A 119,973-nucleotide genomic window follows, 5' to 3' on the forward strand; every position below is an offset into this window, starting at 1 on the left:
GGCTAGAAATAATGTTTTACACGTTACACAAGGCTTGAATTAGAAAAAAACCACACGCGTTAATTGTGCTTGTTCATGTGGAGTCGTCATTGGGGGAAAGCTCAAATTGCTGGAACAAAGTTCTACTAGCTGAAAGATTACGAACAATTAAGCTGAATGGTTCGCAGTCCTTAGTGACATAGGCGATACTGAGCAGAAAAATCATTCATTTCATTATAAGATTTGATAATTTCATTTATATTTTATTCTTAGATTATTCCAGTCGAGGTCTACTCCTCGTTAAAGAGGCAAATGTTTGGTGAAATAATTAAAAACCTATTGGCCAGGGAAATGTGTTTAGAAGATGGAAAAGGGCTAAAAATTAAATTTTCTGGAAGAAGTTTGAAATACTCGTTAAACCTGTTAAAGGTGAAAATCGAAGGCATCTTTTTTAATGATTCTTCAATTATTAATAGGACATATCTGCGTAATGAAACATTTCGGAAATATCTCCACTTGTTTAAAAAAAAAGGCGCCACTAGAGGCTTGGGGACGTAAATGCCTACACGCACAATCGGCCTATTCGCATTTATTTCTCGCAAATGTATGTTACCCACGGGCATCTCGTGGCGCCTTTTAAATTCAGATTTCATCAACGAACTCAAAGTTGCACCAACAACCAATCGCGTAACGCCCCGTATTCCACCTAACAAGATTTCTGTCCTCAACTGATAGTAAATCAATATCGGCCCCTATACTTGTATCGTGAGGAATTGTGTTTATCGACTCTGCGCAGTTTTTGTGCGCACGCTCCATGTCATGTTTCTCTACGACGAGAGAATGAGTAAGAGCATACCCATCACCAATTAATCAAATAGATTTCCTTCATATTTTACAAAGAGCGTTTGTCACTGCTCGTGTGGTTTTCACAACGTATTTTCTCCCGCCGTGATTATCATATTAAATTCCAATCTTTATCATACCCCATCCCCAAAATTTTCTCCGCATAGCGTTTGAAATGGAAACTTGGTTAGTTGGAGGTGCCTCTTTTAATTTATCGATGCAATGAACTTTCAGTATAATTTCATACTAACGCCGGCATCTGGGTCTTGGATTATCCCATACACCATCATAGCTGCAAGTCAATATTTCACTTCCAACAAGTACGTCCTCGTCACCGCATGAAAAGCTTACTGTATCACCAGCGTTGAAACTATTGCCGACACGTTCACCGTTTAAGGGTGTTCCTGGATCTCCGCAGCTAGGAATCTCTGAAATCAAGGACAGAATGGTATAAGAGGTGGTTTTACGACCGCGAATACACGCATGTTACATCACTGCATACTGAAAGCAATCATTTTCAAGAAATACGATAGATGTCGCGTTTAAAGTTACAGATTCAAAGTGTAAATCGAAAAAAAAATTCCCGAATCTAGCACAGATGGTTATTAAGACAAAGTTTTTATCAGAAGAGTTGTGCAGTACAACAAGCATAGATTAAACCAAAACATTGCTTTTAATTTTTGTTGTAAAATCAAAACTTACTTTCGCATATGGGAATATCCGTTGTCCATTTAAGTTCGTTTTCAACCCTAATACACTGAACACTTTCAGGTGATCCTTTCTCACGCCGATACCCTTCGGAACAGTTGACGTACAAGCTAGTTCCTTTCCTGAACACTGGCCTGGCGTATCTCCTATGGTAATAGTTACCGTTTTCAATAGCAGGTGGCTCGTCGCAACGTTTTTCTGAAATTTTAGAGATCTGAGTAACGCCGTCTTCTCAGAGCTTATTCTATATGAAGAATATGAGCTTCTGGTACGCCACCTATGCTCTAAATTAAATCACAGCTCATGGGTTAATGTTGATCAGTTTCAAAACGTTGAACACTTTTTTAGCACAGTGCATTTAAAGTTAGACATAGAAGAAACTAGGGACAGGTGCCGGAAATGTGGGTTCCCAGTGAGTCTTGTTAAGAGCAAAAATCTTTATTAACTTCCGAGTAGGCAATAATGGCCGCCATTTTGAAAACTTCGGGTTTTATCGCGGAAATCGCGGATTATATAAAAAATCTTTTCTAATGTTAAAACTCTATCTAACAGCATTTGAATCAATATCATACGTAGAGATGTGAAATTACCGTAATTTTTAAAAATGGTAATTTACCGGGTAAATTACCGAAAAATTACCGGTAAATTACCGATTAAAAATTTGGAATAGCAAAATTACCGTAATTTATGGTATTTTATACTTTCACAGGCTTATTACCGCGGTAATTTACGTAATTTACCGGTAAATTACCATTTTAAAATTACGGTAAGATAAATCGGTAATTTACGCGGTATTGGGTAAATTACCGGTAATTTACGGACGGTAAATTACCGACTCACATCTCTAATCATACGACTTACAATTCGAAAGAGAGACTGACTTTTATGATCCGCAATTTTTTAGGTCAAAGCAATTTTTTTTTTCGTTTAATTGCATTGAGCTATTTCCGGTAAGGTTACAAAAACGGGAACGAAATAATTTTTTTATTTATTTTTTAAGCAATTCTCTTGCATTTTGAGCTGCCAGTAATAAATGCGTCACTTAAACTTCCCCGTGGGGTGACAGTGTTGGTTGCGTCGTTTAGAGAATGCCTGATTTCGGACCCGTTCATAAACTGAATTATGCAATTTTATTCAACTTTTCAGCCCCTCCCTCCCCATCGTCAAACCACTAGCATAAAAACTCGATATCTCCTTACACTACGATATGTGTCACGTGGTGTGTGATATTGCCATTTAAAAACAAAATAGTTCAACCAATCGCGAGAAAAAATAATAAACGAGGAAAATTTTGAATCTCAATTAAGCCAATTAAAGCAATGAAAGGACAGTCTTATGAATCACTTTTAAATTTTATGTATTATAATTACAAAAGCGGATTAATGTGATAAGAATGTCGGAGAATAGCTTTAGCCTCTGGTACCATCCTCTCATACTTCATTGAGAAACACAGTCTGCTTATATTTTGGCCCCACCCACGAACTTTGAATAACGCGATGTCTAGTGGTTAGAATTAAGTGCAATTCATATCTCTCTTTTACTGATTTAAATAATTCATTCGAAAATGGCGCCAGTGGTAGTAAATCAAACCGGAAGACTATGCAAATTAACTCCCAATTAAGTGGAATTAATTTTTAAACCGTCGATTATGGGCGCTTTTCCTAACATGAGTGTATATTTATCTCACTGGCTGCAATTTCCGATCTTTCTTTCAATAGTAGTTGCTTTAAGTACATGTGGTTTTCTTGCGGTATAATAAAATATTTACTTGGACTTCTACCAAAATATACGAGGGTAAGCCCAATAGATGGTGATCGCGAGTTTTGAAAATATAAGCCCCACCCTTCTAAACATTCAAAGTAGTCTAGGACGGGTAGGGAATTGGCTACGTCCGTCGTTCTTCTTGCATTAAAGCCCTGTTTTGAGAATTTTTTAGTTCTTGATATTCAAGATGATTTAAAGACCAATACACTATCTCCTTTAAAATATAAATCGTCAAAGCATCTTGACGCACGAAATCAATAGCCCTCCTCCTTTACCAAAAACACTTCGCCACAAACCCCCTATAGGTTTTGTGAAGTAGCTTATGAAACGTTCCTTTCGAAAAATTTATATTGCAAAGTGTATGTAGACTTGTTTAAAATGCTTATCAGTTCTGCGTAATATGGTTAATATTGTACTTTTCATATCCCCGTTGAGGTCAATAATTTTAAAACAATTCAATCTCAAATATTTGGCCAAAAAACTGTTTCAACGGCTTCCGTAACCTCGATGTTATGTTGGGTACTCACTGACACACACAGGTACTCCATCTCGGAATGACCCTTTGTCGCAGAAAAGCGATTCTTTGCCCTCGATTTTGTATTTATCCTCACAGAAAAATTCCACTAATGTATCTTCCCTTACGTACTTCGTAATATCCGGGTCATATTCACTATGATTAATTTTAGCCCATCGGTCACTTATCAAGTATCCATTTTTTGGAGGTTCAGGGAGTAGACATTCTGCGAGGAATTATATTATATTAACGTAAGTCACAATTATAGGCGTTGACAAGTAAGCAAGATTGTAGAAAAGAAACTTTACCATTATTTTCTTGCGCTTGACAGGTGAATGCAATACCAAAAATGAAGAGTATTTTGAACATGTTTTTAACAGACACGCAGCTAAAGAAAAGTCTTCTTTATTGCAATAAAAACCCTAGGCTTCCAAAAATACTGAATATCAAATCATTGAAGGTCCACTCTGATACGTTATCAAAGTGTATGAAATCGATATGGCTAAGAAAGCTTATATTACAGAACTGATTGCATAAATGATAGCTACAAATAAATACAGTCGAGATATTCCATTGCGCAAACTCGTACAGTGCAGAGTACATTCAAATCAGGACTTTGATGGCTATTAAAATTACAGCAAAAGCTCTTTATCTCTATGCTAGATGGGCTACTCATGAAGCTCTCATATGAGAGGACCCCATAATAGCTGTTCTCGTAAACTCGGTTTCCGTTACAGCCGTTTCCCATGAAAGCAGTACAGCTGGGGATATGAAAAACTTTAGTCGTTCTTTATGGTGTAGATTGGGTTATTTGAACTCCAATAGTATTGAGCCCGGTAATGTTAGGTTTGGTTATTTGAACTCCAATAGTATTTGGCCAGGTAATGTTAGGTTTGGTTATTTGAACTCCAATAGTATTTGGCCAGGTAATGTTAGGTTTGGTTATTTGAACTCCAATAGTATTGGGCCAGGTAATGTTAGGTTTGGTTATTTGAACTCCAATAGTATTGGGCCAGGTAATGTTAGGTTTGGTTATTTGAACTCCAATAGTATTGGGCCAGGTAAAGTTAGCATTGAAATGTCACATCAGCTTATCTGATAAAGTATAGATTAGTGGAGACAGACTATCAATAAAACTACAGCGTATTTTGTGTTTTATGAAGTTCAATTATGGGTAACAATCTGTAAATGAAAAATTGTCAATGAATTGGCGATTTACATAATGAATAAGTTCAGGCAACTGCAATCGTTGTCCTGGTTTAGATTGTTTTTGGATTTCACTTAATTTTTTATTTACTTTTTACTTCCTTCAATTTAATTAAACCAAGCACTCTTGTGGAATTTTAAAGAAGGAAACGTCCACGATTAATTTTACAGCAAAATCCTTTTTATCAACAATGAGATAAAAAACATTTCTCAAGGAAAACTTCAGGTAACATTTCATTATACCTTAAAAGAACGGCCTTTTTCTAAATATAAAAGGAAAAAATATTAAAAAAAATTAATTATCTCTTATTACAAAATAATTAGCATTAAATTTGTCTTAAAATCGAGGACTGCTGCGCCGTCATTGCTTAAGTCAAGTCTTCTAAATCGAACGTTTTACCTGTCTCAGCCTATGAGGATTCAACCAACCCAGGAGGATTAAGTGGTTCGATTTAGCAGACGCCTCTAGACCAATGGCAGCCCTTTAATCCTTGTTTTTAAGACTAATTAAATGCTAATTATTTTGTATTAAGAGTTTATTTTTTTAATATTTTTCCATTTATATTTATAAAAAGGCCGTAATTTTAAGCTATAATGTTATGTTCAATCCGTTACACAGTGACGTGTCAAGAACTATATTTTGAAGAAGTAGTCACTGGGCAATGTCACATGACTGTAATCATGCATCGACTTGGTGGATAGATTCAACGGAAATGCCAGTGCAGTGATAATTATACGAAATCCACACACGCCCAGTAGAGCTCTATTTGATGGAAGATAAGCTTAATACAGGCCCCGCCCCCAACATAAATCCCTTTAACAAATGCGTATAACGTTATGGGGCATGACCTGAAGCCTAGCGCCTCACTAGGTAACTTACGAAACTTTGAAACTTGGCAACTTCGCAATCCGTAGTTCCGACGCGCATAAATTATTGCTCGTCTGCGAATGAAAGTGGGCTATCGCTTTACCTTAGTAAAGAACTTGGAGAAGAAATATAACAGTCTAGTAAAAACATAACGAAACATTTTATTTCTTCAAATATTTCCGGTCCGCAGTTTATACGCGCATGATACATATAATGTCGTGTCTTAAATAAAAAGAAGTTGAAAAGGAAAATCAAGTGATTTTTTATCGATTCTTCTACGGATTATAAAACAAATCTGAATAGTGAAACATCCAGAAAATACCTCCAAATGATTTTAAAAGTCAAATTAGTTTGAGATTTCATGGATAATTTGAAATTAGCACCTCCGGCCAATCGCGAAACGCCCTGCCTTCTTGTTAACAAAATTCCATTGGCACGCTTCGTGTCAAATGAAATTCAAGTGCGAGATTTGATAATAATTGCGCGCGATGTAACAATTGTGGCGAGAGACATAACGCATGCCACGTAAATTTTGTTAACAAGAACGTAGGACGTTAGTAATTGGTTGGAGGTGCTAACATCAAATTATCTATGAAATCTCAAACTATTTTCAATTTTAAAATCATTCGAAGGTATTACCTGGATGTTTCCCTATGCAGATTTGTCTTATAAAAAATAGAAGAATCACTTGATTTTCCTTAAGCCTTTGGTTTCAAGTACGATTTACTAATGAAGTGATATTGAGAATCTGTATCGGAACTCCTTTCTTTTCGTCAAGTTTGATGTCCGAAATGCCCTTGTTGGTAGTCACCTTTACCAAAACGGTATTAGTAATTGGGATTGCATCTTTCTTCCCGAGACTTTTAAAAAATGCCGTCGATAATGAGACAAATGGAGCTTCCACGGCTAGATGACACACCACAGAAACAAGAAGGGTTACAACCAGGTTGCCAAAGAATTCGTAAATCTGCGAAGAAATGTTTACCAGTTTTAAGAGTTTGAAATTTTTAAACTTGAAGATAGGGTGGAAAAGAAAGTCGAGTGATTTTTTTATCGATTCTTCAATTAATTATAAGATCAATCTACACTGTGCAACATCCAGGAAATTATTTGAAGTTAGAACCTGCGAAATATCACTTGATTTTCCTTTTCACCTTCGTAAAGCCTTTTCTCTAACTCAAGGGTCATGACAGGATAAGGAGGTGTACAAATAGACCCAACCTACAAATATCCCTCATCTAAGGGATAGTATCAATGACTAACAAAGTTGACTGTAGTACCATCTGTCGTTTAGGGACGGAAATAAATCTCTTACTTTTCTGATTGGATTAGAGTCTGACACTTGGGGTAAAACAGGTTCTGCGCATGGCAAAATCAAGCCAATCAGGTTATCACTACCTCGCCTCAAAACCCGAGAACGAGAGCTGAGCTGTTATAAAGACGCAAACGGTTTGTTGGCTGGGTCTATTAACTCTCGCTAGATGGTGGTGCTCGATATAAAAGTTAAAAATGGCCTTTGAAAGTAGTTTTTATATTATATATTTATATTATATATTTTATATTATATTATATTATATTATATATTTATATTATATATTTTATATTATATTATATTATATTATATTATATTATATTATATTATATTATATTATATTATATATTATATATTTTATATTATATTATATTAGATATTATATATTATATATTTTATATTATATTATATTATATTAGATATTATATTATATTAGATATTATATATTATATATTTTATATTATATTATATTATATTAGATATTATATATTTTATATTATATTATATTAGATATTATATATTATATATTTTATATTATATTATATTAGATATTATATATTATATATTTTATATTATATTATATTAGATATTATATATTATATATTATATATTATTTATATTATTATATAAAACTAAATACCCCTAAATTGTTACTTGTTTAGCCTGTAAAGAACACTAAACCTAAATTTAACATCCATATTAATAACATAATTTGTGACAAATTTACTTGTCCAATTATCTAACGCAAAATAAACTTATGGCGGCAAAACGGAGGCACAGTTCAAAATAAACTATTAGAAAAAAATACTGGATTTCTGTCAATAATGTCCCTTTAAAAATGCCAGATTTCAAAGACAATACATTGAATTTCACATGTCAAGGTCTTTTGTTAGAGAAGTCGGTAGTAGTCTGATATCGGTCAGCGTTGTACGCTACTTACCTCTTCTATATGTTCCAAAGGAATTGTATGCTTCAAAGTTCCGTATCTAAGCCACTGAATTGGAAAGTGCGTCAAGTAAATCATATAAACCAAGCGGTTCAATGGAACGAATAATTTCCAAGATAGTACAGTGTTGACGAACCCTAAAGCCAAGTAACATTTTAATTTTGATATTTCTAATTCATTCCAAAAATTTAGAAACACGTCGTAATATTGTACAACTAGAGATATGTTGTGAAAAAACCGTAACTACTGATTAAAATTTTAGGAGAAAGAAAATTACTGTTCTTTCGATAATTTATGGTAATGTTTTTCACGTGTATACAGTGTGTTCTTTGGGTATGACTGAGTCAAAAGGGTAAAAAACCTGTGGTCTAAAACTTTTAGTTTTGGAGGTACGGGGCCCCAAACGTTGGCCTCTAACCAAGGAAATTTGCACACATGGGGAGTAAGACAACCAGAGTGACCATCTTGTTCAGACAATTTCAATATCCTCCAATCTAATAATGTTAATGAGCCTTTATTTAACAGGAGTGTACTTTTAAAGTTAGAAGTGTGCTTAAGTTGGTAATGTAAAGTAGTTCAAAGTGCTGTTACACAAGAGTTTGAAGTTAATGTTTCTTTTATTATTACCAAGTTAACATCGCTATTTTAAGGTATTTGGCAAAATGTCCACTCTTGTGCTATTACACATTGAACTACTTGCTTAGTTAGGTACACTTCTACCTTTAAACGTACACTTCTGCTAGATAAAGGCTCAATAACGTTCTTACTGAAGGCTATTGAAATTGTCTAAACAAGATGAGCAGGTTGCCATGTCTTACTCCCCCGAATTGCGACAATTACTTTTAATTGTTCAGGCGCTAATATTTGGGTTCCCGTAAATTCGAAACTATATGTTTAAGACCCCATGTTTTTTACACCTTTTGCTGAATCTTAGTTACAATTAAGAGGGTTATGGACTTCACTTACCACCGTATCCGTAGTAAGAAGCGAAAATAATCCAGTTGATTGATAATGCCCATCCAATACGGTACAGGGAACGATAGGCTATGATTTCAGTCAAGGAGGGAACCGTACCGTTGAACCAAGGGTAAACGCCCATCAGTATAGACAGAGGAAACGCTGTCGATAAAGTCCAGCCCAGAAACACGTACACCTATTAGTAAATTATAACAATTATTCGATTTGCAGGCTCGTTTAGAGATATATGTGTGCACTGAAGAGGCTCGAGAAATGAACTCCCGTTTCATAACTTCAACTGAGCTTCAGGGCTGCCAGTAATTTGTGAAAGCATCTCGTGCAGTTTTGGAACTGAATGATCTGAGACGAACAGAACTACAAGTTTTTCAGTTTGTTGTAGATTGCGGTTGAATTACACTCACAAATGACTGGCAACACTTGTATGCTCACTATTTATAGAAAAAGATTTGTACCAGGAAAGAATCAAAATTTTCAAAACTCTCTTTAGTAGTATATTAACTTTCAACCATAAGTGCCATAATTAGGGGTAATTATGGTACTTATGTTTGGAACAAACACCAAGGGTAAGGGCAAATATTCGATACCAAAATGTAGAATGTTTCTGTTAAGTCTGCAATAAATTAAAGGTGTGTTCTTTGGTTCAAACTGAATTGAACTAAAAGTATCGAAGAATATGCAGTTTACAACATTTGGATACGGAGATGACGGATTTCCCAACATTCGCCCCTAAAACTCGAAAATAATCACACATGTGGGGTAAGATATATCAGCCTGCACATCTTGTTTATAAGTATTAGACAATTTCAATAGCCTTCAATCTAGGAACGTTATTGAACCTTTATCTTGCGGAAATGTGCTTACTATTAAATGGTCTGTGGTGGAAGTAACACTTTTAAAATTGCTTCACTTTACCAGCGTAGGCGTTCTATTTAATAGTACACTTCTGCTAGAGAAGGTTCAATAACGTTCTAGATTGAAGGCTATTGAAATTGTCTGATACTTCTCAACAAGATGGGAAAGCTGCTATGTCTTACCGCACATATATGATTATTTACATGTTTTAGGATCGAATGTTTGGAAACCCATATCTCGATCAATAAATGTAGCAGACTCCATATCCCTTGACACTTTCAGTTCAATTCAGATCGACCCAAAGAATACACTCTTTATTTTATAACAAACTTTTCAGAAAGTCCCCTGCCGACATTAGACAACTTTCTTTTGTCTAAAGGCTAGAATAAGGCTACATACCGGTTTCAAATGCATTTCGCTCCGTTTGTAGAAAATATAGCCGAACAGGAATCCCAAGAAATACGTTTCAAGATGGGAGTACGGCTTAAAGTAACACATTTCCACCGAACTTTTATAAATTCTGAAGTTGAGAAATTTAGGTACAGTTTAACTTACACTTTTTAAATCGAAATTTTAAATAGCTTACAGCAGTTCATCGAGATTTATTGGAAAAAACACGTAGAAGTTATTATACCAATTCAGAAACGCTGTTAAGCTGATACTACCTAGTACAACTGCGCTGATAATTAATATACCACTTCTTGGACTCCTAAAAAATATTTATATAAAATTAATTTCATATAAGTTAATGTGATGTACAACGCGTTAAGACTATAACTATTTCCTGGGGTAGTGATAGGAAATTTCTCGTGACTGTGAGCGTGGAACGACTCGGCGGATGGATTCAACGGAAATGCCGAGGCCCATTGCCAATGCACTGTTCATGCATGCTCTATTTGACGAAACATAAAATCGTTATAGGCTCCGCCCTATATAACGCATTGTACATCCTTTTAAAATAGTCCCTTTCGAAAATAGTGGTTAAAAGTTAGCAGTACAATGAATTGCCGGAATTGCATGTTTTGATGAGGGTTTAAACAAGTACCGGTTTAGAAATAATTACCTGTAAAATATTATCAACAAGAAAGCGCTGAGGATACAGAAATGCATATCAGCTGAAAGGAACCACGTGTGGGCTAGACACTGTTAAACAATCAAATAATAAATTTAATAAAAAATTATTCATGAATTGTTAAAAAGATTAACAGCTTGAGAGAGAAAAAATGTTAATGTGTTTGCGTGAAACCACATTCATTGCGAAACGGATTCGCAACGAAAGGAGCCTCGTTTACCACATTCTAATTGTCGAAAACACGGATATTATATCTATGATAACGTGGGGTACTCGAAACTTTGCGGGTACCCGTTCAGGGGGCAGGTTGGGTACCCGCCCCCGATTCCCGAAATTGACATTTAAAATTACCCGGAACTACTCGGGCAGAAAAACTGTTCTTCCTTATATCCGTGTCAAGTAGTTCACATTAGTTCAAGTTAGTTCAAAGTAGTTCACCCCCTCCCCCCCTTCGTTGTCCCCAAAGGTACTCGCGGAACCACCATCAAGGCACGAAAAATTATCGGGTACCCGCTCCCATATTCAACAAGCAAATTTTTAATTGCACGAGCCCGATTCGATACCCCAAAAATTACTATCCTCATATCCCTAATGATAAGAAGGGGATATGAAAATGGCGGCACGAGCAAGGGTTGACAAGGATTCCAGTGTATCAAAGTCATTCAAAATTGTAGGAGTCAAATTGATGTCAAATTTTATCAAGTTGTTTCGTAATAGTTTTCTCTCTCTCACACACACCAGCTTGATATATAATGGAAATTACCACGTCTTCCATTTTGAACCAACCGTTAATAAACGTAAGGGTTGACCACCAATTTCTTTTACAAATGTCAATTTCGAAAGTGACTATTTCCCTGAATAAAGGCCCCGATCCCATTAAGGGAAATAGCATAAGCATGCCTAATAAGAACAACAACGAAGGTGCCAGTCTCAAAAAGCGATTCAAGCAGAACAGACCGACGTTGAAACGACCGCCACTCTTCTCCATAAGCCTCATGGAAAGATATGATAACAGAACGCCACTGAAAAGATAAAAAACAAGCGTCAATCAAGGAGGATGTATAATATGGGAAACTCGTTCTGGAAAGGGCGAAGGTTAAAAAACGAGGCAGTACCACATACAGTGGCGCGCAACTTCGACGCGCACCCTGTTGGTAAAGGCGCGCGTTGTTGGTAATGGAGGATATATTAAAATTGTACAAAAGCTAATGAGGCTAGAGCAAAGAGGCGTGAATGCATGCGCCAGAGCGTACGCTCTCTCGCCCTGAGGGGGTAGCGGTAACCAGAATTGGAGTTGTCTATCCACTAAGTATGAAAACAAAATTCCTCACGCGCATCCTTTATCCATGGTGAAGAGTATACAAGAATTAAAGTTTAGTCCAAGTTATTGCTAAGAATAGTTTGAAACTTTAAAGTGCATTAGACTTGCCCTTTAAGGTTATACAGATTTTACCGAGCTAATCGTAGTGTGGACATCCCTTCCTAGACCAAGCTTAAAAAAAAAAAAAAAAAACACGGAAACATTTTTTATTAACGTGAGATTTAAAACTTCACCTGACGACGAAAAACGTGTCAACTGCGCCATATCCGTTGAGAATTAGTCCTAATAATGGATCTTTCAGGTGCTCCAGAATGTTCATCGAACGATCTGCAATTTCCCATGCAATATATTACAATGTCGTCTACTATACATGATCAATGGGAAGAAAATCATACTCAAAGCGATAAGGAATAATTTTGTGTAGGTGTGATCTAAGATGATCCAGAAAATGGTGAGAACCTTCAAGCCAGATAGGACACCCAGTTGCTTCGATTTAATTTCGGTGTTCAGGAACTTTTTGCCATTTGCGTACAATGAAAAGTGTTGCGAGAACGAAAACACGCCCGCTGCAAATAATTTACGGAAATAATAAAATATCTATTACAGACAAAATGATTGATACAACCTTTTCTTGTACCATAAGTTTTTAAGATATGTTCTATAAGTCTGACACTATCTGTACCGCAATGCTAGAAACTTACTGAGAGCTAGTTCTAGAAAGACGCGAGAATTGACTACACGCGGTTTTGCAGTCCATCTTCCTATTAGATCTGTACTAAGCCTAGGCGTCGCTTTACGAGAATCTATGACCTTTCACCTACTTCACTTCATGACAAGCTCTCAATAACCAGTGACAAATTCATGGAACATCTCTTATGAACTTATGCTTCTACTAGTTCGTTGTTGATTGGGCAATATGCTTTTTTTTAGAATTTGACTATTAAAAGTTACGTAATTGTTACGATGCCATGAACTTACCATTTTTAATTGAAATTGGTAGAGTGAGGTCAATTGCAGTAGCCAGTATTAATAATGCTAGCAATAAAGAAAAACACGACCTACGAAAATAATTTTCATTAGCTCTCAATTTTTACATCTCCAATCGACAAACCTAAATCTGCTAACTCAAAGCAAAAGTACATATATTAAAACAAAAAATACAAAACTATACTTACAGTATTGCTATTTGATACCACGTAAATTCATTGTCTCGTTTGACTTCGCATTCAGGAACTTTAACTTGCATTGGGGACCCATCAATCACTGCGTAAAATTATTTCAATTTCTATGGCATAACAGACAAGCGCATGAAACCTTTAGGTACCCAACTGAGGCTATTCTGAGAAACGTCTTGGCAAAATTTTATTTCTTAAGGAGTGGACACCTAGTCCTTGTTTTCGCGAGATTACAGAGCCCATTCCCCGAAGTGGTTGTTTTCGAAATAAAAGGAACTAAGCTTCTTTGAACCACGCCTTCCCTCAGTCACTCGCCATTACCAATGACGTATTTCAAATAATTTCTACCGACTGGTCGATGCCTACTTTACAGACCCTTTAGGCAAGACTATGACGGTGGTTGTGTTGCTTATAATATAATTTAATAAAAGTTTGGAATAAAATATTTTAAGTGGGAGTATAGACTACAGGTGGACAGACAAGTTCTCTGCAGATCCTTGTCAGACATGGGAACTTAAGGGTTAATTCGCTTATGACGATGTTTATTAGTACGATAGCCATCCTTTCTGATATTTTGCATACTTAACCAAAGGCTCATAGATAAAAACCAAAAGTATACTCCATTGTAGCTTGCTACCGCCTTGTAATATGAGAAACCCGCCTTTGCCTCTCAGAATAGTGTCGAACACCCTCTGCGTATGATTACCTTCACTACCATATCACAGGAAACATCCGTGAATATATAGAAGCAGATGTTAGCTCTATTACCAAAATTTAACGTTCGAATCGCCACAATAGAGAACTATTTTCTATAAACCTTTCACCTAAAGTAAGCTATTCTCTGATTGGTTGATTCGTGTAGTGGTTGAGAGGATGATCGTTTGCAACTCATTATACATGGCGTCTACAACCACAGCCTGGTAACTAGGAACGAAATATACTTTTGGTTTTATCCGTGAACTTTTGCTTTAACTACCTGAAGAGAGTAAACTTTGAATATCTTTTGAGGAACACGAGGATGGTACGCACAATCCGGTTCGAAATTTCATTTGCGGCATAAATCGAACCTTGTCTTGAAAGGACGCGAATATGGTATCGGGGCCTGTCAGGTTAACGAAGTCTAGTTGTCGTGTCTTGGGTAACTTTGGAGTGAAGATTGCTGAGCAGTACATGCCTGTTACCTTGTCACTCCACTTAGTCTTTTCTTTGATTTTGGTATCCAGACACAAATCAAAATCCCCGAGGTCCGCTAAGGTGCCTCTGGTCAATCCTGGTGGGATTTTACCACTGGCGTCTAACACTTTAAAAATCAAGGGTGAATTTTCAATTTTTATTGGTTCATTTAAGAAATTAACCCCGAAAGATTTATTCATTTATAAAAAAATACCTTAGCCCTAAAGTATTTTGTCAATTCAAATTGTTAAAAACAAGACGGCCCAAGGGCTCGTAATAGTAGCCACATCGTACGAGTGAATAGCCCCTCTATACCCTACCCTAATGAGTGGATAACCCCTCTATAACTTACCCTAATGAGTGAATAGCGCTATCTTTTACAATGCTTAAATGATTTATGGTGCATAAAATCAGAGTTAATAGCCCCTCGATGCCCTACTCTAAACAGTGATAAAATTATAACCGTATAAACGTACTTACGCTGTAATTCTAATATTCCGGCGAATCGAAGAACAGATATTTATGCCCAGAAACGTTTGAAAGCGAAAGTTTAGTTATAGTGATTATCCCCTCGAATTACCTACCCCAAAGATACAAGTTCAGAAGTATACGACCCCAAAGATACAAGTTCAGAAGTATCCGACCCCAAAGATACAAGTTCAGAAGTATCCGACCCCAAAGATACAAGTTCAGAAGTATCCGACCCCAAAGATACAAGTTCAGAAGTATCCGACCCCAAAGATACAAGTTCAGAAGTATCCGACCCCAAAGATACAAGTTCAGAAGTATCCGACCCCAAAGATACAAGTTCAGAAGTATCCGACCCCAAAGATTCAAGTTCCGAAGTATCCGACCCCAAAGATACAAGTTCAGAAGTATCCGACCCCAAAGATTCAAGTTCCGAAGTACCCGACCCCAATGATTCAAGTTCAGAAGTACCCGACCCCAAAGATACAAGTTCAGAAGTATCCGACCCCAAAGATACAAGTTCAGAAGTACCCGACCCCAAAGATACAGGTTCAGAAGTATCCGACCCCAAAGATACAAGTTCATTATAGTGATTATCCCCTCGAATTACCTTTAGCAATGCTAAAATGATCAAACGCATTACGCTCATTTAACACTATGTTAGCTCTATCTAAACCCACATTTGAATTAACCGCCAAAACGATCCAGTCAATCATAACATAGATGGCGATAGCTACCGAACGAGAACGAAACGGGGAAAATAGTTATGTATTTAATTAGCACATAAAAAGAAAATAAATATAAAAACCCCAAACATACAAATTCATAAGTATCCGACCCCACAGATTAAGAGGTACCCCACCTCACATCACCCCGACATTTTAGAGATAAAAATAAATAATAAAAAACTCGGGGTTTCTATCAAGTCTCTATGGCTCAATGGTAGAATCTTTGCTTACCACGCCAACGACCCGGGTTCGATTCCCGGCTGCGATCCGAAAAAAATTTTAATTAAAATTAAATCTCTAACCGAGCCCAGTTACCCCTATGGGTGGGTTGTGGTAATGTGGAGTTCCTTTTAAGCCAAAAAATAACGATAACGAAAGCGAAAACTCCGGCCACATGTACTACTACTACTACTACTACTACTACTACTACTACTACGGCTCGGGTCAAACTAAGAGCCTCATCGTATACTACGATGTGGCTAAAAACACTAGGCTCTCAGATAAAATACATGCAAAATTTCCGTTTTTGCTTTAGCGTTCTTTTTCCAGTAAAATGGTATCTCTACGAGGATCTACAATATCAATAAATTTTAATTATTTTGTTTTAATTTATTTTGGGATCATGGCCAAATATTTTTAAGAGTCAAAGCAGCGTAAAGGATCACATCCATTTCTAAGAAGTGAAAAGAACACTTGCGTGAACATTTACGTGTATAATATGTTCAGCAATGTGCCGTTATTGTAACTTGGTTTTATCTACATTTACGTTATATTTGTCTTTGTATTGTTTGAAATGAGTGATTTTCAACTGTGTAATAACGTAAAAAATGTTATCTCGAAGCTTGAGTTTTAGAAAATGAAGACTGAAGTAACAGATTCGAAATAGCAAAAAATATTTATTAAAAAGTGAAATTCTTGCTTCGTTTTTACTTTCAAATTCTGAGAAGGGTACGTTTTTGAATGTGGAATTTTTACAACTTTCAAATTCATTTTTCAAAATAACAATTGTGTTTACTCATAAAAGATGGTTAACGGAAAAAAATTACATTTCTACCTTTTCGATAACTGCTAATAAGTCACATTTACACAAATCAATTTCGTACCCTTATTAAAATTTTTGCAAATATCTAACCTCATATTTAAAATAATTTTATATTTTCTCATGAAATATTTTTATGGTTAACAGCAAAACTTTTCATTTCGAACTTTTCGAAAGGAGTGAAAACGGTTTCATAAGCCAAGTTTAGACTAAACACTTCGAAAATGTTTTGAGCATTTGCAAATATCTATTATTATTTTCCAAATAATAATTCAAATTGAATTTTCTCGTTTAAGGTCTTTATGATTAACACCGGAAAATTTACACTTCAACATTTTTCAAAACCGTCAAAAACGTCTAGAAGTTAGTGTCGATAAATAATGACTTACTTGTGATAGCCCATTTCTTCAAGGATCCAAGTCCGATGAATAGACTTAAAAAGCTTCCTTGACACTCTGGCGATAGCGTTGCTTTGGACGTTAACCTTACAAATGTAGGGAGCGCATTTTTCATCACCGATTGAATGCCAGATTTAGCACCATCAAGCATGTTTTTCCAACTTTCAAGCAATTCCAAATCATTTTTTTGAATATCGTTTAAGACAGCTGATGTGTTCAAAGACTCGGTAGCGCTATTTAAAGTGATTAAACACGCTAGTAAAAGAGTCAGAAACAATGACTCTAATATCAACTTTATCGTCATTGTGAGTGTCTGACCCTAGTGCTGGGTTTGTTCGACTAAACATGAATCGTATTTTAACAAGAATTTTTATATAATTTCTATTAGTCGTCGACCTTCAAATTAAAATGGAAAGGATATCGCCTTTTTTTAACCTGATCCTAAAATAAATTCTGTTAATTACTGTGGTAAAAACTTCTTTACCATATAATGCTATCATTATAAATTCGGAATTGTTAATAATGATAATGCGTCAAAGTAATAATTTGTGCTATCTATAGCACTCATCTCTGATCCTCAAAATTGCCTATGGCCTTCGTAAAAGGGCTGAAAATTATCCCCCGCACTAAAGAAACGTTGAGAAAATTACCACTAGAGTGGCTTTTCATCCGCTAGGATATAAGACCCAATTAACTATAACACGCGCTTGTGGCGCCATCCCGGTGAAACCAAGGGAACTAAAAGAAAAGGCAGGTAATTTGACTGATTTCGAGAATACATGTATTTATACATTTCTATCTAGGCTTCTAGATGGCGACAACATCGAGTGATAAACTTGGTAGCTGTCCGTCCGTCCCGACGTTTTCAAAAGTGTCCCATGTACCCGAATAGGCAGGTAACAGGTTAACGCAAAGGCCACTCTAGTGGTAATTTTTCTTAACTCAATGTTTCTAATAGTGTATTCCATCCAGTACTCTGGGTCCTTTGAAATACCTTGCGTGTTCCATTTGGAGATCTATATCAGCACGAGCTCGGATTTCCGTTCTGTTTCGTGTGGAGGGGGTGGGGGATAATGAGAAGAAGTCTGGTCCGCGCCCGAGTTACGCAGTAGAGATCTTCAAGATCCCAACATCTTGGAGGAGAGACATAGATAGAGTAGAAATGATTTCTTCTTCTTGGAACACATACTAATATCTGCTTGAATATAAGGAGAAGGGCTTAAAACTTTGTTAAACCGGCCTCTCCTACTTCCTCACGTCTCATTGGTTATTCACATGTATAGGAACAAAAAATAAATAAATAAATACAAAAGAAATACACCTAATCAATGCAACAACATTTTTTAAAGGGCAACATCAACTTTAACTCAACAAATTAAAATTTAAAAAATATATACAACCCTAGGTCTACTCGTTCAGCACACTCAAAGCGAATTCGATTACATAAGGGTTTGGCGCTCGTAGGTCACAGGAATCGCGGCTATAGAGTAATGTCAGTTCTACATATGCAAACGTCATACCCTTCTATCTCTTAGCTCAGTGTCATCCCCCCTACCAGGCGCGTACAGTATCCCCTCTTAGAAAAGCGCGCCTAGAGGGAGGGATACACCGTCTACTCCCCTCTCTACCGACACTACTCTATGGGAATATCGCGAGGTTTCTAAGTTGAAATACATTATGCATGACGTCAGGGGTGACGATTTCCACACCTCACTTCAAGCAGAAAAACCCAGACCGCGATTTTCCTTGATGAGACCAAGATAAGGGAAATCTAACCGGATTTTTCGACTAAAAAAAAAGAAAAAAATCTTATTTTGAATTTCCCATCAATTTCGATTTTTAATGAAGTATTTCTCGGCTGTAACTTAAAAATAAATAAAACATAGGAATTTCCCATTAAAGCAAGTCTCGGCTGTGATTTAATTTGGCTATTTAACAAAATCTACTAGATGCTCCGATGCTCGAGTAGTGGAGTTAACTGGCCCGATAAGCTGGGCAAAGGCTTGTTTTTCATCATGAAAAAACTAATTAAAAGTAATTTGAGCTGTGGTTTAGTTTAAACAAATGAATCTAGAACCTTTATAAAAATTCTTTTTATAGCAGTTTTATCACGGTATGCTTAGTTTCATCAAGTTATAGAAATTTCATTTGGCCTTGCTTTTGTTTTAAGCTGTCACCACACAATCGCTATATGAGAATGATATTTTCAATAGTAAAAATTTTATTGTAGTGAGAACGAAAGTATAATAAATTGTATCTATTATGAATTCCATTGGACTGCTCGGGGCACTCTCGGAGTGCTATGAAAAGTCTTTATTACCTTTTCAAGTGACGATAACGTCACGGAGAGGTATTACACTGGACGGGTCTGTGTGTCTGTGTCTGTCACCGTGCTCGCAGTTGGCAAATCAGAGCAAACGTGTTCGCAAAAACAATTTTTTGCTTCTACTCCCATCGTTAGGATTAAGAAGTACGCGGCGATCGGCTAGGGCTACGAGAAACGTCTAGGCTTCCACCAAAGGTTCACGCAATTGCGGGTTTTCTTATCATTCATTGTGAATCAATCGCCCTACATATTTTAAATTTCAAAAAATTGTTAAAGAGGCATACGCTTGAATTCAAACGTCAACAATAGCTAAACTTAAAATGATTTTAGGAATAAAGTTTCTTAAAACGATTTAACTAGAATTAAGGTAAACTAATGACGGTCAAAATAATTAATATCAATTATATTTATATAATTATTTAAGAAAAAGTGAAAAACCTCTTAATTGTGTCTCGACTTGGAGAGATTTGTTTTGGTTTTCCAACTTGTTTTGTTCATTGGAAAAATAGAGGCTAGAGCACCTCTCCCTCGGATTTCCGTCTTCCGTTGTTCGTACGCTCGGCTCTGAACCGACTGTATAAAAAGACAGATCAGTACCGCTCTTTAAATCAACATAGTTTTTCCCCAGCGAAAAAGCCTAACGTTAAAACCGCTCCGGAAATGACGCATATATTTCTTCAATGTCGAACTGAGAACGAGAGCTATTTCAGTTGTGACGTTTGTGCCTAGGTAAAACGTCACGGGATTACCTTTGGCTGTGACTCTGTGAGTCGCCACGTTTGGTACAGCTTTGGTTCTATTGGCCAATAGCATGGGTGCCGTCACACTAAGGCTCCTAAAGATGGCTCTACTGCTTTTTGTCGGATTTGATGATGAAATAGACCAATCCGCGAGATGATATCTGCCCTATGAGGAGAGGCCAGAAATGTGTGACTTAAAATGGCTACTCCCCTTTCTACCAAAATGGTGACGAACTTTAAAGAGTATACGGATATTGGTAAGAATGCACCTCATTGGCTAAGCGGGGCCTGACGTTTGATGGGGGATATTTTCATCAATTTCTGATCTCTAAATTGAGGCGAGACAGTAGGCCTAACAGATAGCCAAAGTTATTGTGAACACCGATCAGAGATGTTTGCTCGCCTTGAAATAAGAAATGCTTCCGCATTATTTGGGATTTCACAACTAGTAGCTCGATGCTCCCCGCATTTAAATAGAAATGTAATTAAACAAATTTGTTTTGAAAATAAAATATCGTTAGCAATAGTAAACAACACCATCAAGACGTCGCAACAACATTTTTGAAAAATCATTTCATGTAATTTAATTTTGGAAGTACTGAAAAGACAATTAAAAATCAACCTATGCCATTAACATTAACATAGCTAAAAGATTAAACACATTTTATAATTTGATGATAAAATTAAAAAAGGGCTTGAGAAATTTACTACGCGATAAACGAGATAAAATCATCAAGGATATCATTCCTAAAATGGGAATACGATTGAAATAAAATGGAAATAGTTTAAAAAATAACTATAATTTCGCATCATTTCTAATCTGTTATTAAATATTATGCGACGCCAACTTCTAAGAATTCTGTATGTATTAATATCATTTTCATCTAAAACATCTCTTTTAACGTTAAAATGACCCTCACAGTGCATCGAAACTTACGTCTCGCTTACGTCAAGGCATAACAGTTTCAGGCTTAAATAGACCTTTCCATTAAACACTTGCAGGGTTCATACAACTTTTGGAAAACAAATTTCTCTGAGATTTTCAGGTTTTTCCCCATATACTTCCCAAAATATTCCAGGTTTTTCCCGTATATGGAGTATCCTATGGAACAAATGTTAACGGAGGACGGGTAAATAGGACTATTACATAATCAAAGGACATCCCCGTATCTCTAATATAACCAGATATAGTGTAATGTTAATCCTATGGAGGGGATGTTTATGAACATTTTGCTTAATTATTCGGCCCATGTTTGACGCAAATTTCCCTGAATTTTACTAAAAATTATAAATTTCCCTGAGCTTTCCCTCAGGTTTTTGTCAACTATTTATATCCCTGATTATTCCAGGTTTTCCCTGTTTACCAGGTTTGTATGAACCCTGACTTGAAGCGAAACAAACCCACGGATGGAGGCCGCCGTATTAGGTTATTTCTCTTGTGCCAAGATACAACGCCAGACGGAGCCCGAGTTCGCATTGGCTCTTAATAACCCAAGAAAAAGGCCCTGACCCTGTCGTGTTTGCTTCTCTATTGCAATTAATGGAATTGATTAATTTATCTTGAAATTTTATCTAAATGTTTGGGTTAAGATTCTGGTTATTCATTTCAAATTTATTTTAGCTAGACGATTAGTACACACCGCGGGGCAATTTGGACAATTATCAAGAAATACCTCCAAAAGCATTTCTTTTTGTTACCTTTATAATTCAGAAAATGGTTTCTCCGTTTCATTCTATGTTTTATACTCACAGGCACAATTTGATAGCGACTGCATGGTTTATATCAGTGACACTAGGGGAACGTTTTATTTGAAGTAGTTTGGTTGAGTTCTGAATTTTCTTGCCATTAAGCAGCAAAAGCCTGTAAAGAACATCATATTGCAGACCCGATTAATTTAACCTTTATGAATAACCCCTAATTAGCCATAATTTTATTGAAATTGAAAGTTGTGAAAAAATTTGTTTCTACAGCAGACAAGAACCAGTACGATAAATAAATATTAATGAAAACAGTTTAACGAATGGACAATATTCCTTCACACATGTTAACGTTACCTTTTAATTTTACTTTATTGTGTAGCCTTTGTTTCATAAACTGTAAAAGTATGAAGTTAGGAATAATTTTAAAATAATTGGTTTTGTTTTGGTGTGCGAGAAAAACAATGACAAGCAAATGCATGACGGTATAAATATTTAATGTAGAAAATACAGTCTGAACATAAATAAATTTCGTTAAACCATAATATTTCATGATTATGCTTAAACGTTTACAATTCAATAAACTATGCTGCCAACATTACTACGAATTCATATTATCCATTAGTACATTATCGGAGGTACTAATATCAGAGAGTTGAGAGTTTAAGGTGATTGAATTCCCTAAATTTTCCGAACTGCTATTCAAAGGACTTGGTTGTTCAAATCCGAATAGCGCCTGAAAATAATCACATTCATTTTTACTGGTGTGAAATCGTGGTAATTAGGTTGCCCTAACATGGTGTCAAATCGTGGTAATTAGGTTGCCCTAACATGGTGTCAAATCGTGGTAATTAGGTTGCCCTAACATGGTGTCAAATCGTGGTAATTAGGTTGCCCTAACATGGTGTCAAATCGTGGTAATTAGGTTGCCCTAACATGGTGTCAAATTATGGTAATTAGGTAGCCCTAACATGGTGTCAAATTATGGTAATTAGGTAGCCCTAACATGGTGTCAAATTGTGATAATTAGGTAGCCCTAACATGGTGTTAAATCGTGGTAAATAGGTAGCACTAACATTGTGTCAAATCGTGATAATTCTGTAAGCATTCCATAAATCGAACTGTATTTGAACTCATTATTATTAACATCGAGCTAGTATGTTTGGCTTTTAACTTTATCACATATCTATGTAGCAATTTTCTAAGCGCATCTTGGCCGACTTTGGGGGCAGAGCTAGAATAATTTATCTCGCTGCACGTTGAACCTAGAGCGCACTCGACCTCGCGTTGCTCTAAACTAATGAAATCACAGTTAGAAAGACGTCCTATTTATGACGCTTAGAGTTTAAAAAGGGATATAATGTTTCCAGTGTATTGTTACGGAGATGAAGAAATAATGGCTATTTGACCTTTCAATCAACTAAAAATAAAATTAAAGAATGCGAAGGGGTAGTTACTATAACGATTTTAGGCAATTACGCAATTTGGGCATTGTCACAAGTGGTTCTAACCATATGGATATCCGCATATTTGGTGGCCGGCTTTTCGGATTCCGTAGTACCTTAGTATTTATACATATCCATGGTCTAACAAGACGCAATTTTGTTCGGACATTGGGTTTAGAATCACAATTTATTGGTATTTTGTCCAAGACCTTAAAAAAAAAAAATCGAAGAAAAACGTTTCGTACCTGCAATGCCTCAATACTGAAGACTTGATTCCCCGGAACTTGTAGAGTCGTAGTTCCATCAGGATTTTGTACTATGATAACATTCCCGGGAAGAAAACTATTTTCAATTTCATCATTCTTCGGAATTTCACTTCCGGAAGACCGTTTGTTATCAAACATCTTTGTCACGTCTTCACTCATATCATCCAAATCCATATGAGTCAGAGTATCACCACCTTGCAAACCCTCTTTCATTTTATCTTCGTTCGAATTAACTAACAAACCAACTAGACACGACGAACTACTCGCGTTAGCTTCGCGAGGTTCATTCTCGAAACCGACAACCATTTCGTGAAAATCATTATGCGATATTTCACTAGATTTTGAATTAAAATCCATCAACATTGAATTACCAGGATCAGTCGTTTGACTGTCACCTTTAAATAAAGTTATATCTTCGGACTCATTCTGAGAAAATAAACACGGGGTTTCGTTTTGGCTTATAATATAAGACGCCATATTGGAATTATCAGGCTTGGAAATGCACCTTTCGCTTTCGTTTGATGATTGAATCAATTCAGAGACATTTTTACTAATATCACTTTCGTTTTGCGAATGAGAATGAGAATGAGAATGAGGAACGTCTAATAAACCAGTAGGCCTATCTTGTATGCGAGAAAGCGTGAAGGAATTGGCTAACCCATCGTGTTTCCCGTTGTTATCCTTTGAAATTGTATCAGATAACGAATCCTGACTATTTTCTAGATTCAAAAAGTTGTCTCTATCGTCGGAATTACCGAATAAATTGTCTTTCTTAACGTGAAATAAATTAGAGGAAGATTTAAGGTCCGTTGTCAGACTAGAAGGAGATAAGGACATGTTGCCGAATAGTAAACTACTTTCCAATGAGAGTGACGGCACCGAAACGTTATTCATGGACGGGGATTTGTTCATTAGAGCGTTATTAAGATGGTTTTTAGTTTCAGTTACGTTCCTGTTATTATTGAGTGAAAGATTTCTATTCAAAGTTTTACTATCGCGATTATCGGTGAGATTAACTTCGGTAGTTAAAGTTGAATCATTGGCGGAAATGGGTAAACCTCCATTTTTCTCGTTTAAATCAGAGGTTATGCTGGAATTGCGAATATTTTCCCGTATTTGGTCGAGATGGAAGCCATTTTCATCCATCATAGGAACAGAGTGGGTAAGAATTGTATCGGGAATGCTTAGGTTGCGCAAGGATTCACGAGATTCCGCTATTATTGACGTTGAACTCATAAAGTTCATTCTTTGAGAATTATTCGTGTCGTCTTCAGCTAAGGCACTCTGTATGGAAATTATATAAAACGTAATTAACGGCAAATGCAACAACCGCTAGCGTTTAAATTAAATGAATCATGAAGACTTGTTTTCAATTAGTGTAAATTTAGAAATTTCGCGCGCTTTAATTAAAGGGAATGTCAAGATGGCATCCGCTGGTGGGTAACGTTACAGGCACCACACGACGCCAAGATCCAAAGAATCTCTATGTAGTGGGACTGGACATGATGATTTTTGTGAGAATGCAACGCCAATTCCCTGAAGTGGTTGTTTTTGAAATAAAACTAACTGAGCTTCTTTGAACCATACCTTTCCTCTGTCACGTGTCTATAACGTATTTCAAATCATTTTTACCCACCAGCCGATGCCTTCTTTACTGGCTTTTATATATTAGCATAAGTTTATAAGATATATTTCATAAGTTTGTGAGTCCAGGCTTCGAAATAAGGTTTATTTCTGAACTAGTCCTCCGGACCAGTGACCCCTGATGTCTTAAATATGAAACTGGTCCCAGGACCAGTGACCCTTCCCCAATTTATTTTTCTACTGGTCCCAGGACTTGTGGTTGTACTCTCTTCTAAAAAAATCTCTCTCGGCTTAGGGTTGTATACGCAACTGGACTCCTGGAGTCGAAATTTATGTTAAAATGAAAATAATTAAAGAGGTCCCCATATCAATTTTTAATAAAAGTAGGAATTAATAAACTAGTCATTGGGACCAGTGACCCTCGCGGTTTGGATAAAAAAAGTGGTCCAAGCTATTAATAAACTGGTTTTTGACCTGTAAACCTGTCTTATTTCCTAGCCTGTTTGTGACTGGTTACTAAGAGCTTGTCATGAAGTGACGACAGTCATAGATTCTCGCCTGGTGAGGCGCTGTCAAAGGCTTAGTTCAGACTAAGTAATAACAAGACGGGACTGCAAAAACCGCCGCGTGTAGCCTCAAGCATTAAGAAGTATAGGAAGTCTCATACTTATAAACTAATGATAATAGGCCTTTCCGGAAAACCGATAGGAATCTAGGGTGACAGGTTTTGCTCGAGTAATATAATACTTGAGGCTGCGCTATCCAAAACCAAATAATTACATACGAAGACAAAGGTTGAAGTCCCCCCCTCCCCAAAAAAAATAAAAATACACTCATAATACCATTGAGTACTTACATCACTAAGGTTTTTTTGACATATTTTCTTGGAAATGTCATTGGAGAAGGCACTATTTGCCGTTTCGGGACTAATTCTATCATTAGTCTTCCTTTTCAAATTGGGTTTTACGAAAGACGGTACCAATTCCAACAGCTCTTTCTGTTTCACCTCATAAATTCCAACCGTAATTCCTAGCGCCGATGCCACTTTTTCATTTCCCAACTAAAAATATTCCAAATTTATTCGAAACAGGAACCAAAGTAAAGAAAAAAAGGGTTCAATCGTGATAGGGACCTCAAAGTAGAGTTTTCTTTCCTGACTAGATGTAGCTGCGCAATTATCATCATCGCCACTTAACGGTGATAAAACGAGACAGTCTTTTGCAACAGTCTGCAATCTTTCTACGAGTTCTTCGAATTGTTTAAAAATGTCTGGAATATCTGGTTCAGCTGGATCCCCCGTTTCACTTTTTAACAGCAAGAAATCCCAGAGGTTAACCAATTTTGATAAACGTGGTAATAATAGTTCTAGTAATTCGTCATCTTGATAAGGTTGGATTACCTAATAAGAGAAGAATATTCAATACATAAAAAAAAAATCCAAGATGGCGGTTCCCTTAGCTATAGAAAAAGGATTTTATATGAGGGAGCGAGGGGGTAGACACTTTGGATCTCTGTGTACACCTGAGTTCAAAAGAGTTCAGCTTTGACAGTGCATTGAGTTCAAAGCTTTCGGAACTCAGAGTTCAGCTTTGGCAGTACATTGAGTTCAAGACATATTGTACACCTGAGTTCTCAAGTGTCTACCCCCTCGGAGGGAGTGTGGAGAAAGGGGATAAAAGGTTACACCATATCGTGACTATTTATTTAGTTTTGAGTTATCCGAATTATCTACTTCATCAATACAACATTAAAGCCCAAGCAAAAACGGATTATCATAGCTTTAGCCTCTGGTACAGTCCTCCTAACATACTTCATTGAGAAACTTTGACCCGGGCCTTATACTTTGGCTCCAACCATAAACTTTGTATATAGCGACTTCTAGTGGTCGAAAATGTCGTTCATTTCTCTATTTTGCTTAGAGATGGGCCGATACCAGTTTAAACCAATACCGATATATCGGTTTAGCCTAATATTGGCACCGATTTCGTTCGGAAATTGCAAAAGTGGTAAAAAACCAAGGCAGATATCAATGCCATACAACTCGCGACTTTTAAAGTTAGGAATATATTTGACTGAAGTTTCGTTAAAAACTAGTTTCTTTAAGTATGTGCATGGTTTTCTTGCTTTGCACTAAAATACTATTTACAGTATACATTTTTAAGGATTAAAACATAGGAGAATAAGTCCGATAGATGGCGAGTGCGAGTTTCGAAATTATAAGCAACTCCCATCAAAACATTCAAAGTAATCGAGGAATGAAAGGGAATTTGCAAAGTTCAACGTTCTTCTTACATTATTCCGTTTTTGGCCTAAGGCAAGTAATGTAATAATCCTTGGACTAATTTCATTTACACACCAGATATAGATTAAATATTACTCTTTACTCAACATTTCATTCACGTATAAAATATTCAGGGCTAACTAGTTTAAACACTATATCATTCAGACATATCATTCAAGCAACCAAGCAACCAAGCAAACAAAAACGGAGCATTGCAACCAGCGTGTTGGAAATTCCTAATACTGTCTATAACCTTTTCTTACTTCTTTTAACTTTGCTTTTCGTCTCGCGTAGTATCCTGAAGAGAACCTTGAATAAGCCCTGCTTTTCTTTGCGTCTTTAGTAACATTCGATTGAGCATTATTAATTATATTGTCCGAATTAACGTCATTGTTGGACAGCTTGTTCGCTTTTCTCGTTTCTGCAAAATTTGCACCAAATATCGAGAACAATAATGTAAATTAACATGGAGATCATTCGTCTTACCTTGGGAAGTACTTGAAGTGTTGGAATTCTCATCAGAAAACACTGAAAAATTAGACAGAGTTCGAGATACTTATTATTAGCTGTTATATAATTTTTACTGTATTTTTCAGCTCACGAAAACTTATCTAGCATGACACGAAGTGTATTTGCTTACCTTCCTGAGCATTATCCTCAAAGTCTTCAATTGACCCATGGTTAGGAGCTAGCCTAAAATGCCTCTCAAGTCCTCCTTTGCCAATATAGGCTTTATCACAAGTGGCGCATTTATAGTTTCTAGGCTTTATTGTCGTCACACCTTTTCAAAAACCGAGAAATATGTATGAGCTAAACATATCTTAAAGGGAATGCGAATTTACAATTTCATATCATATTTTAGCACGAAAGTGGTGGTATTACGTTACACTTTCAAGTCTCTATATACTTTCAAAATATCAAGTTTTTAATATAATTGAATTATTAAAGTTTCTATTTTTAAAATCCATTGAAAAATCACGAAAACTCTGTAGCAGTTTCGATATATCAATAATTTTGTCTTGTCGAGCTTGTTCGCCCGTTTGATGACATCACTATGACGTGAGGGGAAAAAAAGGGCGGGAATCCTATACGCGTCTTGAGCTTCTCGCCAGTCTAAACTCTGGGTCTGATAGCGGAGAGAGTGGCGCCATCTCGAGTGAAAAATATATCTGTGACGTCAACCCGCGGGAAACGTTTTAGCCTTTCATAAAAAGTGGATTTCAAATCATTTCATGATATAGGCATTTTCAAATGCATATTGCGGCCAAATAAGCAGAAATGGGAGAATTAAAAGCTTGATATTTTTGAATTCACAGAAATTAATTTAATTCTATCTTTTGTTATATAAATCAGAGGTTTTTCAAACGAAGCTTCTCATTCCCTTTAACGCGTAGAAGATTAGGGGTGCTGACTATTACTTTAAAATAAGACGACTCTCTAAAGAACATTGTTTATGGGTCGTTTATAGAATTATACCTGGAGGAAGAGTTATTTTATTTTCTTTTCCTAAAGCCGCAGCACAATCAGTACTTCTAGGGCACTGCTCCGAAGTTGAACCCCCTTCATCTTCAGACTGCTGGAAATCGGAATAACCGCCATCCGAATCATCATATGGCTCGTGATCAAAATCCAAATGATGAATTCTTTTGTAGTCTTTAATCATATACGAAGGTGGTTTGGATATCCGTCCGTATCTCGTCCGAGGCCTGTGCTTCTTCTTTTCATCTTTCTCCTCCTTTGAAAGTTCTTGACCATCAATTCTCGGCGTTTCAGGTTCAGGTTTCTTGGCCCACGTTTTTCTCGGTCTACCTCTAGATTTAGTTATAGTTACTGCTTTCCCATTTTCTTTCGTTTCGAGTTGTTTGTTATTGGCTGGATACACTACGCTGGAATACAGTGGAACACATTGTATTTTACAGTGGAACACATTGTATTTTACAGTGGAACACATTGTATTTTACAGTGGAACACATTGTATTTTACAGATTTAGTAGGGGGGTCATTCCATACAGGTTCAAACGCACATGAACGGAAAATATATTTTACATTCAAGTAAAGGTTTTTCTTGAGCAATAGGGATTTAACAGTTCTGACCCTGAAACGTCACATCCTTCTATCTCTTACTGGAGTTTCATCCCCCCCTAACGGTTGGAAACAGTATTTTACGCGCAAAAATGCCAACCAGAGAGGGGCTACGTGACGTCAGTCTATCTCTTCACCCTAGCCAGTTAGTTAGCTCCCTATAAAGAATTCATTCCAAAATATCTTCGAACCCAAGACAATTTCATTGAAAAGAGGGTATTTGATGTTTTAAGAGGGATTCGAAGGGAGAGTTGTGGAAGCGTTACGGGCGTGACATGCGCAGTAGGGTCTACCGGGTTCGTTTTTAGTAGTAGCATTCAAGGCCAAATCAAAGATAATGGGAGAGGATGCATAATCTGAGAGAAATAGGTGCGCTAACTGTGGAACGGCTTAGGTCTGGTGGGACGCTAAAAATGGCTTAGGAATACTCGGAATACGACTTCAACTTGCCCTCGAAAGGGGCACGATTTAGACTCTTGTTCAAATAACCCTCTGCCGCAGGCGCGTCAGAATGTACGTGAAAAGGCTCGAGCTGCTCATCTTTCTTAAAACATCTACTATAGAGCTATTTCAATTCGGGGCAAAGAACAGCTTTTAAGGCGGGGTTTCGCTAGTCCCCGCCCAGGCGCCTTATTGTGCGCGAAATTTAGCATAGAGTTCTTCAGCGGCCCGCAAGGAGGGAGGGTGAAAACCGGCTCCGTTTATTGGCAGTCCCAACTGTGACGTTTCCCCCTTCAACTGATAAAGCTCTATCCCTGCCTTGACATTATCATTCCCAGGAGTTCGAAACTGTTGGAACCATATGGTAATACTAACCGGTATATTATTCTGGTATTTGTGTCTGGATTATATAATACTGCTCCTTTATTTTCAACCGTTTTCATCGCTGGCTCCTGCTGTTGCTGCAATACCATGGCAATTTGTTGAAGCTGTTCATTGGTCAGAGCCTGCGTTGAATGATAGGTATTTCCATTTTGAATAACTTGAATTGGATTATTGCTGGAACCAAGTGGTGGAATGACGTGATCAACATTGACAGAAGACTGCGCTGCTTTAATTGGAATTAACGTTTTCTTCCGTATCTCCGAAGAAATCATTATTGGTTCAGGGGTTGTTTTTGCCGTTGAATTTGAAGTTTCGTAGATTGCTTTAGGTACAACTGATACGGATGAGCTAGCAGTCGTCTTATTATTTTTTATTGCTATGGTCTGAAATTGAATACAAAATGATCTATATATGAAACAAAATAGCGTAAGTAAAGTGCATTTATATTATGACAGTTATCGGACTAAGTTGAAAATGGGGCCCGTAAAAGGGTCGGACTGTACACCTGAAATTGGTTTCATAACACAGGGTAGAACCGTCCATCTGAAAATTAATGCAAAGCGCGGGTCCAGTGAAATCCCTACAAGGTGACTTGCCTTACGAACTCCAGTTTTGGCTTGACAAAGGCAGGAGGTATTATGGGCGGGATTTACACCTTCACTTTTAAATCCCGCCCACTTACTTTCGTCAAGCTAATCCCGGAGTTAAAGAGGAAAGTCACCTTGTAGGGGATCCACTGGACCCGCGCTTTGTGTGTTCAAGCTGCAGAGTATCTTAAACTCCCAAAAGGCTAATTTTAGCTCTGCCATTGTGTTCGAGTTCTAATTGGTTCCTGCCTTTGATAAGGTAAAATTGGCTTACAGAAAATTAGCCAGCAAGCTATGAGCGCAAAAAAAAGCCATGCTTTGATTTCAGAAGAAAAACAAGTTGGGAAACAAAAATAAACCTCTCCGAGTCGAGACGAGAGCTATCTACACTCTTAAGAGGTTTTTCTTAAAGCGAAGCGCGGGTCTAGAGGATCCCCTACAAGTTGACTTTCTTTACGAACTCCAGTTTTGGCTTGGCGAAGGCAGGAGACATTTGTAGGCGGGATTTATAAGTGCACTTATAAATCCCGCCCACTAGCCTTTGCCAAGACAAAAAAAGGGGAAAGTCGCCTTGTAGGGGACCCGCGCTTTGCTTTAAATAATTAAATAAATGTAATTGCTATTGTTTATTTTAATCGTCAGTAATTTACCTTGATTCTCGTTAAGTCGTTTTAAGAAATTTTATTCCTAAAATCATTTTAAACATAGCAATTGTTGACGTTTGAATTCTAGCGTATGCCTCTTTAACAATTTATAGAAATTTAGGGTAGGCCTACATAAGTTGGCCGATACCCGATAAGGGGTAAGAAATAGCGCAAGGTGGAAACTCTGCCATTGGGAGGCAAGACGTTTCTCGTAACCCTAGCCGATCGCCCCGTACTTCTAAATCCGAACGATGATAATGAAGTAGAAGCCAATAATGCTTTCTGTGAACTACGAACGCTGTCCGGATATAGCATATACGTTTGCTTAGCTCCGATTTGCCAACTGCGAACGCTTTGACAGACACACAGAAACGTCCAGTGTAATACCTCTCCGTGACGTCATCGTCACTCGGAGAGGTTATAAGTTTAAACTTTAAAAAACTTCCAAACAGTGCCACCTTAATTAAAATAATATAAAAAGGCACCAAACGGTAACTACTGTTGTACGCGCACCCCTATTTGGAACCCAACTCGGAGCACGTCGAGGGTTAAAATTATAACTTGTTTTTAAAACGGGGCTTAGTAAATAAAGTCATTTGTACTCGCGCTACATCTTAAATGGGTAACCCGATACTTTCAATTCGATTAAACATTCACCTGAGTATTTTTTCTTGACAAAGGAACTAATTCAATGGATGGCATTGCCGGCAATGGGACTAACTCAATAGCTGGAACCTCAGTCAATGGAACTAATTCAATTGGACCTGACATAACACTGGAAATATCCACTTGACCACTCGGCAGTGTTTCACCTCCATCTTTCGCCATTTGCGCCGGAAGTGGACTTTCAAAATATTTTTCATCTTGTAACTATAAACAAGATCACAGAAAACTATAAAATTTCACTCTAAAAACTATCATAACTCTATAACACAAGTTCTTCCATAGACTAATGGCACCCCATGTTATTTCCCCATAGAGCTTAATACAGTCGAAGGCAGAGGGCTGCCATTACCCTATAGGGGCTTGTAAAGCGCAACCAAAAGCTCATAGATAAAAACAAAAAAGTATACTCCAGGGTTCGTACGAAATTTTTACATTGAAAATCCTCGACTTTTCCAGGTTACCCCTGGCCAAATTTTGCCGTTATCCCTGACCATTTTAAGGTGTATACCAGAGCCCACTTCAACACACCTGGCTCATATTTAGCATTACATTGATGTACCAAACAAAATCCCTGACTTTTCCCTTATTTTCCATATCCCTGACTTATCCAGGTTCTTCACGAACCCTGTACTTCATTGATTAGTGACAACCCCCTCTGCGTACGATTACCTTCACGACCGTAGCACAGGGAACATGTGTGAATAGGCTCCTGAAGTGGCAGCCAAAGGCTGGGAAATGTGCACGAAGTATACTTTTTCCTTTTATACATGTACGTTTGATGAAACCTCCATTGGCTCGCTTTTATTTCAATTAAATTGAATGAATCATAATTAACTTTAATCCCACTCTAATTATTCCTCAAAAGTATGGGTATGCTATTGGGGTTTATAGAGGGCAACCTATATTGTTTCATTTCAATTAACTGACAACCAATGCTGTAACAGAGTATATACAGAATAAGCTGTCGTTGGAGATAGAGAGTTGCCTATCCTGTAGAGTGAGAACCCATTTTGGTAGGATTTTACTTTATCTAACTAACCCAACCAACACTGGTTTCTGACTAATTAGACCACGGGGAGTTGGAAAAAATTAGTGAAAAAATTCTAAACCCGCCGCGAGTTGGTCAAAAACGTTTTTGTAAATTGCATGTATTTACCGCCATTAAGACCGCTGCGCGCCTAAACGCTTTCAGCCCTCAATCTTGAAAAATTACTAGGGGATAAACATAATAACGAGGGCTCGCGACGGAAATATAGCTATGAAATTTTAAACACCCGCTGAAACATTTACAATTCTCACACCAGGGTAGAAAAATATTTGAAGAAAGTTCCAATTTTAAAAATAAACAATGATATTTTGCTAAAATGCGTAGATTATTTGGGAAGTAAATGAAGATAAACAACAATTTTGGAAAAGGCGTAACATTATTTCGGAAATAAATGAAGATAAACCAGAATATTTTGGAAAAGGCATAATATTATTTGGGAAGTAAATGAAGATAAACAAGAATATTTTGGAAAAGGCGTAACATTATTTCGGAAATAAATGAAGATAAACCAGAATATTTTGGAAAAGGCATAATATTATTTGGGAAGTAAATGAAGATAAACAATAATATTTTGGAAAAGGCGTAACATTATTTGGGAAGTAAATGAAGATAAACAATATTTTGGAAAAGGCGTAACATTATTTGGGAAGTAAATGAAGATAAACAATAATATTTTGGAAAAGGCATAATATTATTTGGGAGGTAAATGAAGATAAACCACAATATTTTGGAAAAGTCGTAACATTATTTGGGAAGTAAATGAAGATAAACCACAATACTTTGGAAAAGGCGTAACATTATAAACAACATATTGTGGTTTATCTTCATTTACTACCCAAATAATATTGTGCCTTTTCCAAAATATTGTGGTTTATCTTCATTTACCTCCCAAATAATATTATGCCTCTTCCAAAATAGTGGTTTATCTTCATTTACTTCGAAATAATGTTACGCCTTTTCCAATATTCTTGTTTATCTTCATTTACTTCCCAAATAATATTATGCCTTTTCCAAAATATTGCGGTTTATCTTCATTTATTTCCCAAATAATATTACGCCTTTTCCATAATTTGTTGCTTATCTTCATTTACTTCCCAAATAATATTATGCTTTTTCCAAAATATTGTGGTTTTTCTTCATTTACTTCTGCTACGCATTTTAGCAAAATATAGTTGCTTATTTTAAAATTGGAGCTTTCTTCAAATATTTTTCTACCCTGATATGAGAATTGTAAATGTATCAGCGGGTGTTTAAAATTTCATAGCTATATTTCCGTCGCAAGTCCTTGTTATTATATTTACCCCCCTAGTAATTTTTCAAGATTGAGGGCAGAATGTGTTTACTTCTTGGTAGTACAATTGTACTTTTTTAGTACATTTTAAAATCTTCAGTACGAAAAGTACATTTTCAAATTCCATTTTTTAACATTAGCGTCTATGGGACGAAAATTACGCCGCAAGATGGCGCCAAAAGCCTTTAGTGGAGGGGGAAGGAAATTTTAATACCCCCAAAGGGAGAAAAGTACGTTTTTAAAAAGCCTCCCATTGGGGTAGTACGTTTTACTATTGGGGAAAGTATATTTCCAAAAATCTAAGGAACAACACTGGCGTTTAGGCGCGCATCGGTCTTAATGGTGGTAAGTACATGCAATTTTCAAATTTTCAAAAAAACTTTGACCAACTTGCGGCGGCTTTAGAATTTTTTCACTATTTTTTTCAAACTTCCCGTGGTCTAATTAATCAGAATCAAGTGTTGGTTGGGTTAGTTAGATTATAAATAGTTTACAGGAGTGGAGGATTCCTACCACTAACACAAGGAGACTAAGCGACTTAGAGTGTAAAATCGTCTGCTATTTTACACTCTAAGTTGCCAGGTCTCCTTGTGCAAATGGTATGAATCCTCCACGCCTGTAAACTATGTATAGATAAAGTAAAATCCTGCCCAAATGGTCTCACGCGCATTCTTTATCCATGTTACAATTATGAGGCATGAAGGATAGTACTTAAGCCTGGCCCACAAAACCCACATATCAATTAACATGTTACATATAGGGGCACAATAATTCCTATAGAGTAATGTCAGTTCTACGTATGCAAACGTCATTACCCTTCTATCTCTTAGCTCAGTATCATCCCCCTGCCAGGTGCGTACAGTATCCACTCTTACAAAAGCGCGCCTAGAGGGAGGGATACACTGTCTACTCCCCTCTCTACCGACACTACTCTATAAGCTTTATGTATTCCCGACTCTAGAGGCGGAAAATAAAATCACCTCGTTTTCATCTTCCATCTTTGATTTAGGTAAACCCACATCATTTCTTCGTTTAGCGATTTCATCACTACCGTCTCCATTTTGCAATTGGGACTGTAGATTTTGACCTTTCTCCAACTGATTCGAATCAAAATTACTCAAAGAGTTGACGAGTTGTTCAATGCCAATTGAAAGAGAATTTCCAGCATTATTACATTCGGAATTGGCCACTTCTTGACTTTCGGTAGTGAAATAACAAGAGTTTGAGTTCAATATAGCTTGGGAATTTTCACATTGTGTTAAAACAGCTGTAAAATCAGAGTTACACGATATTCTATGGGATAAATCGGCAAATTTCTCCTGAACATTATTTGTATTTCGCTCGGAAATGTCAGAGTTTCTCGGTAAAGCTATGCTGACTGAGAGACCTTCCATTGGGTTGTAATTATTAGTAATATTTTCCATATTATTATTACACGTCTCTTGGGAGGCCTCCCTTAATGCCAAGGTTAAAATATCCGAGGTCATATCTTCACCACCGCTCGGTTCTGCGAGAAAATAGCCCGTAACATCTTCACCATTTGGTCCGGTGAGAATAACTTCATGTTCACTTGCATTAGCATTAATGTTCTCCATTTTGGATTCAAGACGATGGAAATTATGGAAAAATTTAGTCAGATATTGAGTAGTTCTACATTAATTATCTGCAATAGTTCATTTTCACCATCATTGAATATAACAAATTCAACTCCTATCAAATCTCAATTCATGGTAAAGATGCAGGTAAAATGATACACTAACCGCATTTTAATCAAGAGATTACTTAAAATACATCCATTAGGATCGAAACTACGTTTAAACACGGTTAAAAAGCAAACACATTTAAATAAAGATTCAAATTTTCAATTTTAAACTCGTCATGATCATGACCGACCGTCACCATACTGCTTTAGAAGCAGACGACAGAAAGCAGATTTTTTTTTTTCTTATTTTATTTGAAATGGCTGGTGCAAAGATTTGACCGGAGTTTATATATTTACTGAAGTAGAAATTAATTTTCTAAATATTTTCAAGGTTGTATTGGTCTGGATACACTAACCGCATTTTAATCAAAAGATTACTTAAAATACATCTATAAGGATCGAAACTAAGTTTAAACACGGTTAAAAAGCAAACACATTTAAATAAAGATTCAAATTTTCAATTTTAAACTCATCATGATGACCGACCGTCACCATACTGCTTTAGAAGCAGACGACAGAAAGCAGATTTTTTTTTTTTTTCCTTATTTTATTTGAAATGGCTGGTGCAAAGATATGACTGGAGTAAATATTTTTACTGGAGTAGAAATTAATTTTCTAAATATTTTCAAGGTTGTATGGGTTGTATTGGTCTGCTATGAAACCAGCAAGTGAAAGAACAATGAGTCGATAATAAAGTAAGTGATTTAGTTGGAATATCGAATTTACTAGGGCATAAGGTTTACATAAAATGAAACCAATGATAACCGCAATTCTAGAAGTGTGTACTATTTGAAATTATCGTTGAAACTTTTCTCAAAAAAATCCAATGATAACTACATGCATTGTTCTAACTCTTACCTGACATAAAAAAATACTTTTACACCTTTCCCCAACAAGATATAAAGACCAAATAGATTAATTATGGGACATAAGATAAAATTGATGCTGAACAGTATCCAGTGTAGCACGATGCGCGCGAGGAAATTTATTTTCAAGCTATAGGATAGACAACTCCCTATCTCCGACGTCAGCTTATTAATAATTTAATATTATTCTATATATTCTCTAACTTCGGTTGTCAGCACGCGCAAAGCTAGGTCTCTATGTAACCAACTAATCATGGCCAACCTGGATTTCAAATAATATAAATATGAGTTCGCCATGATGTAGCTAAATGGAACCATTTATCCCTAAAGGATTTGGTTGAATTCTCACAGGCTGAGAGCGCACTCGATCACGCGCGTAAGAGGTTCGTTTTAGCAGACGCCACTAAATTAATGGCGGCGCGGTAGTCCTCGTTTTTAAGACTAATTATATGCTAAAAAGGCCGTTCTTTTTAGGTATATCGTTATAATTAAATATTGAGGCTACCCTTGTGACTTAAACGGGAAAAGTAATTTTTTCTGATAGTTTTAAAAAAATTACTTTTTCAGTCTTTGTATTAAAATAAAGACCAACACTCATTTAAAGATGGATAACGCCATGAAAAACATTTTACGCTCAAAGAATGAGATTTACGAATTTGAAGCTTTGTGGACAGTGGAGAACTTCTTGATGTATCCCGTCTTAGAACAAGGTGAACACTTAAAAAGTGCTCCATTTTCTTCGAACAAAGCCAAAGGCGTTGTTGAATGGGATATGGAGATGTACCCGAACGGATGCAAAACTAACAAAGTCGAGGGTTTCGTCGGATTATTTTTAAAAATCCAGCAGCTGGCCAATGACATTGAGGAAGTCCTGGCATCTTTCCATTTAACAATCATTGATGTCAATGGGTTGAAACAAAAAACTTGGAACGCCGAGAAACACTTTTTTAAAAACGATGGTCTCGGTTGGGGATTGCCTTCATTCGTAAGTCGCGAAGAATTGGAAAAACCCGGTAATGATCTAATAGTAAACGGACATCTGACTGTCGAATGCCACATTGAAGCTACATTCAAGTACAAATTATCCGAATGCAAGTCCGTATCGCTCGGAGTCGACTCTGAAACTGATTTCGCTTCCAAGACCATGGCGCAAATGCTCGAAGATAAAATTTGCTCGGACGTCATCTTGAAGACTGCTGGAACAGAATTTCACTGTCACAAAAGCGTTCTGTCAGCTCGTTCACCCTACTTTCGAGCCATGTTCAGTCACGACATGAAAGAAAATCGTGAAAATGTCGTGGATTTGGGCAAAGAGATGGACGCTTCGGAACTAAATGATTTGATCAATTTCATCTATAAGGGGAAAGCCACTAATCTCTTTCAAACTTGCTACACATTGTACCACGTCGCGGATGTTTACAGTCTGGGTTTTCTAAAAAATCTATGCGAAGCGGAACTGATCAAGAAAATAACGTCTGAGAGTGCTTTGGATTTACTGGTTTTTGCTGAGAAGAATGGCGCTAGAAAGCTACAAAAATTAGCGGCAAAACGCATTTTTGAGAGTTCATAATACACCTATGTATTATGTTGTTTGAAGCCTAATTTTAAAATATACTATACACCTATTTACTGTTGTTTGTAACAGCTATACAGTCGAATTTTTAAAATATATGAATAAAGTTTATCTCTTAAGTTCAATAAATAGTCTTTATCATTGTATGACATTCTATGGATTTTATTGATAATTCTTGCTCTTGCCACAAGAAGTGAGGCATATGGCTTAGTGTGATTTTAAATTCTTCTCCAGCCATTGCCTACGTTATATCCATCGAAGTAAATGCCTGGTGTCTTTCCTTTTGGCGGTGCAGTTGTCTCTTTCGTGCGGACTTTGGGCTACAAGACTGATGTAAAACCAATAAAGTGTAGGATTTCGTATATTTAAGGATTCTGCCGCATAGAAGCTCCCATTTTTAAAATTATGCCCTCTTAGTTTTCTCAACTATGAAGCAGACGATAATCAGTATCAGTTACCAACCGCTCAGGAACGTGATCGAGTAAGCTATGCCAAAGTAAAATCCTCCGTCCGCGAGTCCGCATCCGTAAACAGGGCCGGAATTAAGAAACATTTCTTATAGGACATGTGTCCAGTGATACCCCCTTTGACTATAAAATTTATAGGACATTGTCCACTGAGGTGCGCAAAAATTGTGTCGCGTCTTCATAGTCCAGCCATCAAAACTTCAGAAAGATTTACTGGTCAACTGTCCAGTGACCCCTTTAGTTTTTTAAAAAAAAAAAATTATGGGACATTTTAAAATTTTATTGGGCATTGTCCAGTGTCCTTCGCTTATTTCCGGCCCTGTCCGTAAATGGCAGCGTAACACGTGATCATATTTTTCCCGCGGAAAACGCCACAATATTCTTCACACAAAGTCTGCTTCTGCTATATGCAACAAAGAACCGTGACAGAACGAAGCTGCCTAAGTAAGTGATTTTATGAGAAATTTACGAAAGTTTAAGATTTATTACGCTGTGAGTTTTGTGCCGAAATTTCCTTTGTTTAATGTTTAATGAAATAGAGTAACTTCTTTCCTTAAGGGTAGTGTCATGTCGTCCTACATGATTTAAGTTTACTTTGTCAATTTCTTGCTTCCAATGATCTTTTTTGTCTTTACAAGTTTTCTATTGTTTCATTTTGTGGCGTACTGTACAATTATTATTTCAGTTATTGTCCTCCATTGAAATAAATAAAGAACAACACTCATTTATAGATGGATAACGCTGTTTTACGTACTAAGAATGAGATTTACGAATTTGAAGCTTTGTGGACAGTAGAGAACTTGTTGATGTATCCCGTCTCTGATCAAGATGAACACTTAACCAGTCGTCCATTTTCTTCGAACAAAGCCAAAGGCGTTATTGAATGGGAAATGAAAATGTACCCAAACGGATGCGAATACAATAAAGTTGAGGGTTTCGTTGCATTGTTTTTAAAAATCCAGAAACTAGCCAATGACGTTGAGAAAGTCCTGGCTTCTTTCCATTTAGCAATCATTGATGTCCATGGGATGAAGCAAAAAATTTGGAACGCCGAGAAACACGTCTTTGAAAACAAAGATGGTTGTTGGGGATTGCCTTCATTCGTAGGCCACGAAGAACTGAAAAAACCGGGTAATGGTCTTTTGGTAAATGGACATCTGACTGTCGAATGCCACATTGAAGCCACATTCAAGTACAAATTGTCCAAGTGCAACTCCGTGCCACTCAGCGTTGACTCTGAAACTGATTTCGCTTCCAAGATCATGGCTCATATGCTTGAAGATAAAATTTGCACGGATGTCATCTTAAAGACTGCAGGAACAGAATTTCACTGTCACAAAAGCGTTCTGTCTGCTTGTTCACCCTACTTTCGAGCCATGTTCAGTCACGACATGAAAGAAAATCGTGAAAATGTCGTGGATTTGGGCAATGAGATGGACGCTTCGGAACTAAATGATTTGATCAATTTCGTCTATAAGGGTGTAATATTCTTTATTTATTTAGTTAGAATATCAAACTTGCTTAACCTTATTTAGTTGGTTAAATAATTGTGCATTGTCCTTTAATGTTAAGATAAACTTTAATCTTATTTGGCATACATTTATACATCGACTAGGCGTCGATCATAACAAAACAAAAATTGGTTAATGCGCGTTGTGTCGAGTCACGAGGACCCAACTGGATAAGCTTACAACGCCATCTGGCCATATTATAGTACACTAAAGTAACATATATATCACGCTCTTTTTTTTTTTTATTTCACAGATATTGTATAGATGACTTTCTATAACCCAAAAATTTTAATGTGGAAATGTTTTAAATGTCTGTGAACCGCTTCGGTGGAATTACTACTCGACCACTCCTAGTTCGCCTGACAAGTGGAGTAGTGGGAGTAGCAACACGCTCGGTGGGTGTTTCTGCAGGGCTTTGTAGGACCGGTGAGGAAGACAAAACTGGGCTTTCCGGTGAAGATCTTTTGTGAGGCGATCGAGACAAAACCGGTCCTTCAGGGTTGCTGATTTCAGAACGAAGGTCGGAACTACTCGGAGGCGATATCGCATCCGGACCTCTAATCTCTGATTGCGCGAATGGCATGACAGGGTGTTGAGCCCATTGTGGCTTGGGCGGTGACATTTCTCTTGACCTGTCCATCTCCTGTTGCAGCACTCGACGAGGTCTTAAATGCTCGCGGTTTCGTCGATATACGGCTCCAGTGGCTGTTCTGATCCAATAGCTATTGTCATCCGGGCCAAGGGATTGAACAGTGGCCGGTAACCATTCTCTGGTCTTAGTTGTATACCAGACTTCTTGATTAGCTCTGAACTGGGAGAGTGGTTTAGTGTGATGGTTCCCGTATTTGTTCATGTGTTCCTGGCGTGCTTGTAATTGTCGAACATGATCGGCTATCGGAAACTTGGGCTTCAGATCGCTGCGGTGAATCGGTAAAGTAGTACGAAGTTTTCGGCCCATCAACATTTCACCTGGAGACGGTAATGTCGCGGTACGCGATGCTCGATATTCCAATAAGGCTCTGTATACGTCATTTCCATCTGCTTGAGCTTTAATCAACATGTTCTTTACAGTCTGGATATGGCGTTCGACCATTCCATTCGATCTAGGATAATGTGGACTAGAGGTTGCACTGGTTATACCCCATTGGTCGTAAAACATTTTCATGGCTTGAGAATCGTATGGTGGGCCATTGTCAGAGAACACTGTGACTGGTATACCGTGTCGAGCGAATATTGCCTTCATGGCCTGAATAACAGGACCACTAGCTGTTGATGTTAAACGTTGTATTTCAACATATTTCGAATGATAGTCGATAACGATGAGGTAGGTATCGTTCTGTATTTTCATAAAATCTGTTCCTACTTTCTCCCATGGGAATTCCGGAACCTCATGCACAGTTAACGGCTGGTGGGCATTAGCTTTAGCTCTGCTTTGACAGATTTGACAGGACAATACATATTCTTCTATGTCCTGAGTCATTCCAGGCCAGAAAAGTCCTTGACGCGCCTTTAACTTGCATGACACCACGCCTTGATGCGCACTGTGAATGATCTGCAATATGTCGGGCCTTACTTCTTTCGGAACCACTATTTTGGTTTCCTTGTAAATTAAGCCGTTGTTCATCCATAAGTCGTCTTTGACTTTCCAATATTCTTGGACTTCTAGCTTGACAAGTTTTTTATGCGTAGGCCACCCATCGTTTATGTATTTAGCCACGAGGTTTAGTGCAGCATCCTTCTTAGTTGCTTCTTTAATTCTGGCTTCTGTCGGTGGAATTACCACAGAAATAGCCAATACTGCTTGTCCTTCACAGTCCAAATAATCGGTGTTCACCAGGTCTGTTTTAATTGGGTTTCTTGACAACGCATCTGCTATCAAGAGCTGAGAACCGGGAACGTATTCCAGTTGAAATTGATATCGCATCAATCGAAGCAGCATTCTTTGTAATCTAGGCGATATAGCATCCATGGGTTTTTTCACAATGGCAAGCAGGGGTTTGTGATCCGTTTGAATGGTAAAATTGCGACCATAAACGTAATAGTGGAACTTCTCGCATGCTGTGGTAACTGCCAACATTTCTTTCTCGATTTGCGCATATCGCATCTGTGTAGGTGATAGCGAGGTAGAAGCGTATGCGACGGGTTTCTTATCTTGTAGCATGGCAAACCCAAGACCATATTGACTAGCATCCACGGAAAGAACAATGTCTTTTTTAGGGTCATAAAGTTGCAAAACATCTGCACTGCAGATGATCCGCTTTAAATCTTGAAAAACTTGTTCAGCTTGGGAGTCCCATATCCATTGGGACTTAGTTTTCAATAGGGTTCTGAGATACGCAGTCTTTTCTGACAGGTTGGCTACAAATCGAGATACGTATGTGACTATGCCCAAGAATGTCTGCAGTTCCTTTAAGTTACTTGGCGAACTTATTGCTTGAATAGCTTCAAGTCGACTTTGGTTTATCTTGATACCCGCTCCGGATATCGTATGTCCTAAGAACTTGACTTCTGGAGTAGAGATAACTCTCTTTTTCTTATTAAATTTGAAATTAGCGGCTCTTGCTCGTTGAAGTAGCGCTTCTAACACGTCATCGTGCTGTTTATTATCTATTCCTCGAATAATAATGTCGTCGTAGAAATTGGTACAATTATCCAAACCCGAGATAATTTCTTGCACCGCTTTTTGTAATACTTCAGGTGCACTTGCTAATCCAAAGCTAAGTCGAAGAAAAGAATATCTTCCAAACGGTGTGGCTATCGTGCAGAGTTTAGAACTCTCTTCATCTAATTTAATTTGCCAAAAAGCATCCGAAGCGTCTAGTACTGTGAATAAGTTAGCTGCTTCTATTTGCGCTAGAACCGTTTCTTGTGTCGGCATGGAATGATGCTCTCTCAGTATAACTTTATTTAGCTCTCTTGGATCCATGCAAATTCGAACCGTTCCGTTTGGTCTGGATACCACCACGATTGGGTGAACCCATTCCGTAGGCTCATCTATTCTCCGAATAACTCCGATCTTTTCCATGCGATCCAATTCCGTCTTGACTTTGTCTTGAAGCGCTAACGGTATTTTTCTAGGCGCTGCGACGTATGGAATTGCATCTTTTTGAAGTCTAATGGTGTGCACCCGTTTCAGTTCACCCAGTCCTTCAAAAACATCTTTATATTGTTCTAGAAGGTCTTGACATCTAGGACTAATAGTTTCTGCCAGCTTTGCTTTAGTTTCTGGAGTTTTAGTTATGTTGTCTAATCTAGCGATTAATTGTAGATCGACTGAAGTTTTAGCACCAATCAAAGCTGACGAGCTGACCTTGGATATATAGAATGGGACTGAGGCTTGTAAACTTCTATTTTGGCACATCAGGTTGCATTTTCCGAGAACGTTTACTTTATGCCCGGTAAAAGCTGAAATCGTTACGTCAGAAGCTTGCAGTTTTGGTCGTGACTTCAAGGAATTATAAATCTCCAGTGGAAGCAAATTAACCTGGGACCCGGTATCTATTTTACAAGTTACTAATTGATCTTCTATAGTGATATTAGCTGTCATGTTAGACGGGTCTTGTCTTAAACTATCAAGCGTCAAAGCTCCAACGAATAGGTTATCCTCTGTTTCCTCGTCATCTTCCGACTCATTTATATCCAAGGTTTGTATTTGTTTAGCCTTCCTACAAACACTTGAAAAATGATTTAGTACTTTACAGTTGTTGCAACGCTTCCCAAAGGCTGGACACTCTTTTATTTTATGGAATCGTCCACACTTGTAACAGGGTTTTTGGAAATGTGTGCTAGACCCTTGCGTCTGTGGCTTCTGCACAGCTGATACCTTTCTTCTAGATTGCTGAAATTTCTTATTTCCATTGTTTGACTGTTTAGTTTTAGATAACATGTCTACGGCTACTTGTGAAGACGCTCCTAACTCTTTAGCTTGTTCTTTAGAACGTTCGTAAGATCGGCCCAAATCTATAGCCAGAGCCAATGATAAATTTGCCTCTTGTAGTAGCTTCTCCCTTAATTCCGAACTTCTTAGACCTCCGATCATTCTGTCAACGATTAGAGATTCTTCCTGTGTATCGAATTCGCAGTCTCGTGCTTTCGTTTTAAGCTCAGCTACAAATTCGTCTATGCTACGACTACCTTGTGAAACTTCATGAAATTGATGCCTATGGTATGTGCGATTTTTATAAGGTCTGTAATATAAACTCAAAGCATCCATAAGAATTTCCACTGTGCGAGCATCTCCTTGTTGCGGAATGGTTATAGTTTTTAACAGCTCACGCCCTTCCAAACCAATGGAATGCAAAAAATAAGAGCGTTGGAGACTCACAGGCTTAGTGCTCAGGGCTTCTATATCGGCGTAAAGGCCAAAGGCTTCCCGCCAGAGCTCCCACGATGAAGAAGGAGACTCCCCAGGTACGAATGGCGGCGGCGGTTTCATAATGACGCAGTAACAAAAACAAGCCAAGGCTTACCGTAACGAAAGGTGGGGGATCGAAAGTTGACTCTGACACCATGTAATATTCTTTATTTATTTAGTTAGAATATCAAACTTGCTTAACCTTATTTAGTTGGTTAAATAATTGTGCATTGTCCTTTAATGTTAAGATAAACTTTAATCTTATTTGGCATACATTTATACATCGACTAGGCGTCGATCATAACAAAACAAAAATTGGTTAATGCGCGTTGTGTCGAGTCACGAGGACCCAACTGGATAAGCTTACAACGCCATCTGGCCATATTATAGTACACTAAAGTAACATATATATCAAAGGGGAAAGCCACTAATCTCTTTCAAACTTGCTACACGTTGTACCACGTCGCGGATGTTTACAATCTGGATTTTCTAAAAAATCTATGCGAAGCGGAACTCATCAAGAAAATAACGTCTGAGAGTGCTTTGGATTTACTGAATTTTGCTGAGAAGAATGGCGCCAAAAAGCTTAAAAAATTAGCGGCAAAAAGCATTTTTAAGAGTTTGTAGTTACACCTATGTACTATGTTGTTTGAACCCTAACTTTGAAATTTACTGTTTTTGTAACCGCTATACAGTCGGATTTTTAAAATATATGAATAAAGTTTATCTCTTTAGTTTAATAGAGTCTTTACCATTGCATGACATTCTATGAATTTTACTGATAATTCTGTCTTTAAGTATGGGTCTATTGCGACATGAAACTTGCCACGAAGAACTGTAAAAAACACTGCTTATGATCTTATGGTAAACGGACATCTGAATGTCGAATGCCATTTTCAAGTTTAAACTATCCGAATGCCAGTCCATGTCAGTCGGCGACTCGGCGTCGACTCTGAAGCTGACTTCGCTTCCAACTCCATGGATCAAATGCTACAAATACGTTTTTCATGAGCGGCTAATTGTGCCTCTGTTTTTGTTATTATCAAGGTTTATCAACTGAATAAATTAACCCCTTTACCAAAATATTACTAAATTTAGTAAGTTTTTACCTCAAAATATTGGTACTTTCCTCCAAATTAAAGCTAATTAGCTTGTTTATGGTCATACTTTTCCACAATATAGGGACTTGGCAATTCGGGCTTAACTCCGCCCCCAGCGCCATTATGGTATGTTTTTTTACAGAATGTAAGCTATATAAGCCCCTCCTCCTGGTATGTTTTTTAGCACAAGTGGAAGGTAGCCTGACGTTTCATGACGTAGTAATCAAGGTCCCTATTGTTATTTTACTTCATTTCTACCCAACATAGCGGCGTTTTTTTAGCCACTCGTAAATGTTCTCGGACTACATCTTGCTTTAGCGCGAGCAGCCCATTTTTTAAAATTGTTTTTCTGAGTTTTCTCAACTATGAAGTAGACAATAATCAGTTTCCACGAACGTGATCGAGTTCGCTATGCCAATTTGCAAAAGGAAAAGCCTCTTTCTGTAGTCTGTATGATCCGTTTGGCAGCCTATCACGTGATCATAATTTCCCGCGGAAAACGCCACGATATTTTTCAGACACAACTAGTCTGCTTCTGCTATACGCAACAAAAGAACCGTACGAAGCTGCCGAAGTAAGTGCTTTTATGTGAAATTTACGAAAGTTTAAGATTTAAACAAACATAATATTAATAGCCATAAATAAATTACATAAATACAATTATTTCGCTGTGAGTTTTGTGGCGAAATTTCCTTTGCTTAATGTTTAATAAAATACAGTAACTTCTTTCCTTAAAGTAACAGGCGGCTCCATGATCACCCCTAGCATGGTGGCTAATCCTCTGGACACGAATTTTACCTTGCCAAAGGCAGGAACCAATCAGACCTAATGCACTAGGTCCCATTGGTTCCTGCCTTTGGTTAAACTAGCCTTTGCCAAGCTTAGCCAACGTGTAGCGGAAAAGGCATCTTTCAGGGGCATCAACGGAGCCGCCCTTTGCTTTAATGGCAGTGCCATATATCTCCATGTTGTTCTACAGGATTTAACTTTACTTTGTCAATTGCATGTTTCCAATGTCATTAGAAGAATATGAGACAGACAAAAATGTATCTACCTAGACTTAAACTAAAATAATTAAACTACTATTATTTTATATAATCAAATATATTAATCGTATAACGATAGCCTACGGGCATTTGGCTAAGCCTAAACCCTTTGTCAATTGCATGTTTCCAATGTCCCTTTTTTGTCTTTACACGTTTTTTTATTGTTGTAATTTGTGGCGTATCTTATAATTTTCCCTCTCAAGTGGTTAGAATCTCTTTATGGTATTTGTCAGATATCTCCATGTTGTCCTACAGGATCTAAGTTTACTTTGTCAATTTCATATTTCCAATGTTCTTTTTTGTCTTTACCAGTTTTCTATTTTTGCAATTTATGTTTGTAGACACTGCTGTTATCTTCTTATCATTTGCTCTCTCAACTGGTTAGAATCTCTTTATGGTATTTGGTTAATGATTGAGACACATTGGATAGGAGCAAGAACGAATTCAGGATACCATAAGAACGTGGTATGGTAACATTGTCCCCTGGTACCATGAAGTCATACTTCTTTCGAAAACCGATACCGCCTTCGTCCTAGGTAACGCCTTAAAATCCGTTTTTAGCGCCATCGGTGGGTTATAAATCAGTTAAAGTGGCTAGTATCACATTCAGCTTCTCTGGCCTTAAGCCTGGGCGTTACACGGTGAAGTTTAGGAAATCCGTTGTACTGACTTTGTCCCAGATAAATCAGGCTCTCTAATAAAAATCTAGATTCTTTATAACCACTCTTTTTAAATATATCAGTTCATCATTAACGATTTTAACAATTTTTTTCTTGACAACGACACCAACACTCCTAGACCTAGGAGACTCCATTTTCCATATTCCCAAAAATAGGCCCCTCCCTCACATTATGAAAAGTATGACTTCATGGCGCCAGCATTGCCTTGTTTCAACGTTCTTATGGTATCCTGAATTCGTTCTTGATAGGAGATAGTATTTTTCCTTACACAGTGTATTATAGAAAAGCAACAATTATTATTTCAGTTATTGCCTTCCATTGACAAAAATAAAGAACACTCATTTAACGATGGATAACGCTGTTTTAAGTACTGAGAATGAAATCTACGTGTTTAAAGCTTTGTGGACAGTGAAGAACTTTCTGATGTGCCCCGTCTCTGATCAAGGTGAAATCTTAAAGAGTGCTCCATTTTCTTCGAGTAAAGCCAAGGGAATTGTTGAATGGGAAATGAAAATGTACCCAAACGGATCCAAAACCACTAAAGTCGAGGGTTTCGTTGCATTATCTTTAAAAATCCAGCATCTAGCCAATGACATTGAGAAAGTCCTGGCTTCTTTCCATTTCGCAATCATTGATGTCAATGGGATGAAGCAAAAAATTTGGAACGCCGAGAAACACGTCTTTGAAAACAAAGATGGTTGTTGGGGATTGCCTTCATTCGTAAGCCACGAAGAACTGAAAAAACCGGGTAATGATCTTTTGGTAAATGGACATCTGACTGTCGAATGCCACATTGAAGCCACATTCAAGTATAAATTATCCAAATGCAACTCCGTGCCACTCAGCGTTGACTCTGAAACTGATTTCGCTTCCAAGATCATGGCTCATATGCTTGAAGATAAAATTTGCACGGATGTCATCTTAAAGACTGCAGGAACAGAATTTCACTGTCACAAAAGCGTTCTGTCTGCTTGTTCACCCTACTTTCGAGCCATGTTCAGTCACGACATGAAAGAAAATCGTGAAAATGTCGTGGATTTGGGCAATGAGATGGACGCTTCGGAACTAAATGATTTGATCAATTTCATCTACAAGGGGAAAGCCACTAATCTCTTTCAAACTTGCTACACGTTGTACCACGTCGCGGATGTTTACAATCTGGATTTTCTAAAAAATCTATGCGAAGCGGAACTCATCAAGAAAATAACGTCTGAGAGTGCTTTGGATTTACTGAATTTTGCTGAGAAGAATGGCGCCAAAAAGCTTAAAAAATTAGCGGCAAAAAGCATTTTTAAGAGTTTGTAGTTACACCTATGTACCATGTTGTTTGAACCCTAACTTTAAAATTTACTGTTTTTTGTAACCTCTATACAGTCGGATTTTTAAAATATATGAATAAAGTTTATCTCTTTAGTTTAATAGAGTCTTTACCATTGCATGACATTCTATGAATTTTACTGATAATTCTGTCTTTAAGTATGGGTCTATTGCGACAAAAAAAATTCCCCGAAGAACTGTAAAAAACACTGCTTATGATCTTATGGTAAACGGACATCTGAATGTCGAATGCCATTTTCAAGTTTAAACTATCCGAATGCCAGTCCATGTCAGTCGGCGACTCGGCGTCGACTCTGAAGCTGACTTCGCTTCCAAGTCCATGGGTCAAATGCTACAAATACGTTTTTCATGAGCGGCTAATTGTGCCTCTGTTTTTGTTATTATCAAGGCTTATCAACTGAATAAATTAACCCCTTTACCAAAATATTACTAAATTTAGTAAGTTTTTACCTCAAAATATTGGTACTTTCCAAATTATAGCTAATTAGCTTGTTTATGGTCACATTTTCCACAATATAGGGACTTGGCAATTCGGGTTTAACTCCGCCCCCAGCGCCATTATGGTATGTTTTTTTACAGAATGTGAGCTATATAAGCCCCTCCTCCTGGTATGTTTTTTAGCACAAGTGGAAGGTAGCCTGACGTTTCATGGCGTAGTAATCAAGGTCCCTATTGTTATTTTACTTCATTTCTACCCAACATAGCGGCGTTTTTTTAGCCACTCGTAAATGTTCTCGGACTACATCTTGCTTTAGCGAGAGCAGCCCATTTTTACCTCTCCGTGTGACGTAGTCCAGGAGAGGTTCTGTAACGGCCGTGTCTGTGTGTCTGTCTGTGTGTCTGTCTGTGTGTCTGTGTGTCTGTGTGTCTGTGTGTCTGTCTGTTGTTACACCCACGTGACCGCGTTCGCAGTTTGCGTATCGGAGCAAACGTGTTCGCCATTTCCGAACTGCTTTCACAGTCACGGAAATGGCTCCTCTACTTGAGTTCTCATACCACCATCTTCTGGTCTTTGTCCATTCCACTTGGACACCAGTCTGTTCTTACTGGCTTCTAATCACCACCATCTTCTTGGTCTTCGTCCATTCGACTTGGGCACCAGTCTGTACATACTGGCTTCTAATCACCACCATCTTCTGTTCTTTGTCAATCCCACATTGACAACAGTCTGCACTTACACTGGCTACTAACACCACCATCCACTGGTCTTCCGTCTATTCCACATAGACACCAATCTGTATCATTGGCTTCTAACACCACAATCCACTGGTCTTCCGTCTATTCCACATAGACACCAATCTGTATCATTGGCTTCTACTCCATTATCATCGTTTGGTTTTAGGATATACGCGGCGATCAGCTAGGGTTACGAGAAACGTCTAGCCTCCCTAAGGTGGGATCGCCACCAAAGGTTTTCGCAATTGCGCTTTTTCCTTACTATTATAATGGAAACGAATAGTATATATACCCCAAAATCTGAAGGAAGCGGGCAGGAGGGGTACTTTTCACTTTAAACTTCAATATTAGCAAAGTATGAGATAATAATAGGTATAACTTTATTTTAAACGATGTAACTATTATTAATGTTAATTATTGAAGATTAAAATAATTAAAAATAATTATATTTATTTAAATATTAAAGATAAACCTCTCGTGCAAAGAGAGAGAGATTAAATCATTGCCTCCAATATCTACCAAGGCCCGTGAATGCGATATATTTCCTTCATTGCCTCCTATATTTATCAAGGCCCGTGCATTGCGATATATTTTTCAAAACAACAACCAAAATGGGAAGCTCCTCTCAGAAACATAATAATTTCTTTTCTCTGTATATGAATTGAAAATATGGATAATATTGCGCTCCTTCTTTAATGGTATGAATCCTTGCCTGTCTATTAATATTTTACGTAGGAGTAATACGTTCGTTTTGTTTTGATGTGTAAAGTCATCCTACAGAACTATAATATTCCCTTTATCCATAATATAAAGTGAATATGTGGAAATATTTTTCGTAATTATGATGCATTTTGTAGTTTTGTAGCTTTAAAGCTCTGTTTCATTTAGATATTCCAAGGATAGTTTTTAATATTATTATTTGAAATGGCTGTTTATATATTACTTGAGCTATACCACATCTGTATATAGAATAATCCTTGATTTAATGATTTCGTGAAGAAGGCTAAGGTCTGGACTCTGTCGGGTAAATCAAGTATTATCCGCTATAGGCGTAGTGAACCAAAGAGTAAATAATTGAGACCTGAGGTGTAGTAAACTTTGGGTTTTGATGTTCGTGTCTGTAATGAAGGACATTAACGGTTCAGAGTGAGCCGAAAGTTAAATACACGTTTAAATAATCAGGTTTAAATTTTATAATAGAAGAAAGCATCATGGTAGAAATTAGATCACAAAGAAAGGGCTAATCGTAATCGGGTTATAGCTTTGAAGTTTTATTCTTGTTATGGAGCGCATTGACTTCTTGACACGGAGAGGTAATATTTTGGTTTTCCCAACTTGTTTAAAATTGTTTTTCTGAGTTTTCTCAACTATGAAGTAGACAATAATCAGTTTCCACGAACGTGATCGAGTTCGCTATGCCAATTTGCAAAAGGAAAAGCCTCTTTCTGTAGTCTGTATGATCCGTTTGGCAGCCTATCACGTGATCATAATTTCCCGCGGAAAACGCCACGATATTTTTCAGACACAACTAGTCTGCTTCTGCTATACCCAACAAAAGAACCGTACGAAGCTGCCGAAGTAAGTGCTTTTATGTGAAATTTACGAAAGTTTAAGATTTAAACAAACATAATATTAATAGCCATAAATAAATTACATAAATACATTTATTTCGCTGTGAGTTTTGTGGCGAAATCTCCTTTGCTTAATGCTTAATAAAATACAGTAACTTATTTCCTTAATGGCAGTGCCATATATCTCCATGTTGTCCTACAGGATTTAAGTTTACTTGACAATTGCATGTTTCCAATGTCATTAGAAGAATATGAGACAGACAAAAATGTATCTACCTAGACTTAAACTAAAATAATTAAACTACTATTATTTTATATAATCAAATATATTAATCGTATAACGATAGCCTACGGGCATTTGGCTAAGCCTAAACCCTTTGTCAATTGCATGTTTCCAATGTCCATTTTTTGTCATTACACGTTTTTTATTGTTGTAATTTGTGGCGTATCTTATAATTTTCCCTCTCAAGTGGTTAGAATCTCTTTATGGTATTTGTCATATATCTCCATTTTGTCCTACAGCATTTAAGTTTACTTTGTCAATTGCATGTTTCCAATGTTCTTTTTTGTCTTTACAAGTTTTCTATTTTTGCAATTTATGTCTGTAGACACTGCTGTTATCTTCTTGTCATTTGCTCTCTCAACTTCTCAACTGGTTAGAATCTCTTTATGGTATTTGGTTAATGATTGAGACACATTGGATAGGAGATAGTATTTTTCCTTACACAGTGTATTATAGATAAGCAACAATTATTATTTCAGTTATTGAATTCCATTGACAAAAATAAAGAACACTCATTTAAAGATGGATAACGCTGTTTTAAGTACTGAGAATGAAATCTACGTGTTTAATGCTTTGTGGACAGTGAAGAACTTTCTGATGTGCCCCGTCTCTGATCAAGATGAAACCTTGAAGAGTGCTCCATTTTCTTCGAGTAAAGCCAAGGGAATTGTTGAATGGGAAATGGAAATCTACCCTAACGGACGCAAAACCAATAAAGTGGAGGGTGTCGTTGAAATTTATTTATGGATTCAGCCGCTCGCCAATGACATTGAGCTTGTACTGGCTTCTTTCAATTTTTCAATCATCAATGCCAACGGAACAAAGGTAAAAACTTGGAATGCTGAAAAACTCGTCTTTAAAAACGATTCTCGTGGTTGGGGATGTACTTCATTCGTAACCCACGAAGAACTGAAAAAACCGGGTAATGATTTTATGGTAAATGGACATCTGACTGTCGAATGCCACATTGAAGCCACATTCAAGTATAAATTATCCAAATGCATCTCCATGCCACTCTGCGTCGACTCTGAAGCTGATTTCGCTTCCAAGACCATGGCACAAATGCTTGAAGATAAAATTTGCACGGACGTCATCTTAAAGACTGCAGGAACAGAATTTCACTGTCACAAAAGCATTTTGTCTGCTCGTTCACCCTACTTTCGAGCCATGTTCAGTCACGACATGAAAGAAAATCGTGAAAATGTCGTGGATTTGGGCAAAGAGATGGACGCTTCTGAACTAAATGATTTGATCAATTTCATCTACAAGGGGAAAGCCACTAATCTCACTCAAACTTGCTACACGTTGTACCACGTCGCGGATGTTTACAGTCTGGGTTTTCTAAAAAATCTATGCGAAGCTGAACTGATCAAGAAAATAACGTCGGAGAGTGCTTTGGATTTACTGGCTTTTGCTGAGAAGAATGGCGCCAAAAAGCTGAAAACATTAGCGGCGAAACACATTTTTGAGAGTTCATAGTTACAGCTGTCTATGTACTACAAAGTTTATCTCGACAGTTCAATTAAAAGAGCATTTACTATTGCATATTTAGGCTTTTATTGTCAAGGGTCTCCTTTAATGATTAAAAGTTTTTTCCTAACCAGCGTTTGATTTTTCTTCCTTGGTTAAGTTAGAATATGAACAGTTGTGGAGGTTATATCATCAATGTACCTCTGAAGTTACTATAGTTAGACTAACTGGGAACCACAGAGGAGGAGGAACACTCGGCCTGTGTTTGCAGCGGAACCGTTTTTTCCACGTCGTTGGTAACAAGTGAATGATACCAGAAGTAAGATGAGACTAGAAGTACCGAGCTAACCAAGTTCTTCACTTGGTGAAAGTGAATATTCTGGATAACCCACCAACGGTTGGACCTCTGGTTGCGGTTTCTGAATTTTCCCTCCAAAACGTGAGACGCTCGCGACGGTAGACGGCCGAACTAGATTCAAGCACCCGCGTCCGTGTTCCGCGGCTTTAGGTCGAGGGGAAAGGCACGGCCTACTTAGATCATCTCCTCCGTCGCCTGTAAGGCCGTCCGATTTCGTGGGCGCCCTATGCTAAAGGAAAAGTAGCGAAATCCCGCTAGTGCGGCAATTCTCGGGTAGGGGGCGCTCGCATCCGGGACAAACGTCTTAATACATTACTATGGGGAAACTATGCCTTAAAACTGCACTTTTTCATCGGAATTTTTCTATATTTTTAGATGTTTTAGGAATCTAATTTTTACATATATTATTAAATCAAGTAAGAGCTATCTTTTGAAACTTATTTCATAATTTTCCGTCCATTAGTTTTGCTGCAATCGTTATCGAAAATTCGAAGTTTCTAGCCGCGAAGTTCGAGTTTATCGGCTTCGAATGTTTCGATAACGATTGCAGCAAAACTAATGGACGGAAAATTATGAAATAAGTTTCAAAAGATAGCTCTTACTTGATTTAATAATATATGTAAAAATTAGATTCCTAAAACACATAAAAATATAGAAAAATTCCGATGAAAAAGTGCAGTTTTAAGGCATAGTTTCCCCATAGTAATGTATTAAGACGTTTGTCCCGGATGCGAGCGCCCCCTACCCGAGAATTGCCGCACTAGCGGGATTTCGCTACTTTTCCATTAGCATAGGGCGCCCACGAAATCGGACGGCCTTACAGGCGACGGAGGAGATGATATAAGTAGGCCGTGGGAAAGGGATAGGAAATTTTTTTGGAACTCGACCAACTTTTTTCTCTCTAGTGTAGGCGCCATGGAAGCGGCATAAAATCCTCAAATTTGTCACTAGTGCCAGGATCTAGTACCAATGCTAGAGCTCTTTACTTCAAGTCTCAACTTACGTCTGACGATACCAAAGGCAATTTCCTATATAGATTCAATTATTTGGTTAACCGAATCGACTCGCGAGTCGTATAATTCAATGTTATAATTTTGCCACGGACTCAATCCTTAATTATTTATCTATTGATTCCATAATTTACTTCTTTTCGCTTGTTCTTACCTGATGGAAGAGGTACGGAGTAGTAATCCACATCTCTTACCTTTGAGTAGAGATGAAGTTGAAATCTCCGTAGCCTCTGTACCCGTATCTACGTCTACGAATTCATCCCAGCATCATTTGCGTTTTGTGGGTGTTAGGATGTTAACTATCCCAAATCTTAATGACATAAACGACTAGTATAACAGATTAATACTTTAATGGTAATCAATTCTTAGAGTTACATTGGTTAATAGTTCAGCATGAACTGCTCGTTATCGAGGCGCGAGAGAGAGTAAAGCGTGCTTGCTTTAGGAGCAAGTATTAGGTTTTTTGCGTATGGTGGCGCCCTCACTTATTGACGGCGCGCTCTGGAACTAACAATGCAAACAATACTAACAATACCTTCCCCGTAAAAAAAAGTGCGCTTGTGGGAGACAGTTTATAAGTTCAGTTTGATAACTTGTTTTGTTGCACGTGTGGATCTTCTGAGTGACGTAACGGGCGGTGGAGAAGTACGTGCTGGAATTGTCGGAACTACTGCCGGTTGAGGTTGCGGTGATGCGGTAGCAACCCTGGGTGCAAGGTGAAGGTTTTGAGCGAATTGTTTTGGTCGTGACCGGCGATTTATGAAGATGGGCGTTTCTTCGACGCTGCTGGCGAGGTTCTCGCGATTCTGTGGTCGTCGCTCGTCTGGTTCTTTCCCTTTTAGCAGTCGGATTTGGTCCTTGTGGCGTATAAGGTGAAAGCCGTCGTCTGTGAGGATTTCGTACATTATGCTGCCACGTAGTTTCATGATTGTTCCAATCTTCCATTTAACTCCGACACCGAAGTTAAGGGCGAGAACCCTCTTGCCCGGAACCAACTGTCTGGCTTCCTCGTACGATCCACTTGCGGAATGTTTGCGGGTCTCAGCTTCCTTGGGATGGAAGAGATCCATTTTGGTCAGTATGGAACGACCTAAGAAAAGATCCGATGGGGACTTGCCGTCTCGAATGGGTGTGCGACGATAGTTTACAAGAAATCGAGCGAGGCGTGCGTCGAGCGTACCTTCTGTGTAAAGGTCGAGGCCAGCTGCGATGATGTCTACTTCCAGATTGGTATCGCCATTCAGTTTCTTGAGTGTCGTTTTCACAGTGCGAACTGTCCGCTCGGCTTGCCCATTGGACTGGGGATGGTATGGGGCGGTAGTCAGGTGCTCTATACCATTGTTGACCACGAATTCTCGGAATTCTTTGCTTGTGAAGCATGGTCCATTATCGGACACAAGTAGTGGGATGACGCCAAAGCGTGCCATGTGCTGTCTCAGGCACTGAGTGACAGTGGTGGATGACGTGGACCTAGTCACGTCGACTTCTATCCACTTGGAAAAAGCGTCGACCGTCACGAGTAGGTAACGGTTATCGAGCGGGCCAGCAAAATCGGTGTGAACTCTTCTCCAAGGTGCGGACTCAGCAGGCCAAGGAGAGTAAACTGTGGCTGGCTTTGGGGCGTTCTGGCGACATACTTCACAAGAGTGCGCCATACTTTCGATGCTTGCGTCGATACCCGGCCACCAAACTTTGGACCTAGCGAGCTCCTTCATTTGCCGTACACCTTGGTGCGAACTATGGAGTTCGGCTAGTATCTTCGACTGAAGTTTCTCTGGGACGATTACTTTGTTGCCCAGGAGTAAGATGCCGTTGGCTATCGTTATCTCATTCGAGCGGCGGTGGTATATTTTGAAGTTTTCCTTCGTTACCTTGTTATTTGGCCATCCATTCCTAGTGAGCCGGAGTATTTCTTTCAGCAGCGGGTCTTCCCCAGTAGCTTGGGCCATTTCTTGCGCGTTAATGGGACTGCGCGGACCTCCATTAATCAATAAGACCACTTCTGCCGGTAAAGGGGGTTCCCAATCAGGAGTAGGTAATGGCAATCGACTCAGACCGTCCGCGTTACCATGGAGTTCGCCCTTCTTGTGGATTATGCGATAATCATAGGCCGAAAGCAGTAGCGCCCACCTCTGGATCCTGGCAGCAGCCATTGCCGGCACCGGCTTATCTTCAGCGAAGAGGAAAACCAAAGGCTTGTGGTCTGTGACCAGGGTAAACTTCTTTCCGAGCAAATAATCGCGGAATCGCGTGATCCCGAAGATCAACGATAAGGCCTCTCGTTCGATTTGCGGGTAATTCTGCTCTGCTTTTGATAAGGTGCGCGACGCGAACGCGATCGGTCGTTCTTGGTCTTCCACCATGTGAGAGATTACCGCTCCCACCCCGACTGGAGAAGCGTCGCAAGCTAATATCACGTCCTTCTTCGGGTCAAACAGTACCAGCAGGTCCGTTGATTGGATGGCGCGTTTAGCAGCTTCGAAGGTAGCTTGGTGAGTTTCGTTCCAAGCCCAGTCGTTGTCTTTGTGTAACAGGCTGTACAGCGGCGCGAGTAATGTCGATGCTGTAGGGATGAATCGTGAGTAATAATTGACTAACCCAAGGAACGATCGGAGTTCCGGAACGTTTTGCGGTGCTGGTGCGTCGTTAATCGCTTCCAATTTTTGCATTTGAGGGTGGAGGCCTTTTGCGTCGAGCCTGTAGCCCAAAAAGTCCATAGCCGGAAGCAAAAATTGACATTTAGCGCGGTTTAACTTCAAACCGTTGTCAAGGAAGGTTTGAAAAACTTGTTTCAAACTCCGGATGAGATCGTTAGTGGATTTGCCGCCCAGTCCAATGTCATCTTGGAAGGGTAGAGTACACGGGTGTCCGAAGAGTAATGTTTCCATATAACGCTGGAAAATTGCAGCCGACGATGACAATCCCACCGGCAGGCGGTTCATCGTGAATAGGCCCTTGATTGTATTTATTACAACATACTTCTTCGATTCTTCATCCAACTCAAGCTGGTTATATGCGTTTCGCATGTCCAATCTCGCAAAAATTACACACCCTGCCAGTTTTGCGAACACGTCCTCAACCTTCGGAAGAGGATATTGTTCAGTGTCTACTATTTTGTTTGTAGTCACCTTATAGTCCCCGCAGAGTCTAATCGAACCATCCTTCTTCATGACTGGTACAACCGGCGTGGCGAACGCTGCCACGGATACTGGCGAGATGATGCCTTCATCTTCCAGACGTCTAAGCTCATTTTCCACCCGTTCTCGTAAGTGGTATGGAACCGGCCTGGCCTTAAAAAATTTTGGTTGTGGAGCGTCAGGTTTAATGTGTATTTTTACTTTAGTGTCCTTTAGGCACCCCATTCCAGGAGTGAAAACTTCTTTGTACGTGTTTAGCAAGGCGTCCAATTGTTTGTTACCGTCCGTAACGGCGGCAACGGAATCTGTGATTTCTGGTAGAATACTGAAGGCGGTACACATCCAGTTTCTTCCGAGGAGGCTGGGACTTTGCCCTCCTACGACTACGAGAGGTAATGATAATGATTTACCCTTGTATGTGGCGGTTACCGTTAGTTGCCCTTGGACATCCAGGCTGTGCCCCGTAACTGAGGCTAGTTTCACGTGGCAAGGTTCTAATGGCTGAGTGTGCTGGATACTATGCAACAACTCCGATGACACGATCGTGTAGCCTGACCCTGTATCGACTTGGAACTGTACCGGCGAGCCGTTGATCTCCATTGAAACTTGAATGGCAGATGGCGGTCGTTCCATGTGAGGAATGTCATCGGAAGTGGCTAGCGCAGCGCAAGATTCCGTGACTACGAATATGTCGTCGTATTCTGGTAACTGATTATCGAGTTCGGTAGTCGTGACGTGATTGGTCTGTCCTCTTGCTCTGGTTTTACGTCTGTCGTGCTTCTTGAACCGATTGCTAGTAGTTTGAGGCCTTGAAGGTTTCTTACTGTTTCGGCATGCCTTCGATAGATGCCCCATTTTCCTACAATGGTGGCACTCGTAGTCCTTATAGGGACACGCTTCATCCGCGTGTTCGGTGCTTGTACATCTGCCGCAAGAAGCGGAAGCGGCATTAGTTGCTGTTCCTTGGCGTGGAAGATTCGTATTTTTCCGCTGCGTGCGGTTGGTGGCTACGTGATTTACTGTCGTATCATCGTGCTCATGCGATTTCAATGCTTTTGTATCGACTTCAACTTTCTCGAGTTGTTTAGCCTTTTCGATGGCTAGCTGCAATGTTATACCCTTAATTTGGAGTAATTGCCTTTGAACGTGATCATTATTTATTCCACAGACCAGCCGGTCGCGTAGGGTAGTGTCCAAGTTGTCATTGAACCCGCAAAACTCTGCAGCCTTCCTGATAGCTGCTACATACATGGCGACTGACTCGCCGGTTTTACGGTCCCTCTTGTAGAATTTGTAACGCTCTACGATTTCTGTAGGTATAGGCTCGTAATGATCATTCAGAAACTTTACCAATTCAGTAAAGGACTTCTCTGTCGGTTTGCTGGGATGAGTGAGGGAACGTAATGTACAATACGCGTCTTTGCCGATTACAGTCAGTAATATGGCTCGTTTATCCTCCAATACTTCAGCATTCTCGATATCGGTATTTGTAGCTCGTGTGCGAATGCCATTCGCGATAAAATATAACTCTAGACGTTCTATATAAATTGTCCATTGCTCCGATTCCGAATTAAAAGGTGGATAAAGTCCGAAATTACTTCCGTTGTTGTTAGCCATGCTTTGTAAGGGCTAAAAATCCAATATGGCAGCGGCCAGTCCTTGTAGAAGCGGAAGCGTGAGCGCGAGGCTTAGCGGTGCCTGTTATATGCGGTACAGCGTGTACGCGAGGCTTACGTTAGGCTTAAGTTCGTTCCTTCGATGCGGTAGTCGCGGCGTGGTTAACGGCGCGATTACTTTCCCGAGAAAAAAAAAACAAAAAGCGCGAGGTCGTAAATATCTCCGTCGCCAATTGTTAGGATGTTAACTATCCCAAATCTTAATGACATAAACGACTAGTATAACAGATTAATACTTTAATGGTAATCAATTCTTAGAGTTACATTGGTTAATAGTTCAGCATGAACTGCTCGTTATCGAGGCGCGAGAGAGAGTAAAGCGTGCTTGCTTTAGGAGCAAGTATTAGGTTTTTTGCGTATGGTGGCGCCCTCACTTATTGACGGCGCGCTCTGGAACTAACAATGCAAACAATACTAACAGTGGGGTCGAGCAGTACGAAACGTCAATAATGCCCGTGGTACCTTAAAAATATTAGCTAATTCATGAGAACTAGCTTTTATTTTGAAATGGCGGTGACTAACAGGGCGGCTAACCATCCTCCTCTCAGGTTATTTTTTCCATAAACTAAGCGCTTTGTGGTAGTCTCATCCTAGAACAGACTGCAATTTCAAAATTTTACCCACTTGTGCACCCATTTAATTCCAATACCAAAATTCTATCTTGAAATCAGGATTTTTAGGCCAACGTGATTACCTGCACCAAAGAATATTCTACTCGGAGATGCAAAACCCTTTTTTAAATAAACCGAAACCTAAGCTCAAAGAAAGCTAAAAATTTGTGAAAGAACTTATGTACTATGTTATTTGAAGCCGAATTTTAAAATATGCTATAGACCTATTTACTGTTGTTTGTAACCGCTATACGGTCGAATTTTTAAAATATATGAATAAAGTTTATCTCTTAAGTTCAATAGTCTTTACCATTGCATCACATTTTATGGATTTCACTTCACTAAGTATGGGTCTATTGTGACATAGAAATTGCTCTTGCCAACCAGAAGTGTGATTTTCCTTCGTCCAGTCGGGTCATTGGTAGAGGTGGACAATATTGTATGCATATGTATATGCCTCTAAATTCACAATAGTTCGAGATATAAAAGTGGAGGAGCTCTGCTAGAAAGATCTCTTCATGTCTGCTCGTTCACCCTACTTTCGAGCCATGTTCAGTCACGACATGAAAGAAAATCGTGAAAATGTCGTGGCTTTGGGCAAAGAGATGGACGCTTCTGAACTAAACGATTTGATCAATTTCATCTATAAGGGGAAAGCCACTAATCTCTTTCAAACTTGCTACACGTTGTACCACGTCGCGGATGTTTACAGTCTGGGTTTTTTAAAAAGTCTATGCGAAGCGGAACTGATCAAGAAAATAACGTCAGAGAGTGCTTTGGATTTACTGAATTTTGCTGAGAAGAATGGCGCCAAAAACCTTAAAAAATTAGCGGCAAAACGCATTTTTAAGAGTTTGTAGTTACACCTATGTACTATGTTGTTTGAACCCTAACTTTAAAATTTATTGTTTTTGTAACCTCTATACAGTCGGATTTTTAAAATATATGAATAAAGTTTATCTCTTTAGTTTAATAGAGTCTTTACCATTGCATGACACTATGAATTTCACTGATAATTCTGTCATTAAGTATGGGTCTATTGCGACATAAAAGTTGCCACGAAGAACTGAAAAAACACTGGTTATGATCGTATGGTAAACGGACATCTGAATGTCGAATGCCATTTTCAAGTTTAAATTATCCGAATGCCAGTCCATGTCAATCGGCGTCGACTCTGAAGCTGATTTCGCTTCCAAGTCCATGGGTCAAATGCTACACATACGTTTTTCATGAGCGGCTAATTGTGCCTCTGTTTTTGTTATTATCAAGGTTTATCAACTGAATAAATTAACCCCTTTACCAAAATATTACTAAATTTAGTAAGTTTTTACCTAAAAATATTGGTACTTTTCCCAATTATAGTCAGTAGCCCTATCTTGGAACTCTTTCTCAAGCTCTTTGGAAAGTAATATTTTTCAGTACCAAATAAGTTACTGAAGTTAAAAAGCAGACCAATACAATAAGTTTGAACTATTGCCGATCGATTGCACCCATTTTCAGATTGCTAAGACGCGTACTTTTCCTACAAAATGGGTTTTAAGAAAGGTCGATTTCAGCCCTAACTTGGAACGGTCCGTCCTAAATTGGAACGCCACCGTTCTAAATTGGAACACCCCGTCCTAATTTGGAACACCCTAATTTCAATACGAAAAAATCTGAGTTTTTGTAACTAATAATAAGCAAATATAATTTGTTAGCGATGCTACGACCATCTAGCGACCAACGCTTGCCATTTTATACCTGTACATATATTTTAAAGGGCACTGAGTGTCATCTGCTTAAAGCTTCAAAAATTGGCGCACTGTCAGTTCATTAGGGTTAAACATTGTAAATTAAATGCACTCTAACGGTATTTCGAATGAAATAATTACCAAGTTAGATCAAAGTAACCTACACTGTTATGTTTTTGTGGCGTAATTGTGTCGAATCTACATTTTACATCAAGTGAGTCATGATACGGTGTTTGGAAGTATAGTTAAAGCCAATATCACTCGGCCACATGCTAAATCAGCTAAAATTGGCATCACGTTTATGACTAAATCTGGATACTGGGCTAATAATTCCCGTATCTTTTCCGCATCTTAATCTACGCTAAGGGACCAAAATTATTAAACAGGTAATGAATCAACGCATCTTCTAAGGTCTTTTTTGTTGTCCTTTAGTGAGTAAAACATTAGTTATGGGTGTAAAAAGATGGAGTAAATTTCCGTGTTTCGGGGTGTTCCATTTTAGGCAAATGATGACATATTTTCTATTCGAGTTTTCTCAATAATTTTTGGGCCTAACCTGGCGTTTAGTGTTTAATTTGAAGAGAAAGATCCGACGTTTTCAATGGAATCGTTTTCGTAAGCCTATGTTTCTCCCATTGGCCGTGAAAGCTTATTTCCCGAGACCCATGGGAGAACTTTCACTTCATTTTGGAAAAAATAAATTATGCAAAATATGAGGTTGTCTAATTACGCTTGTATCGTCTCTGGAATTTATGATAGAGTCTTGAGGCCGTGCTTTATGGATAGAGGGATGTTCATTCTTCCAAATGAGCCCTTAAAATATTCATTTGAAGCTCTCAAACTTAAGTTATAACGATTTTAAGAAAAGTGTTCCAAATTAGAGCTGTTCCAAATTAGGGCAGCTGACCCTATAGCTAATTAGTTTGTTTATGGTCACCTTTTTCCACAATATTGTTATTTTACTTCATTTCTAACCTAAAAAGCGGCGCATTTTTAGCCACTCGTAAATTTTCTCGGACTTCTTCTTGCTTTAGCGCGAGCAGACCATTTTTAAAATTGTTCTCTTATAGCGTTTTCCTTTGGGTCCTCGCGGAGCGCTCCCATGGAGGAATAAAACTAGGAGAATCCTATTCTTCTAAAACAGTCTTTAACGAAGCTGGAAACTACTACTACCATTTTTATTGCTCCTTGGGAGCGCTCCGCGAGGACCCAAAGGAAAACGCTTTTAGTTTTCTCAATCTCAACTATGAAGCAGACGATAATCAGTTACCACGAACGTGATCGAGTTTGCTATCCCAATTTGCCAAAGAAAAAGCCTCTTTCTGAAGTCCACTCTGTAGTCTGTACCTGTTTGATCCGTTTGGCAGCCTATCACGTTGCCATATTTTTCCCGCGGAAAACGCCACAATATTCTTCAGACACAGTCTGCTTCTGCTATACGCAACAAAAGAACCGTACGAAGCTGCCGAAGTAAGTGCTTTTATGAGAAATTTACGAAAGTTTAAGATTTAAACAAACATAATATAATTAGCCATAAATAGATTACATAAATACATTAATTACGCTGTGAGTTTTGTGGTGAAATTTCCTTTGATTTATGTTTAATGAAGTACAGTAACTTTTTTCCTTAAGGGCCGTGTCATATGTCTCCATGTTGTCCTACAGGATTAAGTTTACTTTATCAATTGCATGCTTCCAATGTTCTTTTTTGTCTTTACAAGTTTTATATTGTTGCAATTTGTATTTGAGGACATTGCTGATATCTTTTTATCATTTGCTCTCTCAACTGCATGTTAGAATCTTTTTATGGTACTTGGTTAAAGGGGCTGGCCGGAGCTGTTGGGGTGAAGGGGGGGGGGTCAAACTGTTGGTTAGCATATTGTTTACCTGCCCACCGCGACGGTGGCGCATTTCTTATGGCCAAAGAGCTGGGTGTTTTCCCCCTGAACTAAGGTCGGACTTCACCCCAACCGCGCCGGTTAGTCCCTTTAATGATTGAGACCTTGTTGAGACACATTGAGTAGGAGCTAGTATCTTTCCTTACACAGTGTATTATAGAAAAGCAACAATTATTATTTCAGTTATTGTCTTCCATTGTCAAAAATAAAGAACAACGCTCATTTAAAGATGGATAACACTGTTTTACATACTAAGAATGAAATATACGTGTTTAAAGCTTTGTGGACAGTGGAGAACTTTCTGATGTGCCCCGTCTCTCAAGATGGAAAATTAAAGAGTGCTCCATTTTCTTCGAGTAAAGCCAAGGGAATTGTGGAATGGGAAATGGAAATCTACCCTAACGGACGAAAAAAAAATAATTCGGAGGGTGCCGTCGAATTATATTTAAACATTAAGCCACTAGCCAATGACATTGAGCTAGTACTGGCTTCACCCAGTTTTTCAATCATCAATGCCAACGGAACAAAGCGAAAAACTTGGAATGCTGGAAAAATCATCTATAAAAACGATTCTCTTGGTTGGGGATGTACTTCATTCGTAACCCACGAAGAACTGAATAAACCGGGTAATGATCTTTTGGTAAATGGACATCTGACTGTCGAATGCCACATTGAAGCCACATTCAAGCATAAATTATCCAAATGCATCTCCATGCCACTCTGCGTCGACTCTGAAGCTGATTTCACTTCTAAGACCATGACGCAAATGCTCGAAGATAAAATTTGCACGGACGTCATCTTAAAGACTGCAGGAACAGAATTTCACTGTCACAAAAGCGTTCTGTCTGCTCGTTCACCCTACTTTCGAGCTATGTTCAGTCACGACGTGAAAGAAAATCGTGAAAATGTCGTGGATTTGGGCAAAGAGATGGACGCTTCGGAACTAAACGATTTGATCAATTTCATCTATAAGGGGAAAGCCGCTAACCTCTTTCAAACTTGCTACACGTTGTACCACGTCGCGGATGTTTACAGTATGAGTTCTCTAAAAAATCTATGCGAAGCGGAATTAATCAAGAAAATAACATCAGAGAGTGCTTTGGATTTACTGACTTTTGCTGAGAAGAATGGCGCTAAAAAGCTTAAAAAATTAGCAGCAAAACACATTTTTGAGAGTTCATAGTTACAGCTGTCTATGTACTACAAAGTTTATCTCGACAGTTCAATTAAAAGAGCCTTTACTATTGCATATTAAGGCTTTTATTGTCCAGGGTCTCCTTTAATGATTAAAAGTTTTTTCCTAACCAGCGTTTGATTTTTCTTCCTTGGTTAAGTTAGAATATGAACAGTTGTGAAGATTATTGCAAGGATATCAATGTACCTCTGAAGTTACTATAGTTAGACTAACTGGGGACTACAAAGGGGGAGAAACACTCGCTCTGTTTAGCGTTTGGACCCCACATTTTATGAAATTGGATGTCACAAAAGCGTCCTGTCTGCTCGTTCACCCTACTTTCGAGCCATGTTCAGTCACGACGTGAAAGAAAACCGTGAAAATGTCGTGGATTTGGGCCAAGAGATGGACGCTTCGGAACTAAATGATTTGATCAATTTCATCTACAAGGGGAAAGCCACTAATCTCTTTCAAACTTGCTACACATTGTACCACGTCGCCGATGTTTACAGTCTGGATTTTCTAAAAAATCTATGCGAAGCTGAACTCATCAAGAAAATAACGTCTGAGAGTGCTTTGGATTTACTGAATTTTGCCGAGAAGAATGGCGCCAAAAAGCTTCAAAAATTAGCAGCGAAACACATTTTTGACAGTTTATAGTTACACAACAAAGTGTAACAACAGTTCATTTAAATTAGCATTTAATATTGCTTTTTAAGGCTAATATTGTCAAGGGTCTCCTTTAATGATTAAAAGTTTTTTCCTAACCAGCGTTTGATTTTCTTCCTTGGTTAAGTTAGAATATGGGTAGTTGTGGAGGTTATTGCATTAATTTGAATGTACCTCTGAAGTTACAATAATTAGACTCTGGGAACCACAAAGGGGGGGGGAAGGACCCTCGTCCCGCGTTTGCGGCTGGACCACACATTTTTTGAAATTGAAAAGCTGCTATGCGGTTACCACGGGCCCAATCCTAAATTATCTATCTATAGATTCCATAGTTAACTTCTTTTCGCATGCTTTTACCATAGAGGAGAGATGGAGTACTAAACTCCGTACATATAACGTAGCCTCTGTACCTCCCAGCATCCTTGGCGTTTTTAACATCGTACGGTACGAAACGTCAACAATGTCCGTGGGTGACTTAAAAATAGCAGCTAATTCATGAGATCTAGGTTCTATTTTGAAATGGCGCTTCACGGTAGCACTAAATAATTACCTACCAATTGCCTACTTTTATAGTCCCACAACAACATTTTTACTCCATCTCACCTCCCTCCATTTATTAACTAATTTATTGGACCAAAACGGATGTAGATACAACACCATCTCTAGGCAAAGTAAATAGTTTTTGCGTATTTTAAAGATGGCGGGGCCCATTTAGGCGGGATTTTAGTTTTGACGTAATAGGACACGTGATATTTGGTCCAATTTTCTTATAACTTCCTGATAGGGATAGTAGCTGCTGCTAGAGGGCGTTTGAAACATGCAAACTTATCTTTTAGGGGGAACGAACAATCCCATTGGGAAGCTAGACCTTTCTCGTAACCCTAGTCAATCGCCGCATACATCTTAACCCTAACGATGATATTGGAGTATAAGCCAATATGGCCTTCTGTGAACTGCGAACGCGGTCCGGATATGGCAAATACGTTTGCTCCGATTTGCTTACTGTGAGCGCGGTGACATACAGACAGACATATACACACAGACACGTCCAGTGTAATAGCTCTTAATGACGTCATGGTTACTCTGAGAGGTAAAAATCGCTGATCTTTCACGACAAAACTTGTAGAATAGCTTGTCATAAAAATGTTTAAATTTTTTTTGCGTTCTTCAACCTTCCACATTCCACTTCTTTCACTTTCTTAAAGGGGCTGGCCGGAGTTGATGGGGTGAAGGGGGGGTCAAACTGTTTAAATATTGCTTGCCCGCCCACCACGACGGTGGCGCCATTCCTTATGGCCAAAGAGCTGGGTGTTTTCCCCCTGAACTAAGGGCGGTCTCCCCCCAACAGCGCCGGTGAGCCCCTTTAACACGGCATTTCCAATTTCTATTTCCCATAAAACCCTATAGACGTTTTCATTTCATTCAAAGTAGAAGTTCCATCAATTAAATTGCACGGTCTGTTTATGTTTTTGTCGGCGTTAAATAGGTTAAACTTGTTTTGTCCCGAAATCGAATATACAGTATTCCTAAAACTTTTCGCGTTAACGTCAAGCCTTTCTAGTCGTTAGGCGTAACCGATAAGCCTGGGATCTTTTTGAAACGAAATAATTTATCTGTATTATTGGAGTTCTTTAATATGGTAAGATAAAATGTTTGAATTCAAATTGTGTTTAGAAGATTTGTGGTGTTTTGAAATTTGAATAGTCCTTTTTATCTCTTTTAATGTTTTCCACCCAAAGGTAGATGTTAAAGATTTTATAATGGGTGTGGCGTTTTACCGGCAAATATTTATTGTTATTAAAAGCATCTCATCCCCTTTAAATTGAATTAATGTTTTCATCTCTATCAAAGGTATTTCTTTTCATAACATAACAAAATTAGTTATAAAAACATAATAATATCTTGGAATACAACTCTGGCCCCATAAAACGTTTTTCAGTTTATTATTTTACATTCTGAAATATATAGATGTGGTGTCTATCTACAACTAAAACTAGTTTCTAAGTTAATTCTCTTAATAATGTTTAAATCATTTTTAATTTACTAATCTATTAGTTTAGAAAATATAATTAAAGTTAACTTTTTTCTTTGAAGTAGATTTGAAAATTAGAATGAAACATAGTTTATGTTTGACGGTGAAATACAGTAATTTACAAATACTAGTACCCTATTTCATTTGATATTCTCATTCTTTGAGTTTGATTTTACTATAAAAAAGTTTTGAATGATTGACCATGGACGGTGAATTATAGAGGACCAGTAATGGGAGGGTTTTTTTGCTCCCGTACATCAATCATGGACGGTGAATTATATAATTCACCGTCCATGGATTGACACATCACTATCAGCCCGAGCCCCTTCATATTAGATGCTAAAATTTTGCAGACAGTAGTGTAGGGATTAATGACTAACACAGGTCTTCTTGGAATAAAGTGCACATTTTAGTAACCGCATCCCGCGCAAACTTCACAGCCTTAGTGGTCCGAGCTGACCTGAGTGACCTCCAAGATAAAGGGAAAGGAGATAGGAACGGTCTGAGCTGATCGGAGTGAGCTTCAAGAGAGAGGTAAAGGAGATATTAGCGGCACGAGCTGAGCTGAGTTAGCTCCAAGATAAAGAGAGAGGTAAAGGAGATATTAGCGGCACGAGCTGAGCTGAGTTAGCTCCAAGATAAAGAGAGAAGCGGTCCGAGCTGAGCCGAGTGAGCACCCAGAGGGGAAAGGAGATAGATGTGAACTGAGCGGGCAAGGTTTCTTTAGACGCGTGTTTTGATCATTATGCCCGTTGGATTATTAGTTTCATTTTATCTACATTGTATCGATGGGACTTATAGTAGAAGTATTAACAACGGAAATGAGAAAGTAAAAAACGCCTTGGCGACTTGTGATTCATGTTGCCTCGCAGGGAAAAATATTTACAAATAAACGATGCGGCTTAGTTATGGGCTAGACCATCTTGTGTTTTTATTATTATTATTATCATTTGAAAAACAATGTTTTTTGAGCAGTAGAAGGAAAAAGAACATATGATTTATGTTATGTTTTGCATTTTCATACAAATCTTAAGCATTGGTATCCTTTCAGGTCAAATTGCGAACAAAACATCTAATTCATTGCGCAGCCTTCGTTTGCGTAATCGTGCTGGCGATTGCATATACCACTAAACTCAAAGGCAGTAAATTCGACAAGAGTGGCTATTCATGGCCCATGAAACTTATTCTATATTTTCTCACTCTATCTTCAATGTTCCATCTACCTTTCGCTTTAATCGCTTCTTTGGGATTACTACTATACGACTGTTTTCCAGACGACGTCAAGTTAAAAGCAAACATCGACAAATTACCTACGATTTGTTTCCGGATAGTCACCAAAGGAAAATATCCAAAATTAATCTTGAAAAACCTAAGAATTAACATGAAAGCAATACAAAGCGTGAAACTCAAGAATTTCAAATACGAAATTGTAACTGAAAAACACATCGAGAACTTGAACAAAGAAGAAATACCCCAGGTTTCGGAGGTGTTGGTGCCTTCGGATTACCGAACGAAAAACGGAACCCTTTTCAAAGCCCGCAACTTGCAATTTTGCTTGGAAGACGGCGTCAACACCTTAAACGATCATGATTGGATACTCCACTTGGACGAAGACACGATTCTCACAGAGAATGCCATTAAAGGCACAGCTAACTTTATCGAGAAAAACGAACACTGTTTCGGCAAGGGTATCGTAGATTCTGAAGTGTTTGGGTTTCTATCAGAAATCGTAGATAATATGAAGGTTTACGAATATGGCGACCTCAGGTTTTTTTCTCATTTAAATATTCGTCCATGTTCGGCCATCTTTAGAAACGTGTTTTTGGTGGCTAGAGTTGACGCGGAAAAACAGGTTTCACACGACGTAGGAACTGGACCCTCACTAATAGAAGACTTGGCATTTGGAATGCTAATGCGTCGCGAAAAATACACGTATGGTTTTGTCGAGGGTAACTGCATTGAGCAAGCACCTACTACGCTGTTAGATTATATCCGCAATCGTATTAGAGTCTATAAAGGAATGTTGTATCTTATACTAAGAAGCTCGTACTTTTCAGTATTCGATAATATCGTGTACTTTTTATTTGTCCTTGATATCATTGCGCTTTTCTTTGAATTCCCAGCTTTGATTTGTGGCATTCTTTTCCCCGTTTATGTTCCCTATCCAATATTAGTTGTTAAAGGCTTTCTAATGGGTTTTTATTTTTATCAGCAAATATTTATTGTTATTAAAGACAACCACGGATCTATGATGCAGTACATTTTGTATATTATCGGCGGTGCAATAGTTGGGCCTCCACTTGCAGCGTTTTGTTATAGCTACATTTTATTCAAAGCTTTGATTTCTTTTAATGATATTTCTTTCCATAATACACCAAAAACATTGAAATTGGCATAATTCCTTAGACAACAAAAGCACAAATAATATTTTCATAATGTTCTAGTTTTTTGGGGGGGGGGGTATTTTTGTCGGTGTGAAATTTAACCTACATTTTAGTTAGATCTTTTTAACTCAATGTTATTCAGAAAACCCACCACTTAATTTGTGACTCACTTCAAAATAACACCTTTTATTGATGTCTTTAGATCCTCACACTTAAAAATGCGTATCGCTTATTCTATGGTATTCTGAAATACTATCTTCGTATTTATTTGAAACCAATGTAACTGTGCAAATATATTATTTTCAAAAATATAAATAATATTTCTCTTCAAGGCTTGTTTTATATTTTTTACTCAATGCACGTTAATTGGAAACATTTATGCTAATATTAATAAAGAAGTAACTTTTGTTCGTTTGTGTATGTACGAGGTAATATCTGGAAAAAAACTAGTCTTGGAAAACAAGACTACTTTTTCTCTAATTTGTACTTTACAGTACATATAAAAGTCCTCATAATGTTTTTCCACTAGGACTGTAAAGTTCCGGTAAGTGAATAGCAGCTGGCAATAGTTTTGGCTAAAGTAGATGCATTTCGATTCTCTTTTTCAATTTTACCTTCCAGCCTGTCTAACCTTTTAGTTGATTTTTACTAAATTAGAAGTCAAACCGTACATATAGTTTCCCTTTAGAAGTAATTGAACCATGAATTCTATAGTATAATAAGTGAAATTTCACAAATGTATCAAACATAAAAATAATAATTACAATACGAACTTTGTTTTCAAAAGAGAATAGGCAACGATGGGTATTTTAAAATTTTATATCGTCCATGATGTCGTCTAAATCCAGAAAATTTATGTAGCACAGTAATAAAGAACCACCCTTATTCAGTAAATTCTGAATGACATAGATGGAGATCGTCGAACAGGGCCGGAAATAAGGAAAATTTCTTATATGAAATGTGACCAGTGACACCCCCTTTGACTGGAAAAATTATAGGACATTGTCCACTGGAGTGTGCAAAAATAGTGTCGCATCTTCATAGTCAAACTATCAAAACTTCGGAAAATGTATTGGTAAAAATGTCCAGTGAACCCCTTAGTTTTTCGAAAAATTATGGGACATTTTAAAATTTTATTTTACAATGTCCAGTGTCCTGTCGTCGAACGCTTTATCCCTGGCACTAATTTATTAATTCAATATATTTTTTATGGCATTGATATAACGTAAGACAATACGGACTTCACGGATAGATTGGTAGACTGTGTTGGGGTAAAATGTTTTCTCTTTATTTTGCATTCTTCGACATTGATGACTTTCTACCGAGTATTAACATGGCCTTAACCATTACAACTACCCATACTCCCTATAAAGGTTTTCCATTTTGTTCTAAAAGAAGTCCCTGAATTGCATAGCAGCTGTTGGTATTGGCGTTATTTAGGTTAAATTCATTTTTTGCTAACTATTTGCGCGCTAACGTCGAACCACTCTAGTCGTTTACCGCGTAAGCTGATTTATTTGAATCTAGTAATTAAATCGGAAATAATTAATCATCTTGCAATATTAAAACTAAGTTTTACAGTATGGTAAGTAAAAAATTTAAAATATTTGGTGCGATTTGTATGGGGAACAAGGCATAAGAAAATTAAGAAGGTATTTTGTACACTATGTTGGCAGCAGCTCGCACCTTCAAATAGAAAAAAAAGAAAAAAATCAGAAAATTTCTATCACGCAGTAAAATAAAAATACGAGCAGCAGTTTCGATGACAAATAGGAAAAATTATTTAGTGGTAGCTTTCAGCAGACCAAATATAACATGGATGCTGTTTTACCTTTTAACAAGCTCCGTTTGGAAGTTATACTGGGTTTTAGCCAAATAACATACATGTACTTTTATAATAAGATTTGATGTTAAAAATATATTTTTCAAAGGAAAATAACTTTCTACTATCTCTTTTGTTGTTTCAATGATAAAATAGCTAATTATTTTAAACATTGCAATTATCTCAGGTAAATATACGGACGAAGCATCTACTTCACTGCACGGCTTTCGTTGCCGTAATCGTGCTGACGATTAGATACACCACTAATGTCAAAGGCAATGAATACGACGAGAGTGTCTATTCATGGCCCATAAAAATGATTCTACATTTTTTGCCTATAACCCAAATACTTCATCTATCTTTCGCTGTACCCGCGTTCTTGGGTTTAATACTATACGACTGTTTTCCGGACGACGTCGAATTAAAGGCAAACCTCGACAAATTACCTACCATTTGCTTCAGGATTGTTACCAAAGGAAATTTTCCAAAATTGATCTTGAAAAACCTTAGAATAAACATGAAAGCAATACAAAGCGTGAAACTGAAGAATTTCAAATACGAAATTGTAACGGAAAACCACATCGAGGACTTGAAAAAGGAAGATATACCCCAGGTTTCGGAGATGTTGGTGCCTTCTAACTACCGAACGAAGAATGGAACTCTCTTCAAAGCCCGCAACTTGCAGTATTGCTTGGAAGATGGCGTCAACACCTTAAACGATCATGACTGGATCGTCCACTTGGACGAAGACACGATTCTCACAGAGAATGCGGTTAAAGGTGCAGCTAATTTCATTGAGAAGAACGAACACTGTTTCGGCCATGGCGTTGTTGATTGCCAAGCTTATGGTTTTCTGTCTGAAGTTTTGGAAAATGCAATGGTTTACGAATACGGGGAAATCAGATTATTCTCTCATTTTAATATGCGTCCGTACTCGACAACCTTTAGGAACGTGTTCCTACTGGCTAGAGTCGACGCGGAAAAACGTGTTTCATTCGACGTAGGAACTGGACAGTCTTTACTAGAAGACATAGCTTTTGGCATGTTAGTGCGTCGTGAAAAGTACACCTATGGATTTGTCGAGGGTAACGTCATTGAGCAAGCGCCTACTAAGCTCTGTCATTACATCCAATCTCGTATTAGATGTTCCAAAGGAATGTTTTACATTATGTTAAGAAGCTCGTACTTTTCAGCATTCGAAAATATGATGTACTTCATGCTTTCTATTAGTATCGTCGCATTTCTCCTTGCTGTTCCAGCTTTGATTTGTGGCTTCCTTTTCCCCGTTAATGTTCCCCAACCAATATTAATACTTAAAGGTTTCATAATGGGAGTGGCATTATATCAGCAAGCATTTATTGTTATTAAAAACAAACACGGTTCTATTATGGAGTACATTTTGTATATTGTCGGATGTGTAATAGCAGGGCCCATACTTTCAATGATTTGTTATACGTACATTTTATTCCAAGTTTTCATCTCTTTTAATTATGTCTCTTTTTATAATACACCAAAAAGATTGAAATTAACACAACACAATGGAAATATATAGGTTGTTTCTGCCTAGCAAATATTATTTTACGGAAATTTTAATGGTTTAATGTATTTAATGTTTAAAAATAAAAATTTAAATAAAGATTTTGAAAAAATAAAAATATTAGTAAAGATTTTGAAAAAATAAAAATATTAGTAAAGATTTTGAAAAAATAAAAATATTAGTAAAGATTTTGAAAAAATTAAAATATTAGTAAAGATTTTGAAAAAATAAAAATATTAGTAAAGATTTTGAAAAAATAAAAATATTAGTAAAGATTTTGAAAAAATAAAAATATTAGTAAAGATTTTGAAAAAATAAAAATATTAGTAAAGATTTTGAAAAAATAAAAATATTAGTAAAGATTTTGAAAAAATAAAAATATTAGTAAAGATTTTGAAAAAATAAAAATATTAGTAAAGATTTTGAAAAAATAAAAATATTAGTAAAGATTTTGAAAAAATAAAAATATTAGTAAAGATTTTGAAAAAATAAAAATATTAGTAAAGATTTTGAAAAAATAAAAATATTAGTAAAGATTTTGAAAAAATAAAAATATTAGTAAAGATTTTGAAAAAATAAAAATATTAGTAAAGATTTTGAAAAAATAAAAATATTAGTAAAGATTTTGAAAAAATAAAAATATTAGTAAAGATTTTGAAAAAATAAAAATATTAGTAAAGATTTTGAAAAAATAAAAATATTAGTAAAGATTTTGAAAAAATAAAAATATTAGTAAAGATTTTGAAAAAATAAAAATATTAGTAAAGATTTTGAAAAAATAAAAATATTAGTAAAGATTTTGAAAAAATAAAAATATTAGTAAAGATTTTGAAAAAATAAAAATATTAGTAAAGATTTTGAAAAAATAAAAATATTAATAAAGATTTTGAAAAAATAAAAATATTAATAAAGATTTTGAAAAAAATATGTCTTAAGACACTTCATAAAACTTTTATATGTATTATTTCCTTGAGATAAGCTATAGACAAATTCAGAACAACTGGAACGAACGGTAACGATAATTTTACAGGGCTCTACAGTTTTGTGTTGAGGCAAGAAACAATGAACCCTGAACCTGCTCTATTTCAAATTGAACGAGCAGTACAATGTAGAGCGTCAGAACCTTTAGAAACGGCCTAAATTCTAGTTTGATAAACTCTGTTGCTTGTAGTGTTGCACTATATACTTCTATGTAGAGGTTACACCCATGGCCCTTCTATATTGAGAGTATAGCCATGGCACGTTGCCCTACTAACCGATCTGCAAAAATGTGGAACGCTATAAAAAATTAGAGTTAGGCCTACCTCAAAACATACTTGATATCAGCAGGGTCATGAAAACGAAAACGATAAGATTGAGGATTTCTTCAATTTAGAAGTAACAGATTTGCAAAAATAAATGTTCCTTTCAAAAATTAAAACTCCAAGTCCAAGGACCTTTTACCAAGGACCAAGGTTGCTCGAAAAGTGCTATTGAGGTAGTGAGTTATTTATCTATATGTATACAGGTTGTTTCTGGAAGGTCTGGAAGAAAATAAGGGATATCTACATAATGTTTATCAAACTGAAATCGAGGGCGTTCTTGAAAATCCTAACGCCCTAAATGACAGGGCTAATATTTATAATCCTTTATTTCATTCGTTGTTTATGTTCACAAAAAGATCGGAATTATATGAAGGCCATTTATTAAATAAAATGTCATTTTATTTATAACCTTGAATTACAGAAATGTCCAGCATTCTAATGAAAGAAACCACAAGGGTTTCGGTTCAAAGATCTGACCTACCAAAATATGTGCACGAAGTTTGTCAGCGTGACTGATAATGAAGCCAGAGCTCAAACCGCTTTACCAAGAAGACTGAAATTTTGCATGGATGTTACTCTTAAGTAGTGCGCACGCATCAGGAAATATTTTTCCAATCCGTGTCCATCTATTAAAATGGCTACCCGAGATGTAAAAAACCCTCATTATGGAATAACGTCTGCACGTTTCAACGGATTTCACTAATATTTAGTGTACTGGTTCCTTATCTCCCATGGACGGACTTTACGTATTTTGGGTTTCGATTTTCCATCAGGGGGTATTTTCGGTAGAACTTTGAAATGAACATCTCTGAAACGCTTCATACAATGATAGTGCCAGGAAAAATCTAGGTCCTTTCGTCTTTGTCCCTCTCATTCTCTTCAACGTGCATCAGCCAGACTAGATCATTTTGAATTTGCAACTCCTTTTCTATTTATTTAACATGTCAGCAGTGAGCTTTTAGATTATCCCTTAAGCAAAATTACTTATTTTCTCGAGTTTATTAACAAATCGTTCTGTCACTTGGAAAGACGGCTATTCCGTAGTATCAGAAGTATATAATACTTCTCTTCGAGAGAAGTGTACCACAAAGTGGTGTAAGTGTAACGTCATTCTACCCAGCATCATTTTACATTTGGAGCAAGGTTACTAAACCGAATCACACACGCGATAAATAGTTCCCTCATCATTACTCTGATAGCGCTTAACTATTTGCCAAGGAGTGATTGTGAATTTTGTTCCCACGTCAAGACTAGGTTTGCGAGTTCATTGCTGGGGATTGTGCAAAAAGTTATAGAATTCATCCCACGGTGCGATGCCCATCTGAAGTTTGTTGAGCGAGAGAGCAAACAAAAAGGGTGAGCCTGGGAAGAATCATGTTACAACACAAAAGAATTAAGAGGATACAGAGTGTCATCCTTCTTCTATTTTCCCCTTCTGGTAGTACCTATTTATTTTTGCCTTCATTTTATTGAAAACTGACTAGCAGGTGCTACTGGAGTAATGGCATTGGCGTGCAAAATAGGTTAAATTTGACTCTCCAATGCGAACGAATAACACTACCGACAAAGCCTTCAAATTTGCAGAACGTGTAGGCTTATCTTTCGTAAAAGGAGAAAAATATATGCCAGATAATTTATCACTTTAATATGGTAAGTGAATTTTTAATTATTGAATGTTGAATAGACATAAGTAGATATTTTACAATTCATTTTTTCATTTCTGATGATGAAGTTTTCTAATACATAAAATCTTAGCATCGCAGTAAAGTTGATAAAAGAGTTCAATTGAGGCGCGGATCAACTCTACCTATAATTAATTTTTATTCTTCCTTCAGGGCAATTTGCGAATAAAACATCTAATACACTGCTTCGCATTCATCTGCGTTATCACGTTGTCAATAAATTCTTCCTTGAATGTAGAAACCAATGTAATCGACGAAAGCATCTATTCATGGCCGCTGAGAGTAGTTCTCCATTTTTTAGCTCTTACGCCATTGTTCCAACTACCTTTCATGTTAAGCACATTATTGGGCTTTCTAATTTACGACTGCTTCCCCGATAATAACGTACAGTTGACAGTGAACGTATCTAAGTTACCGAAAGTTTGTTTTCGCGTGGTCACCAAAGGAAAGTTCACTAAGGTGATCCTAAAAGTCCTACGAATGAACCTCGAAGCCATAAGAAACGTCAAACTCACAAACTTAAAGTACGAAATTGTCACTGAATCTCATATTGATGGTTTGAAAAATGACGAAATAGTTCAGGTTGACGAGATTTTAGTTCCTTCGGATTACCGAACTAGAAAGGGTACCCTGTTCAAAGCCCGAAACTTGCAATATTGTTTGGAAGATGGCGTTAGCACTTTAAAAGACAACGATTGGGTCGTTCATTTAGACGAAGATACGATTCTCACGGAAAATGCGGTTAAAGGCATCGCTAATTTTGTATACGAAAACAAGTATTGTTTCGGCAAAGGGCTCGTTGATTGCCGAGCTACCAGCTTTATTGCAACAATGTTAGAATTAATGCCAGTCATCGAATACGGTCAACTGAGATTCGACACAAGGTTTCATCACAATCAGTATGCCACCATGTTCAGAAATGTTTTCTTGGTTGCTCGAGTCGACGCGGAAAAAGATGTGACGTTTGACGTCGAACCTGGTCCTTCAATGACAGAAGACGTTGCGTTTGGAATGCTGATGAATCTCAAAGGCTACAAGTGCGGATACGTTGAAGGTAACGTCATCGAGCAGGCAACTCCATCACTCGGTGATTTCATAAAAACCCGCATTAGGGGTATGAAAGGATTTTTCACATTGCAATTAGTTCGTATTTTCAGTATTGAGATTCAAGGTTATTACCCTGTACTTGATTAATTTCGTTTTGTTTCCGTTGGTTTTTCCATCATTCTTTTGTGGAATAATTTTTCCCGTCAACGTAAGCCCATTTTTCAAAATAATTAAGGGTTTTGTTACTGGAGTTGCTCTTTACCAGCAAATATTCGTAGTGCTAAAAAATCCACACGATTGTTTAATGAAGAATGTTTGGTATATTATGGGGTCTTTGTTACTAGGGCCTCCCCTTATCATAATTATTTTATTTTATGTCTATTTTAAAATGTATATTTCCTTCTTTGATTTTTCGTTTTATAACACACGCAAATATTAACGTGGATTTTTTAAATATTAGGGAAAATATTTTCAATAATGTTTGGGTGGGTGCACTGTTTTCTGTTGAGTGTTTAGCATAGCTCTTTTTAATAATTATTACCTTTTCTTTGTTAATTATAATATCGGAGTCTATGAATATCGTATTGTAATATTGTTATATTATGATTAAATTTAATAAAATATAGTAATTTAGTTCACTCATAAACATTGGTTTTAATTCTTTGAACTTACAGTAGATTTAAAATATTAAATCCTTTTTATCAAAGCTATTTTTAGTGCTAATAATTACGCATTCTGAATTTCTTGCTCTAAATTAAAAACTGACTTTTAAACTTTCAAAGAAACATTTCTATGCCTGTTCCTTAGAGATTATACGCAATAAAGCTAGATTATTATTAATTATCATAGTTTGTTGTTTTAAGTCAAAGTTAAAATCTAGACTATTTTTTACAGTATGTTTTGAGGTAACTAATGTTTATATCGTTCCATATAAATGCAGATCGATTAGTAGGTCAACGGGCCATGGACTGCCGTAAGCTCTATATCGAAGTTGCGTGAACACTACGCTCTACTGTGTTTATCAAATTATACAGTCTAGGTCGTTCATGACGATTTTAACCCGCTCGTAGTCCTCGTGCTACTTAAACTAGTTATAACCGATCCAGGGTTCATTGTTCTTCACTTCAATTGTGCGGCGGTTTAAAATTATCGCTACCAAATATTTTACAGCCTGAACCGATTCTAAGAGTTATTTAAGGGAATAGGCCGAGTAGCATTCAATTTCGACCACCTAAAGGTTTTCACAGTTTCATGTGCATGAAAATGTGAAAGTAGGGCTTAATAATAATATATTGCTCCGTGTAAGTATGAAACTCAGTACATTTTCATACTACAGCATTTGGTTTCTAATTTGGCACACTAACACTTTTACGCCCCGTGAGAGAGGTTTTGACATTACGGACAAAATGGGGCAAAACTACCGCCGCATTACAAGGTCCTCGAAAAGCATGCTCGTACTAGGGAGAAATGAGGTTAGATAAGTGCAAATGATGTGTGGCATGCGGCACTGAAACACTCTCAGTGGACCTTACACACGTCCTTACCCTTCGGTAGGCGATTTATTTATTTATTTAGTGGAACTCGAGGGATAGGGTTGTGAAGCCGCCAGGGCTTGGGTACAACCCCCCTCCATGGTAAAAACAAAAACAGCATAGTAGCACATAAAAAAGAACAATATGAACAGACAGAAAACAAAAACAAAAACCAACAAAATAAATTAATTAGAAGACACTAATGGACACACGGGCACACGGGAACTGGCGGTTAGGGGACGGAAGAGAGCCAGGTCGAGACGGCGAGTCGAAACGACTTTCGGCCAGGAGAGTCGAGGATTGTTAAGTGCTGCCGCGTAGTGCCATTGTATTTGTATAAGAGCTAGAACTCTTCTATTGAAAAGACAATGGGGGCGTCCTTTACGATTCCGTTCTGTACGATCCTACCTAAACATTGGCTGCCGTTGGTGGAGGTACAGTCTACAGAGGAAACTGTACGTATGGGAGTTGCCACTGCATTCCCTCTCTCCTTCAAGCTCATGCTAGTGTAGCGGCAAGCCTCGATCGTACGGATTGTGTTTTTCCGGCTTTCGGTTGCTTGTTTTTCGCGCCATCTATTAAATTATTATGATAACTTTGACATGCACTTAATCATTTATAATTATCATAATATGAACTTCAATACCCTTCACTATTTAATTACAATTTGAAATTCTAAAATTTTCAAAACAAATATTTTATTAATAGGTGGCATTAGTAACTTTTAAAAAGTTTTAATGGAAGAAAATACTGACTTCAATGGAGAGTTTTATACTTTTTCGGAGCTATATATTATTTTCTTATCGTACAGCCTAATTCGTTAGTATTGACGGGTCTACGAAAACTGGTCAAAATATGTGTCAGAAAATTTGGAAGATTGAAAATTGGGTGCACCATATTTTGGTGCCAATGAAACCAACTAGGCATCAATTGGGTGAACAAAAGGTTCATTGTGTAAGAAATACAGATTACTTGAAAACCATAAAAGATCGGTGGAAGAAAAAGCAATTCCTTTTAATGAAATGAAATTGAAGTTTAATGTGCATAAAAAAAGTTGCAAAACAACTCGCGAGACTATACACAGAGATTTAAATTATACAAATTGTACATACATAATAAGATAAATAACATATTTGAATGATAATAGTACTTTTTAATTAAACAAAGATGGTGCTTTGTGTTAATTTGGTTAATTAAATCAAAACATTCATTTTAATTTATTTATTTCCCATGATTTAATGTTCATTCGCAAAAAAAGAATATAATATTTTAAAGAGAAATGCTGCACAAATGAATTTTAGTTAACCGTAAAGAAAGTACATTTAAATGTAGATAGTATCTTAACTAATAGATTGGCACATCTACATCGGTTTCGAACAAAAACGAAAAGAGAGAATAGGAAACATATACTTATTGGGAATAAAACTGATCTTTGAAATATTTATCCGGCAGATAAACCTTTTGTGGTTAAAGGATTTAAAAATATCAATAGACCACCCCAAAAATACTTTCAGAGAAACCAACACCCTGCAGCGGGGCTGCCATCAAAAGCTATTTCCCTCGTGGCAAGAGGCAACACCATACGGTGCCTGCATTCACTACAAGCGTGATGTTAGCCAACTCGCAATGCCTCTTGCAGTTCTTCTTGGCTCGAGGGAAATAGCATCAGATGGCGCCCCGCAACTGTGGTGTTTGCTTTCCTATGGCAATAATGAATTGGTCTATAAAGGGCTAGTTTTATGTAACACATAAGGTGAATATACAATAGACCATTCCATTATTGACATTTCTGAAGAGAACTTCACAGGGCGTAGAGGTGCTTCAAGAAACTTCGCTAGAGGCAGTGCGATTTGGCTAGGCTCCCGCGTGTAGTGAAATCTGGCTCCATCTGGTGTTGACTCTTGGCGAGTCAGATGAGACCCCTCCGCCCCTGCGCGTTTGTTTCTCTATAATTAATTACAGGAATAGTCTATTGGCATGTTAGTAAGGGTGTTTTCTGTCCTCAGAAACACCCCAAAAGTGTAAATAAAACATTTTTCACTCTTAGCGACTCAAAGAACACGAAACTAAACTTGTGCTAGGCTATCCACAAACCCCTGTTTATCACAGGAATTATGCGAATTTACTTATTTTCGGTGTATTATAAAAAGAAATTTCATTAAATGAGATGAAAGCTTTCAACATAATGTAACTATTACAAAAAGCTGTAAGTGGAAGGCCAACTATCACACATCCGATTATGTATAAAATGTACTCCAACATAGAACCATGCGAGTTTTTAATAACAATAAACACTTGTGAGTAAATAGCCACACCCATGACAAATCCATTTAATACTAAAATTGGTTTGGGAACATTTACGGGAAAAAGGACGCCACAAATCAAAGAAGGAAAACCAAGGAAAAACCCAAAGAGACTAAGAAAAAAGAAGAAGTACATCATATTGTCGAATACTGAAAAGTACGAGCTTCTTAGTACAAGATAGTACGATCCTTTAATACATCTAACGCGATTAGGGACAAACTCGCTCATGGTAAGAGAAGCTTGCTCGATGACGTTACCCTCGACAAATCCGTACGTGTACTTTTCACGACGCATTAACATGCCAAATGCCAGGTCTTCCAACAGTGACGGTCCAGTTCCTACATCGAATGAAACCTGTTTTTCCGCGTCCACTCTAGCCACTAGAAACACGTTTCTGAAAAGGGCCGAATAGGGACGTTTATTTAAATGGGAGAAAAATCTGAGATCCCCGTATTCGTAAACAAATAAATTATCCAAAATTTCTGATAGAAACCCATGTGCTTGACAATCAACAGTGCCCTTGCCAAAACAGTGTTCATTTTTCTCGATAAAGTTAGCTACGCCTTTAATGGCGTTCTCTGTGAGAATCGTGTCTTCGTCCAAATGGACGATCCAGTCATGATCGTTTAAGGTGTTGACGCCGTCTTCCAAGCAATACTGCAAGTTGCGGGCTTTGAAAAGGGTTCCATTCTTCGTTCGGTAGTTAGAAGGCACCAACACCTCCGAAACCTGGGGTATATCTTCCTTGTTCAAGTCCTCGATGTGTTTTTCCGTTACAATTTCGTATTTAAAATTCTTGAGTTTTACGCTTTGTATTACTTTCATGTTTATTCTGAGGTTGTTCAAGACCAATTTTGGAAATTTTCCTTTGGTGACAATCCTGAAACAAATCGTAGGTAATTTGTCGATGTTTGCTTTTAACTTGACGTCGTCTGGAAAACAGTCGTATAGAAGCAATCCCAAGGAAGTGGTTAAAGCGAAAGATAAATGGAATATTGGTGTTATATTCAGCATATGTAATATAATTCTAATGGGCCATGAATATACACTCTCGTCGTACTCGTCGCCTTTGACATTAGTGATGTGTTTAATAGCCAGAACAATTATGCAAACGAACGCCGTGCAGTGAAGTAGATGCTTTGTCCGTATGTTTACCTGAGAGGATTGCAATGGTTAAAATCATTATTTGCACGGTATTAAAAGAAATTACACTAGGGATGGCCAACACTTGGCCTACCGAGTTTTAAATTGCGGAATTTATTAGCAAATATGAATCAATGTGTAGCCTTTTTCTCAAAGTACCTAGAAGGGCTTTGAAGGAGGAGCCAGACTAATCATTTTACGTCACGAATAATTTATGTTGCTGCGTGCTGAACATTGCGCCCAGTCATAATCTAGCGATGCTAAGTCACAGTCATGCAATACAATACTTAATTTTATTCTTTCCATGGATGAATAGAGATGATTTACCTTTAATATGGATAAACGTTAACAATAGTGTTGGATAACTACGAATATTGATAAGGTATAACGTAAGGGTAGTATTTGCAGGCCATTCGAGTTTTCAGAAACGCTTGAATAATTCATTACATAAAATTTTAATTCTTGTAGTCGTTTACCAATAAATAGCAATAGTTACATTTTCAATAATTATGTGGGTAGGTAGACCTCGTCTAGACTCGGAGAGGTTTATTTTGGTTTCCCAACTTGTTTAAATTGATATCCAAACAAGTCACGTAAATCAAGACTTCCTTACTATCTAGGTGTGGTTAGTGGTTGGTATGGCATTAACATAGGAAATGGTTCAATAATTGGGAAAAGTTATGTTCTTACGCGTAAGCACTTAAAATAATTATATCTAAGACTTGCTATATTCAAATCAATATTTAAACAAAGCACAAGCACACTCACACATCATAATCGTAAAAGATTGTTTGTTTTTCACACTCTTAGCTAAAAAAGCTATTGCTACTATATGCTTCATGTACTATGGAGTAAGAAAAGTTACAAAAATGAACTGAAATTTAATAACACCATAGCCGACTTGTATTAATAAAGGCCTATAGGTGATCCTCGGTTTTTTTTCTGATATTGTCAATGGCCGTAGTGATCTGCTGCCGCTAGATGTCGTTCTTAGGGGGAAAATTTTGTGGCGGGATTCGGGAACTTCAAAACGAAGGAAAATGCCAATAGGAGAAAGCTTACTTTTTGTCTTGAGGTTGGGTTTTTTTTTTGAAATAAAGTAAGGCAGTTTGTTTTAGAAGTAATACATTTACTTGATAACAATAAAGTTGTCTTTATCTCATTTAAAGTGCGTTTAGTAAAGTATGTTTTCTACTTTTCTATCACAGTACAATGTAATACTTTCAAAATAAGTGTTTTGATTAGTACCTAACATATGAAATTTTTTGAATCACATTACAACTTTGCATATTTTCGGGGGATCATTAGGGTTTGACAAGCTTATCTAACATAATATCACATAAATGAATATATACAGTAGGATTGAAAAAGTTTAGTAACTTATTGCGTTATTGCATACTTTAAAATACCTAAAGTATTTTGGCGAGGTAGAAACGTTAAGTAATTTGGCCAACACTGTGAATATGTCTATATTTTAGAGATGGGCCGATACCGATACCATATCGGTATCGGTACCGATATTTGGCCTTAACCGATATATCGGTATCGGTTAAAAATGAACCGATATTTCTACCCGATATTTTTTGAAGAAAATAAATACTTATGTTGAGAGTAGATGACACCATAAGACCTAAACTCTGAGACAGCACAGTTTTTCATCTATTTTTGGATAACGTAACTAGTGTCTAAAATGGGTTTTTCGTATGATAAGCCAGTTTTATAGTTTCAAGTACCGAAATTGGATCGAGAATCATCAATAGAGATGGGCCGATACCGATACCATATCGGTATCGGTTTGATATCGGTTTAATCGAAGGATCGGGTAAAATATCGGTATCGGTACGTATCGGTTTCCCAAGTATCGGATCATATCGGTATCGGTTTAAACTGGTATCGGCCCATCTCTACTATATTTACCAAAACATTACTGGGGTATTTTAGGGCAAGGATGATGGGGGTGGATACGAAATCTGAGGGAAATACGCGCCTTAACTGCGGAAACAATTGGGTCTGGTGGGACGCTGAAAATGGGGAAGGAATAGGTATATACATGAATCTATATAACTAGGAATATACAGCTGCGTTACGCTGCCTAACCTCTCGATAAGGTTTGGGCGGGGCTTAGCGAAAGGAGACATCAGTCACGTGTCTGCTAGTGTTAGGAGCGGGAGAATGGAGGAGGAGTCCGGGGGTGTGTAAATTCAAAACGTCACTTCCTCTCGTCTTGTGATTGGCTATTAGAGCCACGCAAAACGCGTCAAAGCTAGGACGGTAACACCCAAACCAAATCGACATGATAGAAGGGGCATATGATAGAGCTGTATATTCATAGTTATATAGATTCATGGTATATATTAATTTATGTGATATTTTGTTAGATAAGCTTGTCAAACCCCTAATGATCAACTATGCCAAAGATATAAGTGACGTTGAAGAAACAGTCAAAACGTACAAATAACAAGACGGCCCAAGGGCTCGTAATAGTAGCCATATCGTACGAGTGAATAGCCCCTCTATCCCCTACCCCTAATGAGTGGATAACCCCTCTATACCTTACCCTAATGAGTGAATAGCGCTATCTTTTTCAATGCTTAAATGATTTACCGTGCATAAAATCAGAGTGAATAGCCCCTCGATTCCCTACTCTAAACAGTGATTAAATTATAACCGTATAAATTTACTTATGCTGTAATTCTAATATTCCGGCGAATCGAAGAACAGATAGTTTTTAGTGATAATCCCCTCGATGAGTTTACGACATAGACTTATGCCGATGCACACTTATCGCATCTTATAAATTTCTAACAAGGACTTATGCCCAGAAACTTTTGAAAGAGAAAGTTTCGCGGTAGGAAACTGGGAAAATCGTTATCTATTTAATTAGCACATACATAAAAAGAAAATAAATATAAAAACCCCAAACATACAAATTCATAAGTATCCGACCCCACAGATAAAAATTCAAAAGTTTCCGACCCCACAGATTAAGAGGTACCCCACCCCACGTCACCCCGACATTTTAGAGATAAGAATAAATAATAAAAAACTCGGAGTGTCTATCAAGTCTCTATGGTTGAGTGCGTAGAATGTTTGTCTGCTACGCCACCGACCCGGGTTCGATTCCCGGGTCTGACCTGAAAAAATTTTAATTAAAATTAAAAAATTAAATCTCTAACCGAGCCCAGTAACCCCTATGGGTGGGTTGTGGTAATATAAAGTTCCTTTTAAGCTAAAATCTGACGATAACGAAAGCGAAAACTCCGGCCACTACTGTTACTACTGTTACTACTACGGCTCGGGTCAAACTAAGAGCCTATCGTATACTACGATATGGCTAAAAACCTTTACCCCGAAAATATGCAAAGTTGTAATGTGATTCAAAAAATTTCATATGTTAGGTACTAATCAAAACACTTATTTTGAAAGTATTACATTGTACTGTGATAGAAAAGTAGAAAACATACTTTACTAAACGCACTTTAAATGAGATATAGACAACTTTATTGTTATCAAGTAAATGTATTACTTCTAAAACAAACTGCCTTACTTTATTCAAAAAAAAAAACCCCCAACCTCAAGACAAAAAGTAAGCTTTCTCCTATTGGCATTTTCATTCGTTTTGAAGTTCCCGCCACAAAATTTTCCCCCTAAGAACGACATCTAGCGGTCGCTAAAAAATCGGTATGCCGCCCCATGGGTAGCTTCCTACCTATAGGCTTTTATTAATACAAGTCGGCTATGATAACACCAACCCAGCCTTCATAAATAGTGCCCGTTTTAGACTGAAAATGAATCTTTCAATCTAGCCACGGTGCCCCGTATTCTCCACCAACCCAAGGCTTAATTAGCTATATACACTTTCAAATAATTTGGCTTCGCTACAGCTGTTCATAAAATTAAACCAAAACTTCACGGTTGCCACAATAAAACCAGTGCCAATGTTCTTTATTTCCCAATACCATCATGAGCATGAAAAGGGATCTTTCTAACCAGGCACCATAAACGTTTTTTCGCCTATCCAAAACCACGAACGTTGCAGTAAATTCAGATCGCAAGTTATTACATAACCACACCTAGATAAAAAAAATACACTTACCATATTGAAGAAAAACTTCACGGTACCACAACCGCAACAAGTTGTTTACGATATTATTTCTAGTTTAAATAAGTTCAGCATACTCGGTTAGCATGTTGACAGTTTGTGGAAATTGAACGGATAGCCGAATTTACCCCAATTTCTCTGCAAATACCATTACATCGGTAACACCTACACTTAATTTGAAATTGCATAAGCTCTGTCCACGATGTCGTTTTTCGTACGGTTTGGCCTCGCGCGCTTGGAACCTATTCGGTTTACACGTACACTTGTTTTATCCGAAACGGAAATGGAGATGGAGATGGAGATGGCAACACGGTAATTTTCATTTGGACCGAATCCCATTCGACCTAAATATTTGTTTTTCACCTAGAATATATAATGTTATATGATAATTTAACCTGTACAAGTAATGATTTGAATGCTGACCCCTTAAATTAAAGTAAGAAACTGAAAAACCCTTTAATTATGGGGTCCTCCGAGATATCCAGGCCCGTGCCCATCGCGAAGCGAGAATATTTTTTAAACTAATTTAGTTCGCAGTGTTTTCTCGCTTGGTGGCGCTTTTAGTACCGAAGAACTTTATTAATCAGTCATGCCAAAAAAGGAAAGGATAAAAACCTAAGGTTAAAAAAATTAAAGGTTATGAAGGGGTAAATAAATTCCTCTCGTGGTATAATAAAACTGTGAATTAGCTACTTCAAGAAGTTTTGTTTTACTAAAAAAACAACAATGTTAAATTCTCGCAATTAATTTTGTTGTCCATAAAATCTAACCAAGAAGTTATATCAGTATCTCAGAGATACTAGATATAACTTCTTGATCTAACCAAAAGATTCAGCGCCTAAAACAATTTAAGGATGAAAACTTTCTCTTTCATAAAATTTTTATAATTGACCCCTAAAATATCAACGATTATTTATGGAAGACCCGTTAAGCAACGGTAATAAAAGCGCCATCTAGTACACATATCGGGTGAAAATATTTCCTCTATGAAACTGGATATTTCCCCACATACGGGCCTAGATCATTTCGGAGGCTCTGGTAAAATACTCGAGCCACGACGGAGTCTACCCATTCAACCGAATACCATTGGAACGAATCCCATTCGTCCGAAAATTTCTAGCCAGTATTTTAAAATCTAGCCCAATGGCGGTTTTCTATTAAAAGGGAATATTTTCCCATTCAATCGAATCCTATTGGAACGAATTCCCTTCAACCGAAAGTTCCAAGCTAGTATATTAGTTTATTTGATTTCGAAGTGGTCTGCGTCCAACCGTGGTCTAGTGGTAAAGCGTCGGATCGTCACGCAGAAAATCTTCGTTCGAATCTCCATCAGGAAGGTGAGTTTACGAAAATTGAATTATAAGTATAATTCTGAATAATCGAATTTAATTTCCTTGCAGGTGCTGAATTTAGAAGGCGAATTTAAAATCCAGCAGTATTAAGGATTTCACAACGAAAACTGTAGTATTGTTAGGTTGAGTTACAAATTGGATGTTATAGCTGGGGTATTTTATTTTGGTTTTTTAGGTTAGGTTTGGTTAAGTTAGGTTAGTAATATTTAATAAATCATTTAACAATGTTACGCCTTTTCCAAAATATTGATGTTTAGCTTCATTGACTTCTCAAATAATATGCCTTTTCCAAAAAATTACTGTTATGTTAGGTTAGATTAGTAATATTTTATAAATCATTTAACAATGTTACGCCTTTTCCAAAATATTGATGTTTAGCTTCATTGACTTCTCAAATAATATGCCTTTTCCAAAACATTACTGTTATGTTAGGTTAGGTTAGTAATATTTTATAAATCATTTAAAAATGTTACGCCTTTTCCAAAATATTGATGTTTAGCTTCATTGACTTCTCAAATAATATGCCTTTTCCAAAACATTACTGTTATGTTAGGTTAGGTTTGGTTAGGAGGACGTCTCTTTCTCTTTGGAGCGGTTATACACTTCAAGTAAGTGTATCCCTTATGGAATGAAAAAATAAATAAATAAATAACACCATCAAATTCGACTCTTTTTGGGTATTCAATATTGGGTTAATTAGAATAGGAGAACTGGGAATTGGGTTGAATGAGGTTTGGGTAAATGGCAATTGGGTTGAATGAGGTTTGGGTAAATGGCAATTGGGTGTTTTAAATTGGGGAAATGGGGGGGGGGGGTAACTTTAATTAGTACCCAAAAAGTTATGTGTAATATGACTACTAATTTTTCATATATTTACGTACAAAATATAAATACATTAATGGGCTAAAACATTTTTATAAGAAGATAACTATAGAGGCTTTTTAGACCAATTACTGCAATATTTTACCGCCAATTCGGCTACATTTCGGTCGAATGGGATTCTGTCGAATGGGTAGCGGTCGAATGGGTTTCGGTTGAATGGGCCAGGAGCATCACGACCTTTTAGGGTGGCCTATAGGGCAATATGTCAGAGATAATTTTCGACTGTTCTTCGGTTCTACCACCCTTTTTGGAACACTGCATTTAGGCTTTCGCAACTTTCGTTAGAAATTACGTTCATTACCCAGCTTGAAAAATAGTGAGACGTGGGCTTGAAATACACCAAAACACGATATAAGCCTAGTTGGCTACAACCCACATAAGGATAACATTTTGAGAACGATAACGATATATTCGTTGGTTTACTTCACGAGCGTGTCTTGTTGTTTTTGAGCCGGAATTCGGAAATGGGATTATGAAGGACGGAAGCGACTTTTCTCCTCCACTATTAAGGAAGGTAGTTTACTAAATCTCCAGATTCATCGCGCTAAAGCTTTATTTTGGTACGAGACGTTCAGCTTCTTATAAAAATTGCTTAACAGATCATTATCAGGCTTAAGTGGAAAGAGCCTCGTTTCTTCTCTTATGAGGAGGCACTAAGATTTCATCTCAGAGAGTAAATTACGAACTATGAAAGACAGAGGAAAGGCCAGGGTGTGGTCATTATACGCGGATCATAGTTCAAGCATGAATATAGATCATTCCATTAATGCCATAAGAGAAGCAAACACCATAGGTAAGGGCGCGTAAAGGGGAGGTTTTTCCCTCGTGCCATGAAGCACCCCAAGAAGCTCTGCGAGCAAGGCTCTTATTCATTCTCCTTGCTGCGAGCTGGCAAGCCTCGCACGTGTAGTAAACTGTAAACGCGGGTTCCGTTTCCCTCTGGTTTTGTCTCGTGGGGCGCTGTCGCGGGGAAATAACCGTCCCTGTGTATACACCCTTTCGACGAGTCTAAGAGGGAAAGGTGCGGGGATAAAACTCTTCCTTCCATCTCGCTTTTCAGCGCCTGCGCTGTAGGCGTTTTGGATCTGCGAATGCCCAAATACGGCACTGGAGCAACCCCCTTGTATCTCCCGATACTAAGGGTTGCCTACCCCCTTTTCCCGTCGAAAGGGTGTATTGGTTTCTCTGCAGGTATTTATTGGAATGGTCTATTCAGTACACTCCAATATTTTTCAAAGTTTGTTTCGAAAGCTACGACTCTTCTTTTGCCAGATTATAAACATAAATCGGTTTAGATTTCGAAGAAACGTATTTTGAACCATTTCTGTATTTGGTTTTGTTCTATATGAACAAAATGTTTGATGAAATTATGATTTTAAAGCTGTGTTAAACAAGGTCAGTAGACAATGAGACTTTAAACCGTCCTAGTGGCATACACTTTTTCGATAATGTATCATGTAAATTTTGTCTATGAGCCCAATTAATGAGGTTTTGACTGGAAATATTAAAATTGATGTGAAAATCAAGCGACACAAGTGTTTCGTGTAATAGTAGTAGAAAAGTTTAAATCGATTCTAACGACACTTTGCATGGTTCCCATAATTTTATTGAAAAACATGTCCCCGTTCGAAAATGACGTCAGAATATAAACTTTCAGACTCTATAAATGTTTAAAAGTAGATCTTAATAAACGATAAAAAATTGGATTCCAGGTAAGGATTGTTTCCTTCTCATACATAGTTTACATACTTGGAGGATTCTTGCCATTTACACAGGAGGGCCTGACTCACTGGGTGAGTCTAAAGCTAGGCCTCCTTGCGTAAATGGTATGGATCTCCTAGTCTGTAAACTATGCATACCAAAGGGCGTATGAAATTTTAAATATCTCGATTTTAACCACATATCCATCTACAAAACGGTCTATAAACAACCAAGTTATGAAAGGCCAATGATAAAAGAAGTTAAAGTCAAGGGTTCACGCCTAATGTTCACAAATGAGACAATTGTTTAATAAACAAAGCTCTATCTACAAAGAAAAATCCACACTAAGCCTGTGGCTTATTTACAGGTAACTATAAATTGAGGCTAGAATGCTGCACTTCAGATTGGGGATAATAAAGATCCACCTAGATGAATTCTCTTTCAAGCATTTAAGATTGAACCACACAAACTTCAACATATCCGAAATCTGCCACTCTCAGTGGAGTTTTCATTATTTTCCAACACTCAGAGTGAAGGCTGGTTTTCTAAAATAAGAATTTTCGATTTTCACTTAACGAATATTTGTTGGGAATAGCCAGGGCAACGGAATCCACATATCGATTGCGAACGCTCAGATAGCCCCTTCAAAAAAAAACGTTTAATTGCCAAATTGTTTTGGTTTTGTCTTCATCATTATTCACAATACTTGTATACCATAAATTATAGCCTAGTTCACAATTTCATAGAGGAAACTGGTTCGAAGCTTCCTCGGAAAATTGCGAACACAATTGTTAATCGAGAAACTAGAGGAACTAACAATACTATAAGAAAGAGTAAGAGGAACTTGCTATATTACGAGGAGAAACTAACAATACTCTAAGGAAAATGAGGAAATATCTGTGTTATGAGTAAAAACTAGCTGCGTTATATGGATCACGAGGAGGAACTAGCAGCGTTATAAGGATCACGAGGAGGAACTAGCAGCGTTATAAGGATCACGAGGAGGAACTAGCAGCGTTATAAGGATCACGAGGAGGAACTAGCAGCGTTATAAGGATCACGAGGAGGAACTAGCAGCGTTATAAGGATCACGAGGAGGAACTAGCAGCGTTATAAGGATCACGAGGAGGAACTAGCAGCGTTATAAGGATCACGAGGAGGAACTAGCAGCGTTATAAGGATCACGAGGAGGAACTAGCAGCGTTATAAGGATCACGAGGAGGAACTAGCAGCGTTTTAAGGATCACGAGGAGAAACTAGCTGCATTATAAGGATCAACGAGGAGAAACTAGCTGCATTATAAGGATCAACGAGGAGAAACTAGCTGCATTATAAGGATCAACGAGGAGAAACTAGCTGCATTATAAGGATCAACGAGGAGAAACTAGCTGCATTATAAGGATCAACGAGGAGAAACTAGCTGCATTATAAGGATCGACGAGGAGAAACTAGCTGCATTATAAGGATCAACGAGGAGAAACTAGCTGCATTATAAGGATCAACGAGGAGAAACTAGCTGCATTATAAGGATCAACGAGGAGAAACTAGCTGCATTATAAGGATCAACGAGGAGAAACTAGCTGCATTATAAGGATCACGAAGAGAAACTATATTGTAAGATCATGAGGAGGAAATAGCTCAAAGAAATAGGACGAGGAACATTATATGGTGTTAATATTGTTAGTGTAAATTGAATTATACAAAAATTAACTATTTCAAACCGAGGTAAGTGATAGGATGGTGTGACATCACGTGAAGACGTCAATCTTAGTAGCTTTATACGAGAGGTCAAGGCAAGTCTTTCAGATAGAATGCCGTGTACCGTTCGGAGGGTCATTAAACTAAGCGACTGCCTATTATACTCAGAGTAAGACACGTTTCTGTACCATCGTGAAAAATGGTTTGTTTCTCAAAAGGATTCTCAGAAATTGCTATATTAGCCGATACATTAGTGTAAAAAAAATCGACCACTTCCAAAAATTGCTCCCACATATGTTTCCAAGTGTCCTAAATAATTATTCAAGATAATTATCGTTTCGATACAAGCAAGGCGAGTTTGACGTCCATCTTCTATAATCTAGAAAGATAAAAGCTTTTAAACAAAATCTTTGACAAAGAAATCAGGGCCATGCATTACAAAGGGGAATGGTTATTACAATATTTCCTAGGAAAGATAACTCGCTTCAGAAAGAGAGGCGTCGTAGATTAACGGCACTTCGCGAATGTTCTAATTTGACAAAAAGGTTTGGTTCTTTTTTTATTTCATTCGAATTTCCCTTACAACTAATTCGCGGTAAAAAAAGTGCATCAAGGCACCGCGGCTGTTCTAGAATTTAACAGGAATTTTCGGGTCCTCTTCCCGCGTAAGGTACGCCTACCCAACTGAATTTGTTATTATTATATAGGATATGACACGCCCATTTTGTAGGGTGAAGCTACCAGCCCCCGAGGCTACTACCGTAATACACTAAACAAGTAGGACGTACAGTGATTATTAATTCACATCAGAAAATATTAACTACTAGCCCGGGTGTTTTAGGAACTGGAAAAATTCCCTGTCAATGTTAAAACTGAACGCTAAATAGTCTTTAAGATCAGTTCTAAATCGGCATGAAGCTTTTTTGACAATAAAACTATGTTTAATTGTTTCTATTCATGAAGCTAAAATGTTACGGGTTTGCGAAGGGACTGTTTTTGAAGGCATCCAAGGGTGGCTAAAAAATTTTCGAAATAAGTCACAGGCACCACGTGACGTCAATATCAAAGACTCCACATGGAATGGGACTGAACACCTACTCCTTGTTTTTAACCGAATTTGCAGTGCCAACTTCAAATAATGTTTACTGGCAAGCCGATGTCCACTTTACAGACCCTTTAACAGGCTTAATGGCTAGGGGTTTGCGGATCCAACCTTGAGGAATTCAACAAAATCAGTACTAAAACCATCCCTTGTGTTACTGATATGAACCATGTAGTTTGGCCCAATTCGCATAAAGAATAAGGATATTTCTTAAGTTTTGTAGCAACATTTTCATTACTCCTTCACTTCCGACATTTACGCAAAATATTAAACTGGCGATGCCCCGAATTTTATTAGTTTTTACTGAAATTCTGCTTAGTCGTAAGGGATGAAGCTGAAAAGTTGACGTCGGAATAGAGATCTCTATCGAAGTACAATAACGTCACCGCGGGATCAAAAGGAGAGCTTGGAAAAGAAGAGGAGACTGATTATCGAGAGAGACTGAGGTAGAGAGAGAATCAGTGTGGCTTTCTTTGCCGCTTGACATCGGGGTGTAAAGGGGGATGCCGACTTTACGGGGGTGGACAAAAGACTTAAATAGTCGGAACAATCGCCTTTGCAACAAGTCTAAGCAACAGTTCCGCTCGTGAAAGAATTAGAGCGCGCTCGTCTCCAATTTTTTGCAACTGTGCACTTTGTTGTACTCGATATTTTCTATTAGTTTAATTTGTACTAAGTTTCATAGCTACATATTGCCACAATTACTGGACTGATTATTGTTTTCGAATTTTTGAACAACTTTTACAAACGAAGTTTTGAGATTTCAACTTCGGAAGAAATTCAATCTGTTATTGTGAGCTTCACGTTTCATTTGGAAAAGAGGTACGTTAAAATTTTTATTGAATTCAGGTTAAATACAAAAATTAAGGGTTTTATCGATTGCTTTATTAATTACAAATTCAGGATTATGTTAAAAATTACATAAATTTAGATTTCTTCGATACCTTAAAACTTGCAACTCCGAAGACTCGAGAAAAGCATTGTAATCCTGCTTGCAAAATTTTAGTGGCATGCTCTATAAACTGTGAATTTATTTGAAAGTTTTGTGATAAAAAATTCATTTTCTTATTTTGTTTAATATAAGACAAGTAATTTTCGTATTTTTTAACGGAACAAGGTTATCGTTGATATTTTCTATCTATTTCGATTTTTAAATCCATTCAGTGATATTTTCTGTTTGTTTCACCATAAACATATATCTTATAGTTAGAAGAATAATCGATATAAATTACTTCCCTTCACACTCCCTTAAATATAATATTTCAAAGGTTAAAAAAATTTATTGGATTTCAGTTTTAAGTTTTGGTCGCTGCATAAAAAGTGTATTTTGGAACAGTATTTTCTTTATGGTTATACCATATTGTTTTTCTATTCGCAAATTTATTTTATCTTATAACATTTATATTTATATATATATTTATCAGGGTTCAAATTAAAAAAACCCAGTCCAAAAAGCCCACGGGTTATATTGGGCTTTACCCACCGTAAGAAGCACACTTTAATAAAACCCATCACTAACATCTTCAGTTTTGAATGCTAGAATAATTTCTTTTTAGAGATAGTTCAAGATTTGTTGTTTCAACTGCAAAAGTACTATTTAGTAATATTTATTATTTTTTATGAAACATTGAGCAGTTACTTTTGAATGACAATTTCTGCCATGCATGCAACTACTAAAGATGAAAAAACCCCAAAAACACAATAAAACCGGGTTTTTGTAACCCTGATATATGTGATACCAACTGATTCACTGGATAATGATTGGTTACCTACAACGTTTTGAGTGAAACTTATGAACTGTAGATGTTCGCCTAGAAATACTTTTCAACAAACCACGAAGGCCTTTGAAAAATTATTTGAAATTTAAGTATGTTTCTAAGCATAGTCAACTGACCACAATATCCCAAAATAAAATGTGTAAAAGATCATATGCTCTACTCTAAAATACACTGAGCAATAAATAAGATATTAACTCCTAATTACTTATTGTGGAAAGCTAAAATATAACCTATAAAAGACTACTAAGTTTTGCCCAACCTTGACCATAAATACTGGACAAAATACGGAGAGTAGGGAACAACGGCAATGGACTCTTTTGATCAGTCAGTTAACCTTAGCATAGTACTTCAATTTATAAAAACAGGAGCAGATGACAAAGGAGTCTCGGAAGCTAGCTTCCATAATGTAGAGGGCAATGGGAACCGCATACGTCACGGTTATTAACCACCTCTAGTTGAAAATTTAGCTATATTTTCCAACCAATATCGTGGCTGCAAAGTCTCGAAAGGAGATCTGGGAAATCGCGTCTGGAGCCTCTCTTTAAAGATACGTATCGTCTGCTTATAATTGGCCTAGGCTTAACGAGTATTAGAACGGCGTTTAAGTCTTTTTTGGGACTAAAATTTATAATGAACAGCCCAGCGAGTAACGTATGTGCACTATTAAAAAACTAAAATGTGTTTCAGTGCCAAATTGTTCTAAATTTCTTCTTGAATTAATTGATAGCTACAAGAAGTTGGGAAAAGAAATCACTCACGATCTTTTAAAACCCAAAAAGTAAGAGATAGTCAGTGATTTCGTTCTCCAACCTCTTGTAGCGATCAATTAATTCAAGAAGAAATTTAGAAAAATTTGGCCCTAAAACACATATATAGCATTGGGTTTCGGCACCTTGCTTTTATCTTTTGAAAACCCGAATCCAATCACTCCAGTGGACACAAATTTTTAATTAAGCCTTGGCTTACCTGGCTTTTGACGTGTTTCTACGCTATAGTTTGGACGTACTTTAACTATTTAGTAGGTTTAAAGTCACAAAATGTAGTCTTATCTTTTAACTTAACACCAACGGTTACAGCTGTGTGAATAAAGTGAAGAATATTGTGTATATTTATGTCGCGAACGGATAAGACGAACCTCAGTAGATGCAGTAGATAGATACCGTTAGTCCATTATTACAAAAAAAAATTCCCAGCAGCCTTTGGTGCCAGATATAATCAACCAAAAGCATCGTCTGCTATTCTGTCTGATAGCGCCTCTATGTTAAACGATACCACTACAGCTGTGACGTACGCGGGTCCCATTGCCCTCTACATTGTGGAAGCTAGCGTCCGAGACTCCTTTGTCATCTGCTCCTGATGAAAAATATTAGCAGAAAGTCATTTTAAATGGAGAAATAACACTGTCCTTTGCTACAGCTCATTTTATAAAAGTTATTCAATTTGGGTGCAGTAAGGTTTTATCATCCTTTCATTATCGGGTTTTTTTTTTCTATTCTAAACATAACCGAGGGAACTATGCCATCGATCAACAGGTGTACTAAATATACTTAGAGAGTAAAATGTCTCTCTTAACGGACTAGGGCGCCCAATTTACTTCGCTCGTAACTTTTACGACCTTTACTTCTCCCTCTAAAAGTTTGGCATTTAGCGACGTTTGTTTTATGGAAATCCCTCGGTTTTTATGCTCAGGCACAAGTGACTCGCGAACTACGGTTATAAAGTAACTATAGCTTCGTTGTAAATGTTTGTTGTCACAAATTTTAACCTTCTCGTATCATAAACCCAAGGGAGAGCGTGAAAGGGGAAAGTTCATTCTGTTTGCAAATTAAGGACGAAAAATTATTAGTATGAGTAGCATAACTACTCACGAGTTTGTAACATATCATGCTAAGCACAACGCTGAATATAGATCTACTGCTAGATAAGTTATAGCTCTGGTAGTTATTGCAGTAACGACGTTGCACAGCAACCTAGCAGCGTGGGTAATAGGGTGGTGGCACAGAACAAATGACGAGTTTAATAATTGCCTGGTCCCGCTTAAAAATAATATCGGAGGAGGGGTCAATGGTCCACAGGACCACAAAGAAAAGAAGAATTTTTCAAAAAATTTCTGGATTCTTGAATTTTTGAAACTTGGCGTTTTTAAGTTTAATTAGGTACCAGAGTTTTTTTCTTAATTATCCACTTCTTAAGCTTAGCAGACGACGTACCCACTGCCCTGGTCAATGGTCATGGACCAGTTTATTTATTCCAGGCCAGGGGGTCGCTAGCCCAATGTACAGTTTAAAAAAATCCTTTTTCCCAACCCTGAAACCTAGTTACTACCGTTTTCGGAGGTGCAATGCTGCCAGACACTTTTCCCCAGTATTTTTTAACTGATTATTGTCTGCTATTCTCTCCGTTTTGAAAGGTTACACTTTTCCGTCTGGGAAATAAGGATATTTTTTAAACTTGTCCTTTGGACCAGTGACCCCCTAGTGTCTGAAGTAATAAACTGGCCTCCGGACTGGTCCCAGCCTTTGTTCTCCTATAGATTTGCAATTAATAAACTGGTCCCGAGGACCAGTAACCCCCACGTCTTGAATAAAAAAAACTAGTCCAAGCAATTAATAAACTGGTTTTGGACCTGCAGAGGAAGTGTGCAATTTCCCAGACAGACACTTTTATTTTGTGTCGAACTTCAATTGGCTTTATTTTAATAACTATTTAAATAAATTTTACACCACAATTTCGAAACGTGGAAGAAAATAGCAGGGAGAAATGACAATATTAGTGTTTCTTTGACTGCCATTTTATTCGTATTGCTATCTTTTACTATTCCGATTTTATTGTTTGCTTTACGATTAGGTAAATTATTAATTTATATTTCTCTTTATTTATTCTGTACGTTTCCGTGTTATAAATTCAACGCTTCGTTATTTTCATTCACCGCTTCTGCCTTTTTATTTTGTTTGCTTTCGCGATTTAGGATTTGCGATAATTAATTCAAAAATACTAGGCCTACAACAAAGTCGCAGGCAACAGATAGTAAAACAAGTTGGGAAACCAAAATAAACCTCTCCGAGTCGAGACGCAATTAGGAGGCTTTTCTTAGATAATTAAATAAATATAATTGATATTAATATTTTAATAGTCATTAATTTACCTTAATTATAGTTATATCGTTTTAAATATGGCTATTGTTTACGTTTGAATTTAAGCGTATGCCTCTTTAACAATTTTTGGAAAATTAGAGTATATTTGGCGATTGATTCACAACTATAAGAAAAGCCGCCATTGCGTGAACATTTGGTGGAAACCCTGCCACCTGGAGGCTAGACGTTTCTCGTAACCCTAGCAGATCGCCGCGTAAATCTTAATCCTAACGATGATAATGGAGTAGAAACCACATATTGCTTTCTGCGAACACGTTTGCTCCGATTTGCCAACTGCGAACGCGATTACAGACATACAGACACGTCCAGTGTAATATCTCTCCGTGACCTCATCATCACTCGGAGAGGAAAAAATATCATCAAACAATGGAAGACCGTTACGGCGTTTAAGAATTTTAGTGACATATTTGCAAGGAGGATGTATAAGAGGGGAGACTCGTTTTAGAAAGAGGGAGAGATAGAAAAACGAGGCGGTGGCGCGCAACTTCGACGCGCAAGTCGTTGCTAAAGGTGCGAGTCACGAGATCGTTGTTCGAAAAGAGAGATATTATATTATAAACAAGCTCGTGAGGCTAGAGCAAGGAGGCTAAAACGCATACGCGACTCGAGAATGTAACCTCCCTTGCCGTGAGGGAGTAGCATTAACCATGGTAACCGTTTTAGGAACTGGGGACTACGTCTCCTCTCTTATACATTCTCCTTGATATCTGGGAGCTATTTTCCAAGACAGCCATGGATTAGAAAATCTTGAAAGCTTTGTCATAACTATACCTTTACTTCTATCATTAAATTTTCTGATTCTAAAACTAATAAAAATTTTGGAAAATAATTCCTTTTTATAAATCTCTCAACGCTACTTCCGTTATGGTTTCTATAAGTTTTTCTAAGGGTGAAAAAATATGAGTGCGGCTTTGTTATTAAGAGGCAGGCCCTAAGACTTAATTAGCGAAATTAATTAAATCTGGCAAGAAATGTAGAAGTGGATAATTATAAGTTAATAGTGCCCCCGTCAACCAAACTTTTGTAAAAAAAAAGACATTTGCAACGTTAATCCCCATTGAGGGGCCAACCACAATGCGTAATCAGTATACACGGCTGTACCGTTTGACTGAACTAAATGTATAACGCGTAATCTTTCAAATTAATTATTCGTAATCAGTAATCGATGTACAGAGACTATGATAGTGATTACCCTCTCGATACCCATTTCTAGTAATGGCTGTTCACACATTTTGGTGCGAAAGTGTCTATAGCAAAAAATATTGCTCTGATACCAATTGTATTTGAGACAAATCAGAACAGCGGGATTTTATCTCGGTTGGGGTTTAGTTTAAACAAATGCCACTAGATGCTCCCATAGTCGATGGGGAGAGTTGACTGGCCTGCTAATCTTGGCAAAGGCTTTAGTTTTAGCTCGGCCCTCGTTTACGATTTCGAGTTGTGATTGGTTCCTGCCTTAGTCAAGCTAAAATTGGTGTGTAATAAATGAGCCAGCATGTCAGGGCCACTACAAGAGTCGATATAGCTCTAAATCGTGGACCATGACGTTGCGATCAATTTAAACTTTGATTTCGACAATTCTTAATGCAAATTCGAACCCAATCTCATCAAGTAATTTATTTATTGCACATTTTGAACCATTTCTCATTGCAAACTTCGTTGCAGTTACGCAAACAGAGATTATATTATATCACCTACTTATTTATCTTCAATAGCTCAACAAGTGGTAGACAAATATTCAACGGTCATTAAATTTCCGAAATGAACTGTTTCCGGTGAATAATTTAAATGAGATAAAATTAGATTATTTAGTGTTGCCATTTAAAACCTATTTAAAAATGCAAGGCAATCCAAATGAACTAAATCGAGTTAAGTCAATTTGAAAACAAAGCTTTTAGCTTTCAGTTGAATTCCATTATGCATGAAAATCGATGACAATGGATCTTGTTTTGAGTTAAATATCTGTCGTAATATTCAACAAAATTCCACTGAGAGAAAGGCTTTTCCATGGTGAATTGCGAAATCCCAAATTTCAGAATCTGTTTTTCTAACTTCTGGATTGTCAATAGGGTAATATCTTTTATAATGGGATCAAATTTTCTTAAAGGAAGGATGAAATAGTTAATGAAGTCCCTATCGATTGTTCTACTCATTATAAGTTTTATGGGCGTGAATGTACTGCAATGGCTTTGAGAGAACACCAACTTCTTAGAAATCCAAGGGAACTTCCTTGAAGTTGGATGGCTTTGGGAATATTGTCCCTTAAATGAACCGGAGTCGGGACTGAGTAGAAATATTTTTATATCTAAAACCATAAATTTATAAGATATGTTCCATAAGTTTATTACTGGTCACTTGAGAGCTGACATGAAGTGACGTAGGTGAAACGTCATAGATTCTTGTATAGCGACGCCTGGTGAGGCGCTGTCAAAGGCAGGCTTAGTACAGACTAAATAAATATGAAGATGGACTGCAAAACCGAGTGTAGTCAATTCTCGTGTCGTTCTCGCTAGAGACTTACTAAGAGTTATCTTAGTAAGCCTCTTGCATTACGAAGTTTATGTACTGTCATACTTATAAAACACGCTAATACGGAGGCTGGTTGGATTGGGTTATGGTTTGATTCAGTTGGCTTTTGGATGGCGTTGACATTTATGGTTTTGAAATGAAGTTGGTATCACTGAAAGCCAGCTTTAAATTATAGAACAGTGTTTGGGTGGCATCTTGCATCATATCTTCGGGGTATACATTATTCCAGTAGGCCAATGGGAGTGGACAGCATCCCAAGACACAAATTTTATCGTCTAGTTTTTGAAATTCATGGAGCATAGCCCACTCGATCACGCAGTGCTTTATGCTCGATCAAAAGAAGCCTACTCAAACAATTAGATTGCAATGTTCAAGCACGACCGCATAATTAAGGAAGTAAAGGCCAAAGGAGGCGAATTTTAAACAAAGTTTTAAGGAAATGGACTTGAAGGCGGTTCTTTGAAAATTCAGTTTGAGTATCATAGGTCAAGAGGTTTTTGAGTTTGTGGAATCCAACATACAATTAGAACGAAATTTATGTCGAAATTTCGGTCAATTTGTGTTCTACTGCATATAATTTTTCGTACTTTACTTCAGTACTCGAGTTTGTATTTTCTATTGTTTACCATTGAAAAACTTCGCAAGGTTTATCACAATGTTCATTCTGAAATTAAGGAACTTTAACAAATAGACGAAACTGAAACAGTTAGTCATATGCCAATGTTGAAGTCTTGTTCACCCTTTTCTAATTTTTCGAATTTGGCTTCAGTACTTGACTTAATATTTTTTTAATCTCATGTTTACCACTGATTGGATAGCTTAGCAAGGTTTATCACAGTTTTTTTCTATAACTAACATTAACTAGTACCCGAAATGTTCAATTCGTGTTCATTTGCTTCAAATATTTCGAATTTGGCTTCATTACTTGAGTAGCTATAATTTCATGTTCACCACTGATTGAGTAACTTCGCAGAGTTTATCACAGTGTTCATTCTATAAAGAACATAAACAAGAACCTGAAATGTTCAATTCGTGTTCACCTGCTTCAAAGTTTTCGAATTTGACTTTGATACTTGAATTCCTATTATTTTTGTCTTCCACTGACTGAATAACTTTGCAAGGCTTATCACAGTGTTCATTTTATAAAGTATATTAACAAGTATCCGAAATTAGAAAAGTTTGTTCAATAACCGTTGAATACCAATGCAAATTCCTCCCCCGTCAAGAAACATGTTCATAACATAAACAATTTTCGGAAATCGCATTAGCCTAATTATTGTTCATTGAACTGCACTTCATTAGGTTGAGAGGCTTCGAAGTTAATATTATAATATCAGAAAAGGGGTGCAAGAGCAAAAGCAAAAGGCGTTGTCCGGAAAAAAGAACTAGGAAGCTGGTTGATGTTAGAATGCTAACAGAGGCAAATCCTTATAGGGTTAAATTGACAATTTCCGAAAAGTATTTTTCTAACTACAAGCTTTTATGAATGAAAGATGAGATATTCTAATTTTTCCTTTCAAATATTATGCTGAAAATGAATGGGGCGTTTTGTTTTCGTAAAAACTAATTCTAATTTACATAAGGCCGGGTGATATCCAAAGTTTTTAAAAGGCAATTCAGAAAAAGAGGTTAATGAAAACTTCCGTATGCTGTTTACGAAGCTTTCTCGATAGCGTTTTTAGGCGACCAATCTCCTAAGATTTTTAAGATGTTCGGGGGCGTTAGAATATTTGGTGATCTTATTTTTCCATAACTATTATCATAAGTTTATAAGTGGTGTTCTTTCCATAAGTATGACATTACCTATACTTCGTAATGCTAGAGACTTACAGCTCGAGCTAGTTCAAGAACAACAAGCGAGAATCGACTACATATGGTTTTGCAGGACTTCCATCTTCCTATTTAGTCTGTACCAAGAAGCGATATCTAGTTTACTAGGGAGAAGGTATAAGATGCCTAAGTATCGGTGTCCCAGTCCTCCTTTCAAAGTACAAGGGGGGAGTAAAAGGAGACCGGGCTATTTCGCCTCTCCTCAGTCTGAAAATACGTGACTTCAGTCATTCGCGTCGCGCTGACGCGAGCTTTCAAGAACCAATGAGTTGCTGGTTGTAGTTTAGAGGCGGGGATTAACTACGGACTTACGTTTGGACTGGAGATAAAGCTAGAAATGTGGCGTATTTACACCTTCTCCCTAGTAGACTAGATATTACTTCTTTGTCTATACTAAGCCATTAACAGTCCCTCACCATGCAGACGTAGCTTTACGATAATCTATGACCTACCCCATTCGCTTCATGACAAGCTCCAGTTTGTAACCAGTGAAAAACTTATGGAACATATCTTATAAACTTATGCTATTACTGAACTTTGGAAACAAATCTTTCGGGGCATTATTTCACTACTAATTAACGCTGAATTTATTCCAACAAAATGAGAAAATATTTTTCTTAATTTATGAGAAATATTTAAAATTCAAATATCATCGTACTGATAAAAGAAGGTAAATCCAAAACCCATATAAGATACGAGATAGTTTAAAATAGAATTTGTCGTAGAGGTTTCCAAAACACACTACTCCCAGTTCCTTGTAATTGAATTTATTGATTCTTGGAAATCCATTACTTTTTAAGTAACTTCTTCAATTTTTAATTTAATTAAAGTTTCTTAGGAAATAATAGTCAGTTGCTCGATTACGTTTAATTTCATTAAGTAAAGCCTTTGTAAATCTTAATTTAAAAATAGAAGTTATTCAGTTCAAATAAAAGTAGCCCCCAGGCTTGATGGATTGTGTAATCCCAGGAAACCTGAAAGTTGTATCATTCTTATACGAGAAAAGGAATCCTACGCGTAGTAAATATTTAACGTTGAAAATGTTAATGCTAGAATGAATTCATACTTAAAAATGCTTTGACGACTTCAATAAATATGTTGTAACTTGTTTGTATCGCACACAGTATTTAAACAGTTAATTTTCAAGGGAGTGCCGAGTTTTAAATTTTGCCCATGGTCAGAGAAAAAAAAAACTAACTTCTGTCACACTCAGGTTTCGAGGGAACGTTGAAAGTCATAATTTTTGCCTCCTGCTCCTTGTGGAAGGGAAGAGATGGGAATCCATAATACGTTAATATTCATACATATCCATGGTTGACATAGATATTTAAAGGGTCTGTAAAGAGCGTCTGGAGATGGGTAAAAATAATTTGAAAACGTTATAGGCACTTGACATGTGGAAGAAAGGCGTATTTCAAGGAAGCTTAGTTTTATTTCGAAAACTAGCACTTCGGGGAATTGGTGCTGATATCTCGCGAAGAACAATTAAAAAATAGGTGTAAAGTCCCACTCCATGTGGAGTCTTTGTATGCGTGACGCTGACTGTGAATCATTTCAAATAATTTTTACCCACTAGTTGATGCCTACTTTACCGTTAATATAAGGTTATAACTGAAGGTGATCGTTCATAATGTTTCATTAACATCAAATTAATTGATATTTAGTTGCTTAATTTCGCGAATTAATCAACTAGAGACCACAAATATAACGCCATTCCGCGTAAAGCGATACGTGAAATCAGAAGTTAACGACTTCTATCCTCTGAAGTACAAGACTGAAGCTTTCAATAGTCACCCCTCCCCCTGTTGGTATAAATTGCTAACTGCATTCGTAAAAGGCAGCCAAAATTTCCCTACACTCTACCATACCCATACCACCAAATATTTCAAGTTTATTAGAAAATCAGGCTGTTCTTGGATATTTTCTCATTTGCTAACTCACGTCCTTGTGGTTACGACCCTTGGACAGAGTCTTTTCCTTGTCGTGGTGTGGGGGCACAGCCATCAAGTCCCTCGTTTGCAGTCACTGGAATGTGTAACATCCCCATACTGTATTTCATACTTGGTGGTTGCGAATTAAGACTCGCCCGTCTCGCCCCTAAGTACTACTGTACGCGGGGGCCACGGGTACATTATCGAGGTCGTATGGCACTGCTGTGCTCTCTGGGTGTCTTTCTCACCTTCTAGAGCCTTCTGCTGCCTTAACCTCTCGCTCAGTCTTGAACGCAGGGGTGTTTATCCTATATGATATCACCCCTTGTTCAAAACTCCCACTGAGCGTATAGTCAAGTTAAGATTGGAAAGGCAGCGCCATAATGGTAATCCGGTGTGCGCGCTTTACAAATCTACAGACATTCATTTGCTAACTCAAATCACAAGCTAAAAGTTTTCATAGTTCCGCACGGATCTGCTAAAATTATACCTTAGCTCGAGAAGCGAAATCACCTTAGATTGAGTGTAGTCGAAACTATTGAACAAGTTTCTAATTTGATCCGAGTCTTATACTTCCCTTGATAGGCGACATAAACTTCTGAATAAATTGATTTTTTTTCTTACACGCTCTTAGTTATTCAGTACGTTAACTGTAAGAGCTTCCGGGATATGCCTGACACAGAGCTAATAATGGTGGAACCCTTGACGCTTTAGATTGGATGCTGATATACCCCTAAGCATGGTTAATACAGAATAATAGTAATAGAAATTATTCACCTCAATCAAATAAATAATGGCTAGATTTGGCTCAGCGAGTAAGGTAGCTCGAAATTATATCAGTGTGAGTGAAACATTCTGCCAGACGAAATTGCTAAACACTTAGTAGTGTTTCATAAGCAACGTATAAGTTTTATAATCCGCGTCGATCTTCATAAATGGTTACCAGAAAAGTACATTTGAACAGATTCCATTTGGCATTTTGTAAACCGTTTCACTATAATTTCTTCAACTTAGAATATTTAAACGCCCATAGACCCCATAACAACATCTGATTAAAGGTAAGGGGAAGGGCTAGAAACTTTGTTAAACCTCCAGCTCCTCCTTCCTTCGCATCTAATTCGTTATTTCCAATTTATATGACTTTTTGGAAAATTCAGTTGCGGTACGCATAGGTCGCTAGCTGATTCGATATCACGTGATTTCTAAGCTCAAAAAAAATATGCCAGACTTCATGGTGACGGTTTCGACACCTCCGCCTCCTTAACGCAAGCAAAAAGGTTCAGAAAATGGCCTTCTAAAGATTTCAAGTTGAAAAAATCTCTGTATTCCTAACTACACTGATTATAGCGTAGATCAACGACACACCGAATAAATTCACTAGACCTAGTAGTTCCGTTGCATAACGTTTTTTATGGGGGTAACCAAAGGTTTTCTTATCCACTTTGGAAATCCACATTCTGTGATAGAATGATTTATTCCCAGTCTAATAAATAAGCTTGCCTTTTGGCGGTTGGATCAACCATTCTACGTTAACCCTGTTCTACGCCAAAGCTCCAATCAATCTCTATACGTCCAAGTTAGTTATATTAAAAGGCTATGTTAGCTGACAAGTATCCGGCAATGTAGGCACTTGGTTGTCACGCGTTTCTAGATAGGTCTAATGGAGATATACCACACACCTGAGGAGACTTAAGCGCAACCATATTAAATTCCGTTCCCATTTGGCCAAATTGTTTTTCATTTCGGTTAAGTTCAGGGCTAAAAGAGTTTCGCTTGACAGAAACCAGGCTGAGAAATAATAATATTTTAAACTGGATATGCGGCCAGTACAGCCCGAGCACATTAGTTTGAAAATTTGCACATCGGCCATTTAAAATGGTTAATCTTGGAAAATTTTATTTAATTAAGTGGCCACATGGCCAGTAGACCCCGAAAATTTTAATTTTAAACTGGCCCAGCAAGTTTTCAAAGTGGGCACTGGCCCAGGGTCACCGCCTTATTTCCAGCCTGATGTAAAATCACTTAGTGATCACATCACTGTGACGCACGTTACCTTTTTCTGGCTAAGGTGGCAGCCGGTTCAATCCAAAAACCCGAAATGCCTTAATTAGATCAGATTACTAATCTTATCCAAAGAGGTTAAAATGTGTGGACGTATTGTCATTACCTTTTCAAGCAAAGGTCAACCTAGGTCCAGAACATCTACTTTTTAAACATCTTAGCTAAAACTGCCTGTGATTGCGCGAGATCTCGACTTGCATCATTTGTTACGTTCATAGGGTAGGAATTACCACATGCAAAGGTGGGAAACCCGAGACTTTTAATTATAATATATATATGCTTTGTGCAATACCTAGAAGTCTTATATATAAGTTTAAACACATATAAATTTACCTGTACATGAACTTTTCAATTGCATTACATTATTTTCAATCACTTTAGTGTTTTCCATTTATTTCCTGAATTCTATCAAATCATAGTTCAAGTTTCATTTAAAATTAAAAACACACAAAAAAAGAAACTTTATACTATCTTTCATAATTCGATTAGTTTTGAAGATTACTTTCCAAAAATAGCAAAAAATAAAAGAACTTGAGATCGTCAGAAATTTATAGGCCTAATTCTTTCAGAGTTTAACATAGGTTAATGTTGCTGCTTTTAACAAACATGGTTCCTGAAATTGAGTTGCACCTTATATTATATCTATTCTTCTCTTAATTCACGATGTGGTGCGAAGACCAGATATCAGCAGGGACAGACTGTAATAGGAAATTCTTCAAAGCAAGGGCCCTTAAAGTGGCTCGGCTTGGTAAAAGCTAGAACCAATTGGACATAGTCCATTGGGTCCGATTGGTTCCTGCCTTTCGTAAGGTAAAGTTCGTGTCCAGAAGATTAGCCGCCTGTTACTTTAAGGGTATAGGTGAAAACGCAAAGTACATTGCTCCTTTTATGCGCATCTGTTGCAATTCCATCTACTTGCAATTATGGAAGTTACAGTCGTCTCATTGCACTATTAGTCATTAGTCATTGTAAACGCGAATAAAGAGTTCCAGACAATTTAGTGACGTAAAAGGTCTAAATCACTCTAGTGAAACGGACAAACGAGAGTTCATAAATGAGGAAAACACTCCTTCGCAAACATATCCTCAGATTAGTTTTGGAGCACAATAGTTTTTTTCTTTGAAACTTGACACCTTACTTTTTCCAGTCGAAAGATAGCGTTACCCGTACGAAACGTTCAATGTCAGACTGTATCAGACTTAGATAATGATAGAGTGTTTTCGCTGTGTATTACTCAGCCGTACTTTTAGCTGCAGTGACATTCTATATTGATATACTAAGAAAAAAACGTGGTTCTTCTTTCGTAATTGCTTTTTACAGTGGGTTTTCTTACTTCAGTTGTAATAGTTACATAAGCAAGTATTGAAAATCATTACATCATATGCATTAAAAATCAGCACGAACAATACAGACATTCACATTTGTAGGAACGTTCGTGGTGCGGTTTTTGTGACCTATGGGAATTTTAGCTTTCCTTTTTAATGATTTGTTATATTTCCCTCCTAATATCATGTTCACAGTATTTCAACCAATAAGAGGGCAGAGAAAGATGCGCACGCACACCGGAAGATTAGGGGAAACCTTTAAGCCAGAACATCAACACTCCAACCAAGCCTTCTACTCCCCCTCTTTATACTCTCTTTGGTCCCATAGACACAAAACACGTAAGGAAAGAATTTCTTTCAGAAGCACTTGAACACACCCATGGACGCGATACCATTTTGTTAGGGAAATGGAAGGGCAACTCCGTTTTTATGAATACAATAATGAAGCTTTGGATGTTACTCTGTGACAAGAATATTGTTTTAAATTATTTATTATTGATTTTCATTTTAGGTTTTAACTTCAAAAATGTCTTTCTCGTACACCCTGAGAAGATCGAGTCGCTTTGGGAACAGTATATGTCCACAATTCCTCGCCTACTCAACCTTAATTTTGACGGTTCTAGCAATGTTGGTGCAAGCTTACGAAGTAAGTTGCAAAATACTAAAACAACACAAACTAGTTCTCAACCGACTACCTTGCAAGTGTGAACATAGCTTAACTTATTAGTGTTACTAATTGGGATTTTGTAAGGTAAAAGCTCTCAGAGCGTTGCTTACAGACAGAGAGACAGTTAATATGAGTCTTTCTCATTATAAGATAGGTCCCATAAGTTTGTCACTGGTTACTGAGAGCTTGTCATGAAGTGACTTAGAAACGTCACAGATTCTCCTAAAGCGAGGCACTGTCAAAGGCTTAGCACAGACTAGATTGGAAGACTGACTACAAAACCGCGTGTAGACAATTCCCGTTTGTCGTTCTCGAACTAGCTCTCAGTAAGTCTCTAGCATTATGAAGTATAGGAAGTGTCAAACTTATGGAGCATATCTTATAAACTTATGTAATAGCGTATTAACCCAATTTGTTTACAGAACGATGGCATGCCATCTAGACCAAATTCAATGTCCGTTGACGACGAATATGACGGACACGTTCAAGAAAACTATTCAAATGACAGCGAAGAAAATGACAGCAAGGACATCAACGACACCCCTTACGTCAACAAGCGATTTTTCCGCGAAGAAGGACTACGATACCCGCTTATTTACCGAAAAGGCCGCATCCCTATTCGTCGCGTCATGAGCAAGAAAGCGCTCGGTCTCTTCACGAGATGGCGTGGGGGTACTCCTTACACTAGCGGAGCTGGTCTCCAAGATGCGGGCTCCGAAGATGTTTTGGGCGCACGTGATATCGTCAGCGCCGTGTCCAGGGCTGGTGGTGGAAGGCCAATAGGTCAACCTTTACGGTGGGGAAAATAAAGCAGCTACACTCCGACTGCTTATGATATTTCGTAATCATTCAAAATCAACGTTTACGAAATAATTTCAGTCTGTATATTATACCCAACCCAAAGAAGCAAATTAATGACAATTTTAAAAAATATTTTGTTTAAAATTATCTAAATCTTGTCTTAAGAAACTAATTTTTCACTAACAATATTAACTAAATCTTTCCCTTAAACTAATTAATTTACCGATTAAATAACAATCTTTATAAATATAGCCTTCCTATAGTAGTGGTGTCGGTATCGGTATTTGTTGATTATTTTTTAATTGTAAATAAAATAAAAATGTCTTAATTCCACCAAACTTTCTCAGTTTTACTTTTTAAAGTTGTCGATTTGTTAAGTACATCCATAAGCCTCTAATACTCTTTGCTGTGGAGGCCAATGATATCATCACAAGGTAATAATTAAACAAGAGAGAGAACAGATACTTCTTTTCACCACAGACTTGTTCAGAAACCTGCGACGTACAGTTCTCATAGATACCCAATCGAACTTGCCCAAGAAGTCAGAAAATTTATTAAAACTCCGCCACGACCGAGACGCAACATCGTTTTCAGAACAGAGCATAATTAAATCATCCTCTTTAAGTTTCCATCTAAAGATCTTTGGTGGAACACTTCCAGACCCTTTACGTCAGTGCTCCAAGAGATCAGCCCTAAAATTCCACGAGAGGTTTTTTCGTGGTTTAGTGAAATATAATTGGTGACCCGATTCCCTCATTATTTTAATTTTACTTATTTGGCTAATAAGCGTAAATATGACCCATTCCCCATTTCTTTTCCCGAAAAATGGACTTTGACATAATTTTTACTTTTTTAGCCCATTATATTAAAAAACAGGGCAAAAGAGTATCAAGTTTCCTACATACTTTTTTTAAGTAATAGACGATTTTTTTGTGTAGACGATTTTGGGGGAACTAATGCCTCGAATGCAATCGAGGAGAGCTTTTCGCTGTAGACGCCACATAAAACGAAAAGAAACGACCCTTTACACGAACAAAAGAATTGGAGAAGAGCTTTATTTAGGTCAAAGGTTTATGGAAAAATGTACTCTATCGTGGCGTTTCAAATGTTAATTCTTGGTTCGTTAATTCTGCTACTTTAGAAGCCTATTAACGCATGTTCCCCGTGCTACGGTCGTGAAGCTAATCATACGCTATTCGTAGGGTAAAGGAGGTTTCTTACACTGTTTCAATGATGTATACTTTTTGTTTCTATCTATGAACCTTTGGTCATAGCAAATGTCCTACAGACACTGTACTTAGGAAAGTATTGTAGGGTTTAGCCTTTCGGTTTTGTATCCCTTATCTGCAACATCTGTGGTTATTTTACATTCTGAATATTTAATGTTGTAGTTGACAATATCGCAATTGCAAATAAGGCCCTTATGTCAAAGTTCACAGACCCCATGGTTAATCAACTGTTTTGTGCTTGATTGCTTTGATAAGTTTGTATAATCAGTTTAGAGATTAAATGAACAAATTAATTTGGGAAACTGTCATGAATTATTTGCAAAATGACTTCCGCTGTGGTTCACTTCACAGGACGCTCAGCAGGCAGAAAAGGATTGAAAGGCGTAAAATACATTGTTTGACTTGACATTGTTACATATTACTGTTTGCTAAGCTCTTTTGTACTGGAAAATTCGTAAGCATTGAGGCTCGAAACGGAGATTACCAAATGCTCCGTTGATACAAGTCTTCTTTTCAACAAAATGTTTCTACCTACATGTGATTTTTGAATTACTGATGCTTAAATTTTTGGCACACCACTCGAATAGTCAGCAAGTAGTTTGTCCTTGAAATTCGGGTTTAACTAAATACTACTTCTTTTTACACATTAGTTCTGATAACCTACGTTAGCACATTGCTTTACCAAAAATTACAGAGCAACTTCAAGCAAGACACCATGAGGTTTAAAATTGCACTACAATTGTCCATCGTATAATTGCTACTGCGCAGTTTTTGTTCATGTCCCGTTTAAAATAACGCGTTCAACTTTATACCATAAACGCCTCGAAAATCATGAACTAACAGATAACGCTAAATACTGTAATTATGAATTATTATTTGCGAATGTCAATCAAAGAGGAAATCGAGAAAACCCTACGCTTTTTTTGGGAACGCTTTTAAGTATGATGGTTCATAATAATAAAATATGAAACTTACTTTTGAAAAGGTCACATCTGAGGAAACATCACTCGTATTGAGAAGGGACATACACACTACTTGTTCCGTAGTTTTACAAGTATCCTTAAGAAAAACTAAAGTCGTCGTGAACGTAAACTCACTCTGTTCAAACACGATGTACGCCCCTCGACCTACTGATTTTTTTTTTTTATTAAGTAAAGTCTGGGCCTTTCGGGACGGTGGTCCGCTGGCCCGCGACCTACTGATACTGTTAAGAAATGGTGCATATAATTCACGCGAAATAATTAATTTGTAACTTTGTAAATTTAATGTCAAAATCCTTTGTTAAAACCATTCTGAAAATTACTTTGTAAACATGTATTCAAAACTTAAAAAATAAGAGAAAACAAAATTCCCAATCCCTTACAAGCCAACCCCAAAACCAGTTCAAACTTTTCCTAAAACGCCAAGACCCCTTCAAAACCACCCCCAACGTAAAACTCCAAATTTTCCCCAAAACCCCTGATAAACATCATTGACGTCATGGGCCAAAAAGCGGTACCCCAAACTTTTCAAAACCACGCCCGCACCTCGCCTGCGAAGCAAAGGTGAAAGCCCCCGTAAGACGATGACGTCAATGATGCCTTCTATAAAGGCTTGGCGTGAAAGGGAAAGTTTCATTCATTCCTTTTCGTAGCTCTCTGACCAAAGGGTCTCCACCTTATAGTACCCTTATAATTTTTAGAAACTACCAACTCCCTAGTAAAACTTTAAATAATTTTTTAGTGTAATAAAATAACTTTTTTTGAAATACAACTCAAGTTTCCACCTCCTTTGCACTATTAAATTCAAGTCCACCAAGTTCAACCAAATATCTACCAACTGTTTCAGTCCGGTCGGTAGATCACCAAGCAATTAAAAGCTCTCCCAACCCAGCGCTATTCTTCATGGTGCCGTAAGACCCGGGATTAAAACCGGAACCTTTAAACGAACTCCTCGGTATGTAAATCGAACTTTTACTCCTCGTAATTTAATGCGATCCACCTCGGTATTCAAACCGGAAATTCGAACTTTTACTCCTCGTAACTCCTCGGTATTTAAACCGGATCTTAAATGAACTCGTAAATTAATACGGACTTCCTCGGTATTTAAACCCGATCTTAATTGAACTTCCTCGGTAATTAAACCGGACTTCCTCGGTAATTAAACCGGACTTCCTCGGTAATTAAACCGGACTTCCTCGGTAATTAAACCGGACTTCCTCGGTAATTAAACCGGACTTCCTCGGTAATTAAACCGGACTTCCTCGGTAATTAAACCGGACTTCCTCGGTAATTAAACCGGACTTCCTCGGTAATTAAACCGGACTTCCTCGGTAATTAAACCGGACCTCCTCGGTAATTAAACCGGACTTCCTCGCGTAAATGCCAGATCCCGAAAACGAATGCAATACCTCTGGATCACACCAAACAACCACCACCAACTCCTCTGGAAGCGAGCAGACCAGGCGGACTACACAAACCTCCAAAAACGCCGCGAATTCTGCCACTAACATGGCTAACACTAAACCAACGGATCCAGTCAGAGAGACGAAACTTGCCCGCGCCTCCCAAAAAAGCGCGAGAAACGCCGCCACCAGAAAAATAAACGCGCTTAAAAGCCTGCTAAAGGGAGCATGCATCGACGCGGAAGAAGTGGAAGACGCTATTGCCATGCTTATCCAAAGGGAAGATGACGTCATAGTCGCGGACGCCAAAGTACTAAGCCTGATTACGGACGATGATGAGATGGAAACCGAATCAGATGCCACCATTGCCTTCCGTGAGGAAATTTCGGAATTAAAGCTAAAGGCCGAAAGAGCTGCCCGAAAGGCCCACCAAACCAACGGAACTTCTTCAACCTCCAACTATAGTGGATCGACGCAGATCAACGGAGTCAACGCCACACCAAACCAGCCACCCGCCAGTGTACCCAGAAACAACTCCAAGCTGCCGGAGATAAAAATTCCAACATTCTCAGGAGACCACGCGAAATGGAACTGTTTCTGGTCAAGGTTTAACGCGGTCATCGAAAAACAACAAGGCATCTCAAAGGTAGAAAAGCTCATTTATTTAACGGGATTTTTAGAAGGCGAGGCCCTTCAGGCCATCGACGGATTTGACGAAGTAGACAGTTCTTACGATGAAGCGGTTAAAATTCTTAAAAAACGGTACGATAAAAATGACATGGCAGTCCATCTCCATTATAAGAAATTAAAAGAAATTCAGCCGGTTGCAAATTCAAACAATGTAAAGGCCCTCCGTACCCTTTTAGATAATTGCGAGGTTAGCATTAGAAGCCTTAAGAGTTTAGGAATAGATCCAACCGTAAAAGCCGAAGGGTTTTGTCCAAATATTCTAGCCTGTTTACCTAACGATATAAGGACCGCCTACTGTGCTCAGAGAAAACCATCCACAAATGGATCGGTTTGGGACCCCGACGAATTAGTAGAATTTCTAAGGGGACAAGTGGAGAGTAGAGAAATGGCCGAATTGTTAGTTGACGGTCAGAGAACAATGCCCTTAGTCAGCCCCATAAATTCAGAAAAGATTCCAGATAGGTTTAGAAATAGATCAAGGTACGAACATAATTATAACAATCCTAGAAGACCGTCAGCTGCCCAGTTAGCCACCGGAGTAAATAAAGCTCCTAAAAACCAGGAATTTACTTACTGTATATTCTGCAAAAACGATACCCATAAAACCCTAAATTGTGCCAATTATACCATGGAACAAAAAAGAATAATAATTAGGGATAGCGGAAGATGTTACATCTGCCTTCGCAATAACCACGACGCTCAAAGGTGTACATCTAGATTTAGAAATTGCAAAACATGCGGTAGAATGCATCATTTCGCCGTATGTGAACAAAACCCCTCTCACAAAAGGTCAACCAATCAAGCCCAAACCCAATTAGTGGCGCAAGTCCAAAGCCAAAACGCCTACCAAATCCAAAATCAGGGCCAGAACCAAGTCCAATATTTAGTTCCCGTGCAAAACCAAAGTCAGGAAAACAACCACGCCCAAACGCACGTAAAATACCAAGACCAAAATCCAGTAGAAAACCTAACTATGGCCTTGGCGCCAATTAAAACCTGCAGCCAAAATGTACTACTCCAACGAGCTATAGCCCTAGCTAAACATCCCTCCCAACCAAATAACTCTAGAATAGCTAAGTGTTTCCTAGACGGGGGGAGCCAAGGTAGTTTTATAAAGGAAGAACTTGCCACGAAATTAAACCTACCTATCGTGGGGGACCAAGAATTAGATGTTTTTAGTTTCGGAAACAAAGATCCCCACCAAGAAAAACATAAGAGAGTAAGGGTCACCTTAGAGAATAAACAAAACCCAAATGAAACAGTAGAAATCATTTGTATTGTCCAAAGGTTCTTAACATACGACTTTTCTAAATCCAATGATTCAGAAATTCAAGAAATCCTGAAAACCAAGGGGATAAGTTTAGCTTGTGAACCCGCCTTAGAAATTGAGTCAGAGCAACCTGATATTGATATCCTAATAGGAGCTGATTTTTATTGGGAAATCGTCAGCGGGAGAACAGAAAGAATAGGACCCCGCACAGTAGCGCTAGAGACCAAATTAGGTTGGTGCCTAAGTGGACCAGAAAAGAGCTCAACCTTAGCTAAATCCAACCAATCTGTAACTTCCATGTTAATTAGCTTAGGGGAAAAACGAGTAAATCAAACCTTAAAAACATTCTTTGATTTAGAAACCCTCGGTATTGATAGCTCAGAAATCAAGGAAAATCCCAATGACCTAGCCTTAACCACTTTTTTTGAGGATATTACGTTTGACGATACCCAAGGTCGTTACGTAGTGAAATTTCCATGGAAGCTTAGCAAAGAAGCATTACCAGACAACCAAGCTGTAGCCATGAAAAGAGCCCAAAGTTTAGAAAAGAAATTCCAAAGAGACCCCAGCTACTATGAACGCTATAGGGCCGTGATTAAAGAACAATTAGAACTAGGCATAGCAGAAGTAGTACCCCAAGACCAATTAACTATCTCAAAACCAGGCATGTATTACATGCCACACCAGGGTGTAGAAAGGGAAAATGTCCAAACAACCAAAACACGTGTCGTTTTAGACGGCTCATCACATGCCTATGGGAAACCCTCCCTAAATGACTGCCTACTACCAGGTCCCAATTTAACTCCAAACCTCCTATTAATTCTTGCCCGATTTCGAAATAACCAAATAGCAATAGTGGCAGATATTGAAAAAGCATTTCTGCAAATAGCTTTGGATGAGGAAGATAAAGACTCTGTAAGGTTTATCTGGTTCCAGGAGGAAAAGGATAGTATTAAAATAGGCCATTACATAACCCTAAGAATGACGAGAGTACCCTTTGGGGTAACCTCAAGTCCCTTTCTGTTAGGCTGTACCATTAAATACCACATCCAGCAAGCCACAGACCTACCAGATCTAACCAGACATATACTAAACAATGACCTTTTTGTCGACGACCTCACCACCTCAGTAGAAAATGTAGACCAAGGTTATGAAGTATCCCTTAGTGCCGCGAAATTAATGAAGGAAGCCGGGATGAGATTTAGAAAATGGGGTACTAACTCCCAGGATTTAAGAGATAGATGGACAAAGCATGATAACCAAGGGAGCCCAAATTTATTCGAACAAAATACTGAGACCATAGAAAATAAAGTATTGGGTGTAAATTGGGACCCTAATTCGGACATGTTAACATTTAACCTCTCCAATCTAATCAAAACCAGTCAGGTTATGAAATTTACCAAACGCCAGGTGCTTAGTTTCATCGCGCAAATTTTCGATCCCTTAGGCCTACTATGCCCATTCACAATTAGGGCAAAAATGTTATTACAATTGTTATGGGAAACCAAGGAAAATTGGGATACAGAGCTTCCCCAAGAGACCAAGGGTATTTTCGAAACATGGGTAAATGAATTACCTCTCCTACACCACCTCAAAATCCAAAGAAACTACTATTTCAAAGCCACAAACGAAATAGCAGAAATTGAGCTCCATTGTTTCTCCGATGCGAGTTTAAAAGCCTACGCCACCTGTGTTTATGTTAGGTATAAAACAATAGCCAACCAAATAGGAACATATCTAGTCACCGCTAAGTCGAGAGTAACCCCTCTAAAAAACCAAGACCCTAGTTTAGATTTAAAACTTCCCAAGCTAGAACTAATGGGTTGCCTATTAGGAGCTAGGCTTACAAACAACATTAGACAAGTTTTCACCAAAAACCTAGTGGGAATATTTTATTGGACCGACTCTACAATAGCCTTAGCATGGGTCACCGGCGATTCCACCCAATGGAAGCCCTTTATATCAAACCGGGTTTGCGAAATCCAAAAACTAACCAAAGGGGAAATGTGGTTCCACGTCCCCGGAAAGGATAACCCTGCTGATTTTCCTACCCGAGGCATGAAAGCCGAAGACATGAAAAACAATAGTAAATGGTGGGAAGGACCCTCGTGGTTAAAAGAACCTAAACAAAATTGGCCAAATTCGCGTAAACCCTCTGAAAAGGATTTAGAACCCGTAGCAAGCGAAAGAAGGAAACTAACCCTAGCTATAAATATAACCAAACCCCTAGGGATCCACACCTTAATTGATTTATCAAAACACTACCACCTTAATAAGGTATTAAGAATAACAGCCTATTTATTCCGAACCGCCCACAACTTCAGAAATCCAAACAAAATTACAGGCCCAGTTAGTGCGGAAGAATTACAAAAGGCAGAAATAGCTTGGATAAAATCAGTACAGACCTTAGAATTTGGACCTGAAATTAGACAATTAAAGAATGGAGAACCAATCCACCCCAACTCTAAGATAGCCCCTCTAAAACCAATCCTGAACGAAACTGGTATTTTGTGCGTCGGCGGACGGTTGGAAGAATCCAGTTTTTCCTACTCTGAAAAACATCCCATACTAATATCAAAGGGACATAGATTAGCTAAACTGCTTATAATTAGAAGCCATATCCAAATCCATCACGCAGGTATTAGTGATACAGTCACGCAGTTAAGAGAGAAATATTGGATACCCTCGGCGAGACAATTAGCACGCTCTGTAGTTAAAGATTGCGTCATATGTAAAAGGTTGAATGCGAAACCAGGTGATATGTCTACCGCTACACTACCAAAAGATAGACTGTCAGAATCCCCTCCCTTCTCAATTATGGGTATTGATTTCGCAGGCCCTTTAATAGTAAAAAACAAGTCCCAAGACCAAAAGTGCTACATTTGTTTAGCAACTTGTGCCATTACTCGAGCTATCCACTTGGAACTCGTTCCGTCGCTAAATACCAATGACTTCCTATTAGCCTTTAGAAGGATAATAGCTAGGAGAGGCGTGCCAGAAATAGTCTACACAGACAACGCCAAAACATTCAAAAAGGCCAATTCAGATATCAGAACAATTTGGCAAAACCTAAAGCTTGACCAATTAAAAGAATTCTTCGGTAATAAAGGGATAAAATGGAAATTTATAGTAGAAAGAGCCGCGTGGCAAGGAGGAATATGGGAAAGACTAGTACGCTCTACAAAAAATATCCTTAAAAAATGTCTAGGTAGAGCCTCGTTAAATTATACCGAATTAGAGACCATCTTAATTGAGACAGAAGCAATAATTAACAGTAGACCTATTACATATATTTATAATGATTTAAGAGAACCAATGCCCCTCGCGCCCGCTGAATTTCTTATTGGGCGCAGAATTACGTCACTGCCGCCATTGACATTTGCCAAAAACCAAGTAATTCCAATGTCACGTCAAGAAATGACCAAAAGACTCAAATATCGCGAAGCCACAATAGAAAAAATATGGAATCGCTGGAGACGCGAGTACGTTATGGAACTTCGTTCCGCTCACCATTCAAAACTCGCTAAAAACGAAGCCGCGTTTAAAGTCGGAGACGTCGTACTCATACACGACGAAAAGATTCCACGTCACATGTGGAATATCGGCCTCATCCAAGAAGTAATACTCGGTCGTGATAAAAAAGTGCGGTCTTGTGTAGTAAGAACTAAAAACAATAATAACATTAAACGTGCCGTACAACACTTGTGCAACCTTGAAATCAGCGATTCCGCGTAAATTGTGCCCTTGGTAATACTTCGTATTACCGGGGGGAGTGTTAAGAAATGGTGCATATAATTCACGCGAAATAATTAATTTGTAACTTTGTAAATTTAATGTCAAAATCCTTTGTTAAAACCATTCTGAAAATTACTTTGTAAACATGTATTCAAAACTTAAAAAATAAGAGAAAACAAAATTCCCAATCCCTTACAAGCCAACCCCAAAACCAGTTCAAACTTTTCCTAAAACGCCAAGACCCCTTCAAAACCACCCCCAACGTAAAACTCCAAATTTTCCCCAAAACCCCTGATAAACATCATTGACGTCATGGGCCAAAAAGCGGTACCCCAAACTTTTCAAAACCACGCCCGCACCTCGCCTGCGAAGCAAAGGTGAAAGCCCCCGTAAGACGATGACGTCAATGATGCCTTCTATAAAGGCTTGGCGTGAAAGGGAAAGTTTCATTCATTCCTTTTCGTAGCTCTCTGACCAAAGGGTCTCCACCTTATAGTACCCTTATAATTTTTAGAAACTACCAACTCCCTAGTAAAACTTTAAATAATTTTTTAGTGTAATAAAATAACTTTTTTTGAAATACAACTCAAGTTTCCACCTCCTTTGCACTATTAAATTCAAGTCCACCAAGTCCATCCTAATATCTACCAACTGTTTCAGTCCGGTCGGTAGATTACCAAGCAATTAAAAGCTCTCCCAACCCAGCGCTATTCTTCAGATACTGACTGACCACCTCGA

At 37.6% G+C, this 119,973-nt stretch overlaps 13 protein-coding genes and 1 long non-coding RNA gene across 16 annotated transcripts in view; 10 read left to right on the plus strand and 4 right to left on the minus strand.

Annotated features, from left to right (window-relative positions):
* Positions 1 to 2,003, minus strand: part of LOC149678606 (uncharacterized) — a 16,720-nt gene extending 14,717 nt beyond the window's left edge. Inside the window, exons 1-4 of the mRNA XM_089835901.1 lie at positions 1,977 to 2,003; positions 1,525 to 1,744; positions 1,074 to 1,250; positions 1 to 2 (exon numbers count right to left, since the gene is read on the minus strand). The exon at positions 1 to 2 is cut by the window's left edge and continues 265 nt beyond it. Coding sequence (XP_089692027.1) covers positions 1 to 2; positions 1,074 to 1,250; positions 1,525 to 1,744; positions 1,977 to 2,003 — 426 coding nt within the window. The remainder of the gene's footprint in view (positions 3 to 1,073; positions 1,251 to 1,524; positions 1,745 to 1,976) is intronic.
* Positions 2,004 to 6,023: 4,020 nt separating this feature from the next.
* On the minus strand, positions 6,024 to 17,648 carry LOC149678607 (nose resistant to fluoxetine protein 6-like). Its single transcript, XM_089836551.1, has 13 exons — positions 17,336 to 17,648; positions 14,515 to 14,838; positions 13,539 to 13,626; positions 13,342 to 13,421; positions 12,759 to 12,929; positions 12,597 to 12,690; positions 11,806 to 12,064; positions 11,034 to 11,113; positions 10,557 to 10,679; positions 10,370 to 10,490; positions 9,107 to 9,293; positions 8,135 to 8,277; positions 6,024 to 6,849 (listed from the first exon to the last, which is right to left on the minus strand). Exons 1-13 carry the CDS (start codon positions 17,646 to 17,648, stop codon positions 6,595 to 6,597), a joined length of 2,238 nt encoding a protein of 745 aa, XP_089692677.1. The 3' UTR covers positions 6,024 to 6,594.
* Positions 17,536 to 18,453, plus strand: LOC149678608 (uncharacterized). The gene is made up of 3 exons (XR_016366101.1): positions 17,536 to 17,649; positions 17,733 to 18,240; positions 18,317 to 18,453. It is a non-coding gene; the product is annotated as an uncharacterized LOC149678608 (long non-coding RNA).
* Positions 18,454 to 22,586: 4,133 nt separating this feature from the next.
* LOC149678609 (uncharacterized) lies at positions 22,587 to 37,024 on the minus strand. 3 transcript variants are annotated; one of them, XM_089836549.1, is made up of 12 exons: positions 36,588 to 37,024; positions 35,808 to 36,490; positions 32,480 to 32,692; positions 30,583 to 30,974; positions 29,161 to 29,570; positions 28,325 to 28,465; positions 28,171 to 28,212; positions 27,948 to 28,105; positions 26,536 to 26,802; positions 26,260 to 26,463; positions 23,799 to 25,103; positions 22,587 to 22,844 (listed from the first exon to the last, which is right to left on the minus strand). In XM_089836549.1, exons 2-12 carry the CDS (start codon positions 36,420 to 36,422, stop codon positions 22,710 to 22,712), a joined length of 3,882 nt encoding a protein of 1,293 aa, XP_089692675.1. In that variant the 5' UTR covers positions 36,423 to 36,490; positions 36,588 to 37,024; the 3' UTR covers positions 22,587 to 22,709. The 3 variants fall into 3 exon arrangements, with proteins under 3 accessions (XP_089692675.1, XP_089692673.1, XP_089692676.1); XM_089836547.1 differs by having other exon boundaries at positions 35,808 to 37,024; XM_089836550.1 differs by lacking the exon at positions 32,480 to 32,692 and having other exon boundaries at positions 35,808 to 37,024.
* A 143-nt stretch (positions 37,025 to 37,167) lies between these two features.
* On the plus strand, positions 37,168 to 39,097 carry LOC149678610 (speckle-type POZ protein-like). Its single transcript, XM_089836552.1, has 2 exons — positions 37,168 to 37,224; positions 37,963 to 39,097. Exon 2 carries the CDS (start codon positions 38,000 to 38,002, stop codon positions 38,963 to 38,965), a length of 966 nt encoding a protein of 321 aa, XP_089692678.1. The 5' UTR covers positions 37,168 to 37,224; positions 37,963 to 37,999; the 3' UTR covers positions 38,966 to 39,097.
* Positions 39,098 to 40,166: 1,069 nt separating this feature from the next.
* On the plus strand, positions 40,167 to 40,970 carry LOC149678611 (speckle-type POZ protein-like). Its single transcript, XM_089835902.1, has one exon. The coding sequence runs from the start codon at positions 40,167 to 40,169 to the stop codon at positions 40,968 to 40,970; it is 804 nt and encodes a 267-aa protein (XP_089692028.1).
* A 5,210-nt stretch (positions 40,971 to 46,180) lies between these two features.
* Positions 46,181 to 49,545, plus strand: LOC149678612 (speckle-type POZ protein-like). Its single transcript, XM_089835903.1, has 3 exons — positions 46,181 to 46,321; positions 46,775 to 46,974; positions 48,432 to 49,545. Exons 1-3 carry the CDS (start codon positions 46,181 to 46,183, stop codon positions 49,429 to 49,431), a joined length of 1,341 nt encoding a protein of 446 aa, XP_089692029.1. The 3' UTR covers positions 49,432 to 49,545.
* A 2,450-nt stretch (positions 49,546 to 51,995) lies between these two features.
* On the plus strand, positions 51,996 to 54,098 carry LOC149678613 (speckle-type POZ protein-like). Its single transcript, XM_089836553.1, has 2 exons — positions 51,996 to 52,218; positions 52,974 to 54,098. The coding sequence occupies exon 2, from the start codon at positions 53,017 to 53,019 to the stop codon at positions 53,971 to 53,973; it is 957 nt and encodes a 318-aa protein (XP_089692679.1). The 5' UTR covers positions 51,996 to 52,218; positions 52,974 to 53,016; the 3' UTR covers positions 53,974 to 54,098.
* A 6,575-nt stretch (positions 54,099 to 60,673) lies between these two features.
* LOC149678614 (speckle-type POZ protein B-like) lies at positions 60,674 to 61,757 on the plus strand. The gene is made up of 2 exons (XM_089836554.1): positions 60,674 to 60,693; positions 60,817 to 61,757. The coding sequence occupies exon 2, from the start codon at positions 61,275 to 61,277 to the stop codon at positions 61,614 to 61,616; it is 342 nt and encodes a 113-aa protein (XP_089692680.1). The 5' UTR covers positions 60,674 to 60,693; positions 60,817 to 61,274; the 3' UTR covers positions 61,617 to 61,757.
* A 1,975-nt stretch (positions 61,758 to 63,732) lies between these two features.
* LOC149678615 (speckle-type POZ protein B-like) lies at positions 63,733 to 66,325 on the plus strand. The gene is made up of 2 exons (XM_089835904.1): positions 63,733 to 63,956; positions 64,568 to 66,325. Exons 1-2 carry the CDS (start codon positions 63,733 to 63,735, stop codon positions 65,565 to 65,567), a joined length of 1,224 nt encoding a protein of 407 aa, XP_089692030.1. The 3' UTR covers positions 65,568 to 66,325.
* On the plus strand, positions 65,726 to 66,218 carry LOC149678616 (speckle-type POZ protein-like A). Its single transcript, XM_089835905.1, has 2 exons — positions 65,726 to 65,761; positions 65,832 to 66,218. Exons 1-2 carry the CDS (start codon positions 65,726 to 65,728, stop codon positions 66,216 to 66,218), a joined length of 423 nt encoding a protein of 140 aa, XP_089692031.1.
* Positions 66,326 to 79,752: 13,427 nt separating the features above from the next.
* LOC149678617 (glycolipid beta-1,4-mannosyltransferase egh-like) lies at positions 79,753 to 89,648 on the minus strand. Its single transcript, XM_089835906.1, has 6 exons — positions 89,643 to 89,648; positions 89,436 to 89,540; positions 87,378 to 87,479; positions 86,974 to 87,087; positions 82,056 to 83,026; positions 79,753 to 79,921 (listed from the first exon to the last, which is right to left on the minus strand). The coding sequence occupies exons 1-6, from the start codon at positions 89,646 to 89,648 to the stop codon at positions 79,753 to 79,755; spliced, it is 1,467 nt and encodes a 488-aa protein (XP_089692032.1).
* A 4,635-nt stretch (positions 89,649 to 94,283) lies between these two features.
* Positions 94,284 to 110,264, plus strand: LOC149678618 (uncharacterized). Its single transcript, XM_089837188.1, has 3 exons — positions 94,284 to 94,673; positions 108,972 to 109,106; positions 109,550 to 110,264. Exons 2-3 carry the CDS (start codon positions 108,987 to 108,989, stop codon positions 109,934 to 109,936), a joined length of 507 nt encoding a protein of 168 aa, XP_089693314.1. The 5' UTR covers positions 94,284 to 94,673; positions 108,972 to 108,986; the 3' UTR covers positions 109,937 to 110,264.
* Positions 110,265 to 113,517: 3,253 nt separating this feature from the next.
* LOC149678619 (uncharacterized) lies at positions 113,518 to 119,235 on the plus strand. The gene has a single exon (XM_089835907.1). It carries the CDS (start codon positions 113,518 to 113,520, stop codon positions 119,233 to 119,235), a length of 5,718 nt encoding a protein of 1,905 aa, XP_089692033.1.
* The last annotated feature ends 738 nt before the right edge of the window (positions 119,236 to 119,973 follow it).

Source organism: Phalangium opilio, unplaced genomic scaffold, assembly GCF_054372755.1.
Source record: "Phalangium opilio isolate 3A_F unplaced genomic scaffold, DU_Popi_V2 ptg000042l_1, whole genome shotgun sequence".
NCBI lineage: Eukaryota > Metazoa > Arthropoda > Arachnida > Opiliones > Phalangiidae > Phalangium > Phalangium opilio.

What these genes read in the sequence shown, in the direction of transcription:
- LOC149678617 (XM_089835906.1), bottom strand. An exon ending in CCGTTTCGGATAAAACAAGT is followed by an intron (nt 87,088 to 87,377) that starts GTACGTGTAAAC and finishes TTTTTTATCTAG; the next exon opens with GTGTGGTTATGTAATAACTT. An exon ending in CCCTTTTCATGCTCATGATG is followed by an intron (nt 83,027 to 86,973) that starts GTATTGGGAAAT and finishes CAATCCTCTCAG; the next exon opens with GTAAACATACGGACAAAGCA.
- LOC149678610 (XM_089836552.1), top strand. Translation starts at nt 38,000, where the DNA reads ATGGATAACGCCATGAAAAACATTTTACGCTCAAAGAATGAGATTTAC.
- LOC149678612 (XM_089835903.1), top strand. Translation starts at nt 46,181, where the DNA reads ATGTCGAATGCCATTTTCAAGTTTAAACTATCCGAATGCCAGTCCATG. An exon ending in TTTTTCATGAGCGGCTAATT is followed by an intron (nt 46,322 to 46,774) that starts GTGCCTCTGTTT and finishes ACTATGAAGTAG; the next exon opens with ACAATAATCAGTTTCCACGA. An exon ending in AACCGTACGAAGCTGCCGAA is followed by an intron (nt 46,975 to 48,431) that starts GTAAGTGCTTTT and finishes TTATTATTTCAG; the next exon opens with TTATTGCCTTCCATTGACAA.
- LOC149678614 (XM_089836554.1), top strand. Translation starts at nt 61,275, where the DNA reads ATGTCTGCTCGTTCACCCTACTTTCGAGCCATGTTCAGTCACGACATG.
- LOC149678609 (XM_089836549.1), bottom strand. Translation starts at nt 36,422, where the DNA reads ATGGAGAACATTAATGCTAATGCAAGTGAACATGAAGTTATTCTCACC. An exon ending in AATACCAGAATAATATACCG is followed by an intron (nt 29,571 to 30,582) that starts GTTAGTATTACC and finishes ACTGTATTCCAG; the next exon opens with CGTAGTGTATCCAGCCAATA. An exon ending in AAAGAAAACTCTACTTTGAG is followed by an intron (nt 26,464 to 26,535) that starts GTCCCTATCACG and finishes GAATATTTTTAG; the next exon opens with TTGGGAAATGAAAAAGTGGC.
- LOC149678618 (XM_089837188.1), top strand. Translation starts at nt 108,987, where the DNA reads ATGTCTTTCTCGTACACCCTGAGAAGATCGAGTCGCTTTGGGAACAGT. An exon ending in TGTTGGTGCAAGCTTACGAA is followed by an intron (nt 109,107 to 109,549) that starts GTAAGTTGCAAA and finishes ATTTGTTTACAG; the next exon opens with AACGATGGCATGCCATCTAG.
- LOC149678619 (XM_089835907.1), top strand. Translation starts at nt 113,518, where the DNA reads ATGCCAGATCCCGAAAACGAATGCAATACCTCTGGATCACACCAAACA.
- LOC149678613 (XM_089836553.1), top strand. Translation starts at nt 53,017, where the DNA reads ATGGATAACGCTGTTTTAAGTACTGAGAATGAAATCTACGTGTTTAAT.
- LOC149678616 (XM_089835905.1), top strand. Translation starts at nt 65,726, where the DNA reads ATGAACAGTTGTGAAGATTATTGCAAGGATATCAAT. An exon ending in ATTATTGCAAGGATATCAAT is followed by an intron (nt 65,762 to 65,831) that starts GTACCTCTGAAG and finishes CGCTCTGTTTAG; the next exon opens with CGTTTGGACCCCACATTTTA.
- LOC149678615 (XM_089835904.1), top strand. Translation starts at nt 63,733, where the DNA reads ATGAAGCAGACGATAATCAGTTACCACGAACGTGATCGAGTTTGCTAT. An exon ending in AACCGTACGAAGCTGCCGAA is followed by an intron (nt 63,957 to 64,567) that starts GTAAGTGCTTTT and finishes TTATTATTTCAG; the next exon opens with TTATTGTCTTCCATTGTCAA.
- LOC149678607 (XM_089836551.1), bottom strand. Translation starts at nt 17,648, where the DNA reads ATGACGATAAAGTTGATATTAGAGTCATTGTTTCTGACTCTTTTACTA. An exon ending in TTGTTGATAATATTTTACAG is followed by an intron (nt 10,680 to 11,033) that starts GTAATTATTTCT and finishes AATATTTTTTAG; the next exon opens with GAGTCCAAGAAGTGGTATAT. An exon ending in CTTTGGAACATATAGAAGAG is followed by an intron (nt 6,850 to 8,134) that starts GTAAGTAGCGTA and finishes ATTTCTTCGCAG; the next exon opens with ATTTACGAATTCTTTGGCAA.
- LOC149678611 (XM_089835902.1), top strand. Translation starts at nt 40,167, where the DNA reads ATGGATAACGCTGTTTTACGTACTAAGAATGAGATTTACGAATTTGAA.